The sequence below is a fragment of the Arvicanthis niloticus genome (assembly GCF_011762505.2).
Source record: "Arvicanthis niloticus isolate mArvNil1 chromosome Y unlocalized genomic scaffold, mArvNil1.pat.X SUPER_Y_unloc_2, whole genome shotgun sequence".
Taxonomy (NCBI): Eukaryota; Metazoa; Chordata; class Mammalia; order Rodentia; family Muridae; genus Arvicanthis; species Arvicanthis niloticus.
The window spans coordinates 4,072,511-4,216,689 of NW_023044979.1; the positions used below are offsets into that span (position 1 = coordinate 4,072,511).

General features: G+C 39.8%; 1 protein-coding gene, 2 non-coding genes and 3 pseudogenes across 3 annotated transcripts; 1 reads left to right on the forward strand and 5 right to left on the reverse strand.

The window, feature by feature from the left end:
- Positions 1–4,369: 4,369 nt before the first annotated feature.
- LOC117695992 (vomeronasal type-1 receptor 4-like) lies at positions 4,370–6,694 on the forward strand (annotated as a pseudogene).
- Positions 6,695–7,515: 821 nt separating this feature from the next.
- On the reverse strand, positions 7,516–81,061 carry LOC143441082 (uncharacterized; annotated as a pseudogene).
- On the reverse strand, positions 80,830–81,042 carry LOC117696027 (small nucleolar RNA U3). The gene has a single exon (XR_004604774.1). It is a non-coding gene; the product is annotated as a small nucleolar RNA U3 (small nucleolar RNA).
- An 11,455-nt stretch (positions 81,062–92,516) lies between the features above and the next one.
- On the reverse strand, positions 92,517–92,683 carry LOC117696021 (U1 spliceosomal RNA). Its single transcript, XR_004604771.1, has one exon. It is a non-coding gene; the product is annotated as a U1 spliceosomal RNA (small nuclear RNA).
- An 11,262-nt stretch (positions 92,684–103,945) lies between these two features.
- LOC143433970 (uncharacterized) lies at positions 103,946–106,676 on the reverse strand. The gene is made up of 3 exons (XM_076928154.1): positions 106,628–106,676; positions 106,369–106,429; positions 103,946–105,229 (listed from the first exon to the last, which is right to left on the reverse strand). The coding sequence occupies exons 1-3, from the start codon at positions 106,659–106,661 to the stop codon at positions 103,999–104,001; spliced, it is 1,326 nt and encodes a 441-aa protein (XP_076784269.1). The 5' UTR covers positions 106,662–106,676; the 3' UTR covers positions 103,946–103,998.
- Positions 106,677–140,518: 33,842 nt separating this feature from the next.
- The window catches only part of LOC143433959 (uncharacterized), a 4,793-nt pseudogene continuing 1,132 nt past the window's right edge, over positions 140,519–144,179 (reverse strand).

Genomic DNA, 144,179 nt, shown 5'->3' on the forward strand with positions numbered 1-144,179 from the left:
TGTAATCACTATTAATGGAAAAAAAATCAGATAATCCATGCTAAAGTCAAATTTAAACAATATCTATCTACACATACAAACTTACACAAAGTTATATACAAAGAATCCAACCCAAGGAAGTTAACAATACACATGAAAACACAGGTAGTAAATAACCTTGTATTATCTTCAAAAGAAAGGAAAGCACACAAATACCCCAACACCAGCACCACCAGCAGCAGCAGCAGCAACAACAACAAAATACAAGGAGTTAACAATCACTGTTCATTGACTCAGTATCAATGACCACAGTTCACCAAAAAAAGACAAAGGCTAACCAAATAGATGCTAATAAAAATTGATAGATCAATTGCACACAAGAAATATAGCTCAACATCGAGAATAAGCATTAACTCAAGGTAAAGGAATGTAAAAAGATATTCCAAGCAAATGGACCAAAGGAGCAAGCTGGTGTAGTCATCTTAAAATGTAGCAAAATAGATATTAAACAATTAATCAAAAGAATCAGATAAAGACACTACAAATTCCTTAAAGAAAAAAATAATCACCAAAGATGACATTTCAAGTTTTAACATCTATGCCATAAACACATGGTCACCAACCTTCATAAAAAAGTGTTTTAAACCTAAAATCACATAACATTCATTCACTTATATTCCAAGATTTCAACACCACATTCTTACCAGTGGACAAATTCCTCAGACCCACCCTTCAAAAAAGAGAAATATCCCAGCTAACTGACAACTTGAACATGAGTCCAGCTGATACTTAGAGAACATTCTACTGAAATATAGGAGAATATGCCTTCTGCTCAGCACCTCATGAAACTTACTTGTAAACTGAACAAATATTCAGACACACTGCCAACCTCAATACATACAAGAAAATTGAAATAACACCATGAATCCTATCAGACCAACATGGATTACAGCTGGATATCAACAAAACCAGAAAGGACACAAAGCTTACAAACTCATGGAAGCTGAACACCTCACTATGAATGATAAATAGCCTAAGACAAACATTAGAGACTTTCTAGAATTCAGTACAAATGAATATGAAACATGCACAATTTTACAGAATACAAAAAAAAAAAAAAAACCATGAAACTGGTTCTAAAATGAAGGTTCATAGCACAAAATCCCTACATGAAAAATCTGGAGAGCTCTCATACTGGCAATTCAACAGCACGCTTTAAATTCTAGAAGAGAAACAAGTGATCAATGAAAAAAAAGGGATTAGACATCAGTAAATTATCAAGTTGGGGGCTGAAATCAACAAAATAGAAAGAGAAGAATGCAAAAAATTAATGAAACATGGAATTGGTCCTTTGAGCTTTTTATTAGATAAAAGATAAGATAGTCAAACCCTTATTTTTTGGTTGTTCTAGACAGGGTTTCTCTGTGTAGTCCTGGCTGTCCTGGAACTCACTCTGTAGACCAGGCTGGCCTCGAACTCAGAAGTCGGCCTGCCTCTGCCTCCCAAGTGCTGGAATTAAAGGCGTGTGCTACCACTGCCCGGCTGATTGATTTCTTATACCCATTTTCACCCTTGGGTTCCTGATGTGATTTATTAAGAGATTTGTATTCTGAGGATTTAAGATAGATATGACTGATTTCTAGATAAAAGTTTAAATTTATGAATCCTTTAATATTCTTATAAGATTTCTCTTTAAAGATAAATAATAAAATAATTACTTTTTTGTAACCACAAATTGCTGCTGCCAGTAAGAGAAATGGGCTGAGAAAACCATTTTGCTTGCTCACACTTTGTTAATCTATAACAAGTTGCTTAGCTACATGTGCACATGGGTTTAGGGGAATAATTCATTATTTCTTGTAAATGTATTGGGTAACACACTGTTTTATCATGATTACTTACTAGAAGAAGATTAAAACAATATCACATTGTTAGTTTACACTGCTTGAAGAGTTTTGCTGGGATATATAAGCTATGGAAAAAAAATAAAGTGTAGAGGATTGGAACATTGCTCCTTTCATCAATCAGCTGTGTGTGTGTGTGTGTGTATGTGTGTGTGTGTGTGTGTGTGTGTGTGTGTATGCATAAGGTTTGTGTGAATGGGCATTGGGATAGTGTTCCTTCCACCCATCACCTATGGGTATGCGTGTATACCCGTAACGCTTATCTCCCTGTGTGTTGGAGCTTGCTCCATCATCCAATAGTGTTTATGTATGTGTGTGTGTGTGTGAAATCATCGGAGCCTGCTTTCTGGAGCTATGCTCTAACTATTCAATATGTGAGTGTGTATATATCTATCTATAAGTCTGGATGCATGTATGTATGTATGCATGCATATATTTGTGTGTATGAAGTTTTTGCACTCTGCCTTATGTTTCATCCTCTCTGCTGTCTCTCTCTCCTTTCTCTCCTCTCTCTCTCTCTCTCTCTCTCTCTCTCTCTCTCTCTCTCTCTCTCTCCCTCTCTCCCTCTCTCTCTGTGTGTGTGTGTGCATTTTCTCTCTTTCTCCCTTTTCACTGGCCCCAAGAAATTTAAAGAGTTCATAGTTTTTCTGCTGCCACAGAGAGTGCCAGACTCATCAATTAAACTTTGTTCCCACAGAGAAAGGTCTGCTGACACTGGCAGAAGCCCCATAGGTATCATGATCTGTCCCTGTCAGCAGCTGGAAACACTGACTTCAATGACTGCCTGCCTCAGTTTACCCACCACATGGATGCCAAAGCTGGTAACTGGCAGTCAACTTTAGTGAACAAACTGACAGAAACCTTATTTTTACCCTGACATGTCAGAGGCATGGGACACCACATGGAGGGAACCATCTGAGCGGTAAATGAAACATCTTCACTGGCTCATTCCTATTGAGAAGCTGCATGCTTCTTCATGTGCAGATGAGACACTGAGGCTGAATGAAGCCCTGCTTGTCTCTGTGGAGGAAGCTACACAGTTCAGTAAGACTTGTGTAATTCCTCAGGTGATGGTAGTCTGTGGATGATTGACAGAAACTCCTATAGCACTGGGAGCAAGTTTGATCTTCTCTCCTGTGTAAATCCTTTCATAAGCCTGCAGGTTGGTCTTGCCATTCTTGATAAGAAGAGGGATTATAATTTAATTTATAAATTATAAATTATAATTTATACCTGAGTTCTTGGCCAGCCAGGGATACACTGTGAAACCATACATCAAATGGGAAAACAAAACAAAAAAAACCAAAAAACAAGAACCCACAAACAAACAAACAAACAAACTGAAATCAAAGTTAAAATATATAAAATAGGAAGAACTGATTTGTATAACATTATGTCTTTCAAGGTTCAAAAATTTGCACTGAAGCACTAATATTTATCAAGGCATTTCTTATGAGAGTGTCACTGTTGCATATGCATGTGAGGGCCACATTTCAACACCAGAAACCTTACTTTATCATTGTATAACCTAAGTTTTTTGACCTGCATTAACCAATTTGAAAAGCCAGATAGTCACTTCAATCTCCATATTCTGCAGGTGTCCTTATGGAGGTACAGCCAGTGTTTCTCTCCCTGATGGAGCAGGCTGGAGACACTGGGGACACTGGAGATGGCCACAACACTAATGACATAAGTGGTGGCATTACTAGTCTCATAAATAACGGAGATTCCATTTTCATTATCCGGAGAGAGCATTGTTCTGACCCTGATGTGGATGGTGTTTTCTATGCAGTGCCTCTGGATTAAAGAATAGCAATGTGTGGTACCTACAGGTCCCCGGAAGAGTCCCTGTGGGCAGCTTCTTCTCAAGTTGTTCTTATGGAGGCACCAGGCTTCCTGTCCAGGCCAGAGCAGCCTACCCCTAAGCCTGCCCCTCTTTTCCAGCATCATGAGGCAAATTCAACCTTTGAGGGTTACCAAGAGAGACTCCAGAGAGACCACAAACTATACAAATGTGAGGAATGTCCCAGAACCTTCAGATATCCCTGCCACCTCTCCATCCATCAGAAAACACACAGGAAGGAGCCATTTTCCTGTAAGGAGTGCCAGATAGGCTTTTACCGTGAATCAGAACTTCGAGTCCATGAGGTCATACACCAGGCCGAGAAGCCTTTCACATGCCGGACATATGGAAGGGTTTTCGGATACAAGACCAACCTGCAGGCTCATGAGAGAATTCACACAGTAGAGAGACCTTACTCCTGCTGTCTGTGTAATCGTACCTTCTGCCAGTCATCCACATACCGCCATCATCTGAGGAAGTTCCACAGATCAGAATGAGCCGTGGCCCTTCCTCACCAGAGACCAGCAGGGTTTCAGTCCCAGTGTCTCATGTGCACGTGAAGAAGCATGTAGCTTTTCAGTAGGAGTTAGCCAGTGAAGTGGTTTCATTTAACACTCAGATTGCTTCTTCCATGTGTTGTCCCATGCCATTGGCATGTGAAGGTAAAATGAGGTTTCTGTCAGTTTGTTCACAAAAGTTTCTCAAGTGCCTAAATACTGGCTGTGATCTGATTCCCCAGTAGTGAATAAATGTTGATGGTTATGTTTCTCCTGTGTGTTTTGTTTCTTGTGTGCTTGTGTTTCTGGATGTTAGTGTGTGGGGCTATTGTGCCTTACCTTCCACCTTATTTTAGACAGATCCTTTCTTGTTTAACAATTTGTGCTCCAGGCAAGGTGACCCTGAAGAGCACACAAATCCTTTTGTCTTCATTCTTCACAGTTCTTAGGAAGCTGAGATCTGACAAATGTCTCTGCCTCTGAATCTGCCTTTCAAAAATTTTTATTTTATATGTGTGTGCTTGAGTATATATATTTGCACTTCATGTTTGAAGGAGCCCGTATGTGTCTGTGGGTCCATCAGATCTCCTGCTTTCATTTATGTTAAATTGTTTTGATTAGTACCAGATCTACACAGATTGTGATCTCACCTTGCCAGTTTGACTTGTATCCCTCACTGGGTTTCCTTAATTTTGGAGGATATGTTTCATTTTGCATAAAGTTTGGACATTTCTGAGTTGTTAATAGAAAATTTATCCAAGTGTGAATTCATTCTTTATTTGTTTTGTATTTTAGGGTTTTTTTTTCAAATTTAGTTTTAAATATTTTCTATATTATACAGATGTGTCAGAAGATAAGAGTTTTTAGGTTTTTTTTCAAATTTAGTTTTAAATATTCTTTTATGGTAGAGTCATGTCAGCAGATAAGAGTACATACTGCTCTTATGTGGGATCTCAGTTTAATACCCAGCTCCTGCCAGTGGCTCACACATGTCTATAATTCAGCTGTAAGAGATCTCACACCTATGGCCTCTGCTGTTCCTCATAGTTACATGGAACTTCCTCCGGCAAACATGATTAAAACCCAAATAAGTCTTAGATGCAATTAATCTTTATAAAACCAGAATGTTTAAGCTGCTCATTGTAAATATGATTGTCAAATTTTTTTGTTGTTTCTTTTGGTGGATTTTAAGTTTTGGTTATGTTAATTTATGAAATAATGGCATGTTTTAAAAAGTCTCTCTTTGAAAAAATGATTATTATTTAGTCAAAACTAATGAAAACAATATTTTTTCCATTTATTTATTTATTTATTTATTTATTTATTTATTTATTTTAGATAGGGTTTCTCTGCATGTAGCCTGGCTTTTCTATAAGTGACTTGGTAGTCCAGGTTAGCCTCAAATTCATTGGTTTGCCTCTGTTTCTTGGGTGCTAGCATTAAGGCTTATGACAATGCATCTAGTGAAAATACTAATCTTTTGGAAACATATCTGTTACTTCTCATTTAAATAACAGAGAACATCGACTTTTATAAAGAACAAACTTTTAGACATTTCTTCACTGAGAGAGCTACATAAATACAATGAAATAATGACTTTTATTTAAACTAACTTCATTTAATAATGCACACTCAATGCATTTCTATGGTCTTATGACCCTATTAATTTAACTTTTTAATAGGAATAGAAATGGCTACTACAAACTTGGCAATGGGAATTTTCCACTCCCCTCAGATTTCAATGGGAGTGCTTAGCAATTCCTCAATACTATTGTGTACCTTTTTCATATTTACTGGGAAGCACTTAATGCCCAAAGACCTGATTATAAAACAAATGACTTTTGCCAACCGCTTGTCTATCATCTCAAGAGGCATTCCACCGACAAGGTTAGATTTTGGATTTAGGAATTTCCTGGACTGTATTGGATACAAATTGATGCTGAATAACCAGGGTGATGTCTGTGTATGCCATGTGTATACTGACTAGCTTCACAGCAATTACAGTCAGCCCCAGCAACTGTGAATGAAGCTGAAGCACAGAGCCACCAAATCCATTGGCGCCTCTTAGTCACAGAGGTAGCTTGTGCACTCGCTTCTAAACATCTTGACTCTAGCAAGAGTGTCAGGCCCCAGGTACAACAAAATATGACTTAACAGGTGGAGTTACTGGTACTGTTCATTGCTTGTTTCTGGCAATGTAGCAACTGCAGCCAATATGTTGTGCCTTTCTTATGGACTGTGTCTGGGACTCATGTCCTGCTCAAGTGACTTCATGGTGTGTATCCTCTACAGATGCAAGAGACAAGTAAAGTATATCTACTGTACTCAGAATTTTCTGAAAGTTTCCTCTGAGAGCCACTCAGATTATCCTCACCCTGCTGTGCTTATATGTCATCTCTTATTCATTCTCTTTTATTGTGATCATCTTTATAACCTACACCAAATATCCAGTGCTAAGGAGAGTTAAGTAGACTTATATTTCTAGCATTATGTTTTTCCACCTTTTGTCCCTTTGGTGTCATTAGCAATAGGAAGTTGAGTTCCAGCCTGTTTTACCCTGCTGTGGTAAAAGATAGCTATCTTCAAGTGTAGCATAAACCCTGGTTGTCCCTTTTACTTCTAAATATGCATTATCTTTTTATCTGTTGTAGGATGCTAAGGCAATAGTATGGAAACACTAAGCATCCAGTAACTGACTTTTTCAGTGTGGAGTACTCACTAGCCATTTGATCATAGCATTATCCTTACAGACTTTGCTATCCAATAATGTGTAATTTTTCAACTAAATTTATATAAAATATATAGGTTTATCACATACAAAATTTTAACATGAAATTAAGCAACATGTAAATGAAGATGATAAATTATAAGGAGGAGGGAACACATGTGATGGCTCAGGAAAGTTTTGCTTGTGTGTGTGTGTGTGTGTGTGTGTGTGTGTGTGTGTGCCTTCATTTTTATTTTACATGTATGGGTATTTTTTCCTGCATGTATGTCTTAAAACATGGATAGAATACCTTAAAAGGGCATTGGACCCCTTAGGAGTGAAGTTACTCATAATTCTAAGAAACTATTTAACGGGGAAAATCAACCCTGGATCTCCTAGATGGTCACTACATGCTTTTAACCTCTGAGCAGCATTCCAGCTCCAAGCTGCTGTTCTCATACGTAGACACTACAGTCCTCCAAATGTCACCAATGGTCTGAAAATGTTCTAATAATTATGGAAATGGAGGTCCCCTTAAGAAAATTAGTCTCAGACAGGCAAGTGGTACTTTTTCTATTATGTGATTCAAAGTAAAATATGAATTTCTGAGATGAGGAAAAGATCCACAGTGCAGGAAATGGGAACATGGATGAGATACTGAAGGGAAGAACATGACACAGGCACATAACACACATGTATGAAAATACCACATTTGTATTGGTATGTACAATTAATACACTCTGTATATTAAAAAGTAATTAAAACTTGTCACTATATCTCTGTGGCCCACTAGGTTCATTTTACTTCTACATCAATCGTCCTGAGTCTAGTATGTTCTGACACACAGAGTGCATGTTTAGCACTCAGGAGTTGAGTGCAGAGTCATAGGGAGGCAAGCTTAAGACTGAGAAGGCATGTCACAGGTGCCATACTTAAGACTCAGGGGGGCATGTCCTGAGACACAGGGAGCATGTTTAGGACTCTGGGGGCGTGTCCTGAGTCACAGGGAATGTGCTTAGACTCTAGCATGTATTCTTTCCTGATAATGAAGACTAGAGAATTGTGCAAAGGCTTGACCATATTAAATACACTCACAGGGTTTCTGTCTTCATGTTTCTATTACTATAAAGAGAAATCATGAACAAGGCAACTCCTATAAAAGCAACAGTTTAATTGGGACTGGCTTACAGTTTCAGATATTTAGTTCTTTTTCTTCATAGCAGGAAGCAAGGCAGGCATGAAAGAAAACATGATGCTGGCGAAGAAGCTGACAGTTTTGCATCTTGATCCAAAAGCAGCCAGGAAGAGACTGTCTGCCAGGTAGCTAGTAGGGAGCCCATTCTGCACTGGGTAGATCTTCAAAGCCTTCAGTGATGCACTTCCTCCAACAAGGCCACATCTCATAATAACTTCCTCCCACTCCCTGAGCCAAGCATATTTATACTACCACATTCCACTGCCTGGCCCGCACATGGAGACCATATTTAAAAATAGCATAATACAAAATATGTGAGGTTCAAATTAAAAAATCCCATCATCTATAGAAGTCTCATAAATGTTAAAAGTCTAAAGGTAAAAGTCTTTTCTGAGATCATTCCAATCATGTAACGCTAATCCCCTATACTTTCAAAAAATACCACATAATATCCATTCAAATTGACAGGATATACATCACCATTTCTAATCACCATTGTGAGAAAATACTGGGCCAAAAGAAGACCAAAAGCCAGCAAGGCAATCTCCAAACTCTGCATCTCCATGTCTGATGCCAAAGAATTCTTCAGATCTCCAACTTTTTCCTGACCTGCTCACTGCAGCACAATTCTTCCTCTTGTGCTGATTTTCTTTCCTGAAAGTAGTTTTCCTGAGAAGGTATCTTATAACTCCAGAATCTAAAACTCTTGGGGTCTGCAAAGTAACTTCAAAATTACAGCTTCTTGTTCCAGTATCTGGGATCCACAGATGATCTTCTGTGCTCCTCAAAAGAAGCTGGGTCTCTCTCCAGCTCTTCCTTCTGTAGTACACTAGGTTCTGCTTGACTCCACTGAACTTCTGCTGCTGTTCTTTCTGCTCATCCCATAAGACTGACATCTTCAATGTATTGGGTTTTTCTGTTACAAAGAGTCTTGACTGCATTCCTCTTATATGCTCCCTTCATGGTGCCAAGCCTCAGCTGCACTGCATGAAACATTCATGCCTTAAAACCAGTGCCACCTCAGTGAGTCTTACCCAGGACTGAGTCAAAGTGCACCACAAGGGACAAACTTGGTTCCCTCTGGAATATGACTTATTTCTCCTCTCAGAAGACAATTACCAGAAGATGTCACCTCAATGGTGCTGGTTTCTTCTTCATCCCCACTAATTCTCTAACTACAGCCAACCACCATCAGTTGTCTCAGTCATCCCTTCTGTTCTTTCCCCTAAAAGCAGAGCCACATGGACAAAGCTCCTGAGTTCCTCTGCTGGCTGGGGCTGGAATATTGCCCCTTCTATTACATCATCACCAGCTTTCTATTTTTCAACAACTTCACTGTCTAAGCTCAGCTGTCTTTGAACTTGCTCTGTAGATGAACCTTGAACTCAGAGATCTTCATGGCTCTGTCTTCTGAATGCTGGGTAATACGTGTGTAACACTTTGCCCATACCTAAACTTTTCCTTACTTAAAATGTGTTCTGTACCAGGAAGACTTGAATCAGAGATCTGCTTGATGTTTATCTGGAATTTAAGGAATATACCTCCATGCCTGTACTTAAGTATTTTATTTCAGATCTTAAAATGATAACCCAGAATAGTAACCACAATCCATCAATTGTCAACTTCACACATACTGGTAACTCTTGTGTCCACATGAAAACAACAACTAGGTAATAATAATGTCTAACACTGTACAGTTCTCCATTGTCCAACTTCACATCCATGAGTTTAGGTGGATGGAATCTTGCCCTAATGTCACCATTCCTTTAATTCCATTTAATATCATTGATCACAGAATTTAGCTTCATTCAACTTCCTGGTTAGATTTTCTCTTTTGACCTAACATTTTATATTTTTTCTCTGTAAGATTACTATGCTTGCTCAAATCATCATGAGACCAAACATAGGTCAAAGGCTTTGCTGGCTTCACTGAGACTTCCTTTGTCAATGCAATGAACACCGACCTCTTTACCTTATCTTCAAGGACACTCTACAGACAAGGGCAAAAGGCAGAAACATTTTTCTGCAAAATATCATAAAAACTATATACAAAGTTCAAATCACCCTCAGTACATATGTGTTCCATATTCATACTAGGACGGCCCAGTAAGTTCGACTTAATGCATATACAGATCCAAAGTCTAAAAATCCACATTGCTCCATAAAACAAAACAAAAAACCACAGTCAGGCCTATCATAGCAATACATAAGTCTGGGGTACCAATTTCTGTCTTAGATAGAATTTCCATTGCTAAGAAGAGACATTGTAACCAAGGCAACTGTGTTAAAGGCAAATACTTAATTGGGCCTGGCTTGCACTTTCAAATGTTTAGTCTATTGCCATCATAGCAGGAATGTCAGCATGCCGGCAGCCGTGAGCTGGAGAAGGAGCTGAGAGTTCTGCATCTTCATGAGAAGGCATCCAGGAAGAGATTGTCTTCCAGCCAAGTGGTAGGAGGGTCTGTTTTGTACTGGCCTGAGCTCCAAAGACCACCACCATAGTAATTCAATTCCTTCAAAAAGGTAACATCTCCCACAAGGGACATCTCTTAATATTCCCACTTCTTAGGGTCAAACAAATTTAGATCACCACAGTTTATTTCTACTATAAATTCTTTCATGCTTTTAAAAATGATTAGGACATGCAGAGGTTTGACATGTTGATTACTTTCAGATTGTTTCTCTCTCATATGTGTTCATTTCTGTATTCAGAAACCACAGTGGCACATAAACCATTTCCCAACTTTAGAACAATCAAAAGGTTTTTGCTCAGTTTGTGTTCTTTTATGTCTTTGGAGATGAAAGGGATATGCACAACCTTATCACATTCATTACATCTGTAATGTTTCTCTGAAGTGTATGTGCCTTCAAGTCTTTGGAGAGTTCAGTGACATGCAAAGGCTTTATCATATTGACTACATTCATAAGGTTTCACTCTGCACATTTTCTTTTGTGTATTCAGAGATGACTGTGTCCTGGAAAGGCTTTGCCTCATTCATGAAATTCAGTTTCTCTCCAGTATGTGTTCTATTATGATATTGGAGACCACTCTGACATGAAAAGGCTTTACCACATTGATTACATTCATAAAGTTTCTCTCCAGTATGTGTTTTTTAATGATATTGGAGACCACTGTGATATGAAAAGTTTTTACCACATTGATTACATTCATAAGGTTTCTCTCCAGTATGTGTTCTATTATGATATTGGAGACCACTTTGACATGAAAAGGTTTTACCACATTGATTACACTCATAAGTTCTCTCTCCAGTATGTGTTCTTTTATGTCTTTGGAGATGACTGTGACATGAAAAGGCTTTACCACATTGATTACATTCATAAGGTTTCTCTCTGGTATGTGTTCTTTTATGTCTTTGGAGATGACTGTGATTTGAAAAGGCTTTACCACATTGATTACATTCATGAGGTTTCTCTCCAGTATATGTTCTCTTATGGATTTGGAGAGTACTGTTTCGTGAAAAGGCTTTACCACATTGATTACATTCATGTGGTTTCTCTCCAGTATGGGTTCTTTTATGATATTGGAGACCACTGTGTTATGAAAAAGTTTTACCACATTGATTACATTCATAAGGTTTCTCTCCAGTATGGGTTATTTTATGATATTGGAGACCACTGTGATATGAAAAGGTTTTACCACATTGATAACATTCCTAAGGTTTCTCTCCAGTATGTGTTCTTTCATGCCTGCAACAATAATGGACACATGTGAAAGCTTTACCACATTCATTACCTGATCAATTATTTTACCAATATGAATAAATTTTACAGTTGGTCTAATAATAAAGAACTCTCATATCTTATGGTTTTATCAGTTTGATGTTCATGGTTGTACTTGCTCACTGTGGGTTGCTTTACCTCTTTGAAAATACCTGTGATGGTAAGAGCACTTATTACATGGCTCACATTTATAGCCTCATTTTTCTATATGAGATTTCTATATGATGTATTTCACATGTTTGAAGATATCAGGGCATTAAAACACTGATTGCTTTCTTAGTTTTCCTGCATTGTGAAAAACACCACAGGATCACTGTGAGCCAGGACAAACAGAAGAATTTCCAAAATTCTGGTACCCATAGAGATTTCTGCAGTGCGACTTGGGCTTCCCCCTCACCCCCCGTAATGTGAGAATACCAATTAATTGCAAATGTCTATCATATTCAGAAAGTCTACCAAAAGCAGAATACTACATATCTTCTCATTTTTCTGGAGTAGAAAGAGGTATGCTGCTTCTTTCAACATCCCTATGCTCACAAGGTTTTATCCATTCTGATAATTGGTATACCCATTAAAAGTAGAACTTGTGAAAGGTTTCAAAATTGAATTCACACCATTTGACATTTTGTTCTTTGTAGACATGTGGTATATAGATTAAGGTTTCTCCACAACTTTTTTTTAATCTCACTGACTGACCACTCAATAAGCCTAGAAATGTTACTACAAGAATATGAGTATCACCAAATTTACTATGGACTATTTGCTTATTGGATGGCTTTGGATATATACTTATCAGTACTCAATGTGCAACATCTAAATATCATGAGAGTATTCAAATAGGTAGTTCCACAGCAAAGCTCTAATGGAGCTACAAATCAATTAAAGGTATCTCTTAAGGCATTGTTTCCATGTCTTCTTCCTTAGAGGAATGCCTTAAAAACACAAATCAGATAACTGACATTGAGGCACATGGATTTGTGAGAATATTATAATTATAGCTATACTTAAAGGACTGATTTATTTACACACTTGCTTTTCTTTAGAGCTTCCAGAACATTCCCTCACTGGCATATTTTTATCAGCTTACATATGAAAACTACCTTTCACATCTTCTAGAACTTTGATGTTGTTCTTCAATATGATGATCTTCCCAACTGTAACCTAAACACAGTACCAGAAAATGAATGATATAGTATTAGAAATTAGGTAAAATTCAGGTTACTGTGAATTTTGACAGCACTGAACCTGATTTATTCAGCTCAATCTTCCTTGTTCTCAATTGAAATAACAGAGGATCATCAATAACCAAGAATCACTTGTTCCATTATTTTGAAAAGCAAAACAAAATTTACAGTGTTACCTATAGCAGTGAGGTTTTGGTAGGTCTCCAGCATCACATCTTTGTAGAGATTCTTCTGGGAAGGATCCAGCAAATTCCACTCTTCTGCAGTGAAGTTCACATTCACATCATCATAAGTCACTGCATCCTAAAATATCACACATATGTGTACAACATTAAGCATGATAGTGACATCACTGTAAATAAATGGATACTTTCTAGGCAATGTATTAATGTAATTCTTGTGCTTCCTTTACTTATTTTCTGAAACAGAAGTTATAATCTAATCATTCTGTAATTTTAGAAGGAAAATGAATTATAAGTTTCACCTGTGTTGCTTCTGATCCCTTTGAATAGGATGTAGCCTTGCAACACAAATGGCAACTGAGAGGGACATGCAGGGAGAAACAGATCAACTGTACTGAGCAAACATCTGAAAAGCTGTATGAACAATTACTAACTACAAGAAAGATGGGCAAGCTGTGTGTATTTCTCATGTCTTTAATCACAGATATAGGCAGGTGTATATCATTGAGCTGGATGCTGGTGTGGTCTATGTGATGTGTTTCAGGACAGCAAAAGTTACATATTAAGACCCTCACTCCCCTGTAAAAATCAACCAAGGAAGCATAAATGATAGAGAGAACTCACAGTTCTTTACTGAATTTCCTACAAGGAATTATATGTTTACTGCAGTTCTGTATTCATCTTGCAAAAACATGAAGTGAACCAGTTTAAACAGCAACATTAATACATTTAGCTAGAAGGGAATACATGTTTAAATAGTTAAAAATGGACAGATGAAAGTATTAGTAATGTATATGCTGATCAGAAATAAGGAACATAGAGCAGGAAAGATAGCTCAGGAGTGGAAATCTCCTGCTGGTCTTCTGCATAATGGTGGTCAATTTCTAGTATTTAGATGGGGATCAACAACTACCCATTTCTTCAAGATCAAGAGTACTGAGGCCATTTTCTGACAACAGTAAAGATGAGGCACACATGATATTCATGCACCCAACCATAATACACTTTTTTATTCAAAAAATTCAGAACAAACACAACAGTAATGCAGAATGACATACACCTGGAATCCAATGAGTCTGAAGCCTCATGCAGTATTGATATCATAAACATATGCCATCCGGAGAAATATAATATAATATATATATCTTGCTGAATTTTAAAAATTGAAGATGTGGATGAAGAGGTGCACAAAATCATGTGCATATTTTACAATAAAAGAGGTCAGGTGGCTTCTGTGGTTTCTATATCTAGTATCAGCACAGGAAAGGCTTCACAGAGAAATTTAGTCTTGAAAATAATAAACAAAAGATATAAAGTTAAAAATATAAAACCACCAAGCTTGCAAAATAGCTTAGCATTTAATAGCAAATGTTTATACTGTATCTTATGTGAGTTAGAAACTGAGAACAAATGGGGACTGTATGAGAATGTGAGAAGAAAGCTGACAAATCCGTTTCAACCACAACACAGTAGACACAGATGCAGAGAACCACAGTCAAACATTGAATGGTTTTTGGAGACTGTTATGGAAGGGTTGGGGGAAGGATTGATGGCCCTGAAGAGGATAGGAACTCCTCCACAGGAAGACCAACAGTCTCAACTAACTTGGATCCTTGGGGACACTAACAGACTGATCCACAAACCAATAGCACACACAGGCTAGACTAAGGCCCCTGGAATATATGTAGCAGATTTGCAGCTCAGTCTTCATGAGGGTTCTCCAACAACTATAGCAGAGGCTGTCCCTAAAGCTACTGCCTATTTTTGGAATCTGTTTCCTTAACTGAGCTGCCATGTCTGGCCTCAGTGAGAGAGGATGCACTTAACCCAGAAGAGACTTGATGCACCATGATGTGCACCAGGGGCCCACAACTTCTCAAAGGATAAACAGAAAATATTGCAGGGAGGGACTCTGTGTGGGCAGGGGAACTAGAGTAGGGACTTCACACAGTTCATAGCCATCTTATTTATAACAGCTTGAAACTGGAAGAACTCAGATGTCCCTCAACCAAAATATGAATATAGAAAATGTGGTTCATTTTTTAAAATGAAATATTATTTACCTACTAAATACAAGGACATCATGAATTTGGCAGGCAAATGGATACAACTAGAAACTATCATCCCAAGTGAGAGAACACAGACCTCAAAGCATATGCATGTATGTACTCACTTACATGTGAATAATAATTATAAAATACAGAAAACCTACACTACACTCCATAGACCCAAAGAAAATAAACAAGAAGGAAGGTTCAAATGGACATGGTAGACTCTCACACGGTAGGGGGAATGAAACAGTCATAGAAGGCAGACGGAAGTGACAGAACTCCATGGGAGAGCAGATAAGAAAGGGAAAGGAAGGTCAGGAACAGGTTTGATGAGAGACAAAAGAGGGCCAGAGGGACAGAATATTGAATTGAAATCTGCAGTTGGCAGGGGTGAAACGGTGGAGGCATCTAAGATGTGCCAGAGACCACAAATTGGAGGGCACTAAGGAGTCTATGGGGTGATTTTAACTGAGATGCACTGCAGTGAGATATGAACCCCAAAGAGGCCACATCCTGCAGACAGGCAGGACCCCCAGTGGAGAGTTAAGTACACCAACAAACCAAAAACCATTCCACCCAAAATTGGTCTTGTCTACAAGAAATGCAGGCACAAAGATGGATTAGAGACTGAGGGAATGACCAAAATATACTCTGTCCAACCTGAGACCCATCCCAAAGGCAAGCACTACACCCTGACATTAGTGAAGATACTTTGTTATACTTGCAGAGAGTAGTTTCTCTGTGTAGTCCTGGCTGCCCTGGAACTCACTCTGCATACCAAGCTGGATTCAAACTCAGAAATCCACCTGCCTTTGTCTCCCAAGTGGTAGGATTAAAGGCATGCACCACCACTGCCCAGCTATACCTGTCTTCTTAATGTATACTATAAAAGACAAAATGATTTGGACACATGTGCTGCAGAGTCAGAAAAACCACCCGTGTTTCTACAGGAAAGCAACTGGTCCAAATGTTTTGTGCAGATTCAGAATCAGCCATGACAGTGACTTTACTCAGAGGTCACCTCCTTATCTAACACATAAGGAGCATCACCAGGGACCTCACAGGTGGTCACATCTGGCTGATGCTTCCCATGGAGCCCCAGAGAGGACCCAGCACCCCAGCTCCCACTGCTCAGCCACCTGCCCCTACCCATTGTGGGCAGTGACCCTGTGCTCACCATGACTCGATTTCAGAGCTTCCCTAAGGTCTCCACACAGCAAACACAGCAGAGCTCAGAGCAGGGCACATATGACCATTCAAGCCTGCACAGCCACTGCAAACTTGCAGAATGGCATCCGTAAGAACCTGCCTCTTTGTCTGATTGGCAGGTCAGCCTGGGAGCCTTGATTGGCCTGTGAACCTTACCACTCCTCAAGGTTAAAGTGTGCTTCCAGACCAGGGTCAGACCTTTTCCAGAGCTCAGGAGGGGTTTTCACTCCATTAGCATTTGTTTCTGTCTTCAAAGAGGAATCTCACCCCACCCAGCTCTGGGCAAGAACCCAGCATTCCAGCTCTGGTTGTTTAGCTGCCTGCTCCTCCCCTCTGAGAGCAATGATCCTACACCTACCAGGACCTGACTCCAGACCTTCCCTGAGCTTTCCTCACAGCACTTGCCTTCTTCTTCCTGTAATCAAGGTGAACAGCTTCCATAGCCCAGTACTCAAGGTGCAGTGGAGGAATCAATCTGACCCACAAGTGGAAGGATGTCCTGGCTATTTCTTAACATTCTGTCTAAACTCCACCCAAGTTACCTGGCAACAGCCAGGTATGCTCCTCTCCATGGTTACCTGGCAACACCAGGGTATGCCTGACCCCCTGAAAAGGTGGCTGCTTGTCCGTTCCTCTCTTTTGATCTCTTAATCTTTTGCTCTCTCTTTCTCTTGCCCTCTTAGGTTCTTCCCTTCCCCCCTCTTTCTCCACATGCTCATGCCTGGCCTCTACTTCTCTACTCTCTGCCTCTCTCTGCTTTGCTCTGCCTCTACTACCCTATTAACTCCCCTCTCCATGTCCTGAATAAGCTATATTCTATACTATACTGTCTTGTGGTGGGTTCCTCATGTGGGGAAGAGCTATCTCAGCATGAGGCATGGTCCCTCCTGGGAAGAAATATCTCAGCGGGTGGCATGAGCCTGCTGAGACATCCCCTTCTCCCACACCTCCCTTCACACCAATAGAACTTATTCCATTTGTTTTTAAAGAGAGGCAACTGTGGGGAGGAACATACTTGGCTGTCACCAGGTAACTGTGAGGTAGAGTTTTAGACAGAATGCTAACACCATTAACACTAAAGAAGGCTTTTAGAAAACAAGCTTCAGCCGGGCGGTGGTGGCGCACGCCTTTAATCCTAGCACTTCGGAGGTAGAGGCAGGCGGATTTCTGAGTTCGTGGCCAGCCTGGTCTACAGAGTGAGTTATCAGGACAGCCAGGACTACACAGAGAAACCCTGTCTCGAAAAACCAAAAAAAAAAAAAAAAAAAAAAAAAAAAAAAAAAAAAAAAAAAAAAAAAACAAAGAAAACAAGCTTCATACTGGCCTCAGAGAAACTGTGGCTCCCTTTCACCAGATGACAGGTATCAATCAACCCTGGAGAAAACCCAGAAACATTAGGGAAACACAGTTGAGCACTGTTGGTAGCCAGCACATCTTCATTAGTGGAAAAGTGGAGAAAAACAACAATTAGATAGATAGATAGATAGATAGATAGATAGATAGATAGATAGATATAGATATAGATATAGATATAGATATAGATATAGATATAGATATAGATATAGATATAGATATAGATATAGATAGATAGATATAAATTATATAGATATATAAAAAACAATTATATTAGTACAGATTCTGTAGATAAACATATCTCAAATCATAGAGAGAATGGATCTTTGCATATAGAAAGGGGATTTAATAAAATGTCCCAATAAAGTCTGTTGGACAAGGTAAATTATAAAATCAAGGACTGGTAGATTTCATGCTGCAGGATATTACAGCTGGTCTTCATTGAATACCAGAATTCTAAAGAATTAAGTAATTACTAATACCAGTTTTAAAAAGAAAATAAACAAACAAATCATCTTTGTTTTGTAAAAAAGTAGGGCAAATACAAAAACCAAACCACCACCCTGTCCAATGACCTTTATATATGTAGGTTGCCAAAAGAATCTATAGCCTAGATTAAAGGTGGATCTGAACATCTCAAAAGAACAAGAATAATAAATGGTTTCTCACTTCGAAAGTTGTAATTAAGAAATATGCCCCACAGCAAGCAGGATGTCAGTTAGGGTTAGGGGATTAGACAGTCATGGTTAGGATTAGGATAAGGGTTTTTAGAATTAGGTTTAGGAGAGTAGGAAATTAAGAGGTGGGGGTTAGGATAGGGCTAGGCTCAGGGTTAAGGTTAAGGTGGCCACCATTATTGTTGATGGTCCCACTGAATCAATATTATCCCTATTACACAAAGAAGAAATATCAGGCCTACAAGGTATTCATTTTATATCTTAATGGTTTGTTTTATTCTTATTCTGATAGCTTCTCTCTTAGAGAAAGGCTTCTCAAAAGAACCTAAAAGTTTTTCTAGCCATTTACCTCCAAAACTAGTATACTAACAAAGGAAGAAAAAGACTTTGGTATTCACAGAACCCCACAGAAAACCAAAGATTAAGTGGCTGAGCCACAGAGCTTGCTGCCAGTAAAGAACATTTATGTTACCCTATCCTGTGTTTCACCGTCAGCTATTTTTGCAGTTAATTTTCTTCTGAGATAAAATGCCCTTCAGTACTCTTCTGCATTAGACTTATCTGGTTTACTTTCTGCCCAACCTAAAAATGGGCTTCCTAAAGATTTCAATGTCAAGTTTTCACTTGACAATGAAAATTCTTAAACAGGTATCCCAGACAAGCAATAGACACAAAGTCATGGCTTATAAATTTTGACTTTTTATTAATTATATGTAGAATATACACCTGAGACATGGTTTGCTATTCACATGATGTACTTAATAGTAAATGAATTACAAGTAAATTAAACTTGTTAACTTAATCCTAGTTCATTTTGTTCCTAATGAAAATAAACTTAAAAATTGATATGGAAGGACAAAAATATATTTAATTCTTATATCTATACAGGTACAATAAATATAAACTGATAATATGGGTCTGAATCTTTCCTTGGAATAGGTAACTTGTATTAAAGAGTTTACTACTCCAAGACCAGAAGATGTTATTAATACTGGACATTCTCCTCACTCAAACAAGACTAACACATCTATGTTTTTTTAACTATGATATATACATATTTTACATTTTATACAGGCATAAACATGGTAATAATTTAAAAGATATTTACATCCAGTAAAACCTCTTTAAAACAGATAAATATACAAAGATAGGCAGATCAAGCACAGGGCTTATCTTCGAAATTAAACCACAGCCATTTTCATACCTTCAGCTTTGTTGAATTAAAATAATCACAGCAGGGCTTTTTAAATGTCACTGAACCTCTATCAAAAAAAAATAATGACCTGGCTGGCCAGAATTTGTAGAACTCAGAAGGGGAATAACTGTTTAGGTAATGTAAATTTGTCTCCAGATATATTGAGTAAAGTATTTTTAATGTGACTGTTTGAAGGATGTCTACAGTATCATAAGAAACACTTTGTCAATTTTCTGTATGTAAAACCAATTATTTCACCATTATCCTATGGTGAACTATAATAATTTTGAAATGCAGTGCCACTGAGAACTTAGAAAGAGGGGATATAAATTGCTTATTTCCCATCCCTGAATAAATATTCTCACAATAGATTGTGAATTTTTTTGTTAAGCTTATTGTATCCTATGGTATTAACATTTATAAAATGTTAGAGTGATCTAAAGATGTAAATGGTTTCAATAAAGAAGGAGTTATGTATAGATTATGATGGAAATTTTCTAAATGAGAAGAAAAAGCATACAAAGCCATTGGAAGTTCTGAAAGAATAAATAAAGTATTTAAGGCACTTAGATCATAAAAAGTTTTGGGAAATACCTATGGGTTTAAAGTATCTGTCTTCAGATCAACATTTATGGCAAACTGGCTGTGATCTAAGTTTTATCCTATCATGTGTCCAGTGTGCATTGAGGAGAGTCAAAATACAGAGATGAATCCCTCAGAGCTTCCATGGGAAGTCACACTCAGCCCAAGCAAGAATATCGAGTAATGTTCACTAAGAGGGAAAATAGTACAAAGAAAAGCTTGAAGATAAAGAGATTCTTCAGAAGATCAAGGGACAACCTAGACATGAAATTTTGATAGACCTCAACAGAAGGTCAACAGAAGTTGATTTTGCTAATTATGTAATCTTAAGAAGGCATATGTAAAGTATGATCACTTTCAAAATGCAATGTGTCTCTTTAGTAATTCAAGGGACAAAAGTCCTCAAAAATTATGTTTGATCTTGTAAAATGTTATTTAGAAAATAAATTCTCACTCTTGATTCTCTTAGTCATATATAGATACATCTCAATATCCCAGATGAAAGAAAAGTCCATGGAATACTTTAGCATGCCAGGGTCTATATACAGCTGAGAAAAACTGAACAACCTTATTAAATACTGAGGTAAAATCTAAAACCTATATTTACCAAATATAGAACACCATCTCATTAGCAAAGAGAACTTCTCAATAATAGATTGTGTTCTTTCTTACACTAACCATGTATGCTCCCTGATTTAAATGTGTTGCAGGAGCTTCTGTCATCAAATGCACAGATTTATAGGATTATTCAGGTATCCTATCTCACACTCTTGAACTTCATCTGTCTTTTCTTATAATGCAGCAGATACATGTGCTTCATGTGAACAGAGAACCCAGGATTCGACTTGTGTGCTGAGTTTAAGCAGCTCTGCCGAAGGACATTCATTAGATAAGGACAGCCACCTGTGTTCAGGGACATTATCCAGAAAAGTCAGGCAGAGAAATGGAAGCCCTGCTGATAAAGGGAGCCCTGCATTTTGATCTGAGTTCCACTGAGACTTGTGGCCTGTGACCTTCACACAGGTTTTCCAAAACATTGATTCCTGAAACCATGGATCTTGGCTGTGAGAGAAACTGTATCAAATACTAAAATCTGATTCAAAATACATACAGCCTAGGACCTTGCCCAGCTCTCCAGGTGGCTGTCCCATAATTGGCTGTGTAAAAGTGTCTTCTAAAGGTCATTGTATTTTACTATCAGTTCAGCACCTTCAGGATAACAAAGACTATGGTATTAGTGGTAATTAATACCATTAGAATCCATGATCGTTGTCTCACTGTCTCACTACTCTGCTGTGAAATGAGTTCCTTGGTCAGAAGCAATACTGTGTGTAATGCGATTGTGGTGAATGAGGCACTCAGTATGTCCATGGATCATGGATTTGGCAGAAGCAATATGTGCATGAAAGTCAAAATCATAAGCAGAATATGTATCTATTTCAGGAAGTAGAAAGCTTTGTTCTTTGCCCAAGAGCAATGATCCGAATTAGTCAACCTGCCACCAAGTCACTGTCTGGTCAACCCAGGATATAGTTCCATATCTAGGGCTCAGTGTTGGTCTCTACTGCTGGTAGATCTGGAACTCACCAGCAGGTGTGGCCATGTCAGGCTTGGTGAGAGGACACTACTGTTATATCCATGAGTAAACCCCACTGCATCAACCATGTCTACTATGTTCATGGGCCCATTGGAAAATGACAGATATGACTGGGAACACGGCTGACTTCTCACAGAATAGATCACCCTAACTACTTGGTTACTGAATGTTTGCTCAGCTGAACTTACCTTTTGATCAGTATTTACATGGGACATAAGTGTCTTTACATCCTTTGACCATTGTGAGAGATCTATTCACATACTTCTTAGTTTTATGTCTCTCTCAACAATATTCTAATTGTTCTGTCTCCAAGTCTCTGACAGTTAAGCCATCCTATGGTTTATATCTGATGATTCAGTGAATAATTATACATTTCCAAATGAATGCATGAGCATGACTACTGCATGAAGCTCTGAACTGTGGTGATTTCCCTTTACTGGTGTCTTTCTGGATTGTCCAAGAAACATGTTTTCATGCTGCAGTTGTTCACATTTGGATGAAATCTCTATAACAGGTGGAACCCTTAATAAACCAGGACCTAGTTATTTCTTCCTCAGTCACTTGATGATAGGGCCTGTAGCAGGAAGTCCTAGGTGCATGCACAATACTAGGGGCATTGTACAGTTATAGAAACTAGGCTTCTAGGCAAGTCAGGTACCTATCATTATTTTTCAAGTTGCCCCCTTTCCAGCAAAACCCAAGCTTAGCTTTACTCTCTAGGCTAATCCCAAACAAGATTAGAGTTTCCAAGTTACACTCTCATTAATACCAGGGTCTCCAGGTTTTTCCCCCAACAATCCTGCACCTCAGGTTACAAGACCTTGCCTAACAACCAATAATTCAGAGGGGAGGTCAAGTTAAGTTTATGACGTGACTCCCAGCACCAGACAATTATGTTAAAGGCCACAGCAGCTTTCCAATTAGATGCTTGCACACATCCTCCCCACTTGCTGCTTACAATAAAGCCTTTCCCCAAAGACATTTGGGGCTCCACCATGACCAAAACAGTCTTGGCTGATGCTGGTGCATTGTGGATGGGGGCAAGCTAGGTCAAATAGAATAAAGACCCTGCTGTGAGTTGCATCAGATTGGCTCCTTTGTGTGTCATTTTGGGGGTCAGTAACACTTCCCTGGCATGACATGTTCAGTTTCTACAAAGATAAAATAGCAGGCCAAGATAATTATTTCAAGAGAAGATAGATAGATAGGGTTGATGGTAGAGCCTTGCTCTAATATTCAAAATCTATGATTCACAATAAACACTTGCCAAAGTCTCCAAACAACATTCTTTGCAGCACTGAGCAGCAGAGAAAGGATTGGGTGCTCAATGCAATTTTCAATTACATACAGAAGCAAGCCTCAGCTACAGGCAACATTCCTATGAATGTTTAAAAAACATTCATAGGAATAAGTGTAGGAGTTTTAAAAAGTGGAAAATTCTTTTTTAAAAAAAGATATATTTATTTTATGTATATGAGCACACTGTTGCTGTCTTCAGACACACCAGAAGAGGGCATTGGATAACATTACAGATGGTTGTGAGCCACCCTAAGGTTGCTGGGAATTGAACTCAGGACCTCTGGAAGAGCAGTCAATGATGTCACACTGCACTGGACTGTCTGCGTGAGTGCAGTGGACACATTTTGTGGGTCAGGTCTGTTCACTGGGTTTATGAGGTCACACTGTGTGAGGTCACACTGTGTGGTGTGTGGCCCTACTGTGCGTGCTGAAGTCACACTGTGTGCCTGCTCAAGCTCAGTGGGCTTGAGGGTCAGGTGTGAGAGCAGCGGACACACTGAGTCCAGCTCTTCTGGTGGACCCTGGGGTCACAGGGGACTCTTGGCCGGAACTGGTTTCATCCGGATCACCACTGTATTTCCTGCCCTTTGTGCTGGTCTACTCTGTGCCCTGCCCTCATCCACCTTTCTACCCTGCGGCAAGGAGGAAGGTGAAGGGCGGGAGGGGGTGGGGGGGTGAGGACCCCATGCAGTGAGGAGTGGTCTGGGACACAAGAACCTACTGTGTTTACCCTTTCTTTATTTTCCAGAGAGAGAGAGAGAGAGAGAGAGAGAGAGAGAGAGAGAGAGAGAGAATGAATTTACTTCCTCCCTGGTTATTTGCTTTCTAAAGCAATACATGGAAAAATAAAACTCAGTCAGTCAGTCAGTCAGTCAGTCAGGACACCATACACCCACTCTTCCTTGTCAAGCACTACACCTTGCCTCCAAGGGCACTTCACAGCCATTAGTCTAGAGACCCACTTTAAAACAAAAACAAATAAACACCTCATCCTCAATTTCTTTTGTTTTTCTTTTTTTTCTGAGACAGGATTTCTCTGTGTAGCCCTGGCTGTCCAGGAACTCACTCTGTAGACCAGGCTGGCCTTGAACTCAGAAATCTGCCTGCCTCTGCCTACCAAGTGCTGGAATTAAAGGTGTGTGCCACCACTGCCCGGCCTCAATTTAGTTTTTATTGAAAATAAAAGCTAATTTTATTAGAAAAGCTAGTTCCATTTTAAACATAATAAGTGAAATATCCTAAACTTTCAGAAATGAAATCATGTAACTTCCCTAGGAATTTCTTCATGGTACCGACTGATAAATAACCTGTTAACACAATGTTAATTGGGTAATTCTGAAGAGGGAAGTACATCTACTTTTCTATAATGAGAGATCTTTGCACTTTTGGATAATTGATTTTTATGTGGTTACTATTTTACTGCTTTCTTCTTGATTTTGTGTTGTCATGCTTTTCTATCAGCAAAATTACACTTTGTTCTTAAACAACACTACCACTTTTCCCCTGTATTTCTTTCTTTAGAAAATAAAGTTCTATGTGTATCGGCATTTTGCTTTTTTAATTTCTTTTGTATTTCATTTTGTATTTTTTGTAAAATTTATATGTCTGTGCATCACATGTACACCTAGTGCCTATGGAAGCAGAAGAGGGTGTCAGATCCTAAAACTGGAGTTACAGATGGTTGTGAGTTGTTATGTGGGTGCTGGGAACCAAATCTTGGTTCTTTGCAAAAACAAAAAGCACTCCTGACTGCTGAGCCATCTCTCCAGCTCTGCCACTGAGTTTTTATTTCAGTATTAGCCACTCAGCATTTCTGGTGTGAAGTATCATAGCTAAACAATAAACCAGCCACTTGTTTGTCACAGAATGTCATGCCATGTTTTGTTGCTATTACCATTTTCTTCACCTTTCTATGGACTTATACCTCTAAAGAATTATTTTATCTTTTTTGTTTTTTATCTATTTTTGAGACAATGTCTCTCTATGTAGTCTTGCCTGGCTTGTTACACAATGTTCAGACCAGGCTGGACTTGAACCTGCCTTTGCCATCACTCTCCTTTACCACTGCTTCAGGAAGAGATAAAAGCAAATCTGTGTCAATTCATCAGTCTACATTCATGTTTCTATGAAGTACTCTATAGGGCTAAATGTGTGTTAACTTCAAATGAATAAAAAGACTTTCAATGAGTCCTTTCTTATAAAAGCATATTCTAGAACATCTGGCCTATTAAGATTTATTCACACAAAGGAAGTTTTTTTCTATGTCTCTACTAGTAGGTCATCAGTATGAGAAAAATATTCAGCTGCATTTTTTTCTGGTTATGAGTTTTAAAGTTATATATAAGAAAACTGATGAGGCTGAAGATGTTCCTAGTACTACAAAGAGAAGAAAAATTCAGGCTACCCTAAATAAAAACAGAAATAATTGCTGGGGGGGGTGGCACACACCTTTAATCCCAGCACTTTATAGGCAGAGGCAGTTGGATTTCTGAGTTTGAGGCCTGCCTGGTCTACAGCGTGAGTTCCAGGACAGCCAGGACTACACAGAGAAAGCCTGTCTCAAAAAACCAAAAAAAAAAAAAATAATAATAATAATAATTTCCAAGACCAAATGTATTCCGGATAGAAAAAGGAAACAGTTCAACTTCTTGGATATCCACTCGGGAAATCCCTGCAATCAATGTTCCCAGGCTATTAGGTGCTAAATAATCTCTCATCATCAGCTGAGCTACACAGGCAGACGTGTAGTACTAGAAGGTTTCACTTTTAAGTTTCTGGACTTTACAGTTTAGATACTGACACACTTTTACCTTGATGGTATTCTGCAGATGATGAGTAGACCAAGATTGTAGGGCAGGTTAATTGAATACGGAAATCACAGAGATACTTTTAAGTCAATGACAAAAAAGTAGCAGTTATCCCCCCAAATGGTTTTCATCAAGGTTTACATAGAGAGAAAATCAGCACAGAGATAATCAGTTAAACAGAAGCAACTCACCCCTGCTGTAAGCATTCATTTTGACGGAGCTTAAACTGCAAGAGCAAGCCAACATTGTACTAGCCAGGCTAAGAATACCAGGAAGACTGTAGGTACCCATACTGAACCCCCATGGCAGTCTGCAGCCAAGTGAGATGTCAGGTATGAGGTATTGGTCTGCCAGCTGGGCTGGATTGCCCACTCTCCTCTGCACTCTGATGATGTAGTCTGCTTAGGCATTAGGAAGCATGACAGCAAGATATGGAAGGAAAGGTAAAGCAACAGAAAGCAACAACAAAATCCAGTACATTAGTGTTCCTGCAGGGTTTCTGTATGGAAGTTGACATTAACAACTGCTGCAAAGCACTGAAAAATACTACTGTGATGGCATTCATTTCCACTAATGAACCAACACATCAGTTGAAAGAAAACCTGTACTGACCAAGAGTAGAGAGGGAGCCAACCAAAAGCTGGGAGTCACCTTTTAGCTCCCACATTAATGTGATTTCAGCAGCCACCAAGCAGGTCAAATTCCAAAAGTTAAAAGATATTGAGCAAACAGTCATAATTTCATTGATTAAATAACTAAGCCGATAAAAGTCTTCCTATGAGGAAACCAAGACAGTGTCACTTCCTTAAATACGTGGGTAGCTTACTACTCTCGAGTTTAATGTCCATGAGATGTGCTTTTTCTTCTTCCGCCATCCCTACTCCTCCTTCATTTTTTGAGACCAGGGTCTGTCTTAGTCTGGTAACCCTGACTGGTATGAAATTAATAACAGTTCTTCAAGTGTTGAGATTTCAGTCATGAAACACCATAACTAACTAACAAGAGATTTACTAAGATGAACAGCGGCTGGAATATGCTTTCATATCTAAATGAAGGGGCAAAATAGTTTTAATTTTAAAAAAATTTTTACTGATTAAAAATGTTTGTAGATTTGTTTTATATGTATGAGTGCTTTGCCTACATGTATGTATGTGTACCATGTGCCTATGAAGATCAGAAGAAGGTGTTAGATATGCTGGAACTGGAGTTACAAATGGTTGTGAGTCACTATGTGGATCCTGAAAACTGAATCTAGGTCTTTTGGAAGAGCAGCCAGTGATGTTCACCACTGAAGCCCCCTCTCTAGTCCCAAAAATATGTTTTTAAAGGAGACTCACATGCTAAGAACAAGTAAGGTCACAAAGACAAACATAAAGCTTCTGATTCCTTGAGCCAATAGTATTTAATTTGGAATTGGAAACAATTCACTAATTGACTTCTGTTTTAGAAAGCAAAAGGCAGATATTTATTCAACAAAAATAGGATCTCAAAAAAGTTAAAACTCTTCATACTGTTTATATTTTTGCTGCCACTCAGGCTGTCCTCATGTCTTCTTTATCTGTTTGCTCTTTAAGATCTCATACTAGTCTGCCCTGACTTATGTGTGACTTTTTGTTCTGTAGTCTGTATTAGGTACCTTCTTCCCTGAGCCAGATGGCTGAGGAGGTACTACCATCAGGTCTTGCAGCTGGACAACAGTCCTAAAGCTTTAAAAGATGAAAAATGAGCAGCTTGAGAGGAAGTAATGAGGGATTAGTAATCAAAGTTTTGATTGCTGCTAATATCAGTACCAGCAGGGGTTGGGATGGAGTATTGCTCCTCTACATGGACACTAGGTAAGGAACTTATCTCAGAAATGCTGGTGACTATAAATGTGTATTCTACAGCTTAAGGCTCCATACTGACTATTTCCCTCTAAGGATTTCATTGATAAGAACTGTTTAAAGTTCATTAGTAAGTGACCTAACAGATATTCCCTATAAAGCTACAATTTACTTGTCATTATTAACAGACTGTGAGGTCACATAGATAATGGCAGTACTGTAAAAGATTCTTGTCAGATTTGCTGTTATTTCCTTTGGGGGATGAGGAGACTCAATAAGGAGGTAGCTGTAGTAACTTGCTTGCTATGTAATTTCTACAAGTGGGGTTGGGTTTCATGCTAACAGCACAACAAGAGAGTTGAAACTATGATAAATATTCATTTCCTGTGGGGTTTTGTGAAGTTTCTTAGGTTGAACTTGAATTGGCATACCATTATCCCACTAGTGACCTGTGTGGCTGGGATTAGAGGATATACTACTTTGATGTTTCCCTTCCAATGATTTCTGTTGATAGATATTCATATGTTAAGTTTTCCAAAAGAAGACTGTGGTAAATAAGAAAATTATACCATGTTATAAACCCAGTGACGTTATCAGAGGCCTTGACAATTGAATCAATGCTTTTCTTTTTTTTACTTTTTTTAAATTTATTTATTTTTATTTCTTTAAAATACATTTCAGATTTTATCCCCTCACCCCATTCCCCCCACCACCCAGGAACCCCCGTATCCCATCCCCCCTCCTGCCTCCACAAGGGTGTGCCACCCCCTACCCAACACTTCCCCCTCCCCACCCTCAAATTTTTCCCCGATCGGTGTTCAGCCTTCATGGGACCAGGGATCTCCTCTCCCACTCATGCCTGACAAGGCCATCCTCTCCTGAGTATATAGCTGAAGTCATGGGTGCTCCAAGGCTGGTGAGCTCTGGTTGGCTGGCACTGTTGCTCTCCTCTTGGGGGCACCAACCCTTTCAGCTTCTTCAGTCCTCTAACTTCTCTATTGGAACCCTTGATCAGATCAATGTGTAGCTGTGAGCATCTGCCTCTGGATATGTCAGACTCCAGCAGACCTTCCAGGAGACAGCTGCATCAGGCTCCTGTCAGCATGCACTTCCTGACATCCATATCGGCGTCTATCTTTGGTGACTGCACTTGGGACAGATATCAAGGTAGAGTGGTCTCCCAATGGCACCTCCTTGACTTTCCCACACTTTGTCACCTTATTTGCTCTCTTGAGCATTCTGTCACTCCTTCCAAGAAGGACCCAGGCATCCACACTTTGTCGTCCTTCTTCATGAGCTTCATGTGGTCAGTTAGTTGAATCTTGGCTATTTCAAGCTTTTGGGCTAACATCCACTTATCAGTGAGTAAATACCATGTCAATGTTTTTCTAACATTAGAAGATATACAACTAATTTAGTAAAGTTTAAATAGAGTGTTCAACTTCTTACACTATTATGTAGAATTAGGGCTCATTATATAACTCCAGGTTGGTCTCAAACTCATGATGCCCCTGTTTCAGGTGTGTGCTACAACAGTGTTCAGATTCCCAAGATTTAAATATTTAAAATATCTGAAGGGGATTCGAGAGATGGCTCAGCAGTTAGAGCACTTGCAGAGGCACTGAGATCAGCTCAAACACCCACATGGTAGCTGACAATTGTCTGTAACCCCAGTGCCAGAGAATCTAATGCCCTCTTTTGACCTCTGTCAGCACCAGGCACATGCAAAGCACAAAAACAAACATGCTGGGGGAAAAAGCAAGAGGAGGAGGAGCTCACAATGACCTGCCCCTATTTGAGGATGTATAGGCAGTTGCTAGTGCTGGGAGAGAAAAGCTTTTTTTCAGCCCTATAGTCATTGGTAAATTGCCCATTCCTCAGTAAGCAACCCCAAAGACACAAGAAGATAAGGCAGTTGGAGAGATGGCTCAGCGGTTAGAGCACTTGCTGCTCCTCCAGAGGTCCCAAGGTTTCAGCCCTCACATTGGACAGCTCACAATTGCCTGTCACTCCAATTCAAGGGGAACTAATGCTCTTGTCTCCTTCATCTGCACATACATGATGTGTGTGTATTGTATATCTGTGTGCATATACATATTTTGTATATTATCCCAGCTCACACACGCATATGTACATACATGCATACAGATAAGTTAAGTAAATCTTTGAAAGAGCAGTAGAATAGATACTAGTTGAGAAGAGGAAAGGGTCAGTGGGAGAGGGGAGGGTGAGGGTGATGAATGACAAATATGAACAAGACACATTATATTAACACGTAAAAAGTCACAATGAAACCAATCATCATGAATAACTAATGCATGCCAATAAAACATTTAAAAAGTCCATTTACTGGCCAGTTAGCATTCTTTAGGGTTTTATGATACATACACAAAACATTACTTCTCCCATAAATGCTGGTTTTGTTCTGCTTGTTTTGTTTAGGTGTGTGCACGTGTAAACATTTATGTACACATATACATGTGTCCAGAGGTCAACCTTGGTGTTGTTCCCAGCTTTTCTGTTTTGTTTTGTTTTGTTTTAAGAAACCCGACTTTGGTCCTCTGTAAGTGCAGCAAGTACTCCTAATTACAGGGTCATCTCTCCTCATTACCAGTCTTCTGCCTTTTCCCACATAGGCACTGTATGATCTTCACATGTGTCCTGGGGATACTACTCAGGTCCTCGTACTTGCAGGGCAAACACTTTACCAACTGAGCTATCACTCCTCTCCATAAAAGTTGTTTTTGCATTTGTTTTAAATTACATAAAAAATGAAAAGGGAAAAAACAGGGCTTGCACTAACAATGTAGCTCACTAGTAGCAAACTTGTCTAAGGTCCTCAGGTTGATCTCTAGAACAAAGAGTAAATAAAAAATAATTTAAAACAGAAGAGAAAGTGAAGGGTGGAAATGGACATTTATTTATACTCACATGTATGTGGATGATTGAACAAAAGATTGTGTATGGCCTCAAAAAGTGCTATCTATCTATCTATCTATCTATCTATCTATCTATCTATCTACCTATCTATCAGTTTCTAAGACAGGGTCTCACTATGTAGCTTTGGCTGTCCTGGGGCTCAGTATGTCGGCTAGACTGACTTTGCCTCCTGAGTGCTGGAATTGAAGGTGTGTGCCACTATGTCTGGCTCATTTTATTATTTAAAAATTGGTTTATTTACTTTTTTATGTGTGTGGGTGTTTTGCCTGAACATACATCTATCTGTGCAGCATGTATAAGAAGTGCCCCAGAGGTCAGAAAAGGGCATTGAGTGGATCTTTTGAAACTGGAGGTACAGATGATTATCTGCCATGTGGGTGTTGGGAACTGAACCTTGGTCTATGGCAGGAGTGACAAGTACATTTAAGGGTTGAGTCAAGACTTTATTACTTTTAGTTTATGAGAGTATTTTCTTAAATGCATATCTGTACCATGTGTGTGCTTTGTGCTCATGGAGACTAGAAGAGGATATAATATTCCAGGAAATGGAGCTACAGAGTGTTGTGAGCACATCTTATGGAATAAAAAGAAAATGAAACTGTGTCTAAGATGAAGGTTCATAGCACAAAATCCCTACATGACAACACTGGCAATTTAACACCTTGCTTTATAGTCTAGAACAGAAAGAAGGGAGTGAGCAATGGAGAACAGAAGTAGACATCAAGGTATCGTCAAATCGGGAGCATAAATCCATACAATAGAAAGAGAAGAATACAAAGAATTAATTAAACATGGAGTTGTTCCTTTGAGTCTTTTATTAGACAAAATAGAAACACTTATTAAAAATAGAGAATATCCAAATTAATGAAATCTAAAATGATAATGGTGACAAAATAACAGACAATGAAGAAAGCCAAAGAATGGTAAAGACATAGTTTTAAAATGCCTGTACAACACCAAATTAGAAATTCTAAAAGAAAAGTCTAATCTCCTCAATAGGTTCCACTTACCAAAGTTAAATCAAACTAAGGTAAATAACTTAAACAGATATAAACACCTAGAAAAAGAGAAGTCATTACAAGTCTGCCAACAAATAGAGGCCAGGGTCATGAATTTTAGGGTAGAATCCTACCAGACTTCCAAAGAGGAGTTCATGAAAATACTCCTCAAAGTATCAAACAATATAGAAGAAGAAACCTTAGCTGATTTTATTTTGTGAGCCCATGGTTACTCAAATATCCAATCAATATAAAGACACAGCTACAAAAAAGAATTGCAGACCATTTTCCCTTAAAACCACAGGTGCAAAAATATTTAATAAAATACATTAAATAAAATAGAAAACACTTCAAAAGATCATCCTCCATGATCAATGAGCTAGGCTTCATTAAAGAGATCCAGGAATGGTTTAATATAATGTGCTTAATGTGTAAGAAAGTAAAACAAGTTGTCATCTCATTAGATGATGAATAATTCTCTGACAACATTTAATCCCACTTTATGATAAAGTCTTTGGAGTGATTAAGGATACAAGGGACATACCTAAACATAATAATGTCACTTTACTGCAAACCTGTAACCAATATTAAATTAAATGGAGAAACATTCATATTAATTCCACTATTTAAAAACAAGAGTAGCTGATCCATTCTCTCCATATCTATTAGAAGTACTACGTAAAAGTTTAGCAAGAACAATAAAATTGAAGAAGATAAAGGTGATATGGATTAGAAAGGAGGAAGTAAAATTATTTCTTTTTAGGTTTTTCGAGACAGGGTTTCTCTGTGTAGGCCTGGCTATCCTGAAACTCACTTTGTAGACCAGGCTGTCCTCGATCTCAGAAATCCACCTGCCTCTGCCTCCCAAGTTCTGGGATTAAAGGCTTGTCACACCACTGCCTGTCCAAAATTGTCTTTATTTGCCGATGATACAAGGGGACCAAAACTTCCCAAATGTAATTCCTAGACTTGATAAGCACTTTCAGCAACATTGTTGGATACATGATCAACTAAAAAATACAAAGAAAATGCAGTGGCATTACAAATGAGTTTGTAAGTGCAAACAAAATAGACAGACACCATAAAGTTTGAATTGATTGTTGATGCTTGTCACATTTTTTCATCATAATAAATAACCTTGAGTAACTCAGTGTGTTGGGTAAGATCTGACTAAATTCTTTGTAGTGACAGAGTACTTTTGGTATTCTTGAGAGTCCTCAAGGATGACTGATACACAAAGGGTTTAATAGATTGATTTCATGCTGAAGAGTTTACTCTTATATAAAGATACCAGAAAGTACACAACTTTAATGCATTTACTAGGTTCATGGGGTTTCTCTGCATTATGACTTTATCTCATGGTTTCTAGGATGACTGCCACAATGTGGCTTTACCACATTGCTTATTCATAGTGTTTCTCTCCAGGATGTGTTCTTTTATGTTCATAGATGAGTGTGTTGTGAAATGCTTTTATCTCATTGATAAAGTTTTTAAGATATGTCTTCAATATGTGTTCTATGTATTCAAATATGTCTATAATATGCAAATGTTGGGAAGAAGCAAAAGAAACTTGCCCTAAGGACTGCCTTTTGGTTACCAACCTCCATTTAATTATAAATTCAAACTAAGTTTTAGGTCATAGGGGACCTGTGTAGTTAACAATATTTGGCAAGCTTTTATTATTCATGTTTTGTTCCCTAAAACATAGCAACTGTCCCTAACTGTAATTCCTGTTATTCATGTTTTATTTCTCAAAATATAATGCATGTTTCTAATCACAAAAGAACAAATGGCTGTGATTGTGTAGACCATACAACCTACATTCTGTATCATTTGACATAGAGTAAAACAGAAAAAAATATGATTGGGAGAAAACTGTAACTGTAACTTGGCACAGGACTTTGTGGTTTTGATTTTGGAAGCTATATAACTTTCTGGTTCAGGCTGGGCATGAGGCTGGGTTATTGCAACTGAGCTTCTGAGTAAAATTTTGTGGCCCTGATTTATCAGCAGTGACTTGATTACAATGAATTCTTACTATTTGCCTTGTCCTGTGTTTGAGTTGTGTCGGATCTCAGTGGACCCCATACTATAAAGGCTTTAGCACAGTATGTAACCACTGTCCAGTATGAATAGTTTCATAATGATAAAGACTAGAGGTGTGCAAATTCTTCATTATACTAAACATGTCCATTAGGACTCTGTGGGTGTGTTCTGAGTCACAGGGTGGTGTACTTAAGACTAAGGGAGTCTGTCCTGAGTCACAGGGGCAAGCTTAAGAGTCACAAGGCGTGTCCAGAGTCATATAGGGCATGTTTAAGACTCAGGGGATGTGTCTGGAGTCACAGGGGGTGTGCATAAGACTCAGGGGGGGCGTGTTCTGTGATACAGGGAGCATGTTTAGAACTCTGTCCAGAGTCCCAGTAGGAGAGTTTAAGACACAGGGGGTGTGTCCTGAGTCAGGAGTGTGTGATTAAACTCTAGCACATAGTCTTTCATGATAATGAAGACTAGAGAATTGTGCAAAGGCTTGACTGTATTAAATACACTCACAGGGCTTCTGTTTTTGTATTTTTATTGTTATGAATAAAAACCATGTCCAAGGAAACTTGTAAAAAAGCAACAGTTTTATTGGGACTGGCTTACAGTTTCAGAGATTTAAACCTTTTTTGTCATAGCAGGAAGCATGGCAGGCATGCAAGAAAACATGATGCTGGTGAAGAAGCTGAGAGTTCTGCATCTTGATCCAAAGGCAGCCAGGAAGAGACTGTCTGCCAGGGAGCTAATAGGAGGGTCCACTCTGCACTGGGTGGAACTTCAAAGCCTTCAGTGATGCACTTCCTCCAAGGACACATCTCATAATAACTTCTTTCCATGCTCTGAGCCAAGCATATTTATACTACCACATTCCACTGCCTGGCCCGCATATGATTGTGCAAACACATGATTGTACAAAGACCACATTTAAAAATAGCATAATACAAAATATGTGAGGTTCAAATTAAAAAGTCCTCATCATCTATAGAAGTCTCATAAATGCTAAAAGTCCAAAATTCAAAGTCTCTTCTGAGATTTATCCAATCATGTAACTGTAATTCCCTATACTTTCAAAAACATAGCACATATATCCATCCAAATTCACAGGATATACCTCACCATTCCAAAATGCCATTGTGAGGAAATACTGGGCCAAAAGAAGACCAAAAGCCAACAAGGAAATCTGCAAACTCTGCATCTCCATGTCTGATGTCAAAGTGTTCTTCAGATCTCCAACTCATTCATGCTTTGCTCACTGCAGCACAATTCTTTATCTTTGGCTGATTTTATTTCCTGAAAGTAGTTTTCCTAAGAAGGTATCTCATAGCTCAGGAATCTAAAACTCTTGGGGTTTCCAAAGTAACTTCAAAATTACACCTTCTTGTTCCAGTATCTGGGATCCACAGATGATCTTCTGTGCTCCTCAAAAGAAGCCGGGTCTCATCTCCAGCTCTTCCCTCTATAGTACACTAGGCTCTGCTTGACTCCACTCAACTGCTGCTGCTGTTCTCTTTGCTCATCCCATGTGACTGACATCTTCAACATGAAAACTCATTCAATTGGAGACATACATGGACAAGCTCCAATCCATGACATTATTAAGAATACTCTTTGATGCTCCCACACAAGAGCATTGCATAATTGTCTATTGAGAGGCTCCACCCAGCAGCTGACTGAAGCAGTATTGGATCCACAGTCAAACATTGCATAGACCTTGGTAACTCTAATGGAATGGTTGGGGAAAATATTTAGGGCCCTGAAGAGGATAGGAACTCCACAGGAAAACCAGCAGACTCAACTAACTTTGACCCTTGGGGACATTCAGACACTGAGCCACAAATAATAACACACACAGGCTGGACAAAGAACCCTGGCCCTTAAGTAGCAGATTGCAGGTCAGTCTTCATGATGGTCCTACAACTACTGTAGCAGGAGCTGTCCCAAAGCTGCTGTCTATCATTGTAATTTGTTCCTTTAACTGGGCTGACACTTCTGGCCTTAGTAGCGAGGATGCACATAACCCAATACAGACTTGATACACCATCATGGGTACCCAGGGGCCCACATCCTCTCAAAGGACAAACAGAAGATACAGTAGAGAGTCTGTGAAGGCAGGCGACTTAGAGTAGGGACTCTACCAAGTTCATAGCCATTTTAATTATAAAAACTTAAAACTGGAAAGAATCCAGATGTCCTTCAACCAAAATGTGGATATGGAAAATTTGGTTCATTTACAAAATGAAACATTATTCAGCTATTAAATACAATGACATCATGAATTTTGCAGGCAAATGGATACAGCTAAATACTATCATCTCTGTGAGGTAACCTAGATTTAAAAGCACGTGCATGTATGTACTCACAAGTGAATAATAATTATAAAATACAGGAAACCCACACTATACTCCATAGATACAAAGAAACTAAACAAGAAGGAAGGCCCAAATGAGAATGATTGAATTATTCCCACTCAGAAGGGAGAATAAGCAATCATAGGAGGTAGATGGAAGAGAGAGAACTGGATGGGAGAGCAGATAAGAAAGAGGAATCAGGTAGAAGCAGCAACAGGTGTGGCGAGAGACAAGAGAGGGCCAGAGGGGGAAAATGAATCAAAATCTGCAGCTGCCTGGGGAATGGAGGGGGTACATTTAGGATGTGCCAGAGAGCATAAATTGGAGGGTGACAAGGAGACTATGGAGTTGATCTTAGCTGAGATGTATAGCAGTGAAAAATGGATGGTGAAGAGGCCACATCTGCAGTCAGGCAGGACCCCCCAGTGGAGAGTTAAAGACACCAACCAATACAAAAACCTTTCTACCCAAAATTTGTTCTTATCCACAAGAATGCAATCTACAACATAGATTCTGTACAGCAGCAAAATAACCCTTTGATACCATGTTGTTGTTCTAACTTGCTTCTCTGCTGCTGTGATTGAATCCTCTAAGCAAAAGCCTCTCAGATAATAAATGGTTGTTCTGCATGGTTCGGTCAGATCAGTCCATTATTTTGGGAGCTAGGTTAGAAAATGAAGGCAGAAAGCATAGAAAAACACTGTCTCCTGGCTTGCTCTCTTGTTTGACCACTGTCTCATGCTTAGCCTGCTCTCTCATCCAGCCCAGGACCACTTGCTTAAGGATATTGCCAGCCTCAGTGGAAGAGCCTTCCTAATCAATCATCAACACTATCTCTCACAGACATAGCAACCAGCCATTTTGATGAAGACACACCCTCGATTGAGGCTCCTTCAGATGACTGTAGTTCTGAAATGCTGAGAATTTAAGACAACTATGACACAGACACAATAATATATAAGAAAGTTCTAACATCCCAAAACCAATGGGCTAACCATATCAATACAAGAGGCCATGCTACCCCATGAAAAAGTTGGAGTTGTGGCTGAGCAAGGACAAAATAGTGATGTCACCTGGCTCAGAGCAGGGAAGGATACACTGGAATGGCGACCTCAGAGACTGTGGTGCTCTGGGGTGAGGTGTCTTTAACACTGGGTTCCCAGGCCAGTGCTACCAAAGATGTGGATAAAGCAGCTGGAAGGTGGACAGAAAAGCAGATTGTCCAACACAACTCAAATGACCACAAACAAAGGTCAGGATCTCTGGTCCAAGAAAGATATGCTAAATTTGTTAGAATTGATGAAGAATGACTTTCCATCTTATGACAGCTCCAAGTTCAAAACTACAGAGTCACATATGGACTGGGCAGAGGGTAGTTCATGAGGTGGGAAATGAGATCTTTCTCTTTCCACGCTATAAAACAAGGTAGGCAGAGCCTGACTTTGCCTAGGATGCTGTCTGGAAGAGCTCTCTGTCATGGACTAGTCAATGGGTCTAGGTCCTGTTGTTAAGAAGGATTTAACCCAAGGTGTGGGGCGTGTAACTAAATCGACTAGGGTGGAGTCTGTCTTATTTCATCAGTGAGAGAATAACAAAGTGTTACACACAAAATAAACAGCCACAAGGGGACAGTAAAGGCTACCCAGCCGATTCTACCACTTGGACAGTGGAGAAAATGAAGACAGGCAGGTAGCTGTGAGCACTGTAGCAGGGTTCCAAGTCTTCTCTACCCTTACCAGAAATTAAGACCAGAGAAACACTGTCCACTATACCAGGCTCTAAAACACCTTTGAAGCCCTTTGGGGCTGCGACTGTTCAGCATATCCAGTATAGCAGGGTTCGAGGTTCAATTTAGTCATCTCCCTCCACATATACTCAAGAAAAACCTGAAAACCAAGGCATACACAAAAATCTGGCAGAGAAGTCACTGACACAGGCAGAACAATGGTTCATCTTAACAACCGGCCTTTCAATCCTTTAGTTGGGAGTCCTGAGTATCTTGGGTCAATGCACTAAGATGTTATGTCCAAGCCACAGAGAGCACAATGACCAACAAGGAGCCTATTGCAATGCAAACACATGGAGGTCTTTATTATGAGCTCTGTAATAAGGATTTTCACCAGTCAGCCTCACGTGAGATCTAAACTGAGAGACCAAGTCTAGAAGTGCTGGGTATTTATAGTAGTTACAGTGAGATGGGGACATTAACACACAGGTCAGCAACTTAAAATTTTAAACACTACATGTCTGGCGTAATCTGTAGGAACCAATCAAAAGGGCAAAAAATCATCTGACAATCATGATGGGTAGACTAACTTTTTCTCTGTAAGGTGTATTAGTTATCAATATGTAGCTTAACCCTGCAGTTGTACCTTGACTGGCTGTGGACAAGGTGGGCTTGTTATAGGATGTTTGCTCAAGTGGACATTGTGTACTCTCAGAAACACAATTAATTGGGATTTACAAACTCATCTTTGTGCCTGAGGCCCTTATTATTGAAAGATGCTCCTGTTCAACCACAAGCTATGTATTTCAGTAGAAAAGGTACTTTGTCCAAAGACCTACTTCACTATCTGTTACTGCAGATCCTAATATCAGTTGCACTTACTCTGAGACAGAATACAAGTAGAAGTTGCCTGTCTCCCTGTGCATCATCTTATAGATAAGATAGACAATGCCCACCTGCCCTTCCTTTCCTGACTCATCCCTGTGTCTCAGCCCCACTTGGGCAGAGTCCCTGTTCAACCACATGCTTTACCTGCCAGGAAACAGGTAAGCTTTCTATAGATCTATCACACTGTCTGTTATCCCAGATGCAATGATCACAATTTCCCCTAGCACTGTACTAAACACCAGAGGCAGCTTTACCTCTGTCCTGACTCTATCTCCTTGTGGATTGCTAAGATCATCTCTTCCTGCCCACTGCTTCTCCCTGGTCCCAACATTTGCAAGCATTCCCTCTTGAGGATACCCACTAAACATGTCAGTAAAAGAGGCTACATCAGGCAACTTTCTCTGTAAATCCAGACATCAAATAGCAACCCAGGAGCAAAACTCCCACCCAAGCAAGACAAATCCAGAAATCAGTACCGAGATAATAATCACTTCAATCCCAGAGGCCTAGACACCAGCATAGGAATATAATAAATAACAGCCTGAAAAATAAGTCACCAAAATTCCCAAGCTATCCTATCACAGCAGGTCCTGAGGAATTAAAACATGCAACATATATGGTGCAAAAGAGGTTGTTTGGGGGCAGGGAGATGAGTGAGAACCTGAGGAAGAGATAGAGGCACAGAAGAGGATCTGCAGACAGACAGAAAAACAGGGAGCAGAGAGAGAGAGAGTGCTGTGAGTAAACAAAGAGAATAGAGGGAAGGCATGAACTGAGACACGGAACAGAGAGAGTTATGTAGCTGGTGGTTCATGTATATAAAGCACACCTGACAACAGCAGCAGGTGATGGAGTCAGGGAATGACTTAAGCAGTTGCTAAGTCCCTGAGAGCAGAACATTGAAATTGCCTGTGCACTGACAACTACAGAGACAAGGTTCACTCAGGGAACAGGAAAGAAAGACAGAGACTCAGACATTAAAGATGACTATGACAAAATGGATACATTATCAAAAAATGTGGATTCGAAAAGTTTTCTGGCCCTAAACAACCAGAAATTCTGAAACATATGAGAAGGGGAAACTACAGATGATTGGAATAGAGAAAGGTGACTATCAGCACAAAGGGCTTATAAAAAATATTTTCAACGAAATCATACAGGAAACTTTTCCTAAACCAAAGAAGATGACTGTAAATGTACAAGTAACATCCAAAACACTTAACATATTGGAGAAAAACAAAAGTCCCTTTACCACATAATAATCAAACACTAAACGTAAAAAATAAAACAACATAAAAAACTGTTCCAGAAAAAAATTAACAAAAACTAAACAAAACAAAAACAAGTAATGTATGAAAGCAGATCTGTTAGATTTATGCCTGTCTTCTTAATGTATACTATAAAAGACAGCAGGGTTTGGACACATGTGCTGCAGTGTCAGAGAAACCACCCATGTTTCTACAAGAAAGCAACTGGTCCAAATGTCTTGGGCAGATTCAGAATCAGCCATGACAGTGAAGTTACTCAGAGGTCACCTCCTGACCTAACATGTGAGGAGCATCACCAGGGACCTCACAGGTGGTCACATCTGGCGAATGCTTCCCATGCAGCCCCAGAGAGCACCCAGCACCCCAGCTCCCACCGCTCAGCCACCTGCTCCTACCCATTGTGGGCAGTGATCCTGTGCTCACCATGACTGGATTTCAGAGCTTCCCTGAGGTCTCCACACAGCACCCACAGCAGAGCTCAGAGCAGGACACAGATGACCATACAAGCCTGCACAGGCACAGCGAACTTGCAGATTGGCACCCGGAAGAACCCGCCTCCTTGTCTGATTGGCAGGTCTGCCTGGAAGCCTTGATTGGCCAGTGAGTCTTACCACTCCTCAAAGTTAAAGTGAGCTTCCGGTCCAGGGTCAGACTTTTTCCAGATCTCAGGAGGGGTTTTCACCCCATTAGCATTTGTTTCTGTCTTCAAAGAGGAATCTCACCCCACCGAGCCCTCGGGGAGAACCCAGCTTTCCAGCTCTGGCTGTTCAGCTGCCTGCTCCTCCCCTCTGAGAGGAATGATTCTGCAGTTACCAGGACCTGACTCCAGACTTTACCTGAGTTTTCCTCACAGCACTTGCCTTCTTCTTCCTGTAATCAGGGTGAATAGCTCCCATAGCCCAGTATTCAGTGTGCAGTGGAGGCATCAATCTGACCCATAAGAGGAAGGATCCTCCAGCTATTTCTTAGCATTCTGTCTAAAGTCCACCCCAGTTACCTGGCAACAGCTAGGTATGCTCCTCCCCATGGTTACCTGGCATCTACAGGGTAGGACTGACAACCTGTAAATGTGGCTACTTGCCCCCTCATCTCATTTGATCTCTTTATCTATTGTTATCTTTTTCTCTTGCTCTCTTGGGCTCTTCCCTTCCCCCCTCTCTCTCCACATGCTCATGCCTGGCCTCTACTTATCTACTCTGCCTTTCTCTGCTTTTCTCTGCCTCTACTACCCTCTTAACTCCCCTCCCCATGTCCTGAATAAACTATATTCTATACTGTACTGTCTTGTGGTGGGTTGCTTCTGGGGAAGAGCTGTCTCAGCATGAGGCATTGTCCCTCCAGGGGAAGAAATATCTCAGCAGGAGGCATGAGCCTGCTGAGACATCCCCTTCCCCCACACCTCCCCTCACACCAAAAGAACATATTCCATCTGTCTTTAAAGAGAGGTAACTATGGGGAGGAGGATACCTGGCTGTCACCAGGTAACTGTGAGGTAGAGTTTTAAACAGAATGATAACACCATTAACACTAAAGAGGGATTTTAGAAAACAAGAGACTTATTTTGTGGCTTCATGCTGGGCTCAGGGAAACTGCAGTTTCCTTTTACCAGATGATAGGTATCAATCAACCCTGGGAAAAAAAACAGGATCATAAATGAAACACAGTTGAGCACTACTGTTAGCCAGTATATCACTGGCAAAGTGCAGAGAAACCAGAGTTGTATTAGTATAGGTTCTCTTGATAAACATATCTCAAATCTTAGAGAGAATGAATCTTTCTGTGTATGTAAAAAGGGGATTTAATAGAATCTCCCAATAAAGGCTGTTAGACAAGGTAAATTAGAAAAACAAGGACTGATTATTTTCATGATGCAGGATATTACAGCTGATAGTCAGTGTATATGGGATTCTGAAGAGAGAAGTACTTTGTAATGCCAGCCTTAAGACACAAACAAATCACCTTTGTTTTGTAAAAATGTAGGGCAAGGACAAAAAACAAAAACACTGCCCTGTCCAATGTCCTTTATATATGTAGGTTGTCAAAAGAATCTGTAGCCCAGATTAAAGGTGGATCTGAACATCTCAAAAGAGCAAGATTAATACAGAATTTCTCACTTCAAAATTAAATTAAACTTGTGAAGTTGACCCTAGTTCCTTTTTGTTCCTAATGAATATAAACTTAAAAATTGATATGAAAGGACAAAAATATATTTAATCAACATATCCACACAGGAACAATAAATATAAAATGATAATATGGGTCTGAATCTTTCCTTGGAATAGGTAACATGTTTTAAAGAGTTTACTACTCCTAGACCAGAAGATGTTATTAATATTAGACATTCTCCTCACTCATACAAGACTAACACATCTATGACTTTATTATGATATATACATATTTTAAATTTTATGCAGGCATAAACATTTAATAAATTAAAACATATTTATATCTAGTAAAACCTCTTTAAAAATAGATAAATATACAAAGATAGGCAGATCCAGCACAGGGCTTATCTTATCTTCTAAATTAAACCACAACCATTTTCATACCTTCAGCTTTGTTGAATTAAAATAATCACAGCAGGGCTTTTTAACTGTTACTAAACCTCGATCAAAAAACAAAACAAAAAACCATGACATGCCTGTCCAGTATTTGTACAACTTGGAAGGGGAATAACTATTAAGGTAATGTAAATTTGTCTCCAGATGTACTGAGTAAAGTATTTTTAATGTGACTGATTGCAGGATGTCTACAGTCTCATAAGAAACACTTTGTCAATTTTCTGTATTTAAAACCAATTAGTTCACCATTATCCTAGGGTGAATTATGATAATTTTGAAATGTGGTGCCACTGAGAACTTAGAGAGAGAGAATAATTTGCTTCTTTCCCACCCCTGAATAAATATTTTCACAATAGATTGTAAATTTTTTTGTTAACCCTATTGTATGCTATGGTATTAACATTTATAAAATGTTAGAATGATCTAAAGATGTAAATGATTTCAATAAAGAAAAAGAAAGCATACAAAAGCCTTTGGAAAAGAAAGCATATAAAGCCTTTGGAAGTTCTGAAGAAATAAATGAGTTATTTAAGGCACTTAGATCATAAAAGTTTTGGGAAATACCTATGGGATTAAAGTATCTGTCTTCAGATCAACATTTATGACAAACTGGCTGTCATCTAAGTTCAATCATATCCTGTATCCAGTCTACATTGAGGAGAGTCAAAACACAGGATTATTCCATTAGAAGTCATACTCAAGGGAAGTCATACTCAGCCCAAGCAAGGATATCGAGTAATGTTCACTAAGAGGTAAAATAGTACAAAGAAAAGCTTGAAGATACAGAGATTCTTCAGAAGATCAAGGGATAACCTAGACATGAAATTTCAACAGACCTTAACAGAAGTTGATTTTGCTAAATGTGTAATCTTAAGCCTAAGAAGGCATGTGTAAAGGATGATCACTTTCAAACTGCAGTGAGTCTCTTTAGTAATTCAAGGGACAAAAGTCCTCAAACTTATGTTTGATCTTGTGAAATGTTATGTAGAAAATAAATTCTCACTCTTGATTCTCTTTGTCATATATAGACGTATCTCAATATCCCAGATGAAAGAAAAGCCCTTTGCTTACTTCAGCATGCCAGGGTCTACATACAGCTGAGGAAAACTGAACAGCCTTTTTAAATACTGAGGCCAAGTCTAAATCAATGATAATCAATAATCAACACCAATCAATAATCAATAATTGATGCTGATCAATAATCAATGTTAATAAGTAATCAATAGCCATCAACAATCAATACCAATCAATAATCAATAATTGATGCTGATCATAGTCAATGCTAATCAATAATCGATAGTAATCAATAATCAACAGCAATGAATATTTATCAAATATAGAACACCATCTCTCTATCAAAGAGTACTTCTCACTAATAGACTGTGTCCTTCACTACACTAACCATGCCTGCTCCCTGATTTAAATGTGATGTAGGAGCAGCAGGTACAGGCTCTTCATGCAAGTTCTGATGAAGCGAACAGCTGGCTCAAGTTATATCCTTTTGTGATGGGCTATGGAATATTGTCCAACTCATAATAGGTGCACATTTCACCTGATAAAACATAACCCATGTTAAAAATGATGCTAGGAGTATTTCCTCAAAATTTAATTCTTCATATATCACACAAGATTGTAATAGAAGAGAATCAGTGGTTGAATCTAACCTTATAAGGGGTTGTCCAAAATTTCTCAATTTTTTTCACCAAAGTACTGGCCTTACAAAAATGTCAAAAATGTCAGTCTTCTAACACCCAATACAAAGCATGACATTGGTTTTTAGGTGGGACACTTGCCTATTTTCTTCCTATAAGAAGCATAATATTGCCCTAATTTGTGGGGCACTGAGCTATGAGAGACAGCTGGGTGCCTGGTTGAATAAGCTTTGAACCCCAGAGAACCCCCTGGGACTGAAGGCAGTCAGCTTTCCACCTGTGCTCCTGGCTCTCTCAGCTTCAGCCCTCCACAGCCCCTCCCACAGAGAGAGGTCTATGGCCATCGGTCACATAAGGAATAATGCCTCAGGCTCTCCCCACATGCAGATGAGGCATCCCCAAGTTCTCAGACCAAGCCAGTAGGGGTTACCTGCTGCCAAAACCTTAACCCACCCCAAACAGTATATATTGAGCCTCATTCAGAAGTAAAGTGAGTGAAAGAATCATCCCATTGTCTGAGAGCTTCTGTCACGGATCCTCCACTCTTCACAGTGGTGTCTCACAGGGCACCTCACTGGCTCAGTGAGAGCTGTTAACACTGTGCTAGATATCTGTTCTTTTCCCCACAACCTGGCTGGCACCTCCTGACTTAGCAAAGAGCTGTGACAATTCAGAAGATGCCAGCTCTCCCAAACCGCCTTCAGGATTCTCCCCTCTCCATTGCAGAGACTTGCTGGGAGGCTGTGACAGAGGCAGCAGTAGACCTTCCCTGCTGGCACTCCACCCTGTACCCCCTGCAGGCAGAGGCATCTACAGAGACCTGTCCTCATCCAAGCTGGAGATTCTGGTGGAGCCGCTCCCCACACTAATTATATTCTTAAGTCCTGAATAGAAATTATAATGATCCTAACAGTCTGGCTTTTGTGTATTGTGGATGTTACCTGCCTCACATAACAGAATCCTTCCATGTGTGCTGCCTTCCATGACTGTCTTATTTGAAGAATCTTTGTCATCTCTTTTGTTTTATTTTGTCCCCGTAGAAGGACTCATCTCTGAGGCACCATAACTGCTGCTCTTTCTATATCACCCCTTTGGTCAGTTTAACAATGTAGAAGGATCCATTGTACAAACACCAAAAAGGACAGATATCCTCTCAAAGGTGACTGCAGTGCCAGCCCACTCATATTCATCTTGTCACAGCATGACCAGTGATGGATTCATGGAATAACAGGAGAATTTGTGAGAAACCTGAAGAATGGGAAAGGCTAAACACAGGAATGTAAAACACACTGACATTTTTCCTACTGGGCCACTAAGGGTGGTAGCTTTGGTGTGGGTCTTCTTTATTCTTGGGTGGTTGTTAGCCACCAACCAGTGAGGACAAAGGGAACAGCCATGGCAATCTGGCTTGAGATGGCTGTATGATAAAATTAACTCCAGAGACTAGCACAGTGAGTCAATTCTACTTTATTGATCCAGAAATAAGGTATATGAGGGCTTTTATGGGTACAGGTAGAAAGGATTAATTGGTCATAATAGTATATCTAAGTATCATGTGGGCAGGGAAGCCAGAATGGGACTTGTGTGCTGAGTTTAAGTAGCTCACACAGGGACAATCTTTTGATAAGTACATCCATCCGTGTTCAGGGACAATGTCTAGATACATTGAGGCAGAGAAATGGAAGCCCTAAAAATTAAATAAATAAATAAATAAATAAATAAAAGAAATGGAAACCCTAATAAAAATAAATACATAAATAAATAATAAAAGAAAGGAATGGAAGCCCTAAAAATAAATAAATAAATAAATAAATAAATAAAAGAAAGAAATGGAATCCGTAAAAAATAAATATATAAATATATAAATAAATAAGTAATAGAAAGAAATGGAAGCCCTATAAAAATAAATAAATAAATAAATAAATAAATAATAAACAAAAGAAAGAAATTGAAGCCCTTCTGATAAAAGGAGTACTCCATTTTGACCTGAGTTTCACTCAGATTTGGGGGACTGTGACCTTTACACAGGTTTCCAACAGCCTTGATTCCTGAAACCATGGATCTTGGCTGTGAGAGGAACTGTACCAAATATTGGAAGCTGATTCAAAATACATACAGCCTAGGACCCTGCCCAGCTCTCCAGGTGGATGTCCCATAATTGGCTGTGTAAAAGTGTCTTCTAAAGGTCATTCTATTTTACTATCAGTTCAGCACCTTCAGGGTAACAAGGACTATGGTATTAATGGTAATTAATACCATTAGAATCCATGATCATTGGCCCACTGTCTCACTTCTTTGCTGTGAAATGAGTTCCTTGGTCAGAAGCAATTGTCAGAATCCAGGACCCTTGCCACTTACCCTCACCCCCTACTTCTCCCCACGTGCACAATGTCTCCTGCAGCTTCATCTCCCTAGCAACACAAGGTTCTGCTTGATAGTTACAAATAGATTTTTAGATGTAAAGCAGTGTACCATATATTTTGAAGTAAGCAGTTAGACCGCCATTGTTTCAGGGCACAGGCCAAGAAGATTCTGTACTTTCCCATCACCTGGATCTCTCTTACCCCTCCCTTTGAAAAACGTATTATAAATAAAATAAGCACTTTGTGCCCAAATATATGACCCTTGACAAGCATTTGCTTACTTGAGTCCATTCTCTCTCGCGGGCCCGTTCTTCCAGGTTGCAATCCTCCTCGTCCCTCACGAATAACCTAGGGCCCACAGGTCGGGTTAGGTGGCGCCCAAACGTTGGGGATCAAGGCACGGATTCCTCCTGATGGAGCTTTGGCAGAAGGCGTGCGCACGTTATATTGAGTGAGACAGGATCATCGCCCGTGACCTGTTGTCCTCGGGGTAAGTTTCATTCCGTCCCATAAAGAATGGGCCATTCATTGTCGAAGGAGGCATCCTTTATAAAGGACCTCAAACAAAGTCTCAGAGAGAGAGGAATTAGGGTTAAGAAAAAAGATCTTATTAATTTCTTTGTGTTTATTGATGAACAGTGTCCTTGGTTTATGCTTGACAGTCCTATCATACACCCTAAGAAGTGGCAAAAAGTGGGTCGTGAACTAAATGAAAAAATTAAATGTGAAGGTGATGGTGCAGTTAATCCAACAATTTTCTCATTCTGGGGTATTATTAGGGACATTACTGAGGATGCAGACAAAGATTCGGGTAAGCGCCAGCTCTTGTAAGTTGCAGAATACTGCTTATCACAATCGTGCCCTGGCTCCGCTGGTTCATCTCACCCGCCATCTCAGGCCTCTGTTCCTTTTACACTTATTGATATGCCTCATGAGTCTCAGCTTCCCTCCTCGTCCGATTCTCCTCATATTTATCCTGATTTGTCAGCTTTGGATTCTTCTCCCCTGGCCTCACCTGTGCGCCCTTGTTATAGTTCTGTGCCCACGGCTCCTTTGCCCCCACAATATGTGCCTTTAGCGACTGGCGATCCTTACATCCCTCACTCTCAAACTTCCTACTGTAATCCTGTTCTTTGGAAGCCCCCGCCTCTGTGTTCGCCTTCCCCAGCTTCTTGGAGTTCCCCGTAACCCCCGCCTCCATCTCCTGCCGCTGTTACCATTGCTGCACGGCATTTGCCCTCTCCCCGCCTGACTTGCTTTGTCTCGGCCCTCACCCCTTCAGCCACAACTTCAGCGTGCCCTGCCCCTGCCACTCCAGCCGCAACCACTGCTTCTGATTCATAGCCTTTGAATCCTGCCACTACTGCCGTTCCCACACTAACGCCAGTTCCCTCAGTCTCCACATCGCTCCCTACTTCTGCGGTTTTGCCTTTCCCTGCTACCCTACCTGTTTCTCTCTCTGACATGAAAAATTGCCTTTCTTCCCAGGTTCATGACTCTCTGTCCTTTCCCCATTGACTAAGATCATTCAGGGCAATAGGGAAGAATTTCCAGAATTTATTGCCCACCTCCTGGAGGCAGCTGAGAGGTCCTTGGGGCCTGGCCAGGGAGACAATAAACTTCTTCAGCAGCTTGCTTATGAAAATGCTAATTCTGCCTGTAGGGCTGCCCTTCGAGGGAAATATAAAAATAAGGATTTGGATGAGATGATTCATATTTGCAAGGATGTAAATCCCTTTGCCCAGAGGGTCTCACAAGCCATCAATCTGGCTGTGGGAGAAGCCACTTCAGCCACTAATAGTGGGGCAAATGTATCCACCTGTTTTAGATGTGGTCAACTGGGTCATTTTGCTAAACAGTGCCCTCAGGGTAAACCCATGGCTCATCCCCCACCTCAATGGAGGGGGGAGCGTTCACTTCCAACGACCCTTTGCCCTCGCTGCAGGCGAGGCAAACATTGGGCTACTGCCTGTCGTTCCAAAACTGATATTTTGGGCAATCCCCTCCCTCCCCTTCAGGGAAACGGGATGCGGGGGCCAGCCCCGGGCCCCTCAGCCAGCTTCCTCCCTGCCGGCCTTGGGGAACAGCCAGGCAGGGCCACATCAAACCTTCCATCAACAGCTCCCAAACCAGCCTCAGCCCTTTGTAGGGCTACCCCAGGGAGTGCAGGATTGGACCTCTGTGTCTCCTCCAATACAATATTAGAAGCTGGAGAAGGAGTTCAGATAATCTCTACTGGTGTCTTTGGACCTCCCCCACCCCAGACTTATTATCTTATTCTGGACAGAGCTTCTGCCACACTCCAAGGCATTACCATCTTTCCTTCAATTGTTGATAATGATTACTCTGGAGAAATTAAAGTATTGGCCACTAGCTCCAGAGGGCCCCTTCACATTCACCAGGGGCAGCGACTTGCACAGGCCCTTCCCCTTCCATTAGACACCTCCACACCCTCCTTGGGCCTGTCCCGGGGTGCTTCCACCCCGGGGTCCTCTGATGTCTATTGGGTCCAAAAACTTTCACAAGAGCGCCCACAATTAAAACTTAAACTTAATGGCAAAAACTTTGAGGGCATTCTTGACTCAGGAGCAGACTCCACAGTTATTTCACAGGCCTTTTGGCCCTCCTCTTGGCCCTGTCAGCCTTCTTTAACTCACCTTCAGGGCATTGGCCAGTCCAACAACACCCTTCAAAGCTCCCAATTGCTCACTTGGGAGGATCCTGAGGGTAATACTGGACATGTTAGACCATTCATTGTACCTGGCCTCCCTATAAACTTATGGGATTGAGATATATTGAGTCAAATGGGAGTTCTTATATTTAGCCCCTCTGCAATTGTTACCCACCAGATGCTGGACCAGGGGTTCATCCCTGGACAAGGCTTGGGCAGACACAACCAAGGGATTCCCCACCCCAATTGTAATTACACCAAAGACCTCATGCTCAGGACTAGGTTATGATTCAAATTTTTCCTAAGGACCATTGCTCCTCCTGCACGCCAGGCAGATAAGATCACCTGGAAGTCAGATTCCCCTGTCTGGGTCGACCAATGGTCCCTCCCTCAACACAAACTTTCCGCGGCCATGCAGTTGGTGCAGGAACAATTAGATGCTGGCCACATTGTACCCTCCACTTCCCCTTGGAATACACCCATTTTTGTTGTACAAAAGAAAGGGGGCAGATGGAGACTGCTCCAGGACCTCAGAGAAATTAATAAGACTATGGTTCCAATGGGAGCCCTCCAGCCTGGCCTCCCCTCCCCCGTGGCAATACCTAAGGGTTACAATAAAATGGTTATTGATTTGAAAGATTGCTTTTTCTGCATCCCCTTACATCCAGAGGATTGTAAACGTTTTGCCTTTAGCCTTCCCATTGTTAATTGCATTGGGCCATCTCCACGATTTCAGTGGAGAGTCCTACCTCAAGGCATGGCCAATAGTCCCACCCTTTGCCAAAAGTTCATGGCTCAGGCCATCTATCCTTTTTGCATTAAATACCCTGAGTTATATATTGTCCATTATATGGATGACATTCTTCTGGCTAGCCCTGATGAGACCTCCTTGCTGAGGATGGGCCAGGAGTTGGTAACTGCCCTCCAAGACCTCGGGCTGCAGATTGCCCCTGAGAAGGTCCAGCTACAGCCCCCACATTTATTCTTGGGTTTTGAGCTTCATCCCTCTAAGGTTCTCTCTCAAAAAATTGAACTTAGAAAAGATTCCTTACAAACAATGACTTTCAACGCCTCTTGGGAGACATAAATTGGCTGTGCCCTTATTTAAAATTAACAACTTGAGAACTTAAGCCTCTATTTGATATTCTTCAAGGAGATTCTGACCCCTCCTCCCCTCGAGCCTTAACCCCTGAGGCCACCTCTGCCCTTAAGCTTGTAGAGAAAGCCATTCAACACCAAACAGTTACCTATTATTCTCCAACCTCCCCCTTGTTGCTATTGGTTCTTCCCACCGTGTTTACCCCCATGGGATTATTGTGGCAGACTAAACCTTTATATTGGCTTCATTTGCCTGCCACCCCTCCTAAAGTGCTACCTGTTTATCCCTCCTTGGTGGCACAGATCATAAGGATGGGAAGAGAGACCTCCCTGAAGCTTTTTGGTAGAGATCCTGACCTTGTCAGCATTCCCTATGATGCCGGTCAAGTTCGGTGGCTACTTCAGACCTCAGATGATTGGGCTATTAACTGTATTTCATTTCAGGGAAAGATAGATAACCACTATCCCTCTGACAATCTTGTACAGTTCCTTGACCACCAAGCGGTGATTTTCCCTAAAGTGACTAAGAACATTCCCATTCCTCAAGCACCACTGATTTTTACAGATGGATCCTCCTCTGGGGTTGCAGCCTTTAATATAGGTGGACAGGTCTCTAAGTTTCAGACCAAATTCTCCTCAGCACAGTTGGTAGAATTGGTTGCTGTTATTCAAGTCTTTAAGACCTTCCCAGATTGTGCCTTTAATCTTTTTACTGACAGTGCATATGTAGCTCAATCAGTGCCTTTGTTAGAGACCGTTCCCTTTATAAGGCCGTCTACCCACGCTTCCCCCTCTTTTCTGAGCTTCAAGAAATAATTTTGGCTAGGTCCCATCCATTCTTTGTAGGTCACATACGTGCCCACTCTGGTCTTCCTGGACCCTTAAGTGAGGGAAATGACCTCGTTGATAGGGCCACCCGAGGGTCTCCACTTACCTTGGCGACCTTGGCCTTGCCTTCTGATCCTGTACAACAGGCACAAAAAGCCCACCAATTGCATCATCTAAATGCCCAGACCCTCCGACAGATGTTCTCTATTACCAGAGAACAGGCACGCCAGATAGTGTGTCAGTGCCAGGGATGTCTCACCCTCCTACCTGAGTTACATTTGGGGGTGAACCCTCATGGCCTCACCCCAGGAGAGATATGGCAAATGGATGTTACTCATTTTGCCCCTTTTGTTAAGCTTAAATATATACATGATTCTATTGATACCTTTAGTGGTTTTCTTTGTGCCTCACTACAATCTGGTGAGGCTACCAAAAATGTTATTAGTCATATGATTTCTTGCCTTGCCTTTATGCCCATACCTAAGATACTTAAGACTGATAATGGCCCTGGATATACCAGCGTCTCCTTTAAACAGTTCTGTGCCCAGCTTAATATTAAACATGTCACTGGTATTCCATATAACCCCCAAGGACAGGGCATTGTAGAAAGGGCACATCAGACCTTAAAGAACATGCTCTTAAAATTACAACATTCAGGGGGCATTTTATACCCACAAAGGGGAATCATAAAATTTTGTTAAATCATGCACTATTTGTTCTCAATTTTTTGACCCTTGATGAAAAAGGAAAGTCTGTAGCAGATAGGTTCTGGCATCCTACTACAGCAGACTCCTATGCCAAAGTCATGTGGAAAGATCTGTTGACATAAAGTGGAATGGTCCTGACCCAGTCCTTATCTGGGGGAAGGGACACGTGTGCATATATGATTCAAAGAACAAGACGCCAGATGGCTACCAGAAAGACTGGTAAAGTTGCCTAACTCTACCCCAGGGATACCCCCTGAGAATGGTTCTTAACTGTGCTTCCTTTCAGAAAGATGCATCCAGTTGCCTTATTTCTCCTACTCCTCCTGCTCATACTTCAGATTTATCCAACTGTGAGTATTAAATCCCAACACTCCCCATATCAGATTTATAACTTTACTTGGGTCATAATAAATCAAGCGGGAGACATTATTAATTCCAGCTCTTCACTTGGAACCCAGCCTTCATGGCCCTCTTTAGAGGTGGATCTTTGTGCTCTTGCCCTGGGAGCCAGTGCAGATTGGGGGACCCCCTCTCATTATTGGCCCCAACATCAGCCTGTTGATGCACCTAACCCCAATTATGATGGCCACCTTATAGGATGTAATTCCTTTGATAGGAGAATCTCCTTGGCCAATGATTCATCTGGCCTTTATGTATGCCCTGGGCCTACTCACCGTGGTCACTCTCAAAATTATAAATGTGGCTATAGCTCTGATTATTATTGTGCATCTTGGGGCTGTGAAACCACAGGAGATGCATATTGGAGACCCCATTCTTCCTGGGATTATATCACTTTAAGGAGAAAGTTTCTACATACATATTTACAGGATAAACTAGGAATTAAGACCGCCCAACCATTTAGATCCTGGTGTGCATTCAAATGGTGTGTCCCTCTTCTTATATCCTTTATGGATGTAGGAAAGAGTAAAGACTGGACAGGCCAAGGGTATGAATGAGTCTGCGTCTAAGAGAATGCTCGACCTTTTCACTCACCTGCTCAGACCCGGGACTCATTTTTAGAATTAAGCTCCTTAAGAGTATCCCTAATAAAAATGTTGCTGCTGTGGGCCCTAATCCTGCTCTACAGCACCCTCAGCCACCAGCCAAGCCCGTCACCAGGCCTGGAACTATTGCTCCAGCCATTTTATCTCTCCCCACCTCCCTCCAGGTTGCCTTATTCCAACCCACTATATCTGTGGGTCCTCCCAATTCTGCTGACCTTATTATTTCTTTGGCAAATGTCTCCCTTGAAGCTATTCATAATACCAGTGAATATCAATATCGAGAATGTTGGATTTGTTTTTCACCTACTCCCCCTTTTTATGAGGGAATAGCTATTTTTACCCCTCCCTTTTTTTCTGATAATAGCAATTTATTATTATGGGCCACTTCACCTCAGGGAGGTCTCACTCTTGGTTGCATTTCAGGCATGGGCCTTTGCCTTTTGGGGCCCTCTATGCTTCCCCCCCAAGATTTGGTCCCTATTTGCAATCAGATATTGATTTTAAATAATACATTTTTATATACCCTGACATCCAATGATATATATTTTGCCTGTGCTTTTGGTTTGATTCCTTATATATATAATTCAATTCCAGTTTTTTTATATTTTAGAGATTGTGTAGTTGTTATTATTTTCCCATATTTCTTTATATATAATCCAGAGTTCTTCCTTAACATCATAGATTGAAGAGCTTCTCTGAGAACCAGGAGAGAACCTCTGACTGCCCTCACCTTGTCTGTCATACTAGGAATTATTGCCATTGGTGCAGACACGGATATAGCTTCCTTGGTGACTTTTAATAATCACTATACTTATCTCCAATCCCTCATTGATAAAGATTTAAATAATTTGAGCGAAGGGATACAAGACCTTAAGGACTCTGTGGCTTCTCTTTCTGAGGTAGTGTTACAGAACAAGAGAGGACTTGACCTTGTCTTCCTTGAGGAAGGGGGTCTCTGCGTGGCCTTCAAACAAGAATGTTGCTTTTACTCTGATAAGACAGGCCTTGTCCAAAATAGCCTGGACAAAGTCAAAAAGAATTTAGAGGAAGAAAAAGAGACAGAGAACAACAAGAATCATGGTATCAAAATTGGTTCTCTACTTCACCTTGGCTTACTACTCTATTGCCTAGTTTATTAGGACCTTTTGTTGGTATTTTATTGCTTTTGTCTTTTGGCCCTTGGGCCTTTAACCATCTCACAAGTTTTGTTAAGAACCAGATTGATGCTGCCATTAAGAAGCCGGTTGAAGTTCATTACCATCAACTGAAGACTGAGGAAGATCCAGAAGTGAGTCTGCTGGAGACAGGCGCAGCTGCCAGCCCCCCTGCCTCCCCCTATGGCTGACCCCTAGATTTCCACACCCTCAAGAAAAGTTCCTGGCATGCCTGGCTCTGCCCTCGTTTCTCTCGCTAGGGTGCCTGGCCTCTTGATCATCCTGACAAAAATTGGCTTTTTTCTAAACTAAGGCCTGCCTTTGATGGGGTCCTCTAATATCGGGGAGTCTTCCATTATGACAATATTACATCCCAAATGACAAATGGCTGATAACCTAGACATTCACACAGGGATTAGGATGGCTGTGAGTTAGCCCAATGACGGGATTATTGTAGGTCCACTTCCCAGGGGCCCACCCAATGCAGCCAGAAAGGAGTGCGTGGTGCTGGGAGTGGGTGCAGCCTACATAGCCTAAGACAGGGTCCTCACCCTCCTTTCACCCACCTCGAGGTCCCTTGATGTTGCCCATTGTCGATAGCCTAAAGCCTTCGACCATCAACGTGACTCGTCTCACATTAATATCTTGGGGTTATGAAGTCGTCTAAGACCCCCCCACAATTTGACCTCCAAATTCTAAACTCATGTAGTTGGGATTGATCACAGGATGCCTTCTCCATCTAAACAGAGAAGGGGGAGATGTCAGAAGCCAGGACCCTTGCCTCTTACCCTCACCCCCTACTTCTCCCAACCTGCACAATGTCTCCTGCAGCTTCATCTCCCTAGCAACCACAAGGTTCTGCTTGATAGTTACAAATAGATTTTTAGATGTAAAGCAGTGTACCGTATCTTTTGAAGTAGGCAGTTGGACCGCCATTGTTTCAGGGCACAGACCAAGAAGACTCTGTACTGTCAAATCACCTGGACCGCTATTGTTTCAGGGCACAGGCCAAGAAGATTCTGTACTTTCCCATCACCTGGATCCCTCTTACCCCTCCCTTTGAAAAATGTATTATAAATAAGCACTTGGTGCCCAAATATATGACTCTTGACAAGGATCTGCTACCTTGAGTCCATTCTCTCTCTCACCCGTTCTTCCAGGTTGCAATCCTCCTCGTCCCTCATGAATAACCTAGGGCCCGCAGGTCGGGTCAAAGGAATATACTCCATGCCTATACTTAAGTATTTTATTTTAGATCTTAAAATGATAACCCAGAATAGTAATCACAATCCATCAATTGTCAACTTCACACATACTGGTAACTCTTGTGTCCACATGAAAACAACAACTAGGTAATAATAATGCCTAACACGATACAGTTCTCCTTCATACAACTTCACATCCATAAGGTTAGGTGGATGGAATCTTGCACTAATGTCATCATTCCTTTAATTCCATTTAGTATCACTGATCACAGAATTTAGCTTCATTCAATTTCCTGGTTAGATTTTCTTTTTTGACCTAACATTTTATACTTTTTCTTTCTAAGATTACTATGCTTACTCAAATCATGATGAGACTAAACATAGGCCAAAGGCTTTGCTGGCTTCACTGTGACTTCCTTTGTCAATGCAATGAACATCATCCTCTTTACCTTATCTTCAAGGACACTACAGAAAAAGGGCAAAAGGCAGCAACATTCTTCTGCAAAACATCATAAAAACTATACACAAAGTTCAAGTCACCCTCAGTACATATGTGTTCTACTAGCATGGCCCAGTAAGTTCCAATTAATGCATATGAAATCCAAAGTCTAAAAATTCACATTGCTCCATAAAACAAAACAAAATACCAGGTCAGGCCTATCATAGCAATGCTTAAGTCTGGGGAACCAACTTCTGTCTTAGATAGAATTTCTATTGCTAAGAAGAGACATTATAACCAAGGCAACTGTGTTAAAGGCTGTGTTAATATTTAATTGGACCTGGCTTGCACTTTCAAATGTTTAGTCCATGGCCATCATAGCAGGAATGTCAGCATGCAGGCAGCCATGATGCTGGAAAAGGAGCTGAGAGATCTGCATCCTCATGAGAAGGCATCCAGGAAGAGACTGTCCTCCAGACAAGTGGTAGGAGGGTCTGTTTTGTACTGGCCTGAGCTCCAAAGACCACCAACATAGTAATTCAATTCCTTCAAAAAGGTAACATCTACTCCAACAAGGCACATCTCTTAATATTGCCATTACTTAGAGTCAAACAAATTAAGATCACCACAATTTATTTCTACTATAAATTCTTTCATGCTTTTAAAAATGATTAGGACATGCAGAGTCTTTAACATGTTGATTACTTTCAGAAGGTTTCTCTCTCATATGTGTTCATTTCTGTATTCAGAAACCACTGTGGCACATAAACCATTTCTCAACTTTAGTACAATCAAAAGGTTTCTGCTCAGTTTGTGTTCTTTTATGTCTTTGGAGACTACAGAGATATGCACAGGCTTTACCACATTCACTCTATTCATAAGGTTTCTCTAAAGCATATGTTTTTAAGTGTTTGGATAGTACAGTGACATGCAAAGGCTTTATCACATTGACTACATTTATAAGGTATCACTCTGCACATTTTCTTTTGTGTATTTCGAGATTATTGTGTTATGGAAAGGCTTTACCTCATTCATGACATTCAGTTTCTCTTCAGTATGTGTTCTTTTATGATAACGGAGACCACTGTGCCATGAAAAAGCTTTACCACATTGATTACATTGATAAGGTTTCTCTCCAGTATGTGTTCTTTTATGATATTGGAGAGCACTGAGCCATGAAAAGGCTTTACCACATTGATTACATTGATAAGGTTTCTCTCCAGTGTGTGTTCTTTTATGTCTTTGGAGAGAACTGTGACATGAAAAGGCTTTACCACATTGATTACATTCATGAGGTTTCTCTCCAGTATGTGTTCTTCTATGGTTTTGGAGATTACTATGATGTGAAAAGGCTTTACCACATTGATTACATTGATAAGGTTTCTCTCCAGTATGTGTTCTATTATGACATTGGAGACTATGGTGACATGAAAAGGCTTTACCACATTGATTACATTGATAATGTTTCTCTCCAGTATGTGTTCTTTTATGAATTTGGAGATGACTGTGACGTGAAAAGGCTTTACCACATTGATTACATTCATAAGGCTTCTCTCCAGTACGTGTCCTTTTATGTCTTTGGAGATTACTGTGCCATGAAAAGGCTTTTCCACATTGATTACATTCATATGGTTTCTCTCCAGTATGACTTCTTTCATGTCTGCAACAATAATGGGCACATGTGAAAGCTTTACCACATTCATTAGCCTGATCAATCATTTTAGTAATATGAATAAATTTTACAGTTGGTCTAATAATAAAGAACACTCAGATCTTAAGGTTTTATCACTTTGATGTTCACGGTTGTACTTGCTCACTGTGGGTTGCTTTACCTCTTTGAAAATACCTGTGATCGTAAGAATATTTACTACATAGCTCTTATTTATAGCCTCATTTTTCTATATGAGATTCCTATATGTTGTTTTTAACATGTCAAAAGAAATATGGGATAACTCAGAGCATTAAAACACTGATTGCATTCTTAGATTTTTCTGTAGTGTGCATCACACAACAGCAGCACTGTGAACCAGGATGAACAGAGGCATTTCCAAACTTCTAGTACCTATAGAGATTTTCTGCAATGTGACTTTGGGGATGTTCCCAGTAAAGTCAGAAAATCAATTAACTGCAAACAGCTATCATATTCAGCAAGTTTACCAAAGGCAGAATACTACATATCTTCTCTTTGTTCTGAAATAGATAGAGGTACATTGTTCCTTTTAATATCCCTAGGCTCACATGGTTTCATCCATTCTGACACTTGATATACCCATTAAAAAAAGAAGAATAACTGAAAGCTTTTCACATTGAATGCACACACATTGACTTTTTGTTCATTGTAGATATGATTAATGTTTCTCCAGGACAAAATTCTTGATTTTCATAAACCTACCACACTATAAACTGAATAATTTCACTACAATAATGAGTATGTCCAATTTTATCATGGAGTATTTGCTTATTAGAAGGTTATGGATACATGTTTCTTACTATTCAATGTGCAAAATCTAAATATTATGAGACTATACAAATTGGTAGTTCCACAACATAGTTCTAATGTAGATACAAATCAAATAAAGGAATCTCTTAAGACATTGTTTCCTTCTCTTCTTTCTTACAGAAATGCCTTGCAATCACCAGTCAGATAACATTGAGGTACATAGTTGTGGGAGAAAATTATAATCATAGCTACAATAAAATGACTGATATTTTACACACTTGCTTTCTTTTATAGCTTCCAGATCATATTAAAATTTTCTCACAGGCATATTTGTATCAGCTGAGACATTAAAATTACCTTTCATGACTTCTAGAAGCATAGCATTGAACAGGAAATGTGTGCACAGTATCTTATGTGATTGAGGGACAGAGTCCAAATGGGGATTGGATGGGAACATGAGAAGAAAGCTGAAGGATCAGATTCAACCAGAGCACTGGAGACACCCAGAACAAAATTTATCCTGTCTAAAAGAAATGCAGAGGTAAAGTTGGAGCAGAGACTGAAGGAATGGCCAATAAAAACTCATTCAATTGGAGACACACAAGGACAAGCTCGAATCCATGAGATTATTAAGGATACTCTATGATGCTCCCACATAGGAGCCTTGCATAATTGTCCATCGAGAGGCTCCACCCAGCAGCTGACTGAAGCAGAAATGGAGATCCACAGTCAAACATTGCATGAACCTTGGTAACTCTGATGGAAGAGTTGGGGAAAGGATTGAAGGCCTGAAGAGGACAGGAACTCCACAGGAAGAGCAACAGACTCAACTAACCTTGATCCTTGGGGACATTCAGAGACTGAGCCACAAACAATAACACACACAGGCTGGACAAAGGACCCTGGCCCATATGTAGCAGATGTGCAGCTCAGTCTTCATGATGGTCCTCCAACATTTGTACCAGGAGCTGTCCCTAAAGCTGCTGTCTATCTTTGGAATCTGTTCCCTTAACTGGGCTGCCATGTCTGGCCTCAGTGGAGAGGATGCACCTAACCCAATAGAGACTTGATACACCACCATGGATACCCAGGGGCCACACCCTCTCAAAAGACAAACAGGAGGTACAGGAGGAACTCTCTGAAGGCAGGTGACATAGAGTAGGGTCATCACTAAGTTCATAGTCATTTGATTTATAACAGCTTGAAACTGGAAAGAATCCAGATGTCCCTCAACCAAAATATGAATATAGAAAATATGATTCATTTACAAAACGAAACATTATTTAGTTATCAAATACAAGAATATCATGAATTTTGCAGGCAAATGGATACAACTAGAAATTATTATCTCAGTGAAGTAACCAAGATCTAAAAGCACATGCATGTATGTACTCACTTACAAGTGAATAATCATAAAATACAGGAAACCCACACTACACTCCATAGACCCAAAGAAACTAAAGAAGAAGGAAGTCTGAAATGAACACAGCTAAATCTCACCCAGAAGGGGGAGTAAAACAATCATAGGAAGCAAATGGAAGAGAGATGGATGAGAGAGCAGACAAAAAATGGGAATTGAGGAGAACCAGGAAAGGTGTGGTGAGAGACAACAGAGGGCCAGAAAGAGAAAATGAATCAAAATCTGCAGCTGGGTGTTGGGGACGGGGTACATTTAGGATGTGCCAGAGACCATAAAAAGGTACCAAGGAGTCTAAGGTTGATCTTAGCTGAGATGCATAGCAGTTAGATATGGACACTGAAGAGGCCAGCTCTTGCAGTCAGGCAGGACACACAATGGAGAGTTAAAGACACCAACCAATCCTATTGTCTTTCTACCCAAAATTTGTCCTGTCCACAAGAATACAATCTACAACATAGATTCTGTAAAGCAGCAATATTAGGCTGTTGTTGTAGTTCTAACTTGCTACTTTGCTGCTGTGATTGAATCCTCTAAGCAAAAGCATCTCAGGTAATAAGCGGTTGTTGTATATGGTTCAGTCAGATCACAGTCCATCATTTTGGGAGCTTAGATTAGAAACTGAAGGCAAAAAGCATGGACACACACTATCTCCTGGATTGCTCTTTTGCTTGGTCACTGTCTCATGCTCAGCCTGCTCTCTCATCCAGCCCAGGACCACTTGCTTAGGGATATTGCTACCCTCAGACAAAGAGTCTTCCTAATCAATCATCAACACTATCTCTCACAGACATAGCAATCAGCCATTCTGATGAGGACACACCCTCTAGAGAGGTTCCTTCAGATGACTGTAGCTCTGAAATGCTGAGAACTGAAAACAACTATGACAGACACAATAATAAATGAGGAAGTTGTTACAACATAAAACCAATGATTTAACCATATCAATTACAGGAGCCCAGCCACCACAAGAGGGAGTTGGAGTTGTGGCTGAGCAAAGACAAAATAGGGAGCTCACCTGGCTCACAGCAGGGAACTATTCACTGGAGTGGGGAGCTCAGAGGCTGTGCTGACCTGGGGTGAGGTGTCTTTAACCCTGGGTTCCCAGGCCAGTTCTACCAAAGAGGAGGCTAAAACAGCTGGAAGATGGACAGAAAAGCAGATTGTCCCACACAACTCAAATGACCACCAACAAAGGACAGGATCTCTGGAAAATATGCTAAATTTGTGAGAATCGATGAAGAACAACCTTCAATCTTATGACAGCTCCAAGTTCAAAACTACAGAGTCACATATGAACTGGGCAGAGGGTAGTTCAGGAGGTGGGAAATGAGGTCTTTGTCTTTCTACCCTGTAAAACAGGGTACGCAGAACCTGATTTTGCCCTGAATGCTGTATCGAAGAGCTCTCTGTCATGGACTAGTCAATGGGTCTAGAAGGATTTAACCCAAGCTATGGGGCTAGTAACTAAATTCATTGGGGTAGTGTCTGTCTCATTTCCTAAGTCAGAAAATAACAAAATGCCACACACAAAATAGATAGCCACAAGGGGGCCATAAAGGCTAGTCAGTAGATTGCTCCACTTAGAGGAGAAAATGACGATAGGAAGGTAGCTGTCAGCCCTGTAGCAGGGTTCTAAGTCTGTTCTAACCTCCCCAGAAATTAAGATCATGGACACACCACCCCCTACACCAGGCTCTGAAACTTTTTCCAAGCCCTTTGTGGCTTCAACTCTCCAAGGCATCCACTATACTTTGCTTCCACAGTTACTTTAGTCATCTCCCTCTGCAAATAATCAACAAAAAATCCAAAAACCAAGGCACACAGACACAAATCTGACAGATAAGACACTGACACAAAGAACAACAATGACACTTCAGCCTTCAGTTAGGATTCCTTAAGGTTTCAGGGTTCCAGTCCATGCACCAAGATGTTGTGCCCAAGTCACTGGGACCCCAGAGACCACCAAGAACCTATTGCAATGCAAATACACAAAGGTCTGTACTTTGAGCTCAGTAACAAGGATTCTCCACAATCAATCTCATATCAGGTCCAAACTGAGAGACCAAGTCTAGGGGTGCTGAGTATTTATTGTAGTTACAGCAAGATTGGGCTTTAACATACAGGTCACCAACTTAATTTTTTAGAAATGGCATGTCTGGCATAATTTTCAAGAACCAAACAGGGAGACAAAACCATCTGACAACTATGATGGGTAGGATAACTTTTTTTTTCTCTTTAAGGTTTACTAGTTATCTATATGTAGCTAAACCCTGCTGTTGTACCTTGACTGGCTGTTGATAAGAGGGTTTTGTCATAGGATATCTGCTCAAGTGGACTTTGTGCAATCTCAAAAACAGAGTTGGTTGGACTTCACAAACTCATCTTTTTGACTAAGACCCTTATTATCAAAAGATGCTACTGTTTACCTGCAAGCCACACCTGACAGTAGAACAGGTACTTTATCCAAACAACTACCTCACTGTCTGTTACTGCAAACCTTAATATCAGTTTCCCTGACAACTGGCACAGAATACCAGTGGCCTCACCTTTGGAAAAGAATATTAGTGGAAATTACCTCTCCCCTTGTGCATGCCTCCTAAAGATACTGCAGACAATCCCCACTTGCCCTTCCTTTCCTGCCTCATCCCTGTATCATAGCACCCTCTTGGGCAGATACTTCCTGTTCACCCATATGCCATGCCTGAAAGGACACAAGGTAAACTTTATTTAGATCTACCACACTATTTGTTATCTCAAATGCAATTTTCACAATTTTCCTGTACTAACCAACAGAAGCAGCTTAACATCGCTAATGACAAAGTCTCCTTGTAGATTACTAAGATCATCTCTTCCTGCTCACCTCTTCTCCCAGCTTTCAACATTAGCAAGCATTCCCTCTTGAACATAACAAACAAACATGTCAATAAAAAAGGCACCATTCAGCCAAAGCTCTTTTCAAATCCATACATAAAACAGTAACCCAGGAACAAAACTCCCACCCAAACAAGACAAATCCAAAATCATTATCCAAATCAATAATCACTTCAAACCCAGAGGACTAGACACCACCATTGGAATATAATAAATAACAACCAGGAAAATATGTCAGCAAGAAATCCAAGCTAACCTATCACAGCAGGGCCTGAGAAATTAAAAAGCAGATATGGTACAAAAGAGGTTGTTTGGGGACAGGAAGATGAGTGAGAATCTGGGGGAGGGATAGTGGCACAGAAGTGGACCTGCAGACAGGCAGACCAACAGGGAGCAGAGAGACCTGAGAGTACAGAAAGAGAATAGAGAGAGGCATGTGCAGAGAACAGAGACAGGGAACAAACAGAGAGAGTTGTGTAGCTGGTGGTCCATGTATATAAAGCACACCTGACAACAGCAGCAGGTGATGGAGGCAGGAAAAGACTTAAGCAGTTGCTAAGTCCCTGAGAGCAGAGCATTGAAATTACCTGTGCACTGACAACTGCAGAAGCAAGGTTCACCCAGGGAACAGGAAAGGAAGAGAGGGTCTCAGACATTAAAGATGAATAAAACAAAATGGATACATCAGTCAATAATAAAAAAAGGTTGAGTCTAAAAGTTTCCTGGCACTAAACAACTAGGACAACTAGGAATTCCAAATGTTTTGGGCAGATTCAGAATCAGCCAAGATAGTGAAGTTACCCAGAGGTCACCTCCTGATCTAACAAGTGAGGAGCATCACCAGGGACCTCACAGGTGGTCACATCAGGCTGATGCTTCTCATGCAGCCCTAGAGAGGATCCAGCACCCCAGCTCCCACTGCTCAGCCGCCTGCTCCCGCCAATTGTGGGCCGTGATTCTGTGCTCACCATGACTCAATTTCAGAGCTTCCCTGAGGTCTCCACACAGCACCCACAGCAGAGCTCAGAGCAGGGCACAGATGACCATTCAAGTCTGCACAGGAACAGGAAACTTGCAGAGTGGCACCCAGAGGAATCGGCCTCCTTGTCTGATTGGCAGGTCTGCCAGGGAGCCTTGATTGGCCAGTGAGCCTTACCACTCCTCAAAGTTAAAGTGTGCTTCTGGGCCATGGTCAGATGTTTTCTAGAGCTCAGGAGGGGTTTGCACTCCATTAGCTTTGGTTTCTGTCTTCAAAGAGGAATCTCACCCCACCCAGCCCTGGGAGAGAACCCAGCATTGCAGCTCTGGCTGTTCAGCTGCCTGCTTCTCCCCTCTGAGAGCAATGATCCTGCACCTACCAGGACTTGACTCCAGACCTTACCTGAGCTTTCCTCACAGTACTTGCCTTCTTCTTCCTGTCATCAAGGTGAACAGCTTCCATAGCTCAGTACTCAGTGTGCAGTGCAGGTATCAATCTGACCCACAAGTCAAAGGATGCACTGGTTATTTCTTTAGAATTCTGTCTAAACTCCACCCCAGTTACCTGGCAACAGCCAGGTATGCTCCTCCTCATGGTTACCTGGCAAAAGCCAGGTAGGACTGACCCCCTGTAAAGGTGGCTGCTTACCCCTTCCTCTCCCTTTTGATCTCTTGCTCTCTCTTTATCTTACCATCTTAGGTTCATCAATTGCCCACTCTCTCCCATTCCCTTCTCCGCTCTTTCTCCACATGCTCAAGCCAGGACTCTACTTTTCTACGTTCTGCCTCTCTCTGTCTTTCCTTGCCTCTACTACCCTCTTAACTCCCCTCCCCATGTATATATATATATATATATATATATATATATATATATATATATATATATATATCAGCATGAGTCAAGATTCTGCAGAGACATCTCTTTACCCACACCTCCCCCACATACATAGAACACATTTAGTCTCTCTTTAAAGAAGTAACTGTGGGGAGCAGCATACCTGGTTGTCACCAAGTAACTGTGAGGTAGAGTTTTAGACAGAATGCTAACACTAAAGAGGGATTTTAGGAAACAAGAGTCTAGTTTTTTTTCTTCATGCTGGTCTCAGGGAAACTGCAGCTTCCTTTCACCAGATGACAGGTATCAATCAACCCTGAAGAAAAGCCAGAATCAAAAGGGAAACACAGGTGAGCACTATTGTTAGCCAGCACATCTTCATTAGTCTAAAAGTGGAGAAAAGCAACAGTTGTTTTAGTACAGGTTCTGTAGATAAACATAGCTCAAATCATAGAATAAATCTTTGTATACAGAAAGGCTATTTAATAGAATGTCCCAATAAACGCTGTTGGACAAGGGAAATTAGAAAATCAAGGAATGGTTGATTTCATGCTGCAAGATATTACAGCTGATATTCAGTGTATGCCAGAATTCTGAAGAAATAAGTACTTACTAATCCCAGTTTTAAAATGCAAATAAACAAACAAATCATCTTTGTTTTGTACAAAAAGTAGGGCCAATAAAAAAAAACAAAAAAACACTGCCCTGTTCAATGTCCTTTATATACGTAGGTTGTCAAAAGAATCTATAACCCAGATTAAAGGTGGATCTGAACATCTCAAAACATCAAGATTAATAAAGGGTTCCTCACTTCAAAAGTTGTAATAAAAATATGCCCCACAACAAGCAGGATTTGAGTTAGGGTTAGGGGATTAGACAATCATGGGTAGGATTAGAATAAGGGTTTGTAGAATTGGATTTAGGAGGTTAGGAAATTAAGAGGTGAGGGTTAGGATGGGTTTGGGCTCAGGGTTAAGGTTAAGGTGGCCATCATTATTCTTGATGGTCCCACTGAGTCAATATTATCCCTATTACACAAAGAAGAAATATTGTTGGGTGCCGACTTTTAGCAGAAAGTGGCTAGATCAACTTTGCAGCCATCTGGAACCATGTACCCTGATGAAAGACTTGGTTTTCAAAAGCATATAACAGCTGAAGCACACTCTGATAAGAATATTGTTTATCCCACATAGCTTGTTTTGCTGTTTAGTGACCCCAGCTGCATGGTGCACATGGTAAAGTGTTTTCACCTGTGTTCTCCTGCTTGTATTTATAAATACTCCAGATTTCCTTTCAATAAATGAAACAGGATGAGAGAGAGGGGACGAGACTTAAGACCTCACCACACATGCTGTCTTGTCTCCAGTATTTGTGCCTCCTGCCCCTCTGACCCACTCTCTCTCTTGACCAGAGCACTTAGCTCCCAAAGTGTTGAGGCAGAGTGCAGCCCTCAACAAAATATCAGGCCTAAAAGGTATTCATTTTATATCTTAATGGTTTGTTTTATTCTTATTCTAATAGCTTCTTTCTTACTTATAGAAAGGCTTCTCAAAAGATTCTAAAAGTTTTCCCAGCCATTTGCCTCCAAAACTAGCATACTAACAAAGGAAGCAAAGACTTTGATATTCACAGAACCCCACAGATAATGAAAGGATAAGTTGCCAAGAGCCAGACAGCCTGCTGCCAGCAAAGAACATTTATGCTACCCTATGCTGGGTCTCACTGTCAGCTATTGCTGCAGTTAAATTTCCTGTGAGATAAAATGTGCTTCAGTACTCTTCTGCTCTGCACATGTCTGGTTTACTTTATTCCCAACCTAAAAATATACTTACTAAAGATTTCTCTGTGAAGTTTTCACTTGACAATGGGAATTTTGAAACAGGAATCCCAGACAAGCAATAGACACAAATTCATGGCTTATAAAATTTGACTTTTTATTAATTACATGTAGAATATACACATGAGACATGATTTGTTATTCACATGATGTACTTAATAGCAAATGAATTACAAGTAAATTAAACTTGTTAACTCGAGTGTAGTTCAGTTTGTTCCTAATGAAAATAAACCTAAAATTGATTTGAAGAGACAAAAATATATTTAATCAATATATCCACACAGGTACAATAAATATAAAATGATAATATGGTTCTGAATCTTTCCTTGGAATAGGTAACATGTTTTAAAGAGTTTACTACTCCTAGACCAGAAGATGTTATTAATACTGGACATTGTCCTCACTAATACTAGAATAACGTATCTATGTTTTTAATTATGATACATACATAATTTAAATTTTATGCAGGCATAAACAAGTTAATAATTTAAAAGATATTTATATCTAGTGAAACCTCTTCAAAATCAGATAAATATACAAAGATAGGAAGATCCAGCACAGGGCTTGTCTTCTAAATTAAACCACAGCCATTTTCATACCATCAGCTTTGTTGAATTAAAATAATCACACCAGGGCTTTTTAAAGGTTATTAAACCTCTATCAAAAAAATCCCATGACATGGCTGGCCAGTATTTGTACAACTTGGAAGGGTAATAACTATTTAGGTAATGTAAATTTGTCTCCAGAACTACTGAGTATAGTATTTTTAATGTGACTGATTGCAGGATGTCTACATTCTCAGAAGAAACACTTTGTCAATTTTTCTATATGTAAAACCAATTATTTCACTGTTATCCTATGGTGAACTATGACAATTTTGAAATGCATTGCCAGTGAGAACTTAGAAAGAGGGGATATAAACTGCTTATTTCCCACCCCTTGATAAATATTCTCACAATAGATTGTGAATTTTCTGTTAAGCCTATTGTATGTTTTATAAACATTTATATAATGTTAGAATGACCCAAAGATGTAAATGGTTTCAATAAAGAAGAAGTTATGTATAGATTACGATGAAACTTTCCTAAATGAGAAGAAAAGAAAACATACAAAGCCGTTGGAAGTTCTGAAAGAATAAATGAAGTATTTAAGGCACTTAAATCATAAAGGTTTTGGGAAATACCTATGGGATTAAAGTATCTGTCTTCAAATCAACATTTATGACAAACTGGCTGTAATCTAAGTTTTATCCTATCCTGTGTCCACTCTACATTGAGGAGAGTCAGAATACAGGGATGATTCCCTCAGAACTTCCAAGGGAAATCACGCTCAGCCCAAGCAAGGATATCGAGTAATGTTCACTAAGGTCAAGTGATAACCTAGACAAGAAATTTTGATGGAACTTAACAGCAAGTCAACAGAAGTTGATTTTGCTAAACATGTAATCTTAAGCAGGCATATCTAAAATATGATCACTTTCAAAATGCAGTGTGTCTCTTTAGCAAGTGAAGGGACAAGAGTCCTCAAAAATTATGTTTAATCTTGTGAAATGTTATTTAGAAAATAAATTCTCACTCCTGATTCTCTTTGTCATATATAGAAGTATCTCAATATCCCAAATGAAAGAAAAGTCCATGGGATACTTCAGCATGGCAGGGTCTATATACAGCTGAGGAAAACTGAACAACCTTATTAAATACTGAGGTAAAATCTAAAACCTATATTTACCAAATATAGAACACCATCTCATTATCAAAGAGAACTTCTCAATAACAGAGTGTGTCCTTCATTACCCTAGTCATGCATGCTCCCTGATTTAAATGTGATGTACATGCTTCTGCCATCAAATGCACAGATTTTTAGAATTATTCTGGTCTCCTATGTCACGCCCTTGAACTTCAACTGTGTTTTCTTATAATGCAGCAGATACATGTGCTTCATGTGCATAGGGAATCCAGGATGTGACTTGTGTGCTGAGTTTAAGCAGCTCTGCAGAAGGACATTCATTAGATAAGGACAGCCACCTGTGTTCAGTGACATTCTCCAGACAAAGTCAGGCAGAGAAATGGAAGCCCTGCTGATAAAGGGAGCCCTGCATTTTGAGCTGAGTTCCACTGAGACTTGTGGCCTGCGACCTTCACACAGGTTTTCCAAAACCTTGATTCCTGAAATCATGGATCTTGTCTGTGAGAGAAACTGTATCAAATACTGAAATCTGCTTCAAAATGTATACAGGCGAGGACCCTGCCCAGGTCTCCAGGTGACTGTCCCATAACTGGCTGTATAAAAGTGTCTTCTAAAGGTCATTGTATTTTACTATCAGTTCAACACCTTCAGGGTAACAAGGACTATAGTATTAATGGTAATTAATACCATTAGAATCCATGATCATTGTTCCACTGTCTCACTTCTCTGCTGTGAAATGAGTTCCTTGGTCAGAAGCAATACTGTGTGGGATGCCATTGTGGTGAATGAGACACTCAGTATGTCCATGGATCGTGGATTTGACAGAAGCAATGTGTGCATGAAAGTCAAAATCATAAGCAGAATATGTATCTATTCCAGGAAGAAGAAAGCTTTGTCCTTTGCCCAATAGCAATGATCCGATGTGGTCAACCTGACACCAAGTCACTGGCTGGTCAACCCAGGATATAGTTCCATATCTAGGGCTCAGTGTTGTTCTCTGCTGGTGGTAGATCTGAAAGTCACCAGCAGACGTGGCCACGTCAGGCTTGGTGAGAGGACGACTCTACTGTTGTATCCAAGCATAAACTCCACTGCGTCCACCATGGCTACTATGTTCATGGTCCCATTGGAGAATGACAGATATAGCTGAGGGCACAGCTGACTTCCCACAGAATAGATCACCCTAACTACTTGGTTACTGAGTGTATACTCAGCTGAACTTACCTTTTGATCAGCATTTACATGGAACATAAGTATCTTTACATCCTTTGACCATTGTAAGAGATCTATCCACATACTTCTTCCTTTTATGTCTTTCTCAACAATATTCTAATCGTTCTGTCTCCAAGTCTCTGACAGTTAAGCCATCCCACTGTTTATAGCTGATGATTCAATGAATAATCACACATTTCCAAACAAATTCATGAGCATGACTACTGTATGAAGCTCTGAACTGTGGTGATTTCCCTTTACTCGTGTCTTTCAGGATTGTCCCAGAAACATGTTTTCATGCTGCAGTTGTTCACTTCTGGATGGGGCCTGCATAACAGGCAGAACCTTTAGTAAAGTAGGAACTAGTTATTTCTTTCTCAGTCACTTGATGATAGGGCCTATACCAAGAAGTCCTAGGTGCATGTATAATACCAGGGGCATTGTACAGGAATAGAAACTAGGTTTCTAGGGAAGTCAGGTACCTAGCATTAGTTTACAAGATGCCCCCCAACAAAACCCAAGCCCATCTACACTCTCTAGGCTAATCCCAAACAAGACTAGAGTTTCCACGTTACACCCTCAACAATATGAGGGTCTCAAGGTTACTCCCCCAACAAACCTGCACCTCAGGTTACAAGACCGTGCCTAACAACCACTAATGCAGAGGTGACATTAAGTTTATGATATGACTCCCAGCACCAGCCAATTATGTTAAAGGTCACAGCAGCTTTCTAATTAGATGCTTGCACAATCCTCCCTATTGCAAGCGACATTTAAAATGGCAGCATTCAATCTTGCTTTTCTTAATCAGCCACCATGTTCTTGACTAGCCTAGGCCAGTTGCCAGGAATGGCTGTGGCTGTACCCCCCACTGCTCAGCTGGAGCAGTCTGCTAAGGCGGTCAGAAACACCAACCCTGCCACTCAAGAGATGCCACCATGGGCGATGCCTCTGTCAATCTCCAATGCTATCTTCACAATACTTGGCTGAACCCAGACCATCCTGCCATCCACGTGGGCTCAGTCAAATGAGACTCCAATGCTTAGGTTATCCAAAGGCTCTCTATGTTTGGTAATGATCAATAAGAAGATGCCTATACAATCAGAGGGGTAACCCAATACCCAATCTAGATATATCAACTACCTTTGGCTGCTAGAGACACACACACTTCTGCTTCTACGTTTCCCCTCTCTTGTGTCCCCCTCCCCTAGCTCCTCTTCTTCCTCTCCTTACTCCTCCTACCTTAGCTCCTCCTACAATTCCCCCACTTGGTGCTTACAATAAATCCTTTCCCCATAGACATATGGGGTTCCACCATCACCAAAACAGTCTTGGCTGATGCTGGTGCATTGGGGATGGGGCCAAGCTAGCTCAAATAGAATAAAGACCCTGCTGGGAGTTGCATCAGATCAGATCCTCTGTGTTTCTTTTTGGGGATCACTAACATTTTCCTGGCACAACACATTCAATTTCTACAAAGATAAAATAGCAGGCCAAGATAATTCTTTCAAGAGAAGATAGATGGATAGAGTTGATGGTAGAGCCTTGCTCTAATATTCAAAATCTATGATTCATAATAAACACCCGCCAAAGGCTCCAAACAACATTCTTTGCAGCACTGAGCAGCAGAGAAAGGATTGGGTGCTCAATGCAATTTTCAATTACATACAGAAGCAAGCCTCAGCTACACACAACATTCCTATGAACAGAAATAAATAATAAGTAGGAGTTTAAAAAGGTGGAAAAATTCTTTTTTAAAAAAAGATATATTTATTTTATGTATATGAGTACACTGTTGCTGTCTTCTGACACACCAGAAGAGGGCATTGGATCGCATTACAGATGGTTGTGAGCCACCCTGTGGTTGCTGGGAATTTAACTCAGGACCTCTGGAAGAGCAGTCAGTGATGTCACACTGCACTGGAAAGTCTGTGTGAGTGCAGTGGACACACTTTGTGAGTCAGGTCTGTTCACTGGGTTTATGAGGTCACACTGTGTGAGGTCACACTGTGTGGTGTGTGGCCCTACTGTGCATGCTGAAGTCACACCGTGTGCCTGCCCACGCTCAGTGGGCTTGAGGGTCAGGTGTGAGAGCAGCAGACACACTGAGTCCAGCTCTTCGGGTGGACCCTGGGGTCACAGGGGACTCTTGGCAGGAATTGGTTTCATCTGGATCACCACTGTACTCCCTGCCCTTTGTGCTGCTCTATTGTGTGCCCTGCCCTCATCCACCTTTCTACCCTGGGGAAGGGAGGATGGTGAAGTGCAGGAGGGGGGTGGGGCGGTGGGGACCGCATGCAGTGCCGAGTGGTCTGAGGCACAGGAAACTACTGTGTGCACCCTTTCTGTATTTTCCAGAGAGAGAGAGAGAGAGAGAGAGAGAGAGAGAGAGAGAGAGAGAGAGAGAGAATTTACTTCTTCCCTGGCTATTTGCTTTCTAAAACAATACATGGGAAAATAAAATTCAGTCAGTCAATCAGGACACCATACACCCACTCTTCCTTGTCAAGCACTACACCTTGCCTTCAAGGGCACTTCACAGCCATTAGTCTAGAGACGCACTTTAAAACAAAAACAAATAAACACCTCATCCTCAATTTCTTTTGTTTTTAGTTTGTTTGTTTGTTTTTTTTTTTTTTTTTTCTCGAGACAGGGTTTCACTGTGTAGCCCTGGCTGTCCTGGAATTCACTCTGTAGAGCAGGCTGGCCTCGAACTCAGAAATCTGCCTGCCTCTGCCTCCTGAGTGCTGGAATTAAAGGTGTGTGCCACCACTGCCCAGCCTCAATTTATTTTTATAGCAGAAAAGCTAGTTTCATTTTAAACATAATAAGTAAAATATCCTAAACTTTCAGAAATGAAATCATGTAACTTCCCTAGGAATTTCTTCATGGTACTGACTGATACATAACCTGTTAACACAATGTTCATTGGGTAACTCTGAAGAGGGAAGTACATCTACTTTTCTATAATGAGAGATCTTTGCACTTTTGGATAATTGATTTTTATGTTGTTACTATTTTACTGCTTTCTCCTTGATTTGGTGTTATTTGTCATGCTTTTCTATCAGCAAAATTACACTTTGTTCTTAAACAACACTACCACTTTCCCCCTGTATTTCTTTCTTTAAAAAATAAAGTCCTATGTTTATCGGCATTGTGATTTTTTAATTTCTTTTGTATTTCGTTTTGTATTTTTTGCAATATTTATATGTCTGTGCATCAGGTGTACAACTAGTGCTTATGGAAGCAGAAGAGGGTGTCAGATCCTAAAACTGGAGTTTACAGATGGTTGTGAGTTGTTATGTGGGTGCTGGGAACCGAATCTTGGTTCTTTGCAAAAGCAACAAGCACTCCTGACTGCTGAGCCATCTCTCCAGCTCTGCCACTGAGATTTTTATTTCAGTATTAGCCACTCAGCATTTCTGGTGTGAAGTATCATAGCTAAACAATAAACCAGCCACCTGTTTGTCACAGAATGTCATGTCATGTTTTGTTGCTATTACAATTTTCTTCACCTTTCTATGGACTTATACTTCTAAACAATTATTTTATCCTTTTTGTTTTTTATCTATTTTTTGAGACAATGTCTCTCTATGTAGTCTTGCCTGGCTTGTTACACAATGTTCAGACCAGGCTGGACTTGAACCTGCCTGTGCCATCACTCTCCTTTACCACTGCTTCAGGAAGAGATAAAAGCAAATCTGTGTCTATTCATCATTCTACCTTCATGTTTCTATGAAGTACTCTATAGGACTAAATGTGTGTTAACTTCAAATGAATAAAAGACTTTCAGTGAGTCCTTTCTTATAAAAACATATTCTGGAAGATCAGGCCTATTAAGATTTATTTACATGAAGGAAGTTCATTTCTATGGCTCTACCAGTAGGCCATCGGTATGAGAAAAATATTCAGCTGCACTTTTTCTGGTTATGACTTTAAAAGTTATATATAAGAAAACTGAAGAGACTGAAGATGTTCCTGGTACTACAAAGAGAAGAAAAAATTAGGCTAGCCTAAATAAAAACAGAAATAATTTCCAAGACCAAATTTATTCCAGAAAGAATAAAACAAAACAGTTCAACTTCTTGGGTATCCACTCGCGAAATCCCTGCAATCAATGTTCCCAAGCTATTAGGTGCTACATAATGTATCATCATCAGCTGTGCTACACACACAGACCTCTAGTACTAGAAGGCCCCACTTTTAAGTTTCTGGAATTTACAGTTTAGATACTGACACACTTTTACCTTGATGGTATTCTGCAGATCATGAGCAGACCAAGATTGTAGGGCAGGTTAATTCAATGCAGAAATCACATAGATGCTTTTAACTCAATGACAAAAAATTAGCAGTTATCCCCCAAAATGGTTTTATCAATGTCTACATAGAGAGAAAAACAGAACGGAGATAATCAGTTAAACAGAAGCAACTCACCCCTGCTGTAAGCATTCATTTGAAAGGATCCCAAACTGCAAGAGCAAGCCAACATTATACTAGCCGGGCTAAGAAGACAAGGAAGACAGTAGGTACCTGTACTGAACCCCCATGTTGGTCTGTGGCCAATTGAGACATCAGGTATGAGGTATTGGTCTGCTGCCTGGGCTGGATTTCCCACTCTCCTCTGCGTTCTGATGATGCAGTCTGCTTAGGCATTAGGAAGCATCACAGCAAGATATGGAAGGAAAGGTAAAATAACAGAAAGCAACAACAAAATCCAGTACATTAGTGTTCCTGCAGGGTTTCTGTATGGAAGTTGTCATTAACAACTGCTGCAGAGTACTGAGAAACAGTACTGTGACGGCATTCATTTCCACTAATGAACCAACACATCAGTTGAAAGAAAACCTGTACTGACCAAGAGTAGAGAGGGAGCCAACCAAAAGCTGGGAGTCACCTTTCAGCTTCCACATTAACGTGATTTCAGCAGCCACTAAGCAGGTCAAATTCTGAATGTTAAAATATATTGAGCAAACAGTCATAATTTCATCGATTAAATAACTAAGCAGATAAAAGTCTTCCCATGAGGAACCAAGACAGTGTCACTTCCTTAAATAGGTGGGTAGCTTACTACTCTCGAGTTTAATGTCCATGAGACTTGCTTTTTCTTCTTCTGCCATCCCTCCTCCTCCTCCAGGTTTTGAGACCAGGGTCTGTCTTATTCTGGTAACCCCGATTGGTATGTAATTCATAACAATTCTTCAAGTGTTGAGATTATAGGCATGAAACACCATATCTGACTAACAAGAGATTTACTAAGATGAACAGTGGCTGGAGTATGCTTTCATATCTAAATGAATGGGCAAAAGTAGTTTTAATTTTAAAAAACATTTTACTTATTAAAATTGTTTGTAGATTTGTTTTATATGTATGAGTGCTTTGCCTACATGTATGTATGTGTATCATGTGCCTATGAAGATCAGAAGAAGGTGTTAGATATGCTGGAACTGGAGTTACAAATGGTTGTGAGTCACTATGTGGATCCTGAAAACTGAATCTAGGTCTTTTGGAAGAGCAGCCAGTGATGTTCACCACTGAAGCCCCCTCTCTAGCCCCCAAAATATGTTTTTAAAGGAGACTCACATGCTAAGAACAAGTAAGGTCACAAAGACAAACATAAAGCTTCTGATTCCTTGAGCCAATAGTATTTAATTTGGAATTGGAAACAATTCACTAATTGACTTCTGTTTTAGAAAGCAAAAGGCAGATATTTATTCAGCAAAAATAGGATCTCAAAAAAGTTAAAACTCTTCATACTGTTTATATTTTTGCTGCCACTCAGGCTGTCCTCATGTCTTCTTTACCTGTTTGCTCTTTAAGATCTCATACTAGTCTGCCCTGACTTATGTGTGACTTTTTGTTCTGTAGTCTGTATTAGGTACCTTCTGCCCTGAGCCAGATGGCTGAGGAGGTACTACCATCAGGTCTTGCAGCTGGACAACAGTCCTAAAGCTTTAAAAGATGAAAACTGAGCAGCTTGAGAGGAAGTAATGAGGGATTAGTAATCAAAGTTTTGATTGCTGCTAATATCAGTAACAGCAGGGGTTGGGATGGAGTATTGCTCCTCTCCATGGACACTAGGTAAGGAACTTATCTCAGAAATGCTGGTGACTATAAATGTGTATTCTACAGCTTAAGGCTCCATACTGACTATTTCCCTCTAAGGATTTCATTGATAAGAACTGTTTAAAGTTCATTAGTAAGTGACCTAACAGATATTCCCTATAAAGCTACAATTTACTTGTCATTATTAACAGACTGTGAGTTCACATAGATAATGGCAGTACTGTAAAAGATTCTTGTCAGATTTGCTGTTATTTCCTTTGGGGGATGAGGAGACTCAATAAGGAGGTAGCTGTAGTAACTTGCTTGCTATGTAATTTCTACAAGTGGGGTTGGGTTTCATGCTAACAGCACAACAAGAGAGTTGAAATATGATAAATATTCATTTCCTGTGGGGTTTTGTTAAGTTGCTTAGGTTGATCTTGAACTGGCATACCATCATCCCACTAGTGACCTGTGTGGCTGGGATTAGAGGATATACTACTTTGATGTTTCACTTCCAATGATTTCTGTTGATAGATATTCATATGTTAAGTTTTCCAAAAGAAGACTGTGGTAAATAACAAAATTATACCATGTTATAAACCCAGTGACATTATCAGATGCCTTGACAATTGAATCAATGCTTTTCTTTTTTTAATTTTTTAAAATTTATTTATTTTTATTTCTTTAAAATACATTTCAGATTTTATCCCCTCACCCCATTCCCCCCACCACCCAGGAACCCCCCTATCCTATCCCCCCTCCTGCCTCCACAAGGGTGTGCCACCCCCTACCCAACACTTCCCCCTCCCCACCCTCAAACTTTTCCCCGATCAGTGTTCAGCCTTCATGGGACCAGGGATCTCATCTCCCACCCATGCCTGACAAGGCCATCCTCTCCTGAGTATATAGCTGAAGTCATGGGTGCTCCCAGGCTGGTGAGCTCTGGTTGTCTGGCACTGTTGCTCTCCTCTTGGGGCCACCAACCCTTTCAGCTTCTTCAGTCCTCTAACTTCTCTATTGGAACCCTTGATCAGATCAATGGGTAGCTGTGAGCATCTGCCTCTGGATATGTCAGACTCCAGCAGACCTTCCAGGAGACAGCTGCATCAGGCTCCTGTCAGCATGCACTTCCTGACATCCATATCGGCATCTATCTTTGGTGACTGCACTTGGGACAGTTATCAAGGTAGACTGGTCTCCCAATGGCACCTCCTTGACTTTCCCACACTTTGTCACCTTATTTGCTCTCTTGAGCATTCTGTCACTCCTTCCAAGAAGGACCGAGGCATCCACACTTTGTCATCCTTCTTCATGAGCTTCATGTGGTCAGTTAGTTGAATCTTGGCTAGTTCAAGCTATTGGGCTAACATCCACTTATCAGTGAGTAAATACCATGTCAATGTTTTTATTTTTTTTCTTTTGTTTTTTTTAATATTTTTTTATTAGATCTTTCATTTACACTTCAGATGCCATCCCCTTTCCCCATTCCCCCCCTTAGAAAACCCCTATCCCATGCCCCTTTTTCCTTTTTGCATTTATACATTTTTTAAAAAAATGTTAATCATAGGCTTTATAAGTTTGGTATTGTTCAATCAGAGGTGTAACCCACTACCCAACCTAGATATATCTACTATCTTTGACTGGTGGAGATTCATGAACATCTGCTTCCCTGTCTCCCCCCTCTATCTCTCTTTCATCACCTAGCTTCTCCTCTCCTTCTTCTTCTCCTCTTCTTACTCCTTTTCTTCCTCTCAGTACTCCTCCCACCTTAGCTCCTCCTACACATCTCCCTTCCTGTTAAAAGGAAACTTTTCTCTCAAAATACAATTAGAGCATAATTATGCCAATTTGTACCAGTGAGGTACAAGATAGTCCTAATACCCAGTCCATCCTTTTGTTGACCTACCAGCACCTCTGTCATCTCTTCTAACTAAAACATTTAGTTCTGAACCTGGCTTTAGGATGAATGTCAGCTGACGACCATACACTCAGATCTTTTCTCTCAAGGTAAATAGCTATAAGTTTTCAACTTCGTCAGAAATCCAGAATGACTGAGTTGACTATAATTGTGGGAAGCACAAAGCATAGCTTCTAAAACTTAGCCAATTTATAGAGACCTCTGAACACCTGGACACTCGCTCTACTTCAAAACGTTGGAGCATCTGTTCTTCTGCCTTCTGGCCCAGGATCATCTGACAGACCTTAGTGCTGCAGAATTATTAAGGGCTGATTACTCTGTCTAGGCAGATATAATCAGTCGACTATTCTGCAAGTGTGTCCTTTTCTGGACAGTAATTTGTCTGTAGAAGGAAAGTGGCAATTCTTGCCTAGTGGCTGTCTCATCACAACTGGAGTAACTCCAAGGATGCTCAGTTTCTTCTTAGAATTTAACATAGGAAGCTGTCCGGAGCAGACAGGTCTCTAATGAAAATGAACATTAATACTGAAATGTTTGTCATGTCAATTCTAAGGATTTCTGATGTTTTGAAAACCAGCTATCCATGTAAGGTAATCTGGACTGTTGCCTGTTAATTCCACTCAGCTATTTCTAAATAAAACATAGAGAACACCCTTATAATAAACTCCACGTCATGAATTTGCTATAGTCCCTTAACTCACAGGCTGACCATCTCAAATCAGTTAAAAAAGTTGAAGAAGGGCTGGGTCTAAGCTTTGTATTCCTAAGTGTGTTATACTGGTACAATGCCTATGAGAGTAACAATATTCATCTCACTCTTATATCACTAAGAAGCTCATGCCAATGAAAACCTTAAAATTTGTAAACAAAGTAAATTGGTGCCATTTAAGAATTTATATCTTCATCTTGATAATAATTATACAGATTTCCACTAATAGGTTATGGCTATGCAATAAACCCTAGCTAATCCTCTCTATTCTGACAAAACCACTACTTTTCCCTAGAGAGACAGCCCAACATTTACCACCTTGGTCCCCATGCCCAGGGAATAGGGGCGCTGACTCATCATTAGCTTCTTCAAGCTGATTATGGGCGTTGAGATATTAGAAGAGGAGTGGGGGGGGAGAGCAAGTTGACAATCCTCTGATGCTGTGTCTTCGCTGCCTCCAGATGGAATTCACGGACCTCAGAGGTTTGAGCAGGTCTGCCCAGCTTGCTTGTTGAGTAGATACACCAAGGCTGATCATTCTGCAATATACAATTCTCAAAACAAATTTTAGTATCAAGATAGTTTTTTTTTTAAAGAGGGCTGACATTTTATTAAGAATGTTGGTTCTAACTGCTTTTCTATTTTTCCCCTCTTTTATTGGATATAATATTTACATTTCAAATTTTATCGCCTTACCATATTTCCCCCACCACCCAGGAACACCTTATCCCATCCCCCCTCCTTCTGCCTCTATGAAGGTGTTTACCCACCTACCCCCAGCCTCCCTCCCCACCCTCAGATTCCCCCCCTCAGTGCTCAGCCTTCAGGGTACCAATGATCTTGTCTCCCACCTATGCCCAACAGGGCCATCCTCCCCTACATATACAGCTGGAGTCATGTGTCTCTCCCTATGTGCTCCTAGGCTGGTGGTTTAGACCCTGGGGAGCTCTGGCTGGTTGGTATTCTTGCTCTCCTCACAGGGCCACCAGCCCTTATGGTTCACGGTTCCTTCAATTTACTCTCTAACTCCTCCATTGGGAACTTTGATCAGATTAATGGATAGCTGTGGGTATCTGTCTCTGGGTATGTCCGACTCTGAGAGACCTCTAAGGAGACAGCCTCATCAAATTGCAAAGCTTCTGTAAGGCAAAGGACACTGTCAACAAGACAAAATGGCAACCAACAGATTGGGAAAAGATCATTACCAATCCTACATCTGATAGGGGGCTAATATCTAATATTTACAAAGAACTCAAGAAATTAGACGCCAAACAACAAAATAACCCCATTAAAAATGGGGTACAGAGCTAAACAAAGAATTCTCAACTGAGGAAACTCGAATGGCCGAGAAGCACCTTAAGAAATGCTCAACATCCTTAGTCATCAGGGAAATGCAAATCAAAACAACACTGAGATACCACCTCACACCAGTCAGAATGGCTAAGATCAAAAACTCAGGTGATAGTAGATGCTGGTGAGGATGTGAAGAAAGAGGAACACTCCTGCATTGTTGGTGGGGTTGCAAGCTGGTACAACCACTTTGGAAGTCAGTCTGGCGGTTCCTCAGAAAATTGGACATAGCACTACCTGAGGACCCAGCTATACCACTTCTGGGTATATACCCAGAAAATGCCTCAACAAATAACAAAGACATATGCTCCACTATGTTCATAGCAGCTATTTATAATAGCTAGAAGCTGGAAAGAACCCAGATGCCCTTCAACAGAGGAATGGATACAAAAAATGTGGTACATTTACACAATGGAATATTACTCAGCTATTAAAAATAATGAATTCGAGAAATTCTTAGGTAAATGGATGGATCTAGAAAATATCATCCTGAGTGAGGTAACCCAATCACAAAAGAACACACATGGAATTTACTCACTGATAAGCAGAGATTAGCCCAAAAGTTTGAAACAACAAAGTTTCAACTACCAGATGACACGAAGCTCATGAAGAAGAAAGAACAAGTGAGGATGCCTAGGTCTTTCTTAGAAGGAGTAACTAAATAACCAAGGGAGCAAATATGGAGACAAAGTGTGGGTCAGAATCTGAAGGGGGGGTTGTAGGGAGACCATTGTGTCTGGGTATTCATTCCATAGGCAGTCACCAAAAATAGACGCTGATAGGGATGTCAGGATGGGAAAGCTGACAGCAGCCTGATAAGAAAGAACAAACTTATCTCCACAAATAACACATAGTTGTCAAAGTGATATAGTATAAAAAAATTATTTCTGTGAAAATACATTTCTCTGCATTTCCTGGCTAGCTCCAAACTGTGCTGACCTTGAGCATCAGCGTTTACTTTGTGTTTTAGATTTAGACTTTGTAAAGAATGTGCTGTGTGTACATCTTTGTTACTGCTGTCGGGATGTCCAGCATCAGCACTGGGATGAAGCTGCTCCTGTTAGGCATTTATCCCTACTTCCCTGGCATGGCCACCATCGTTTGTCTTCTCAGCTTTATGTTATAGGAGAGCCCGGTGCAGATGTCACAGGTGCTATTTAACAGCTACCACAATATAATCATTATGCTAAAAATTGAAGTTATACATGGAAGAAGCTCAGACACTTCCATAATCAGTTTTGTCTCCTACATGTGAACACACTCAAACCCAGAAGGGCACACTGGTCTGATCTGTATCAATAGATCTGTCCCATCTATTGATCTCTAATTCACCAGTGGCACAAAAACACCTCTTTCAAACTAAACAAATGTTTTGGGTTGTTTGCTTGTTTTGGTAGCTAAATGCAACATCACTCCTCATGCCTTCCCTCCTTCCACACTACAAGGAAAGCTCACAGATTTCCTCTACCAACCTCTGCCCAGTGAAGAATTCAGAGAAAACAACTGGGCTGTACTGTAGTTTTGTGGGCAAGACGCCTTGACTGACTCACCGAAGCAGCAATGATTAACTTCACTTATAGTTGATAAACTATGCAATAATGGATACGCTAAGGTCAGTTTACAAGGCCTACAGCAGCACTTCACTTTGGTACAGCCAGTTTGGATGTGTCCAAATTTACAAGAAAAGAACTGCCCATTTGACAAGTCACAATCACAGACAGATGGTCAGCCTTTACCAATTAGAGACACCTTTCCAAAAAAGACTAAAGGACATACACCATCTATCTTTTTCACCATTAAAATTAAACCAAGATCCACTCAGACTGCATTCCCTCCCTCTTACCCTCCAAAGGAGAGAAGAACGATCATCAATGGCTGGAGGCTGCTGCACTGAAGCAGCACTAGAGCCGGCTTCACTCTCAGGAGGGCATGCTATGTCTCGTCCTCGTGGTTTCGGGTGCTCTACACAGTCAGAGAAACTTCTCTAGTAGCAAACTATAGAAATGATCCCTGAAAGTATAGTCTTACCTGCAGACGCTCTCCATCGTCCGACTGTACCAAGTGCCCTCACATCTTACACATGGCGACCTCCGCCAAGACGCCCCACGATATCCCTGTCGGGGCCCCCATCGCACAACACGTCTGCCCACGCGGGGACACGCTCTCTGGCCTCTCCATACCCAGTCTACTGGGCATTTGGAGTCGATACAGTTTCCCTGCACTGCCACCACGATTAGCATACAGTCGCCAAGCAGCCAATCGGCTCACAGTTCACTTCTGCCTCGTCCCACCTCCGCCTGTGATGGGTCACGAGTTGTCACTGACGGCCACATGCTGCCCGCGCCCCACCCCCAACCGCGCTTCCTCCCTGCAGCAGCGCCCGCCTTCAGCCCCTACGCTGTGGGAAGAGCCGCACGCAGGCGCTTGCCGGTTTGGATCTGGATCAAGCCCGAGGCCTTGCATGAGAAACAAAATGAAAAACAACGTTGGGAAAAATGGCAATTCAAGGACTTCGTGCAATATTTAATAAATTCTGTGGGTAAAGGGCATGGTGGTTCACTGCTGTAATCCTAGCACTTGGGAGATGAAGGCAAGGGGTCAGGAATTTGAAGCCTGTTTTAAGATTTTGAAGCCAGCCACACCTACATGAAAACTAGTCTAAAATGATCAAAAAACAAAGCTGTGTTTAGAGAAAAGTGAAAATAGACAAAGCGAACTGGCCACATTGTTAATTACTGACTCAATTACTGGATATGTACTTGATGATCACTATTTTAATCTCTCATCCTATTTTAGCATTTTACCAGTAGGAGAAGCATTATTTCCTTTTCTTATAGATGTTTCATTGCCTGACATCTGTTTAACAAGAGATGGAAAAAAAACTTGGGTCTCTTTTCTCTCTGGTACAAAGATCAGTGTCTGACTTATTGGGAGTGAGGAAAGCTCTGAGTGAAATTAGTCCTGAATGAATGTGTGTTATTAACATGAGCACATCCATATCAAGACCCACTCAAACTCCTATGAAAAGAGATGGCAATACCTTCCTCTGGTTTGTGTGCACGTGTTGATAGTGTGTGGAGAAAATATCCACCATACCTTTGCTTCTTCCCATATATTTTACACCTGAAGATGGCTCCCCTACAAACTCTGGTATCTCTGGTCATGTCCCTTCAATATTTAAGACTTCTCCATTCTTCATTCTCCCTTCTGTTTTCTTTGCTTTTGGGATAGGGTCTCACTCTGGCAGGACTAAACCTCTCTTTGTAGAGCAGGCTGGCCTTGAACTCACAGAGATCCCTCTACCTCTGGCTCCCAACTGTTGGATTAAAGGCTGTACCATCATACCCCACTTACTTTCCACCTTCTGAGACATCTCTGCTCCTTCACTATGCATGCTATACCTTGGTCTTTGAGTAGATGCTCCAACAGCACACGAGTCTGAACATTTCTCTAACATATTCTAAGATTTAACTTGCTAGACATGTTGGGTCATGCTATAATCCTGACACTAAGGAGGCTGAAAACAGGGGTTAACCACAAGTATGAGGCCAGACTAGGCTACATGCTAAGTTCCGTATCAACTGGGTAAAAAGAGAACCATCCCCCAAAATAAAGATCAGAAGAGCTGGTTCAGCAAGTAGAGTATTTGCTTTCTATCAGAGGGCTGGATCCTAGCACCTAGAACAGGCAGGTCACAAATGCCTTTTCCTAAACTATAAAGGACCCGATATCCCTTTCTGACTTCCATGAATACTTACACACATACATGTGCATACATATACACACATAGATCCTCTTAAGAGATAATTAAAGGGCTGCATTCCTCCCTTGGAACCCTTCTCACTCTTGGGAATGTTTCTCCCTTTTCCTTAATAAATCGGGGCCTATGGGTGGCACTTTCTACCAATACTGAAAACCTGAGTTTGATTCCCAGAAAACACTTTGCTAGCATTTCTTCTAGGCTCCACCCCAGTTACCTGGCAACAGCCAGGAATGCCAGACTTGCTATAAAAGGGGTTGCTTGCCCCTCCTCTCTCTCTCTCTTACTCTCTTACCCTCTTCCCTCTGTCCCTTCTCTCATTTTCTCTCTCTCTCTCTCTCTCTCTCTCTCTCTCGCTCTCTCGCTCTCTCTCTCTGTCTCTCTCTCTCTCTCCCTTTCTACCTCTCTCCTCTCTCCTCTCTCCTCTCTCCTCTCTCCTTTCTCCCCCCCCAACTTCCCCTCCCAATGCCCTAATAATAAACTCTATTCCATACTATATCCATTGTGTGGCTGGTATCTCAGAGGGAAGGGATGCCTCAGCAACACACTGCACCTCCACCAACCATATGCCTGGCTTCTCTTTCTTTTTTTATAAAACACAACACACATGGTGGAAGGTAAGAACCAATTCCCACAAGTTGCCCTCTGTGTAAAAACATACACACACAATAAATAAATGTAAAAAAATTTAAAAAATAAATGTACATTCATTCTGCAATGATAATTAAGCAAGTCAATAAAACAATACTATTTAAGATGCTACTTCTCTGTAAGCCTTCCTTGACCTCTTCAGATAATAATGACCACATTGTATTTTTTTTGTTTGTTTTTCAGACAGGTCTCAATAAGGAGCCATGACTGTCTTGGAACTTACTATGTAGACCAAGTTGATCTTGAACTCACAGAAATCTACATGCCTCTGCCTCTGAGTACTGCAATTAAAGTCATGCACCACTCTGGCAAACCACCACGTATTTTGAGACCCCAATTATCTTTCTATGTGCATGTGCACAGATCAATTAATTGCAAATATATTTATTTACTTTACTAAAGTGGGTGTATTTAAATTTTGGTTTTGTCTTTTTGTGTGTGGTAGTTTGAATCAGAATGGCCCCCATAGGCTCACGTTTCAATTCTTTTTTTTTTAAAGATTTATTTATTTTATGTATGAGTACACTGTTGCTGTCTTCTGACACACCAGAAGAGGGCATTGGATCCCATTACAGATGGTTGTGAGCCACCATGTGGTTGCTGGGAATTGAACTCAGGACCTCTGGAAGAGCAGTCAATGCTCTTAACCACTGAGCCATCTCTCCAGCCCTCACGTTTCAATTCTTGGTTCCTAGTGAGTAGAACTGTGTGGGAAAGATTAAGAAGTGTGGCCTTGTCGGAGATACTGTGTCACTTGTGGTGGGTAGCCATTCCCAGTAAGCTCTCTCTTTGTAAATGTAAACTCCCAGCTACTGTCCCCATGGTCATGCATGCCTGGCATCCTACTCCCCTCCATGATGGTCATGACTCTGAAACTGCATGCTCTAATTGGACTTTTTTTTATAAATTGCTTTGGGCCTGACATCTCTTCCAAACAGAAAGTAAGAGTGTACAAGCACATGTCCCACTTGGTTGTAGCCCTCCCTCACAATCTACCTTGTTTGAAACTGGTTCTTTTCTTGCTACTGACCGCAGTCAGCTAACCAGTGTAAATTTATCAGTCTTGAGCAGGCCAAGCAGACCTTGAACATTTGTCAAGACAGGTCTTAATAACCTGGACAGAGACATCTGCCTTGCCTGTAGTTACAGGTTTCCATAGAGACTTAGCTGTTTTGGCTGCCATGCTGACCTTGCTCTACAACATACTCAAGCTGAATCAGAGGATGGATGTTGCAGTTTTTCCCTTTATAAACACAGTGCTTATTATTAACTTTGAGCCTTTATCAGAACCTTCTTGTCTTGGCTTCATTCTTCTCTCGCCCCCTGCCCTTTTCATTTCCATCCCTCCATTCAGGTGCACCCTATTTGTCCTTTAGCCACCGGATGGCTACAAGCCAGTCTGCAGGCCTCCAGGGATTCTTTTCTCCCTAGTACACCACTCATGGTAGGAGCACTGACAGTACCTATTCCTGATACTGGAAGCAAACTGGGTTCTAAGGATTCCAACTTCAATCCTCACATAGTCAGGCTGAATGAGCTACCCACTGACCTACCCTCACTGCCCACTGTAGAGGTCCTGTTCTTCATGTGTGAAGAGAATGAGCTGTGCAGCTTGTCTCCTCACAGGCTCAAGTGATTATCTCAGTTCAGTTCCTACATAGCTGCTAGGACAGGAATGTGACAGTGAGTATGTTTTTCAAGACAGGGTTTCTCCGCAGGGCGCTAGTGGCTCACGCCTTTAATCCCAGCACTTGGGAGGCAGAGGCAGGAAGATTTCTGAGTTCAAGGCCAACCTGGTCTACAGAGTGAGTGCCAGGACAGCCAGGGCTACACAGAGAAACCCTGTCATGAAAAACCAAAAAAAAAAAAAAGACAGGGTTTCTCTATGTAGCCCTGGAAATCCTTCTCTAGACCAGGCAGAGATACACCTGCCTCTGCCTCTCCAGTGCTGGGATTAAAGGAGTGTGGCACCACGGTCTGACTATGACACTGTATTTGGTTTTGGGCATTAGGGTGTAGCTGAGGCTGGGTCTCACTCTTTACCTAGACAGTCCTTGAATTTATGGTCATCTATCTGCCTAACCCTCCCACATGCTGGGGTTACAGACATGAGGCATCACACTAGGTTTAGGTCTTTCTGTTTTCCTTTTTACTTTGTCTGGACACAGGCATGTTTTATGTAGCCCAGGGTGATCTACAACTTAAGGCCCTCATCCTCTAATACCCTAGTGCTGTGATTGGAGACATGCAATATTTCAAAAACCAGAGGCAGAATAAACATAAAGAGAACTATCAAGAAACACAACTCAGGATTGTCATGCTCAACAGGAGAGCTCTGTATGGACCCATAAATACTCATATGTGTGTATCTTTGTCATAATGTGAATATTGCTACTGTATTGTGCTTTAATCTCATAAATATGAATGTTGTAACTATATTGTGTTTTAATTGTTAATTGATTTGTGTGTCACTCCAGTAAATACTTGATGGTTTAAAAAAAAGAAAAAGATATAGGGGTCGGGGAGGGAGTCAGTCAGTCAGTCACTGCATGTGATGTAGGCCAGGTACTGGGTACTCAGGAGGAAAAAATAAAGAAAAACCCAAAGTTCAAGAGCAAGAGAGCTGGATGGAACATGTCCACAATCCTAGTGCTCAGGACGTTATAGCCAGAGGAATACACTAAGTTTGAGGTCAACCTGGACTAAAAGTAAGAACAGACCACCCTGGGCTGCACAATGAAATACTCTCAAGAGGGAAAATACAGATAGTGACATACCTGACCAATTAAGAGCACTGGCTGCTCTTCCAGAGGACCTAGGTTTGATTCCCAGCACCCACATAACAGCCACAACCATCAGTAATTCCACTTACAGGGTATCTTCTATTTCCTCTAGCATCAGGCATACAGACAAACACCCATATACTATGAAGCACAGCTTAGAAGAAACATTGGAGAAACCAGAATTGTCAATTACGCATGCCTATTTTCTTCAAAGCAAGGGAATGAATGGTGACTCATCACCTGGAGCGCTGAAGTGACCAACAACCTTATGACCCTCTGCTTGTCAGTTAGGAGGCAGCCTCCACCTGACTCCCCAATGTCCTGAGCTCTGCCTCTCAGCGAATAAAATACACCCCTATGAAAAAGGCCCCATGTACTGTGCATTCTCCACCAACAGAATCTATCCTTATGCTTCCCACAGACCCTTCCTCATAGCCATCAGTTCTCAAACTGTAGATCATATAATCAGATATCCTTCCTATCAGATATTTACATTTCAATTCATAACAGTAGCAGAAATACAGTTATGAAGTAGCAACAAAATTTCTTGCCAGAGTTACCACATGAAAAACTGTAGTTAAAGGGTTGCACCATCTGGAAGGTTGAGGACACTGGAGTAGCCCTAGTCTTGAGCACTGTTATCAGCCAAAAGAATCTCTCTTATTGTACAAGGTCACAGGTGCTTGGATACTTTGCAAAGAAATTTCAGTGTAGCCATCCCTGAAGCTTTGTTATAAGAACTGTCACATGGAGACTTTTCCCTCAAAGCTTTACTATGTTTAAATGTGTAAGGAAAGCAAATCAGTCCCTGAAGGGTATAATCCAGTCCTGCAAAGATGGTACTGTCTCCAGTCTCATTCTTCACCAATTGAGGACTGTGTTAACACCTCCCAGGAGGCTTGTAAGAAGGATATTCCTGACATTAAAATATGTATCTTTGAAAGAGGGATGTCTGGCCTGTTATTGGTGGTGCACACCTTTAATCCCAGCACTTGGGAGGCAGAGGCAGGTGGATTTCTGAGTTCTGAGTTCTAACGAGTGAGTTCCAGGACTGCCAGGGCTACACAGAGAAACACTATCTCGAAAAACCAAAAAAGAAAGAAAGAAAGAAAGAAAGAAAGAAAGAAAGAAAGAAAGAAAGAGGGATGTCTATATTGATGGTTCAGCATTTAAAAGAGCTTGCTGTAAAACAAGAGGACCAAATGTAGCAGAATTTTAGCAGAGCATAAATGAATTATGCCATGATAGCACCCAGGCTTTGAAGTAGTCAGTGATTGTTATCTGAGGTTTTATGGATTGTTCCTAAGGAGTCTCAGAGCCTTTGCCTAGTTGAGTCCAGAGACATACCAGGCAAACTAGGAAGTCTCATCAGGCCGAGAACTCCTTAGATAATGATTCCTTAGATAAGAGGTTTTAGTATTTAGACCGACTTGCTAAAGCTCCTTTTGTGAAACAATAAAAAGGCATCTGCTAAGCTGCCAGTGTTCAGGTGTCAGAGCTGCCCCCTGCTGCCAGCAAGACCCTAATGCACCCTGCAGTATCCCTCTTTCCCAGAACACTGACAGCAAGAGGGTTTTGGTTTCTTTTTCTGCCACTGTTGTTCCTCAATCCTTCTGAAACCAATGACCTCTTTTTTTGTATTATTGTTGCAAAGATCAGAGACTGCAGCACTCAGCACAAGGCAGGCACTATCCCACAAACACCTGTGACCCCTGCAGGAGTGCTGGCATCCTGCCTAGACAAAAGCAAGGCATACTCCAAGTTCAGGGAGAGAGCCTGTCTCAAAGGAGGAAAACAGATAGAGAACACCTGCTGCCCCTGCCAGTGCCTGTGCACCCTCACACACTACACACAAATATACCTCCTCATACATTTGAAAAAGAAAACTGAAGGACTTGAATGTTGGTACAGAGGCTTGGGTCGGTACAGAGAAGAAGACATGGGAAAGAAGAAGGGGAAAATTAGGAAAACCACTAGGGGTGGGGGGGGGGACTCTGAAGAAATCTAAAGAAAAGCAAAATATTAGAGGTTGGAGAGATGATTTTCTGAAAGACCAGAATTTGTTACCCAGCACCCACATCAGGAGGCTCAAATCCACTTGTAATTCCAACTCCAGAGGGTCTGTCACCTCTGGCGTCTGATTTGCATGTATAATTTAAAATACAGGTACAAAATGAAAAACTTAGTATTACATGGAGGGGAACACTGATTCAACTGTTGGGAACTACAGATGCCAACAGTCAGGCATAGTGGCACACACAGCACCCAGTTTTGTTTTTTATTTTCTTTTTGGCTTGGTTTGGCTCTGGTTTTATTTTTATTACTTTGTTTTGTTTTGTTTCAAGACAGAATTTCTCTGCATGGCCCTGGCTGTCCTCAACATTTGACATGTAGATCAGGTTGGCTTCAAACCTACAGAGATCTCCCTACCTGTGCTTCCCAAGTGCTGGAATTAACGGTGTGAGCCAAGGAGCCCAGATACCCATGTCAGAGTCCCAGGAGTTACAATGAACTTACAATGCTGCTTGGATTACTTGCAATACTGAGGATGAGTCCTAGACAAACAGTTGCTAGGCTGCACTGTTTACAGAATAAGGCCTAGAAAAAAAAAGCTTGTCCATTTTTACTACAGGTGAAGCAGTGTGATCAATAGTATAACTATATTAACTGTTGACCTGACAGAAACTAGAATGACCTCAGAGATGCACACCTGTGGCAGATCATTTTGATTAGGTTAATTGAGATTGGAAGACCCACCCATGGCAGAGAGTGCTGTTTCCCTGGAATGAGATGCTGGGCTGAATACAAAGGAGAAAGTGAGGCAAGCACAGGCATTTGCTGCTCTGTTTATTGACTGTAGCATCAAGAAATCCTCCTCCTCAAGCACCTCCCAGGGATTTCTCTGCACTGACAGGTTAGACCCCAGACTAGCAGCCACAGTAAACCCTCGCTCTTTAAGTTACTTTTGACAAGGTATTTTAATCATAGCAACAGAAAAAACAAAACTAAAAAACCAAGACAGGTAAGTTGAGCCAGGATCCCACTCTATAACTCAGGGTAGCCTAAAAGATGCTAGGCAACTCAGATATGGCTTCAAACTTTGATCCTTCTGCCTCAGCCCTTTAAGTGCTTGGATAACAGGTGTGACTTACTTACATAGGTAATTTTCTTTGTTGCTGTTGTTTTGAGGGTTTTATTTAGAAAAGGTTCAGTGTAGCTCAAGTTGGCCTACAACTCACTATGAAGCCACAGATACTCTGAACTCCAGATCATCTTGCTTTTACCTCCCAAAATCTGGGATTACAAGGCAAGCACAACCATGCCAGGCTTATAGTTTACTTGACAAGGCAGGGAGGGGAATCTCACACTGTAGCCCAGGCTGGCCACAAACACAAAGCAATCTGTCTGCTTTAGCCTCTTAATCCTGGGATTTTGGGCATAAGCCTTGTAGGAAATCAGATGCAATTAAAAACCATTTTTCCAGTTCTAGCAATTAAGAACATTTACTATTCTCACAGAGGACCCACATGGTAACGCCCAAACCAGTCACAATTCCAGTTCCAGGAGGTTCACTGCCTCTATCTGACCTCCTATGACAATAAACACACACACTGCACAGACACATATGCAAGCAAAACAGCCATATACATAAAATAACAGTATTTTTAAAGACTCAGAAAATTTTAAAGTAAGTCTCCTGAGACTCAGAAAGTAAACAACTCAAAAATCTCAGGAAACTTGCCAGATGCATAAAGCCCCTCCTTCCTCAAGGTTATGTAAGCAGCAAGGCCTGCTAATACAGAGAAGACTCTCACAACTGTCCAACTGCATTTAAGGTATATAGAGAACTCCAGGGTTCCAGCTTTTGGGAGGATCACATACAATGGGGTAGACTTTTGGTGATGAAGCCAGCTTTGAGTCTTCTATGCTCCTGTACATAACCCCTCACCCATAGTTCTATAAGTAACCCAATAAACTCATTGGTTCACCAAGTTAAACTTCGGTGATATTATTATTTTAGTGTTTCATCAGTTCTCTAGATAGTGTGAGTAGACATTTTCTCATGTCTCCCAGAAACATTATCACACTACAGATGGAAATAGTGGTATGTGCCTATAATCCCAGCATTTGGGAAATGGAGGCAGAAGAATCAGAAATTCAGCAAATTTGAGGCCAATCTGGGCTACAATGAGATTCTCTCTCTCTCTCTCTCTCTCTCTCTCTCTCTCTCTCCATCTATTTATCTATCTATAATGAGAGAAAATAATTAGAAGAATATAAGCTCAGACACATTAAGATACAAAAGGAACCATTCCATTGCTGGGTAAATAAAATGACAGACTATGTTTCCAGTTTATTCTAAGATCTTGGCCTAACTTTGTTACCTTCCCATGGAACTGGTAAGAACAGGATAGGAAGCAGCCAGGTGGTTTTAGAGCAGAGGGCTACTAAAGTTTCCCTTGACTAAATGCACTGGCCTTGTGAGCAATTTTGTCCTTGCCTAATTCTAGAAATATTTAAGCCAAGATGTCTTTGGTTCTGCTCTGGCCAGAAGTAAAGATACCACAAGGGAAGTCTGTTCTCTGTTCATCTCTCTCCTTCACATGAGCACCTTTCTTAGAACTGTATATGAAGACATGACAAAAACTGTGAGTGACACCTGGACATTTCATGGTTGAGCCATCTCCCTTCCCATTCCTCACTGCAGTTTCTGTTCTGGAGAAAACCGCTCTATTGGAAGGTCAGTGGTATTCCACTTCTGAGATCCATTCTGCTCCACAGCAGCTCTGCCCACTTCCTCTCAAGCTCCCACCTATCAGTCTATACCAAAACATTTTTTTCTAAATCCATTCTTCTATTATCCATGAACTTCAACATAAGAGTCTTGGGGCTGTTGAGAGCTGACTCCTAGCAGAAAGCAGCTACTACCTTTGCAGCCATCTCAGGCCATATATTTGCAGGTTGATACTTTCTCCCCCTGATAAGAGACTTGTTTTTTCTAGCATGGTATTTCTACAAACAGCCCACAACAGCTGAGCACACTCTGATAAACATCTTGTTTTTCTCAGACATACCTGGGACTTGTTGTTTAGTGTCCCCAGCTGCACTCCCCTGCTTGTGCTTATATATCCATAATTGCCTTTCAATAAACAAGACTTGATCAGACAGCCTGTCTTGTCTCCATTCTTCGAATCTCTTGTCCCTCCATCCCCACTCTCCTTGCAGACCCTGTTGACTGAACTGCGGGCTAGGTCAGGGGCCCACTGACTATGTTTTATGTGACTAGGAGCTTCTGGAACCCTAACTCCCCACCTGGGGAAGAGAAAAAGTCTCTTTCAAACTAAAAGACAACCCACTTTCTCCATGTTACAACCTGAGAGCAATGATTCAGCACAGATGAAAATGCTCAACTTCTCCATCCACTAAGGATGATAACAATAACCAGAGAGTTGTTGAGAGGTTTAAATGAGCTAATAGATGCTAAATACCTAGAACTGTCCCTGGTACCCAGTAAGTTCCCTATAGCTGTTAATGTGCCTGAAAGCATGAGGTGGTTTGAATACGAATGTCCCTGTAAGGATCACTCATGTTTGCATGCACAGTCCCCAGTAGATAAAATGAAATCTGTTTTTGGAAACTAGATCTCCAATGTAGAGGTGTTGAGAGATAACTTTTAGAGGTGTTTGGGTCAAGGGGCACCACACCTATGAATAAATTAAGGCCTTTTTTCCACAAAGAGGTTTTTTAGCAAGGGAGTGGGATGTACAGTTATAAACAATAGCACCCAATTTCTCTCTTTCTCCCTTTCTCCTCTTTTCTGTCTGCCTTCTTTCATGGAATAAGGCAAGAAAACCCTCAAGTAGATGCAAGTGCTCTAGACTTTTAACTTTCTTACCTGTGAGAAATAAATCTCCTCTGGGTATGTTGATTCACACCTGTAATAACTCCAGCACTTGGGAGGCAGAAGTATAAAGAGCACTGTGAATGTTGATGCCAGCCTGGGATACATACACAGTTCCAGACCAATCTGGGTTATATGAGAGCTTGTGCCAAAAACAAATGGTGGGGCATGGTGTTGCACTAATGCATTTCATCACTGGGAAAGTAGAGGCAGGATCAGGAGCTCAAGGTCACAAGCATGGTGGCAGGAGACTCATCTGCTACACATGTCCAAGACCAGCCTAGGCTGTAAGAAACTCTACCCTCCTCTGACCCCCAAATAGCAGATTGTTGCTGTTTATGCTGTAATTATAATACTACACCGAACGGCACACAAACACTAATTCTTTTATTTAACCACAAGATCAGGGGAGAGCAGTCCCCCACTACCACAAATTATGCAGTTGAGTTTCCCCGAATTTGGGGAAATCACAGGGGTCAGCACATTCGGAGTGCAATGGATAAGCCTCGCCCAGTCTCGCCCTGGGCAAACCACCTTCACAATCATGGTATCTCCCCTGCAAGGTAAGTATGGGTTGGTCAGGCCACAGTATTACCTCACCCTGATCATCGACACACTGTCAGTTACAGTCAATTATACTACACATTCTTTTGGCCTTGTTTTCGAGACTACACAGTTTTTATCTTACACAGATTAGAGTACAAACTTCTAAATACTTGATGAAAATACTCCGTCCAAAAATCGCCCCCCCAAAATTAAAAAGAAAAAAAAAACCAGGGACCTGATTTTTGTCTAATTGGATATCCCCGCCCCTTTTAGTGACGTCTCATCCTTTCTCTTCCGGATGTATTAATTCTTAAACCACTCCTTGCTGCTATCACAATGCTAAGGCGATTTTACGTTTTTCCTTGAATCTTTTTCTATTAACAGAACTTTTAGCTTGGATCTGTCATGAGCCGTCCGGGGACTACTCTGAATAAGTCAGCACAATAGGCTGTTTCAAGGCAATTGCTACTGCATTTAAGAGAATTGATTAAATTCCTCCCTTCTACTTCTCAAAATTGCAAAGAGAATTTAGTCAACAAGATTCTGGGAGGACTATGTATTTATTTGTAAAACGCTGTCTGGGTTTAAGTTGGCAGTCAGTGCTCTTAACCACTGAGCCATCTCTCCAGCCCAGAAAGAACTTCTTAATGACTTGGGATTGAAGGGGAATGAGAACCGACAAGCGAGTATAGCAGTGTTGCATTTGAAATCAATAATTGACTTTTAAAACAAATATATGTAGAATGAATTAGGTAGCATTCCCTCTCTTTCTATTTTGTGGAATAGTTCAAGGTGTATTGTTCTTAGCTCTTCTTTGAAGGTCTGGTAGAATTCTGCACTAATACTACCTAGTCCTTTCCTTCTCTTAGACAGGAGGTTTATAATGCCTGCTTTGATTTCCTAATGGGTTATACTACAGTTTAGATAATCTACCTGATATTGATTTAATTTGAGTTTATGGTATCTATCTAGATCATTATCCTTTTCTCTGGCTAAACATTTCATCTAGATTTTCCAGTTTATAGAAAGAACTGATGATTTTTTAAAAAAAAATTTCCTCAGTTTCTCTTGTTGTGTCTCCCTTTTCACTTCTGATTTTGGTAATTTGGATACTGTGTCTGTGCCCTCTGGTTAGTCTGGCTAAGGGCTATTCTATCTTGTTGATTTTTATCAAATAACCAACTCTTGATTTTTTTGAGTCTGGGCACTGTCCTCTTTGTTTCTAATTGGTTCATTTCTGCCCTGAATTTGATTATTTCCTACTGTTTATGTCTCTTGGGTGTGTTTGTTTCTTTTTATTCTAAAGCTTTCTGGTGTGCTGTTAACTTGCTTGTGTAGGATCTCTCTGGTATGTTTATGAGGGCACTTAGTGCTATGAATTTTTGTCTTACCACTGCTTTTACTGTGTCCCATAAGTTTGGGTATGCTGTGTCTTCATTCTCATTGAATTCTAGAGTATAGTTTTTTGTTTCTTTATTTCTTCCCTGAGCAAGTTATCATTGTGTAGAAAGTTGTTTAGTATGTGGCTTTCTGGTGTTTTTGTTATTACTGAAGTCTAGATTAGTCTGCAGTGATTTGATAGGGTGCATGAGAAAAATTTTGGTCTTCTTGTATCTGTTGAGACTTGATTTTTGACAGATTATATAGTCAATTTTGGAGAAGATACCATGAGGTGGTGAGGAGAATATGTATATACATACACATATATGTATAATTGTATGTCTCCCTTTTCATTTCTGACTTTGGTAATTAGGATATTGTCTCTGTTCTTTCATTAGTTTGGTTAAAAGTTTATGTATCTTGTGGATTTTGTCTCTCCCTCTCTATCGATCTATCCATCTATCAATCTATCTATCTATATTTATATCTATATCTATATCTATATCTATATCTATATCTATCTATCTATATCTATCTATCTATATGTATTATTGTAGGGTAAAAAGTTCATATATATATATATATATATATATATATATATATATATATATATTAGGGTAAAGAGTTCCATTTTGAAGAATCAGAATAAGGACTTAAAGAGGTGAAGAGGAGGGCAACACCATAGGAAGAACAACAGTGTCAACTAACATGGACAGTTCAGGCCTTCCAGAGTCTAAGCCAAAAACCAAGGAGCAGACAGGGGATGATTCATGGCCCCAGGCATGTGTGCAGCAGAGAACTGCCCTGTCTGGCCACGATGGGAAAGGATGCACTTAACCCTATAGAAACTTGATGCCACAGGTAAAAAGGAAGCTGGTGGAGGTGAGGTCCCAGTGGGTGGGCTGGTGGAAGAGAAACTTCTCATGGGCTGCATGAAGGAAGATGAGGAGAAGACCTCAGGGAAGAGGGACCAGGAAAGGAAGGCAACTTTGGAATGTAAATAATTTTTTTAATTTAATTAAAAATGAGAAAAAGAGAAATATAATTGAAAAGAAATATACCTACATTGACTTTGAATAAGTATAGGCAGTTTCCTAGCAAAGAAAATGGCATTAATACAGCATTCTTTGACCTGGCTACTATGTGCAATGTTAGCTTCTGTGATCTGTAACATGACACACACAATTACAGCCAATGGCCTGTGTCTCAATCATCTGACCTTACTTAAAACAGAAAGTACATTGGCCATATCTCCACAGTTGGAAATTTAATATTTTTTGGATTATGCTAAAGTTACTAAATTATATACCTATCAATCTAGTTTTCTTCATTCACCTGACATGAATAAATACAAGATGGCAAATTAGAAAATTTTTTTTTTTTAATGGTGACTCCATGGTTAGTGATTGGAAGCAATGTTATTAAAACCATCATCTCAACAAAGTAACTTATTTAAAAAGTGCTTCATTTGCCTCCCTGTCCAAATTAAGGTGAAAAAAACAACAATGGAGTTAATAAAACATTGGGTCAAATGTAAGCTTAATATGTCACAGAATCTATCATGGAGCCTATGGTGGGTCCCACCATAAATTTTATTGTGTGGACACAAACTATTTTATTTCATGTACATTGACCTAAAATAGACCTTTTCACTTCCAGAAATTATAGCCACATTCCATTCAATGATGTTGGTACTTGATTATGTAATAAAGAGTAACATTTACCACCCTCTGGTTAATGAGTATGAGCCCATTTCCATTGCCAAAGAAGATCTTGAATATTCCAACATAGCTGAAGTACAAGAAAAAGGCTTTGAAGCCAACTGTGTGAAGATAATAGAGGTCCTTGAAGTGGAAATGATGAAATCACTTACAGAAATTGAGGAAAGCACAAACAATTGGAGGAAATCAATAAATACCTCAAACACAGCCAGGAAAACACAAATAAAAAGTGGAGGAAACCAACAAATCTTATAAATAAAGCCAAGAAAAACAAAGCAAGAATAGAAGGAAACAAAACTGTTGATACCTAAAAGTGTAAATAGAAACAATAAAAAAGTACAAACTGAGGGAATGATGGAAACAAAACTTTAGTACTGCAAAAAGTAATTATGGAGGCAAAATTCACAAACAGAATACAGAGATGGAAGACAAATCTCAAGCATTGAAGATACAATAGAAGGGATGAAAATATCACACAAAGTAAATATTAAATCTAAACCTTCCTGACATAAAATATCTAGAAAATCTCAACATTATGAAAGGATAAAACATAAGGATACTAAAACTAGAGGAAGAATATTAGATCAAATTCTCAGAAAATATTGATGACAAAAATCTTAGAAGAAAAATTTCCTAACATAGGGAGGGAGGTACCTATCAAAGTAAAAGAATCATCAAAACACCAAACAGAATGAATGCTAAAATGAAGTGTCCTATATAATAATCAGAACATCCAGTACAGAGAAAGAATACTAAAACTTGCAAAGATCAAAAGGCAAGAACCATATCAATGAGGATCTATTAAAACTGCAGATGTCCTCTCACTGGGTCTGTAAACATAAGAAGGTCTTGGACATATATGCTGCAGAAACTACAGATGCCCAGATTATTATATGTAGAAAAAAGCTGGCCAGGCAGTGGTGGTGCACACCTTTAATCCTAGCACTTGGCAGGGAGATTTCTGAGTTTGAGGCCAGCCTGGTCTACAGAGTGAGTTCCAGGACAGCCAGGGCTACACAGAGAAACCCTGTCTTGAAAAATGGAAAAAAAAAAAACAAAAACAGCTTAATTGCTATTAATGGAAAAAATCAGATAGACTATGCTAAAGTCAAATTTACATACTATCTTTCTACACATACAAACTTACACAAAATTATATACAAAGAATCCAACAAACGAAGTTAACAATACACATGAAAACACAGGTAGTAAATAATCTTTTATTATCTGCAAAAGAAAGGAAAGCACACAGATACCCCAACACCAGCACAAGCAGCAGCAGCAGCAACAACAACAAAATACAAGGAGTTAACAATCACTGTTCATTGACTCTCTCAGTATCAAAGACCACAGTTTACCAATAAAAAGACAAGACTAACAGAATAGATGCTAATAAATATCTAACTTCAATTGCATAGAAGAAATACAGCTCAATATCAAGAAAAAGCATTAATTCAAGTTAAATAGGTGTAAAAAGACACTCCAAACGGATGGACCAAAGGAGCAAGCTGGTGAAGTCATTTTAAAATATAACAAAATAAATTTTAAACAAAATTAATCAAAAGAATTGGAGAGCCAGGCGGTGGTGGTGCACACCTTTAATCCCAGCACTTGGGAGGCAGAGGCAGGCGGATTTCTGAGTTCGAGGCTAGCCTGGTCTACAGTTAGTTCCAGGACACAGGACAGCCGGGGCTACACAGAGAAACCCTGTCTAAAAAAAAAAAAAAAAAAAAAAAAAAAAGAATTGGAGAAAAACACTACAAATTTCTTAAAGGAAAAAATCACCGAAAATGTTTCAAGTTTCAACATCTATGCCTTAAACACGTGTTCACCAACCTTCATAAAAGATAGTGTTTTAAACCTAAAATCACATAACACTCATACACTTATATTCCAAGATTTCAATACTCCATTCTCACCAGTGGACAAATTTTCCATACCAATAAAAAAACTGACAAATATTTCAGCTACCTGACAACATGAACATAAGTCCAGCTGATACTTAGAAAACATTCTACTGAAATATAGGAGAATATACCTTCTGCTCAGCACCTCATGAAACTTACTTGTAAACTGAACACATATTCAGACACACTGCTAACCTCAATACATACAAGAAAATTGAAATAACACCATGAGTCCTATCAAACCACCATGGATTACAGCTGGACATCAACAAAACCAGAAAGAACACAAAGCTTAAAAACTCATGGAAGCTGAACACCTCACTATGAATGAAAAATAGCTTAAGACAAACCTAGAGGAAGACATTAGAGACTTTCTAGAATTCAACAAATGAATATGAAACATGAACAATTTTACAGAATACAAAAAAACATGAAACTGGTTCTAAGATGAAGGTTCATAGCACAAAATGTCTACATGAAAAATTTGGAGAGCTCTCATACTGGCAATTCAACAGCAGGCTTTAAGTTCTAGTACAGAAACAAGTGAGCAATGAAAAAAAGGATTAGACATCAGTAAATTATCAAGTTGAGGGCTGAAATCAAAAAATAGAAAGAGAAATATGCAAAGAATTAATGAAACATGGAGTTGCTCCTTTGAGCCTTTTATTAGATAAGATAGTCAAACCTTTATTAAATGATGGAGAATATCCAAATTAATGAAATCAAAAATGAAAATGGGGACAAAATAACAGACAATGAAGAAATCTAAAGACTGGTAATGACATAGTTTTAAAAAGCCTCAACTCCATTGAACTGGAGTTACTAAAATTAATGGAAATTTTGCTCAATAGGTTCCTCTTACCAAAGTTAAATCAAACTAAGATAAACAACTCAAACTGCCTAAACATCTAGAAAAAAGAAGTCATTACCAAAAGGAGCCCAGGGCCATGAGTTTTAGGGTAGAATCCTACCAGACTTTCAAATAGGAGTTCATGAGAATACTCCTCAAAGTATTAAACAATATAGAAAAAGAAAAAACTTTAGCCAATTTGTTTCATGAACCCATGGTTACTCAAATATCCAGTCAATATAAAGACTCAGTAACAAACGAGAATTATAGACCAATTTTTCCTTAAAACCAAATATGTAAATATATTTAATAAAACAAAAAATACAATAAAATAGAAACCACCTCAAAAGACCATTCAACATAATCAATGAGGTAGGCTTCGTTCAAGAGATGCAGGGATGGTTCTACATAATGTGATTAAAGTGTATGAAGAAAAGTTACAATCTCTTAGATGATGAAAAATTATCTGACAATATTTAACCCCACTGTATGATACAGTTCTTGGAGTGATTAAAGATACAAGGAACATACCTAAACATAATAATGTCACTTTACTGCAAACTTATAGCCGATGTTAAATTATGGAGATAAATTCTAATTAATTCCACTAATTCACAAAGAAGAGAAGGTGATCCATTTTCTCCATATCTATTCAAAATACTACCTAAAATTTTAATGTTAACTAGTCCTACATTGAAATTACAATTTATTGTTAACTAGACATTTACTGCAATTTACAATTTAATGTTAACTAGTCCTATATTGCAATTTACAATTTAATACTAAGTAGCCCTGTATGGTAATTTACAGTTTAATGTTAACTAGTCCTATATTCCAAGTCCTATAGTGCAATTTACAATTTAATGTTAACTTATTTAACATTAAATTATAAATTTAAGGGGGAAGTAAAATTATCATTATCTGCAGATGATATGATAGTAACTACAAGTGAACTAAAACTTTCCAAAGGCAATTCCCAGAGCTGGTAAACACTTTCAGCAAAGTTGTTGGATACCCGAATAACTAAAAAAGAAAAAGAAAAACCAGTGGCCTTTGTATGTACAAATGAGTTTGCAAGTGTAAACAAAATAGAGAGACATCTTAAAGTTTGAAGTGATGTTTGACACTTGTTAAATTTTTATTCTACATAATGGATAACCTTTAGTAACTCAATGTGTGTTGGGTAAGATCATACAAATTATTTGTAGTCACAGATTACTTTTGATATTATTGAAGGTGCTCAAAGAGTACTGCAATATACAAAGACTTTAATGGATTCATGATTTACTAAAGAGTTTAGACTTCTATAAAGATATCAGAAAGAACAAGACTTTAACACATTGACCATGTTTATGGGGTTTCTCGCATTATGACTTTTTCTCATGGTTTCTAGGACGACTGCCACATGCAAAGGCTTTACCACATTGCTTATTCATAACGTTTCTCTCCAGGATGTGTCCTTCTATGTTCATAGATGACTGTGTTGTGAAAAGATTTTATCTCATTGATAAAATTTGTAAGATATGTAATCAATATGTGCTGTTATATATTCTAATATGTTTATAGTATACAAATGTTGGGAAGAAGCAAAAGAAACTTGCCCTAAGGACTGCCTTTTGTTATCACTCTTCATTTAATCATAAACTGAAACTAAGTTTAAGTTCCAAGTCATAGGGGACCTGTGTACTTAATAATATCTGACCAGCTTTTATTATTCATGGTCTGTTCCCTAAAACATAACAACTGTTCCTAACCATAATTTCTGTTATTCATGTTTTATTTCTTAAAATATAATGCATGTTCCTAACCACAAAATAACAAATGGCTGATAGTGTAGACCAATCTGTATCTTTTGACATAAAGTAACAACAGAAAAAAAAACATGATTTGAAGAAAAATGTAGCTGTAACTTGGCACAGGACTTTGTGTTTTTGACGTTTGGAAGTTATATAACTTTCTGGTTCAGGGTGGGGCTGAGGCTGGGGTATTGCAGCTGAGATTCTGAGTGTAATTTTCTGGCCCTGACTTATCAGTACTGACTTGATTACAATAAATTCTTATCATTTGCCTTGTCCTGTGTTTGAGTTGTGTTGGATTTCAGTGGACCTCATGATGTAATGGCTTTAGCACAGTATGTAAGCACTGTCCAGTATGAATAGTTTCATAATGATGAAGACTACAGAGGTGTGCAAAGGCTTCATTATACCAAACATATTCATAAGGTTTTTCGCTAGCACACATTCTTTCATGATAATGAAGACTAGAGAATTGTGCAAAGGCTTGACTGTATTAAATACACTCACAGGGCTTCTGTCCTTGTATTTTCATTGTTATGAAGAAAAACCATGTCCAAGGCAACTTGTAAAAAAGCAACAGTTTTATTGGGACTGGCTTACAGTTTCAGAGATTTAGTCCTTTTTTGTCATAGCAGGAAGCATGGCAGGCATGAAAGAAAACATGATGCTGGAGAAGAAGCTGAGAGTTCTGATTCTTGATCCAAAGGCAGCCAGGAAGAGACTGTTTGCCAGGGAGTTAATAGGAGGGTCCATTCTGCAGTGGGTAGAACTTCAAAGCCCACTCCCACAGTGATGCACTTCCTCCAACAAGGCCACATCTTATAATAACTTCCTCCCACTCCCTGAGCCAAGCAAATTTATACTACCACATTCCACTTCCTGGCCCCCATATGATTGTGCAAACACATGATTGTTTGGAGACCATATTTAAAAATAGCATAATACAAAATATGTGAGGTTCAAATTAAAAAGTCCTCATCTATAGAAGTCTCATAAATGTTAAAAGTCCAAAGTTCAAAGTCTCTTCTTAGATCATTCTAATCATGTAACTATAATCCCCTATACTGTCAAAAAACCACATAATATTCATCCAAATTCAGAGGACATACTTCACCATACCTAATCACCATTGTGAACAAATACTGGGCACAAAAGAACACCAAAACCCAGTAAGGCAATCTCTAATGTCTGATGTCAAAGTGTTCTTCAGATCTCCAACTTCGTCTTCCGTGATCACTGCAGCACAATTCTTTCTCTTTGGCTGATTATATTTCCTGAAAGTAGTTTTCCTGAGAAGGTATCCCATAGCTTGGGAATCTAAAACACTTGGGGTCTCCAAAGTAACTTCAAAATTACAGCTTCTTGTTCCAGTATCTGGGATCCACAGATGATCTTCTGCCCTCCTCAAAAGAAGCTGGGTCTCTCTCCAGCTCTTCTCTCTATAGTACACTAGGTTCTGCTTGACTCCACTCAACTGCTGCTGCTGTTCTTTCTGCTCATCCCATGGGACTGACAACTTCAATATGCTGGGTTCTTCTGTGACAAACATTCTTGGCTGCACTCCCCTCACGCTCCCTTCATGGTGCCAAGCCTCTGCTGCACTGCATGAAATATTTATGCCTTAAAGCCAGTGCCACCTGGGTGAGTCTTACACAGGACTGAGTCAAGCTGCACCACAAGGGACAACCTTGGCTACCTCTGGAATACAACTTTTTTCTCCTCTCAGAAAACACTTACCAGAAGATTTCACCTCAGTGGTGCTGGTTTCTTAGTTCATCCCCACTAATTTTTTGACTATGGCTAACTAGCATCAATTGTCTCAGTCGTCCCTTCTATTATTGCCTTTAAAGCCCGATCCACATGTACAAGGTTCCTGAGTTCCTATACTTGCTGTGGCTGGAACACTGCCCCTTCTATTACTTCATCACCAGCTTTCCATTTTTCAACAACTTCATTACTTAAGCTCAGCTGTCCTTGAACTTGCTCTGTAGATTAACCTGAACTCAGATCTGCCTGGCTGTGTCTTCTGAATGCTGGGTAATACATGTGTAACACTTTGCCCATACCTAAACTTTTCCTTAGTTACAAAGTGTTCTGTACCAGGAAGACTTGAATCAGAGATCTGCTTGATGTTTATCTGGAATTTAAAGAATATACCTCCATGCCTGTATGTAAGTATTTTATTTTAGATCTTAAAATGATAACCTAGAATACTAATCAAAATCCAGCAATTGTAAATTACACACATACTGGTAACTCTTATGTCCACATGAAAATAATAACTAGGTAATAAGAATGTCTAACACAATACAGTTCTCTTCCATACAACTTCACATCCATAAGTTTAGGTGGATGGAATCTTGCCCTAATATCACTGTTCCTTTAATTCCATTTAATATCATTGATCACAGAATTCAGCTTCATTCAACTTCCTGGTTAGGTTTTATCTTTTGAGCTAACATTTTATATTTTTTTTCTTTCTAAGATTACTATACTTGCTCAAATCGTCATGAGACAAACATAGCTCAAAGGCTTTGCTGGCTTCACTGAGACTTCCTTTGTCAATGCAACGAACATCAACCTCTTTACCTTATCTTCAAGGACACTCTACTGACAAGGGCAAAAGGCAGCAACATTCTTCCGTAAAACATCATAAAAAGTATATACAAAATTCAAATCACCCTCAGTACATATGTGTTTCATATTCTTACTAGGACAGCCCATTACGTTCCACTTAATGCATATACAGATCCAAAGTCTAAAAATCCACATTGCTCCATAAAAAAAAAAAAAAACACAGTCAGGCCTATCATAGCAATGCTTAAGTCTGGGGTACCAACTTCTGCCTTAGATAGAATTTCCATTGCTAAGAAGAGACACTGTAGCCAGGGCAACTGTGTTAAAGGCAAATACTTAATTGGGCCTGGCTTACAGTTTCAAATGTTTAGTCCATTGCCATCATACCAGGAATGTCAGCATGCAGTCAGCCATGATGCTGGAGAAGGAGCTGAGAGTTCTGCATCCTCATGTGAAGGTATCCAGGAAGAGACTGTCTTCCAGCCTAGTGGTAGGAGGGTCTGTTTTGTACTGGCTTGAGCTCCAAAGATCAGCGCCGTACTAGTTCAATTCCTTCAAAAAGGTAACATCTGCCACAAGGCACATCTCTTAATATTGCCACTTCTTAGGGTCAAACAAACTTAAGTCCCCACAGTTTATTTCTACTATAAATCCTTTCATGCTTTTAAAAATGGTTAGGATATGCAGAGGCTTTCACCTGTTGATTACTTTCAGATGCTTTCTCTCTCAAATGTGTTCATTTCTGTATTCAGAAACCACTGTGGCATGTACACAATTTCCCAACTTTAGAAAAATCAAAAGGTTTCTGCTCAGTTTGTGTTCTTTTATGTCTTTGGAGACTACAGAGATAGGCACAGGTTTTACCACATTCATTACATCTGTAAGGTTTCTCTAAAGCCAGTGTTCCTTTAAGTGTTTGGAGACTACAGTGACATACAAAGGCTTTATCACATTGACTACATTCATAAGGTTTCTCTCCTGCATGTTTTCTTTTGTGTATTCAGAGATGACTGTGTCCAGGAAAGGCTTTACCTCATTCATGACATTCAGTTTCTCTCCAGTATGTTTTTGGAGATGACTGTGACATGAAAAGGCTTTAAGACATTGATTTATTCATAAGGTTTCTCTCCAGTATGTGTTGTTTTATGATATTGGAGACCACTGTAATATGAAAAGGTTTTACCACATTGATTACATTCATAAGGTTTCTCTCCAGTATGTGTCCTTTTATGACATTGGAGACTACTGTGATATGAAAATGCTTTACCACATTGATCACATTCATAAGGTTTCTCTCCAGTATGTGTTCTTTTATGTCTTTGGAGATGACTGTGACATGAAAAGGCTTTACCACAGTGATTACATTGATAAGGTTTCTCTCCAGTATGTGTTCTTTTATGTCTTTGGAGATGACTGTGACATGAAAAGGCTTTACCACATTGATTACATTCATAAGGTTTCTCTGCATTATGTGTTCTTTTATGTTTTTGGAGATGACTGTGACATGAAAAGGCTTTACCACATTGATTACATTCATAAGGTTTCTCTCCAGTATGTGTTCTTTTATGAGATTGTAGACCACTGTGATATGAAAAGGTTTTACCACATTGATTACATTCATAAGGTTTCTCTCCAGCATGATTTCTTTTATGACATTGGAGATTACGGTTACATGAAAAAGCTTTACCACATTGATTACATACATAAGGTTTCTCTCCTGTATGTATTCTTTTATGAGATTGGAGATGACTGCGACATGAAAAGGCTTTACCACATTGATTACATTCATAAGGTCTCTCTCCAGTATGTGTTCTTTTATGATATTGGAGACCACTGTGACATGAAAAGGTTTTACCACATTGATTACATTGATAATGATTACATTCATAAGCTTTCTCTCCAGTATGTGTTCTTTTATGAGATCGGAGATGACTGCGACATGAAAAGGCTTTACCACATTGATTACATTCATAGGGCTTTTCTCCAGTATGTGTTCTTTTATGTCTTTGGAGATGACTGTGATATAAAAAGCCTTTACCACATTGAGTACATTCATATGGTTTCTCTCCAGTATGTGTTCTTTTATGTTTTTGGAGACTACTGTGACATGAAAAGGCTTTACCACATTGAAGACATTCATAAGGTTTCTCTCCAGTATGTATTCTTTTATGAGATTGGAGAAGACTGGGCCTTGCAAATGCTTTACTACATTGATTACATACATAAGGTTTCTCTCCAGTATGTGTTCTTTTATGATATTGGAGACCACTGTGACGTGAAAAGGCTTTACCACATTGATTACATTCATAAGGTTTCTCTCCAGTATGACTTCTTTCATGCCTGCAACAGTAATGGGCACATGTGAAAGCTTTACCACATTCATAGACTGATCAATCATTTTACAAATATGTATAAATTTTACAATTGGTCTAATAATAAAGAACACTCAGATCTTAAGGTTTTATCACTTTGATGTTCATGGTTGTACTTGCTCACTGTGGGTTGCTTTACCTCTCTGAAAATACCTGTGATGGTAAGAGCATTTATTACATGGCTCATATTTACAGAATCCTTTTTCTATATGAGATTTCTATATGATGTTTTTAACATGTCTTAAGAAATATGGGATAACTCAGGGCACTAAAACACTGATTGCATTCTTAGTTTTTCCTGTAGTGTGCATCACACAACAGCAGCACTGTGAATCAGGATGACAAAAGAATTTACAAACTTCTAGTACCCATAGAGATTTTCTGCAGTGTGACTTTGGGGATCTTCCCAGTAAAGTCAGGAAACCAATTAATTGCAAATGGCTATCATATTCAGAAAGTCTACCAAAGGCAGAATACTACATGTCTTCTCATTGTTCTGAAGTAGATAGATTTACATTGTTCCTTTTAGTATCTCTATGCTCACATGGTTTCATCCATTCTGACAGTTGATACAGCCATTAAAAAAGAAGAACAAATGAAAGGTTTCCACATTGAGTTCACATGCATTGGCTTTTTGTTCATTGTAGACATGATTAATGTTTCTCCAGGACGTCATTCTTGACTCTCAAAAACTGACAAATCACTAAACTTAAAATTTTCACTACAAGTATATGAGTATCACCAACTTTATCATGAACTATTTGCTTATTAGAAGGTTATGGATACATGTTTATCACTATTCAATGTGCAACATCTAAATATTATGAGACTATACAAATTGGTAGTTCCACAACATAGCTCTAATGGAGATACAAATCAAATAAACTGATCGCTTAAGGCATTGTTTCCTTCTCTTCTTTCTTACAGAATTGCCTTGCAAACACCAATCACATAACTGACATTGAGGTACATAATTTTGGGTGAATTTATAATTACAGCTACAATAAAAGGACTGATATTTTACACACTTGCTTTCCGTTAGAGCTTCCAGATCATAGTAAAATTTTCTCACAGGCATATTTGTATCAGTTTAGACATTAAAATTACCTTTCATGACTTCTAGAAGTTTGACATTGTTCTTCAATATGATGGTCTTCCAAATTATAGTCTAAAACATGGTACCAGAAAATAAATGATATGGTATTAGAATTAGGCAAAATTCAAGTTACTCTGAATTTTCACAGCAATGAACCTGATTTATTCAACTCAATATTACTTGTTCTCTATTGAAATAAGATATGATCATCAGTAACCCAGAAACATTTTCCCCTTATATTGAGAAGCAAAAATAAATTCACAGTCTTACCTATAGCAGTGAGGTTCCAGTAGGTTTCAAGCATCACATCTTTGTAGAGATTCTTCTGGGAAAGATCCAGCAAATTCCACTCTTCTGCAGTGAAGTTCACATGCACATCGTCAAAACTCACTGCTTCCTAAAATATCACATACATGTATACAACACAAAGCCTGATACTGACCTCACTACAAAGTAAATTATGCTTCCTAGACAATATAATCATATAATTCAGGTGATTCCTCCACTTATTTTCTAACACACAAATTATAATATAATCACCATGTCAGTTTAGAAAAAACATGAAATATAAGGTTCACCTGTGTCACTTCTGAACCCTTTGAATAGGATATAGCCTTGCAACACAAATGGCAACTGAGAGGGATATGCAGGGGGAAACAGATCAACTGTACTGAGCACACATCTGAAAAGATGTATGAACAATTACTAACTACAAATGTGATGGGCAAGCTGTGTGTATTTGCTCATGTCTTTAATCATAAAGGTACAGGTATGTCATTGAGCTGGATGCCAGCAAGGGCCATGCAATGAGTTTCAGGACAGCAAAAGTTAAATGTTAGGAACCTCACTCTGCTACAAAAATAAACCAGGGAAAAATGATAGAATGAACTCACAGTTTTTTACTGAAGTTTCTGCAAAGAATTATAAATTCACTGCAGTTCTGTATTTATCTTACATAAACATAAAGTGAACCAGTTCAAACAGCAACATTAATTAAATTATACTAGAAGGGAATGCATGTTTAAACAGTTAAAAATAGATCGATGAAAATATTGGTAATATATATGTTGATCAGAAATAAAGAACTTAGTTCAAGAGATATATTGATATGTCTTGATAGTCTTCCACATAATGGTGGTCAATTTCAAGCATACACATGTGGACCAACACCTGTCCATTTCTTCAGCATCAGGAGTTCTGAGGCCATCTTCTGACAACAGTAAAGATAAGACACACATGATATTCATATTCATGTACTCAGCCATAATACACTTATTTATTCAAAAATTTCACAACAAACATAAGGGTTAGTCAGAACATCATACACCTGCAATTCAATGAATCTGAAGCATCAGATAATATTGATGACATGAGCAGAAGCCATCCGGAGAAATAGAATATAATCTATATATTAGGCTAAATTTCAAAATTAAATATGTGGATGAAGACCAGCACAAAATCATGTGCTTATTGAACAAAAACATGTCAGGGAGCTTATGTGGTTTCTATATCTACAATCAAGACAGAAAGGGCTACATTGAAAAATTTGGTCTAGAAAAACAAATCAGAATGAATTAAGTTAAAAATATAAAACCACCAGGTTTGCAAAATAGCATAGCATTGAATAGCAAATGTGTCCACGGTATCTTATGTGATTGAGGGACAGAGTCCAAATGGGGAATGTATGGGAACATGAGAAGAAAGCTGAAGGATCAGATTCAGCCACAACACTGGAGACACCCAGAACAAAAATTTATCCTGTCTAAAAAAAATGCAGAAGTAAAGCTGGAACAGAGACTGAAGGAGCGGACAATGGAAACTCACTCAATTGGAGACAAACATGGACAAGCTTGAAATTATGACATTATTAAGGATAATCTGTGATGCTCCCACACAGGATTCTTGCATAATTGTCCATTGAGAGGCTCCACCCAGAAACTGACTGAAGTAGAAACAGATATCCACAATCAAACATTGCATGCACCTTGGTAACTCTGATGGAAAAGTTGGGGAAAGGATTGAAGGCCCTCAAGAGGACAGGAACTCCATAGGAAGACCAGCAGACTCAACTAACCTTGACCCTTGGGGACATTAAGAAACTGAGACAAAAATAATAACACTCACAGGTGGACAAAGGACCGGTGGGCTGTAAGTAGCAAATGTGCAGCTCAGTCTTCATGATGGTCCTCCAAAACCTGTAGCAGGAGCTGTCCCTAAAGCTGCTGTCTATCATTGGAATCTGTTCCCATAACTGGGCTGCCACATCTGGCCTCAGTGGAGAGGATGCATCTCACCCAATAGAGACTTGATACACCATCATGGATACCCACGGTCTCACACCCTCTCAAAGGACAAACAGAAGATACAGGAGGAACTCTGTGAAGGCAGGTGACCTAGAGTAGGAACTCCACTAAGTTCAGAGCCATTTTACTTATAACAATTTGAAACTGGAAATAATACAGATGCTGCTCAACCAAAATGTGAAAACCATAGAAAATGTGGCTCATTTACAAAATAAAACATTATTTAGTTATCAAATACAATGACATCATGAATTTTGTGGGCAAATACAACTAGATATTATTATCTCAGTGAGGTAACCCAGATCTAAAAGCACATGCATGTGTGTACTCAATTACAAGTTAATAATAATCATAAAATACAGGAAACCCACACTACATTTCGTAGACACAAAAAACTAAACAACAAGGAAGGCTGAAATGAGCACAGTTTACTCTCACTCAGAAGGGGTAGTAAAGCTATCGTAAGAGGCAGATGGAAGAAAGCGAACTGCATGGGAGAACAGATGAGAAAGGGGAATCGGGGAGAACCAGCAACAGGTGTGGCGAGAAACAAGAGAAGGCCAGAGGGGAAAATGAATCAAAATCTGCAGCTGGCTGGGGGTGAGGAGGTACATTTAAAATGTGCCAGAGATGAAAAATAGGTACCAAGGATTCTAAGGTTGATCTTAGCTGAGATGCATACCAGTGAGATATGGATGCTGAAGAGGCCACATCCAGCAGTCAGGCAGGACCCTTAATGGAGAGTTAAAGACACCAACCCATCCAAAAATCTTTCTACCCAAAATTTGTCCTGTCCACAAGAATACAATCTACAACATAGATTCTGTACAGCAGCCAAATAACCCTTTGATACCATTTGGTTGTTGTTCTAACTTGCTACTCTGCTGCTGTGATTGAATCCTCTAAGCAAAAGCATCTCAGGTAATAAATGGTTATTGTACATGGTTCTGTCAGATCACAGTCCATCATTTTGGAAGCTTAGATTAGAAACTGAAAGCAAAAAGCATGGACAATTAACTCAGCTATTCTGGATTTCTGACAGGGTTGTATGATATATGGTCTCATAGCCAATCCTGGCTATTTACCTTGAGAGAAAATTTTTGAGTGGATGGTTTTCAGCTGACACTCATTCTAAAGCCAAGGAAACATCCAGCTTCAGAATTAAGAGTTTTAGTTAGGATAGATGACAGAGGTTCTGGTTAGTCAACAAAATAATGGACTGGGTATTAGGACTATCTTGTACCTCACTTGTACAAATTGGCATAATTATGCTCTAATTGTATTTTGAGGGAAAAGTTTTATTTTAACAGGAAGGGTGACATGTAAGAAGAACTAAGGTCAGAAGGTGTACCAAGAGGAAGAGAAGGAGTAAGGAGAGGAGGAGAAAAAGGAAAGGAGAAGCTAGGTGATGAGAGAAAGAGAGAGAAAAGGGGGGGACATGGAGGCAAATGTTCACATGTCTCCACCAGTCAAAGATAGTTTATATATCTAGGTTGGGTATTGGGTTACACTTCTGATTCAGCATTAACAAAATTATAATGCCTTTAGTTAATATTTTTAAAAAGAGTATAAAGGAAAAAGGGGCATGGGATAGGGGTTTTCATGGGGGTGGGGGGTGGGGAAAAGGGATGGCATCTGAAATGTAAATAAAATATACCATAAAAAATCATGGACAAACACTGTCTCCTGTCTTGCTCTCTTGCTTGGTCACTGTCTCATGCTCAGCCTGCTCTCTCATCCAGCCCAGGACCACTCACTTGCTTAGGGATATTGCAATACTCAGTGGAAGAGCCTTCCTAATCAATCATCAACACTATCTCTCACAGACATAGCACCCAGTCCTTCTGATGAGGGCAGGCCCTCAACTGTGGCTCCTTCAGATGACTGTAGCTCTGAAATACTGAGAACTGAAAACAACAATAACACAGACACAATAATAAATGAGGAAGTTGTTACCACAAAAACCCAAAAATTTAACCATATCAATTACAGGATCCCCTGCCACCACAAGAGGGAGTTGGAGCTGTGGCTGAGCCAGGACAAAATAGGGAGGGCACCTGGCTCAGAGCAGGGAAGAATACACTGGAATGGGGAGCTCAGAGCCTGTGCTAACCTGGGGTGAGCATCTTTAACCCTGGGTTCTCAGGCCATTGCTACAGAAGAGGAGGCTAAAACAGCTGGAAGGTGGACAGAAAAGCAGAGTGTCTCACACAACACAAATGACTACCACAAAGGACAGGATCTCTGGTCCAAGGAAGATATGCTAAATTTGTGAGAATCAATGAAGAACAACCTCCCATCTTATGACAGCTCCAAGTTCAAAACTACAGAGTCACAGATGAACTGGGCAGAGGGTAGTTCAGGAGGTGGGAAATGAGGTCTTTGTCTTTCTACCCTGTAAAACAAGGTAGGCAGACCCTGATTTTGCCCTGGATGCTGTCTTTAAGAGCTCTCTGTCATGGACTAGTCAATGGGTCTAGGTCCTGTTGTTAAGAAGGATTTAACCCAAGGTGTGGGGCTGGTAACTAAATCAATTAGGGTGGAGTCTGTCTCATTTCCTCAGTGAGAGAATGACAAAGTGCCACACACAATACAGCCAGCCACAAGGGGGCAGTAAAAGCTACCCAGAAGATTCCTCCTCTTGGACAAAGGAGAAAATGAAGACAGGATGGCAACTGTGAGCCCTGTAGCAGGGCTCCAAGTCTGCTCTAACCTTCCCAGAGATTAAGACCAGAGAAACACTGTCTACTATACCAGGCTCTGGAACATCTTTGAAGCACTTTGGGGCTCAGACTTTCTAGTGTATCCACTGTAGCAGGGTTCCACGTTGAATTTATTCATCTCCCTACACAGATACTCAAGAAAAATCTGAAAACCAAGGCACACATACACAATTCTGGAAGACAAGCTACTGACACAGAAACAATAGTAGATATTAAAAGTTGGCCTTTCAATCCTTAACTTGGGAGTCCTGAGGGTCTTGTGATTCCACTAAGATGTTATGTCCAAGTTAGAGAGACCCCAATGACCAACAAGGAGCCTATTGTAATGCAAACACATGGAGGTCTTTATTATGAGCTCTGTAATAAGGATTCTCACCAGTCAGCCTCACATGAGCTCGAATCTGAGAGACCAAGTCTAGGGGTGCTGGGTATTTATTGCAGTTACAGAAAGATTGGGACATTAACATACAGGTCAGCAGCTTAATATTTTAAAAACTACATGACTGGCATAATCTGCAGGAACCAATCAAGGGGGCAAAATCAACTGTCAACCATGATGGGTAGGCTAACTTTTTCTCTGTAAGGTGTATTAGTTATCGATATGTAGCTTAACCCTGCAGTTGTACCTTGACTGGCTGTTGACAAGAGGGGCTTGTCATAGGATGTTTGCTCAAGTGGACTTTGTGCACTCTCAGAAACAGAATTGATTGGGCATTACAAACTCATCTTTGTGCCTGAGGTCCTGATTATTGAAAGATGCTCCTGTTCAACCACAAGCCATGCATTTCAGTAGAAAAGGTAGTTTGTCCAAAGACCTACCTCACTATCTGTTACTGCACTGTCTGAAACAGTTTTCCTGAGCAGGTACCCCACAGCTCTGGAATTTCAAAATATTAGGGTTTCAAAGGTAACTTTAGTATTACAGCTTCTTGTTCCAGTATCTGGGATCCACACATGATCATCTGTGCTCCACAAAACAGATTGGGTCACTTCTCCAGCTCTTCCATCTATAGCACTCTAGGTTCTGCTTGACTCCACTTTACTGCTGCTGCTGTTCTTTCTGCTCATCCCATCGGACTGATATCTTCAATATGTTGGGTTCTTCTCCTGCAACTAGGATTCACTGTTTTCCTCTCCTGCACTCCCTTTACTGGGCCAAGCCTTAGCTGCTCTGCATGAGATTCATTTATGCCTAAAAACCAATACCACCTGGATGATTCTCACACATGATCAAATCCAGGTGCACAACAAAGGACAACCTTGGCTGTCTCTGGAACACAGCTTCTTTGTCCTCTCAGAAAAAACCCACCACAAGATTTCACCTCAGTGATGCTGGTTTCTTCTTCATCCCCACTAATTTTTTAACTACAGCCAACCATTATCAATTGTCTCAGTTGTCTCTTCTATTCTTTCCTCCTAGAGCCACAAGGACAAACTGCTGAGTTCCTCTGCTTGCTGGGGCTGGAACATGGCTCCTTCTATTACACCATCACCAGCTTTCTATTTATCAACAACTTCCCTGCCTAAGCTCGGCTGTCCTGGATCTTACCCAGTTGATGAACCTTGAACTCAGAGGTCTGCATGGCTCTGTCTCCTGAATGCTGGGTAATACATGTGTAACACTTTTTGTGTATCTAAGCTTTTCATTACCTAAAACTTGTTCTGTACCAGGAAGACTTGAATCAGAGAACTGCTTGTCGCTTTTCTTCTGGGATTTAAGGCTTGTACCTCCATGCTTGTACTTAAGTACTTTATTTTAGATCTTAAAATGAAAGCCCAGAATAGTAATCACAGTAGATCGATGGTCAGTTTCACACATACTGGTGACCTTGTGTCCTCATGAAAACGATGACCAGGTGACAATTGAAAGATATAAAAATTTATAAAGGTTATGGGAAGTTTTTATGACCCCCTAGAGCTGAGCCAAGAATGTAGGCCAACTGGTTCACTAGCTCCAGGTTCCAGGAACTGGCTGACCACAAAGAATGTAGAACTAAAAATACAGGTCAGCTGGGTCGTTCCGAGAACTGGCTGACCACAAAGTAGATGGTTGAGGAAGATTCAATTCCTGAGAAAAACATGTACAAGATGTTTCCCACATGACCGACTGAATAATGGGCTGGAACTTTCCACTATTTTTATGATACCCTTCCTTGGTTTTCCCCTCACTCCCCTGGTTTGTGTTTTTTTTTTTCCTTTAAATACCTTTCTCCCCCTGACCTCCTAGTAGACACTCCTCATTATGAGTCTCGACCTCAGCCCGGCTGATTCCTGAATAAACCCTCTTGTGTCTTGAGAGTTACTGAGTGATTGCGATATCTCGAGACTAGAGTGAGGGTCTCCCCTCCTGGGGGTCTTTCAATAATAACGCCCAACACAATACAGTTCTCCTTTGTACAAGTCTGGGGGTGTGTCCATAGGTCCGCCTGCCAGTACCTGTAAGCAACTCCAGTCATGCCCCTGCCTCAGATTCATGGGCAACCTGGGGCCTCCGCTTCCACCCGCCTGTCACGGTACCTGGAGGCTCCAGTCAACTCCCCATCTGCAGCAGCCCTGCAGCGGGTGATCAGATTGCATCGCTTGGTCTGTGACGTCAGAAGGAGGCCACGGATACCACCGGAACAGAGGTGCTTTTCCCAGACTGTGATGGTGGCAATGGTTGTCTCCTGGTGCAGTCACTGGGCTCTGGTCGGGATTTCCATACATCATGCCTGTGCGAAGGTCCAGCGCCTTCATGGGAAATGTAGTCTCCCACTGGCTGCCATCTTTCTTTTTCCTCGTGGCCTCATGGGATATGTAGTTTGAAGGCCGGCTGCCATATTGGAATGAGGTTGATGCGCGTGCGCATTTAGTTCTTTGACCACCATTTTGGCAGGAGTCCTTATGGGAAATGTAGTCTCCAGCTGCTATCTCTGAGTAGCCCTGGCAATCACTGAACTCACTCGGTTGCCCAGGCTGGCCTTAAACTCAGAAATCTGCGTGCCTCTACCTCCCAAGTGCTGGGATTAAAGGTATGCGCCATCAATTATTCATCATTATTGGCTATTGATTAATATTGATTATTGATTAGCACTGTCTGCTGATTATCAATTATTGATTATCAAGATTATTGATCACTTTTGGTTATTGACTAGTATTGAATATTGGCAATTAATTAGTATTGATTATTGATTAACATGATTATTGATCATTATTCCATCACCATCATCCCCCTGCCTCTGCCTCTCGAGTGCTTGGATTAAAAGCCACCACTGCCCAGCTACACCTGTTTTCTTTGTTTGGTTTTTTGTTTGTTTGTTTGTTTTGAGATAGGGTTTCTCTGTGTAGCCCTGGCAGACAAGCCACTGACACAAAAACAATGGTGGATCTTAACAACTGGCCTTTCAATCCTTTAGTTGGGAATCCTGAGGGTCTTGCGTCAATGCACCAAGATGTTATGTCCAAGCCACAGAGACCACAATGACCAATAAGGAGCCTATTGCAATGCAATCACATGGAGGTCTTTATTATGAGCTCTGTAATAAGGATTTTCACCAGTCAGCCTCACATGAGATCAAAACTGAGAGTCTAGAGGTGCTGGGTATTTATTGTAGTTACAGCAAGATTAAGACATTAATACAAGGTCAGCAACTTAATATTTTAAAAACTACATGTCCGGCATAATCTGCAGGAACCAATCAAGGGGGTGAAACCATCTGACAACCATGATGTGTAGACTAACTTTGTCTCTGTAAGGTGTGTTAGTTATCTATATGTAGCTAAACCCTGCAGTTGTACCTTGACTGTCTGTGGACAAGGTGGGCTTGTCATAGGATGTTTGTTCAAGTAGACTTTGTGCACTCTCAGAAACAGAATTGATTGTGCTTTACAAACTCACCTTTGTGCCTGAGGTCCTGATTATTGAAAGATGCCCCTGTTCAACCACAAGCCATGCATGACAGTAGAAAAGGTACTTTGTCCAAAGACCTGCCTCACTATCTGTTACTGCAAATCCTAATGTCAGTTGCACTTACTCTGAGACAGAATACCAGTGGAAGTTGCCTCTCCCCCTGTGCATGCCTCTTATAGGTAAGATAGACAATCCCCACCTGCCCTTCCTTTCCTGCCTCATCCCTGTGTCTCAGCCTCACTTGTGCAGACAGTTCCCGTTCAACCACATGCTTTACTTGCCAGAACACAGGTAAGCTTTCTATAGATCTACCACACTGTCTGTTATCCCAGATGCAATGATCACAGTTTCCCCTAGCACTGTACTAAACACCAGAGGCAGCTTTACATCTGTCCTGACTATGTCTGCCTGTGGATGCTAAGATCATCTCTTCCTGCCCAACTCTTCTCCCTGCTCCCAACATTTGCAAGCATTCCCTCTTGAGCATACCCTCCCAAACAAGACAAATCCAGAAATCAGTACTGAGATAATAATCACTTCAAACTCAGAGGCCTAGACACCAGCATAGGAATATAATAAATAACAGCCAGAAAAAAATAGGTCATCAAAAGCGCCAACCTATCCTAACACAGCAGGTCCTGAGAAATTAAAACATGCAACAGATATGGTAAAAAAGAGGCTGTTTGGGAGCAGGGATATGAGTGAGAATCTGGGGAAGGCAATGAGGCACAAAAGAGGATGTGCAGAGAGACAGCAGACAGACAGACAGGGAGCAGAGAGAGAGAACCCTGAAAGTAAACAAAGAGAATAGAGAGAAGACATGAACTGAGACAGGGAACAAACAGAGAGAGCTGTGTAGCTGGTGGTTCGTGTATATAAAGCACACCTGACAACAGCAGCAGGTGATGGAGGCAGGGAATGACTTAAGCAGTTGCTAAGTCCCTGAGAGAAGAGCATTGAAATTGCCTGTGCACTGACAACTACAGAGGCAAGGTTCACCCACAAAACAGGAAAGGAAGAGAGAGTCTCAGATATTAAGGATGAATAAAACAAAATGAATACATTGGGTAAAAATACGTGGATTCTAAAAGTTTCCTAACCCTAAACAACTAGGAATTTTTCAACATATGTGAAGGGAAAACTAGCCGGGCAGTGGTAGTGCACGCCTTTAATCCCAGCACTTGGGAGGCAGAGGCAGGCGGATTTCTGAGTTCAAGGCCAGCCTGGTCTACAGAGTGTGTTCCAGGGCAGCCAAGGCTACACAGAGAAACCCTGACTCAAAAAACCAAAAAAAAAAAAAAAAAAAAGTGAGAGAGTGAAGGGAAAACTACAGATGATTGAAATAGAGGAAAAAGAATATCAGCCCAAAGATCTAGAAAATATCATCAATGAGATAATAATGCAAATTTTCCTAAACCAAAGAACATGCATGTTAATGTACAAGAGGCATCCAAAACACCTAAGAGATTGGAGGGGAAAAAGTCCTTTTACCTCATAATAATCAAATACTAAACATAAAAAATAAAGCAACATAAAGAACTGCAACGGAAAAAAATTAACAAAAAATAAACGAAAGAAAAACAAGTAATGTATGAAAGTAGATCTCTTAGATGTATGCCTGTCTTCTTAAAAACAGGTTTTGTTTGTTTGTCTGTTTGTTTGTTTTTGAGACAGGGTTTCTCTGTGTAGCCCTGGCTGTCCTGGAACTCACTCTGTAGACCAGGCTGGCCTCGAACCCAGAAATCTGCCTGCCTGTGCCTCCACAATGCTGGGATTAAAGGCATGTTTCATCACTGCCCAGCTATACCTGTCTTCTTAATGTATTCTATAAAAGACAAAAGGATTTGGACAAATGTACTGCAGAGTCAGAGAAACCACCCGTGTTTCTACAGGAAAGCAACTGGTCCAAATGTTTTGGGCAGATTCAGAATCATCCATGATAGTGACATTACTCAGAGTTCACCTCCTGATTTAACACGTGATGGGCATCACCAGGGACCTCACAGGTGGTCATACCTGGCTGATGCTTCCCATGTAGCCCCAGAGAGGACCCAGCACCCCAGCTCCCACTGCTCAGCTACCTTCCCGTACCCATTGTGGGCAGTGACCCTGTGCTCACCATGACTCGATTTCAGAGCTTCCTGAGGTCTCCACACAGCATCCACAGCAGAGCTCAGAGCAGGACACAGATGACCATTCAAGCCTGCACAGGCACAGCGAACTTGCAAAATGGCACCCGGAAGAACCTGCCTCCTTGTCTGATTGGCAGGTCTGCCTGGAAGCCTCAATTGGCCAGTCTTACCACTCCTCAAGGTTAAAGTGTGCTTCCAGACCAGGGTCAGACCTTTTCCAGAGCTCAGGAGAGGTTTGCACTCCATTAGCATTTGTTTCTGTCTTCAAAGAGGAATCTCACCCCACCCAGCCCTGGGGGAGAACCCAGCATTGCAGCTCTGGCTGTTCAGCCTCCTGCTCCTCCCCTCTGAGAGCAATGATCCTGCACCTACCAGGACCTGACACCAGACCTTACCTAAGCTTCCCTCACAGCATTTGCCTTCTTCTTCCTGTAATCAAGATGAACAGCTTCCATAGCCCAGTACTCAAGGTGCAGTAGAGGTATCATTCTGACCCACAAGTGGAAGGATACCCTGGTTCTTTCTTTCTTTCTTTTTTTTTGAGACAGGGTTTCTCTGTGTAGCACTATCAGTCCTGGAACTCACTCTGTAGACCAGGCTCACTCTGTAGACTCAGAAATCCGCCTGCCTCTGCCTCCCATGTGCTGGGTTTAAAGGTGTATGCCATCACTGCCCAGCCGCCCTAGTTATTTCTTAGCATTGTCTAAACTCCACCCAAGTTACTTGGCAACAGAAAGGTATCCTTCTCCCCATGGTTACCTAGCAACAGCCTGGTAGGCCTGACCCACTATAAAAGTGGCTGCTTTCTCTTCCTCTCTCTTTTGATATCTTGCCCATTTGGTCTCTCTTTCTCTTGCCCACTTGAGCTCTTTCCTTCCCCCCTCTCTCTCCACAGGCTCATGCCCGGCCTCTACTTCACTACTCTCTGCCTCTCCCTGCCTTTCTCTGCCTCTACTACCCTCTTAACTCTCCTCCCCATGCCATGAATAAAGTATATTCTATACTATACTGTCTTCTGATGGGTTGCTCCTGGGGAAGAGCTGTCTCTGCATGAGGCATGGTCCCTTGGGGTGGGGGAGAGAAATATCTCAACAGGAGGCACGAGCCTGCTGAGACATCCCCTTCCTCCACACTTCCCCACACACTCATAGATCATATTCCATCTCTCTTTAGAGAGAGGTAACTATGGGGAGGAGCATACCTGGCTGTCACCAGGTAACTGAGGTAGAGTTTTAGACAGAATGCTAACACCATTAATATTAAAGTGGGGTTTTAGAAATCAAGCTTCACGCTGGGCTCAGGGAACCTATATCTCGGGTTTGCCAGATGATAGGTATCAATCAACCCTGGAGAAAATCTAGAATCATAAGGGAAACACAGTTGAGCACTACTGTCAGCCAGAACATCTTCATCTGTGGCAATGTGAAGAAAAACCAGAGTTGGATTAGTACAGGTTCTGTAGATAAACATAGCTCAAATCATAGAGATAATGAATCTTTGTATAGAGAAAGGTTATGTACTAGAATGTCCCAATAAAGGCTGTTGGACAAGGTAAATTAGAAAAATCAAGGACTGCTTGACTTCATGTTGCAGGATATTACAGCTGATATTCAGTGAATACCAGAATTTTGAAGAACTAAGTACTTACTAATACCAGTTTCAAAATGCAAATAAACTAACAAATCATCTTTGTTTTGTAAAAAGAAGTAGGGCCAATACAAAAAACAAAACAAACAAAAAAAACTGCCCTGTTCAATGTCCTTTATGTATGTAGGTTGTCAAAAGAATCTGTAGCCCAGATTAAAGGTTTATCTGAACATCTCAAAAGAGCAAGATTAATAAAGGATTTCTCACTTCAAAAGTTGTAATTAAGAGATATGCCCCACAGCAATCAGGATTTGACTTAGGGTTAGGGGATTATACATTTATGATTAGGATTAGTATAAGTGTTTTTAGAATTCAGTTTAGGAGGTTAGGAAATTCAGAGGTGAGTGTTAGGATAGGGTTAGGCTCAGGGTTAAGGTTAAGGTGGCCATCATTATTCTTGATGGTCCTACTGAGTCAAAATTATCCCTATTACACAAAGAAGAAGTATCAGGCCTACAAGGTATTCATTTTATATCTTAATAGTTTCCTTTATTCTTATTCTGATAGCTTCTCTCTTACTTATAGAAAGCTCTCTCAAAAGAACCTAAAAGTTTTTCTAGCCATTTACCTCCCAAACTAGCATACTAACAAAGGAAGCAAAGACTTTGATAAGCACAGAACCCCACAGATAACCAAAGATTAAGATTCTGAGAGTGACAGAGCTTGCAGCCAGCAAAGAACATTTATGTTACCCTGTTTTGTGTTTCACCATCAGTTATTTCTGCAGTTAATTTTCCTCTGAGATAAAATGTGCTTCAGTACTCTTCTGCTCTAGACATGTCTGGTTTAATTTCTCACCAACTTAAAAATATACTTACTAAAGATTTCTCAGTGAAGTTTTCACTTTAAAATGAAAATTCTGAAACAGAAATCCCAGACAAGCAATAGACACAAAGTCATGGCTTATAAATTTTGACTTTTTATTAATTACATGTAGAATATACACATGAGACTTGGTTTGTTATTCACATTATGTACTTAATAGCAAATGAATCACAAGTAAATTAAACTTGTTTACTTGATCCTAGATCATTTTGTTCCTAATGAAAATAAACTTAAAAATTGATTTGAAAGGACAAAAATATATTTAATTCTTATATCTACACAGGTAGAATAAATATAAACTGATAATATGGGTCTGAATCTTTCCTTGGAAGAGGTAACATGTTTTAAAGATTTTACTACTCCTAGACCACAAGATGTTATTAATATTAGATATTCTCCTCACTCAAATAAGGCTAACACATCTATGTTTTAACTATGATATATACATATTTTAAATTGTATGCAGCCATAAACATGTTAATAATTTAAAAGACATTTATATCTAGTAAAACCTCTTTAAATCAGATAAATATACAAAGATAGACAGATCCAGCACAGGGCTTATCTTATGTTCTAAATTAAACCACAGCCATTTTCATACCTTTAGCTTTGTTGAATTAAAATAATCACAGCAGGTCTTTTTAAATGTTACTGAACCTCTATCAAAAAAATGACCTGGCTGGCCAGAATTTGTACAACTTGGAAAAGTAATAACTATTTAGGTAATATAAAGTTGTCTCCAGGTGTACTGAGTAAAGTATTTTTAATATGACTGATTGCAGGATGTCTACAGTCTCAGAAGAAACACTTTGTCAATTTTTTGTATGTAAAACCAATTATTTCACCATAATCCTAGGGTGAACTATGATAATTTTGAAATGAGGTGCCACTGAGAACTTAGAAAGAGGGGATATAAATTGCTTATTCCCCACCCCTGAATAAATATTCTCACAATAGATTGTGAATTTTTTTTGTTAACCCTATTGTATGTTATGGTATTAATATTTATAAAGTATTAGAATGATCTAAAGATGCAAATGGTTTCAATTAAAAAGTTATGTATAGAATACGATGGAAATTACCCAAATGAGAAGAAAAGAAAGCATACACAGCCGTTGGAAGTTCTGAAGGAATAAATGAGGTATTTAAGGCACTTAGATCATAAAAAATTGGGGAAATACATATGGGATAAAGTATCTGTCTTCAGATCAACAATTATGACAAACTGGCTGTAATATAAGTTTTATCCTATCCTGTGTCCAGTCTACATTGAGGAGAGTCAGAATACAGGGATGATTCCCTCAGAGCTTCTATGGGAAGTCAGACTCAGCCCATGCAAGGATATCGAGTAATGTTCACTAAGAGAAAAATAGTACAAAGAAAAGCTTGAAGGTACAGAGATTCTTCAGAAGATCAAGTGATAACCGAGACATGAAATTTCAACAGACCTTAACAGGTCAACAGAAGTTGATTTTGCTAAACAAACGTGAAATCTTAAGCAGGCATATGTAAAGTATGATCACTTTCAAAATGCAGTGTTTCCCTTTAGCAAGTGATGGGACAAGAGTCCTCAAAAATTATGTTTGATTTTGTGAAATGTGATTTAGAAAATAAATTATCACTCTTGATTCTCTTTGTCATATATAAATGATTCTCAATATTCCAGATGAAAGAAAAGCCCTTTGCTTACTTCAGCATGCCAGGGTCTGCATACAGCTGAGGAAAACTGAACAACCTTATTAAATACTGAGGCCAAGTCTAAAAGCTATATTTACCAAATATAGAACAACATCTCACTATCAAAGAGAACTTCTCACTAATAGACTGTGTCCTTCACTACAGTAACCATGCCTGCTCCCTGATTTAAATGTGATGTAGGAGCAGCATGTACCTGCTCTTCATGCAGTGTTCTGATGAAGAAAACAGCTGGCTCAAGTTATATCCTTTTGTGGAGGGTTATGGAATATTGTCCAACTCATAATAGATGCACATTTCTCCTTATAAAACATAGCCCATATTAATAATGATGCTAGGAGTATTTCCTCAAAATTTAATTCTTCATATATTACACTAGATTGTAATAGAAGAGAATCAGTGGTTGAATATAAACTTGTAATGGGTTGTCCAAAATTCCTCAATATTTTTTCACCAAACTGCTGGCCTTATGTAGCTGCCTGCGGCCACGAATCAACTAAGTTCACCTGAAAGGGGGCTGGAAATGAAAAGGGAAGGAGGGTCAGAAGTGATGAAGCCAAGACAAAGTTCTGTGATCAAGGGTCTAAGCTTTAATGTTCAGCTCTCAATTTAAATGGGGGAGGCCCAACCTAAAACCCCTCCTTGTTTCAGCTGAAGATGGGTGGGATAATCTATAATCCATTCCTGGTCATGGCCAGAGATATCTCAAGGCAAGTCCAGGGGCAGTTCTGCTTCTATGTTCTGTGAAGCTAAGGTGGGTAACTCCACCTAGATCCTATCACTTGGTCTGTTGTGGTAAACAAGGTCTCTCAGGCCTGCTCAAGGCTGGGGGAAGGGCACAGCCTTTCAAGAAGGCCAAAAATATCAGTCTTCTAACACCCAATACAAAGCATGACATTGGTTTTTAGGTGGTACTCTTGCCTATTTTCTTCCTATAATAAGCATAATGCTGCCCTAATTATGTTCTCAACTATATCCTAAATAGAAATTATGATGGTTCTAACAGTCTGGCTTTTGTGTATTGTGGATGTCACCCGACTCATATAAGAGAATCCTTCCATGTGTGCTGCCTTCCATGACTGTCTTATTTGGAGAATCTTTGTCATCTATTTTGTTTTACTTTGTCCCCTTAGAAGGATTCTTCTCTGAGGCACCATAACTGCTGCTCTTTCTATATCACCCCTTCGGTCAGTTTAACAATCTAGAAGGATCCATTGTACAAACACCAAAAAGTACAGCTATCCTCTCAAAGGTGACTGCAGTGCCAGCCCACTCATATTCATCTTGTCCAGCATCACTAGTGATGGATTCATGGAAAGCCAGGAGAATTTTTGAGAAAACTGATGAATGGGAAAGGCTAAACACAGGAATGTAAAACACATTGACATTTTTCCTACTGGGCCACTAAGGGTGGTAGCTTTGGTGTGGGTCTTCTTTATTCTTGGGTGGTTGTTAGCCACCAAACAGTGAGGAAAAGGGAGCAGCCACAGCAATCTGGCTTGAGATGGCTGTGAGTATTATAAAATTAACTCCGGAGACCAGCACAGTGAGTCAGTTCTACTTTATTTTTCCAGAAATAAGATGTATGAGGGCTTTTAAGGATACAGGTGGAAAGGATTTATTGGTCATAATAGTATACATACTTATCATATGGGCAGGAAAGCCAGAATGGAACTTGTATGCTTGAGTTTAAGTAGCTCCACACAGGGACATTCTTTTGATAAGGGCAGCCACCTGTGTTCAGGGATATTGTCTAGAAAATTTGAGACAGAGAAATGGAATCCCTAAAAGAAAGAAAGAAAGAAAGAAAGAAAGAAAGAAAGAAAGAAAGAGATAAATGATAAATAAAAGAAAGAAATGGAAGACCTTCTGATAAAGGGAGCCCTGCATTTTGAGCTGAGTTCCACGGAGACTTGTGGCATGCGACCTTCACACAGATTTCCAAAACCTTGATTCCTGAAACTGTGGATCTTGGCTGTGAGAGAAACTGTACCAAATACTGGAAGCTGATTCAAAATACATACAGCCTAGGACCCTGTCCAGCTCTCCAGGTGGCTGTCCCATAATTGGCTGTGTAAAAGTGTCTTCTAAAGGTCATTCTATTTTGCTATCAGTTCAGCACCTTCAGGGTAACAAGGAATATGGTATTAATACTAATTAATACCATTAGAATCCATGACATTTGGCCCACTGTCTCACTTCTCTGCTGTGAAATGAGTTCCTTGGTCAGAAGCAATACTGTGTGGAGTGTGATTGTGGTGAATGAGGCACTCAGTATGCCCATGGATCGTGGATTTGGGAGAAGCAATGTGTGCATGAAAGTCAAAATCATAAGCAGAATAGGTATCTATTCCAGGAAGAAGAAAGCTTTGTTCTTTGCCCAAGAGAAATGATCCAATGTGAGAGGACGACTCTACTGTTGTAGTGGTTCTATATATCTAGTCCTATATTGAAATTTACAACTTAATGTTAATGAGTCCTAGATTACAATTTCCCATTCCAAGTTAAATATTCCTATATTGAAATTTACAATTTCCTGTTAACTAGTCCTATATTGAAATTTACAATTCCATGTTAACTAATTTTAGAATGCAATTTTCAATTTAATGTTAACTAATCCTATAATGTTAACTAGTCCTAGATTGAAATTTCCAATTCCAAGTTGACTAACCCTATGTTGAAATTTACAATTCTTTGTTAACTAGTCTATATTGAAATTTACAATTTCATGTTAACTAGTACTACATTGCACTTTACAATTTAATGTTAACTAATCATATATTTAAATTTACAATTTAATGTTAACTAGTCCTAGATTGCAATTTCCAATTCCATGATAATTATTCCTAGAGTGCCATTTTCAATTCTATGTTAACTAGTCCTGTATTGAAATTTACAATTCCATGTTAACTAGTCCTAGATTGCAATTTTCAATTTTATTTTAACTAGTTCTATATTGAAAATTCCATTTATTATTAAGTAGTCCTATATTGAAATCTGCATTTTAACATTAACTACTCCTGTATTGAAATTTTCAATTTAATGTTAACTAGTCTTCTATTAAATTTTTCAATTTAAAATTAAGTAGTTCTATATATAATTTCCAATTATTTTTAACAAGTCCTATATTGAAATTAACAATTTTATGTTAACTAATACTGTATCGAAATTTCTAATTGAATGTTAATTAGTCCAACATTGAAAATTCCAATTTAATATTAACTAGGCCTATAATAAAATTTACAATGTAATCTTAACTAGTCCTATATTGAAATATACAATTTAATCTTATCTAGTCCTATATTGAAATATCCAATTTAGTGTTAACTAGTACTATATTGAAATATAATATTCTTTAATATTTCCAATTTAATATTAACTAATCCTATATTGAAATTTACAATTTAATAATATGCAAGGCTATATTTAAATTTACAATTTAATATTAACTAGTTCTATGTTGAAATTTACATGTTAATGTTAACTAGTCCTACACTAAAATTTCCAATTATTTTTTAACTCATCCTATGTTTAAATTTCTAATTATTTTTGTCTAGTCCTTTATTGAAATTTACAATTTAATATTAACTAGTCCTATATTGAAATTTCCTATCCAATATTAACTAGTCCTTTATTGAAATTTGCATTTTAGGAGGCTGGAGAGGTGACTCAGTGGTTAAGAGCACTGACTGCTCTTCCAAAGGTCCTGAGTTCAATTCCCAGCAACCACATTGTGGCTCACTTTTTAATGTTGACTAGTCCTATATTGGAATTTCCAATTTAATATGAACTAGTCCTACATTGAAATTTACAACTTAATATTAACTAGTCCTATACTGAAATTTCCAATAATTTTAACTAGTCCTTTATTGAAATTTAAAGTTAATATTAACTAGTCATATGTTGAGATTTACAATACACTTGATCATGTAGAGACTTGATGCCCCAGAGAGGTGAGGTGGTGGTGGGTGGATGAGAGGAGTGTAAGTGGGGGTGATGGAGCACACTCTCAAAAGCAAAGGGGAGGGGGGATAACGTAAAGAACTCTGGGAGGGGGAACAGAGAGTTGGACAATATTTGGGTGGCAAATAAATCAACTAAAAAGGAGAGAGAGAGTGAGGGGAGAGACAGAGAGAGACAGAAAAATAGAGAGAGAGAAAGAGAGGGAAAGAGAGAGATAGAGAGAAAGAGAGAGACAGAGAAAGAAATAGACGAAGAAAAAGAGAGACAGAGAGAGAAAAAGAGAGAAAGAGAAAGAGAGAGAAAGAGAAAGAGAGAAAAAGAAAGAACAAGAGAAAAAAAGAAAAAAGAGAAAGAGAGAAAAAAGAGAGAGACAGAGAAAGAGAGAAATAGATAGAAAAAGAAAAAGAGAGAGACAGAGAGAAAGAAAGAAAGAGAAAGAGAAAAAAGAGAGAGACAGAGAGAGAGAAAGAAAGAAAGAGAAAGAGAAAAAAGAGAGAGAGAAAGAGAGAGACAGAGAGAGAGAAAGAGAGAGACAGACAGAGAGAGAGAGAGAGAGAGAGAGAGAGAGAGAGAGAGAGAGAGAGAGAGAGAGAGAAACGCTGATGTACGGGGGGCTAACCTTATCAAGCAAGGCTTTCCATGAGGTCCTCATGTACAGAGTCCTTCTCAAACCCAGGAACACACTTGGCAGAGCCAATAACAGTCTGGAGCCTGGGCCTGAGGAGCTCATCCTGAGGCCCCAATGGATTGAGGATAAAATAGAGTCCTTTTGTAAAGCCAGGAATATCCTTGGGAGAGCTGGTGATGGTCTGGGGCAGGGCCTTCATGACATGTTATGTCCCCAGAACCCAACTCTTTCTACCATATGGGGCTGTGGTTATCAGTCTTAAGGCCACCATAGGCTTGGTCAGGAATGTTCTTGAGATGAGGTACATTCTCCTTCCACAGCATTGTTTGTGTGACTCCTCCCAAGTTTGTCATGTCATGTGATGGTTTCTGCCAGATTCTTAGAGGTCTACCATTTCTTCTGTAAGTAGTATACAAGATGCTGTTCTTTTTCTTCGTTTTTTAAGGACAGGGTTTCTCTGTGTAGGCTTGGCTGTCCTGGAATATATGTCCTGTCCATACCGGGCTGGCCTCGAACTCAGAAATCTGCCTTCCTCTACCTCCCAAGGGCTGGGATTAACAAGATGCTATTCTTAAAAGCTTTACTTAGCATAAAACTTGGTTTCTGCCAGACCTCCCCACTACAACTTTTACACATTCTACCTACTGCTTTTTCTCTTTTTCATCCTCTGGGGCCTTTAACTCAGGACCCTGTGACTGAAGAATGACCCTTTGTATTACGGCACTGGTGTACTTAAGAAGTAATTTTAGGTAGCTAGGCAGTGGTGGCACACACCTTTAATCCCAGCACCTGGGAGGCAAAGGCAGGGGGATGATCTTGATGGAATAACGATCAATAATCAATGCCGATCAATAATCAGTACCAATCAATGACCAATAATCAATAAATGATAATCAATAATCATCAATACTAATTCATAACCAATGAAAATCAATGATTGATGGTGCATGCCTTTAATCCCAGCACTCGGGATGAAGTTCAAAACAATTTCAACAGTCTTCTGTGCATGTCTCAGTAGTCTGTGTAGTAGACTGTGGAAAGATTGGAGAAAACTACAGCAGTGGATCCTACAGAAACAAGAAGAGTCAGGGACCAGAATTGTTAATTACATTGTTTGTATTTTACTGAAGATATAAATGCAGATACTAGGGAGTCTGAAATGTCCTTGCTTGCTAAATGTAATGACAGTGGACATGGATCAAGAACACAAGAGATTCACAATTCTAATCCATACCAAATCAATTTCCTTTAACGAGAATAACCAAAACAGAAACAAAAACAAAACTCTAGAACTTGGTAATCAGAGAAAATCTCTTAGTTTTAGTTCAACAAGCAGCTGAATACCATCTATAGCTCTAAATTTTGCAGATATGTTGCCTTTCTCTGATTTCTGAATGTATCATTCACAGGCAGGGTTTGATATAGGTAGATATGCCAACAACAACAACAATCCCCCCAAAAACCTGTCTTACCTTATAGGTTGTCTGGGAACATATCTTTGGTGAAAGTATTCCATGGCCACTATTTGCTCCCTGCCTTGCATAGGCACAGATAGAACCAGATGCTGTATGACATGCACATGGCAGGTGCATAAAAGGATGGCCATTAAGGGGCTGGAGGAGAGGGGCTTCCAGAGTGAGAGGATGTGAGGGATCCTGAATAAACTGCATTGAGAAAACTCCGAGTTTGCATTGTTCCTGTCTGCTGGTCAGATAGAGAAGTGACACGTTTTTTAGAGACTTATTTTTTTCACTTATATGAGGATGCTATAACTGTCTACTTACACACCAGGAGAGGGTATTAGATGCCATTACAGATGGTGATGAGCCACCATAATGTTGCTGGAAATCAAACTCAGTACCTCTGAACAAGGAGTCAGTCAGTATTCTCAACTGCTGATTCATCTCTGCAACACACAAGACATCCTATCTTTAAAAAAAATGCAAAGTAGGAAGAGAAATAGCACTTCTTGCTGAAAGCTACATACTGACAAAAAATCTCTATGAAGTCCTTAAACATGTTACTCATTCTAGGCTTAAATGACAATGTTACATATATAACTTACTTGAAGTTATTTTATAGGTGAGACTGATTTCAGCTATTGAAGAGGTAGACTATCAGAAACAGAAGGACACTGTAGGACCCACCCTGGATATCTATGTAGGATAGCAGTAGTTGTACTTTCTAAGTTAGATACACATAGCTTTCCAAATCTATTTTTACTTTAGTTATTCTTCCATTCTTTACATATTTTATGTAAGTGAGTACACGGTAGCTTTCTCAGACACACCAGAAGAGGGCATCAGATCTCATTACAAATGGTTGTGAGCCACCACGTGACTGCTGGGACTCAGGACCTCTGCAAGAGCAGTCACCAAGCCATCTCTTTATCCCTACTTTATTTAGGATTTATTACATATACTTCATTCTGTCTGCATGCATGCATGCAAGCCAGAAGAGGGCGCCAGGTCTCACTGTAGATGGTTGTGAACTGCCATGTGGTTCCTGGGAATTGAACTCAGGACCTCTGGTACAGCTGCCAGTACTCTTAACTGCTGAGCTATCTCTCCAGCACCATTACTGCTGTTCTAGTCCGCCTGGTGTCTCCACTTTATTTTTTCATAAATGTTGGCATGATAAAGTTTGATCTTACGTTTTTGCACTCAGAATGGACACACATCCGCAATGACACGGTCATTTTGGTGTCAATTACTGAAAATTGCATTTGGTAATGGAAGGTTTGTTTCTGTTTGTATTTAGCCTGGAACTCTGTATGTAAACTAGGATGTTCTACTCCCTGACATTTACCTGCTTCTGCCCTCCTGATTGGGCTCTTGAACTAACAGCGGGCCACCAACATGACAGGCACTTTCTTCTTCGTGTCCTACAACCACAAACAATTAAGTGCCTACTATGGCATTTTATAAAACATGCTATTAGCTTAGATGATTCACGACATCTGACATGACTGATAGGTTAAGAATTTTTACCTTGGTATTTCGAGGCTTTCTTCCATTGGACTAGACAGAAGACACTGACCTGAATTGTTTAATGGTGTTCAGTGCCTTCAGCATTTTTATGAGTCTGAAAGTCCTTTGAACTTTTGCCAGATTGAGGTTTGCACACAATTCTCACTAGAAATCAAGTGTCCATTTCCTTAAAACCAAGGCTGGGTTTCTTTTGAGAGAGGAGTGCCTGTGGTAAGGGTGATTCAGGTCTCCTCCAACTCTTGGACTTGATGGCAACTGTGGAAGAGACACAGGTCAGGTGCACTAAATTCTTACTTCCACAAGGTGGCACCCCATACTTGATATCCATATGCTCATTTCTTAAGGACAAGTAAACTATCTTTGGCCAGCACGGTTCGCAACAACACCACTCTTCTGTTTCTCTATTCAGTGGTCACACTGAACCTCCTATGTGGAGCTCACCCTTATAGACAGCATACTGCTGTTGTCAGAATGGAGAAATGTGATATTTTAAGACCTGTCACTAGTAGGAATTAAAAGTTGACATTGGGCCATAGTCTATCGTACAATACTCTATTGAAGGATTTTGTTGATACTTATAAAGTTATAAGAATAAAAAAGGCACAGTAACCCCTTTTTATCTGCAGAGAGCATAATAAGATTTAAGAAAACCCCAAGGATATCATCAAGAAAGCTATTATCAGCATTATGGAAAATTTTCAAGGTGATTGCCCATTAATTTTATATATAAATTGTATAAAAAATTAAAGAAAAGCATATGCTAATGAATACTGATTACTGAACAAAAAGACTGCATGCTTTTATTTTTTAATTTTAAGTTTGTTTCACTCAGTGTGTGTGTGTGTGTATTCCTCCATTTTATACAGATGTATAAAAATATGAATGTCTCTATGACATGAACAAAGTAAAACTGTCCTGAGAGATAAAAGAAATGATAAGAAGAGGTGAGAAAAGGATGGATAATGCTATTGAGAGGCAGAAATAGGCCTGATATACAGTAAATACATATATGAAAATTACACATGTGCGTGCATGCTCTCTCTCTGTCTCTCTGTCTCTGTCTCTCTCTCTCTCTCTCTCTCTCTCTCTCTCTCTCTCTCTCTCTCACACACACACACACACACAGACACACACACACACACACTTGTGCAATAGCAGCGAGGTACTCAGCAGGTAAAAGTACTTGCTGGACTAGTATGATTACCTGAGTTCAACCCCTGGAACCCATGGTAGAAACTAAGAACTGAAAATTGTGGCACATATTGCACAGACACATGCACATACACTGACAAAACTTTGGAAATTAATAAGCGTTTGAAGTTTGAAGCACAAGATTCAGGAGTTGGAGGTGAGCCCCTTTCCCTCGCCCAACATTACCCTGCCTTGAAAAACCCCAGATCACAGATTGAGCTAAACTAATGTATCTTATTAAAGTGTGACACATTTAAGAAAAAAAATTAATGTGCAAGTATGCATGACACAAGCCACAACAAATATTAGGTTAAAAATATCAAATTGCTGGTTCTTTAGCTTAGTTGAAAGAAAGAAAAAAAGAAAGAAAGAAAGAAAGAAAGAAAGAAAGAAAGAAAGAAAGAAAGAAAGAAAACAGAGAGAAAAAAACTAAAAAAAAATATGAAGGGAAATACAAGCCATTTAAATTAAGTCACAGAATGAAAGCAAATGGGCTCGGGGTGCCATACTTGCAGGAAGAAAACACATTGGACCCTTTGCTCTAATGAGGTTGACTGAGTTTGTCCCTGCAGGTCCTCCACAGGCAGTTTTCCCCTGCTGGCTCAGCTTGGGCATAGTTGTCCCTCCTCTTGTCACCAGGCAAGGCAGGCAGTGGGAGAGCCAGGTCTCCAGCCATCAGGATAAGCTGCTGTGCATCAGAGCCAGGGAGCATTGTTGCAGCCTGAGCAGGAGTTCCTGAGTCCGCACAGCCACCGCCACAAGGTTTCCACTATGCTCCTCCTTTTCTCACCTGTGAAGCCCCTGCTGCACAGTGTTTGCTGTTTGCTACTGTACTGAACTGCTGCCAAAAAATCAAGATCACTCCCTGAACAGGTCCTCTTTCCCTATGTCCTAGTGAATTTTGACTTCCACTACCTCTGCTGGGTGGTGGGCTGGAGGAGAGGTTGAATGCTTATTAAAAGTAGGTTGCAAAAAAATTGCACACACACTGCTGTTGTGGAAATAAGGAAAAAGCAGGCAGGCTCTTTTGTACAAAGTATTTTATCAGAGGTCTTGGGCTCCTCAGGCTTCCTCAAAAAAGCTCTGAAGTCAATTTTAAGGAGGATCTAATAATCCTGTGTGTGGTAAAGGAAGCCAGGCACTTGGCTCAACTAAAAGCCATTATATGTGGTTTTAAATATGTTTCCTCAAGAAAGAGAAACTTTCTCTTTGAACTCTGGAGCATCCTGAACTAAAAATAACAAATGAAGCTTAAAAATAGTGTGCTTTCACATCTTCTGAGCCTTCTGTCTCCATTATTTTTAGTTTTTATTTTTTTTGTTTTCCTGTATGTTTTTGGGTAGACTGACTGGTTTTATGGGGGAGTTTTGTTCTTTGAGAAAAATCAGTAAGACTAAGAAATCCTCTTTGTTTCTTTGATTATTTTTATTGTATTGTTTGTATTTTATTTATTTCAACCCTCAATTTGAATATTTCTTGTTATATATTCTGCCTGTGTGTGATTTCTTCTTTTGGTTTAAGCTTTCAGGTGTGCTGTTAAGTTATTAGTATAAATTTGGCTCTTGGAACAGTTTTCATTGTGTCCCCATAAGCTTGCACATATTGTATATTCATTTTCATTGGATCCTAGAAAGTCATTGATTTCTCTCTTGACCGATTTTTTTTTTAATTAATAGAAACTTGTTCAATTTCAATGAATTTGTATGTTTTGTTGGTATCTAGCTTTAATCTATAGTGGTCTGATTAGATTCAGGGAATTGTTTCAACTAACTTGTATCTGTTAAGATTTACTTTGTTTCCAAATATGTGATCAATTTTAGACAAAGTTTCATGATGTGTAGAGAAGGAGGCATATTCTTTTGTGGTTGGGTAAAATGTTCTGTAAATATTTGTTACGTGTACATTTGGTTTATAACTTCAGTTAACTACAGCATTTCTCTGTAGGAAGAATTTTGGGATTTGGATGTCTTTTTTGTTTTTTGTTAGGGTTTGTTTTTTTTTTTTTTTTTTTTTTTTTTTTTTTTTTTTTTTTTTTTTTTTTTTTTTTTTTTTTTTTTTGGTTTTTCGAGACAGGGTTTCTCTGTGTAACCCTGGCTGTCCTGGAACTCACTCTGTAGACCAGGCTGGCATGGAACTCAGAAATCAGCCTGCCTCTGCCTCCCAAGTGCTGGGATTAAAGGCGTGTGACACCACTGCCTGGCTGAATTTCTTTAAAAAACACAGAAATATTATAAGAATGTGCTTTCACTTTAATCCCAGGTATCCAGGGATATGGAGCTTCCTCAGATTGTCCACAGCAGCTGACTGTGATTTGACTCTTACTATAGCAGGGTCATGATTTTGCAAACTGCAGGTAACTTCTTCAGTTGTATGATGTTTGGGAAACTGGGAACTTTTCTGAGGGTATAGAAATGCCAAGGCCTGAGAGGCAGGGGAAGGATTGGTTTGTTGTTGGTAGTTGTTTTCTCACATGGGTTGGTTGTGTTTATGGGTTTGTAGATTTGTTTTATATGTATGAGTGCTTTTCCTACATGTATGTATGTGTACCATGTGCCTATGAAGATCAGAAGAAGGTGTTAGATATGCTGGAACTGGAGTTACAAATGGTTTTGAGTCATCATGTGGGTCCTAAAAACTGAATCCAGGTCTTTTGGAAGAGCAGCCAGTTCTGTTCACCACTGAAGCCACTTCTCTAGCCCCCAAAATATGTTTTTAAAGGAGACTCACATGCTAGGAACAAGTAAGGTCACAAAGACAAACATATAGCTTCTGATTCCTTGAGCCAATAGTATTTAATTTGGAATTAGAAACAATTTACTAATTTACTTTCTGTTTTAGAAAGCAAAAGGCAGATATTTATTCAGCAAAAATAGGATCTCAAAAAAGTTAAAACTCTTCATACTGTTTATATTTTTGCTGCCATTCAGGCTGTCCTCATGTCTTCTTTACCTGTTTGTTGTTTAAGGTCTCATACTAGTCTGCCCTGACTTATGTGTGACTTCTTGTTCTGTAGTCTGTATTAGGTAACTTCTACCCTGAGCCAGATGACTGAGGAGGTACTGCCATGAGGTCTCACAGCTGGACAACAGTCCTAAAGCTTTAAAAGATGAAAACTGAGCAGTTTGAGAGGAAGTAATGAGGGATTAGTAATCAAAGTTTTGATTGCTGCTAATATCAGTAACAGCAGGGGTTGGAATAGAGTATTGCTCCTCTCCATGGATACTAGGTAAGGAACTTTTCTCAGAAATGCTGGTGACTATAAATGTGCATTCTACTGCTTAAGGCTCCATACTGATTATTTCCCTCTAAGGATTTCATTGATAAGAACTGTTTAAAGTTCATTAGTAAGTGACTTAACAGACATTTCCTATAAATCTACAATTTACTTGTCATTATTAACAGACTGTGAGGTCACATAGATAATGGCAGTACTGTAAAAGATTCTTGTCAGATTTGCTGTTATTTCCTTTGGGGATGAAGAGGCTCAATAAGGAGGTACCTGTAGTAACTTGCTTGCTATGTAATTTCTACAAGTGAGGCTGGGTTTCATGCTAACAGCACCACAAGAGAGTTGAAACAATGATAAATATTCCTTCCCTGTGAGGTTTTGTAAGCTGCTTAGGTTGATCTTGAATTGGCATACCATCACCCCACCTGTGTGGTTGGGATTAGAGGATACACTACTTTGATCTTTCCCTTCCAATGATTTCTGTTGATAGATATTCACATGGTAAGTTTTCCAAAATAAGACTGTGGTTAATAACAAAATTATACCATGTTATAAACCCAGTGACATTATCAGATGCCTAGACAATTGAATCAATGTTTTTCTTTTATTTATTTATTTATTTATTTATTTTTATTTCTTTAAAATACATTTCAGATTTTATCCCCTCACCTTATTCCCCCCACTACCGAGGAACCCCCTATCATATCTCCCCTCCTGCCTCCACAAGGGTGTGCCCCCACCTACCTTCAACTTCCCTCTCCCCACCCTCGAATTCCTCACCGATCAGTGTTCAGCCTTCATGGAACCAGGGATCTCCTCTCCCACCTATGCCTGACAAGGCCATCCTCCCCTAGGTATTCAGCTAAAGTGATGGGTGCCTCCCTTTGTGCTCCCAGGCTGGTGGTTTAGACCCTGGGGAGCTCTGGTTGGCTGGCACTGTTGCTCTCCTCATGGGGCCACAAACACTTTTAGCTCCTTCAGTCCTGTAACTTCTTCAATGGGAACCCATGATCAGATCAATGGGTAGCTGTGAGCATCCGCCTCTGGATATGTCAGACTCTGGCAGACCTTCCAGGAGACAGCTGCATCAGGCTCCTGTCAGAATGCACTTCCTAACATCCATATTGGTGTCTATCTTTGGTGACTGCACATGGGATGGATATCAAGCTAGAGTGGTCTCCCAATGGCCCCACCTTGACTTTCCCACACTTTGTCACCTTATTTGCTCTCTTGAGCATTCTGTCACTCCTTCCAAGAAGGACCGAGGCATCCACACTTGGTCTTCCTTCTTCATGAGCTTTATGTGGTCAGTTAGTTGAATCTTGGCTATTTCAAGCTTTTGGGCTAACACTGCTTATCAGTGAGTAAATACCATGTCAATGTTTTTCTAACATTAGAAGATATACAACTAATTTAGTAAAGTTTAAATAGAGTGTTCAACTTCTTACACTATTATGTAGAATTAGGGCTCATTATGTAACTCCAGGTTGGTCTCAAATTCATGATGCCCCTGCTTCAGGTGTGTGCTACAACAGTGTTCAGATTCCCAAGATTTAAATACTTAAAATATCTGAAGGGGATTGGAGAGATGGCTCAGCAGTTAGAGCACTTGCAGAGGCACTGAGATCAGCTCAAACACCCACATGGTAGCTGACAATTGTCTGTAACTCCAGTGCCAGGGAATCTAATGCCATCTTTTGACCTCTGTCAGTACCACGCACATGCAAAGCACAAAACAAACATGCTAGGGGGAAAAAGCAATAGGAGGAGCTCACAACGACCTGCCCCTATTTGAGGTTCTATAGGCAGTTGCTAGTTGCTGAGAGAGGAACGCTTTTTTTTTTTTAGCCCTATAGTCATTGGTAAATTGCCCATTCCTCAGTAATCAGCCCCAAAGGCACAAGAAGATAAGGCAGTTGGGGAGATGGCTCAGCAGTTAGAGCACTTGCTGCTCCTCCAGAAGTCCCAAGGGTTCAGCACTCACATTGGACAGCTCACAATTGCCTGTCACTCCAATTCAAGGGAACTAATGCTCTTGTCTCCTGCATCTGCACATACATCATGTGTTTGTATTGTATATGTGTGTGTGCATATACATATTTTATATATTATCTAAGCTCACGTGCCCATACATACATACATACAGATAAAGTAAGTAAATCTTTGAAAGAGCAGTATGAAAGTAGAAGAGACACTAGTTGAGAAGAGGAAAGTGTCAGCGGGAGAAGGGAGAGAGAGTGTGATGAATGACAAATATGAACAAAACACATATTAAAACATAAAAAAGTCACAATGAAACCAATCATCACGCATAACTAATACATGCCAATGAAACATTTAAAAAGTCCATTTACTGGCCAGTTAGCATTCTTTAGGGTTTTATGATACACACACAAAACATTACTTCTCCCATAAATGCTGGTTTTGTTTACGTGTGTGCATGTGTAAACATTTATGTACACATATATGTGTGGCCAGAGGTCAACCTTGGTGTTGTTCCCCAGTGGCCACCATCCACTCTATCTATCTATCTATCTATCTATCTATCTATCTATCTATCTATTTGAGAGGGTCTCTCAGTGGCCTCCCTCCCCACTTTCTTTCTTCTCTTTTCTTTCTCTCTCTCTCTCTCTCTCTCTCTCTCTCTCTCTCTCTCTTTCTTTCTTTCTATTCTGTATTTATTAATGGGAGAAGTTCTCTCAGTGGCTTGGAACTCATCATGTAGGACAGGCTGGCTGCTTAGTGAGTACCAGGGAACTGCTTTTCTTAGTCTTCATACTTCTGGGATTACAGGTGTGTGCCTGCTACCATGTCCAGGTTTTCTGTTTTGTTTTGTTTTGTTTTGTTTTGTTTTGTTTTAAGAAACCCAACTTTGGTCCTCTGGAAGTGCAGCAAGTACTCCTAATTACAGGGTCATCTCTCCTCATTACCAGTCTTCTGCTTTTTCCCACATAGGCACTGTATGCTCTTCACATGTGTCCTCCAGATACTACTCAGGTCCTTGTACTTGCAGGGCAAACACTTTACCAACTGAGCTATCACTCCTCTCCATAAAAGTTATTTTTGCATTTGTTTTAAATCACATAAAAATGAAAAGGGAAAAACCAGGGCTTGCACTAAGAATGTAGCTCACTAGTAGCAAACTTGTCTAAGGTCCTCAGGTTGGTCTTTAGAACAAAGAGTAAATAAAAATAATTTAAAACAGAAGAGAAAGTAAAGGGTAGAAATGGACATTTATTTATACTCACATGTATGTGGATGATTGAACACAAGATTGTGTATGGCCTGAACAAGTGCTATCTGTCTATCTATCTATCTATCTATCTATCTATCTATCTATCTATCTATCAGTTTCTAAGACAGGGTCTCACTATGTAGCTTTGGCTGTCCTGGGGCTCAGTATGTTGGCTAGACTGACTTTGCCTCCTGAGTGCTGGAATTGAAGGTATGTGCCACTATGTCTGGCTCATTTTATAATTTAAAAATTGGTTTATTTACTTTTTTATGTGGGTGGGTTTTTTGACTGCACATATATATATCTGTGCAGCATGTGTACGAATTGCCTTGGAGGTCCGAAAAAGGCATTGATTGGATTCTTTAAAACTGGAGGTACAGGTGATTATTATCTGCCATGTGGGTGTTGGGAACTGAACCTGGGTCTATGGCAGGAGTGACAATACTTTTAAGGGTTGAGTCAAGACTTTATTACTTTTAGATTATGAGAGTATATTCTTAAATGCATATCTGTACCATGTGTGTGCTTTGTGCTCATGGAGACTAGAAGAGGATATAAGATTCCAGGAAATGGAGCTACAGAGTGTTGTGAGCACATCTTATGGAATAAAAGGAAAATGAAACTGTCTCTAAGATGAAGGTTCATAGCACAAAATCCCTACATGACAACACTGGCATTTTAACACCTTGCTTTATAGTCTAGAACAGAAAGAAGGGAGTAGGCAATGGAGAACAGAAGTAGACATCAAGGTATCGTCAAATCGGGAGCAGAAATCCATACAATAGAAAGAGAAGAATACAAAGAATTAATTAAACATGGAGTTGGTCCTTTGAGTCTTTTATTAGACAAAATAGAAACACTTGTTAAAAATAGAGAATATCCAAATTAATGAAATCTAAAATGTTAATGGTGACAAAATAACAGACAATGAAGAAAGCCAGAGAATGGCAAAGACATAGTTTTAAAATGCCTGTACAACACCAAATTAGAAATTCTAACAGAAAAGGCTAATCTCCTCAATAGGTTCCACTTACCAAAGTTAAATCAAACTAAGGTAAATAACTTAAACAGATATAAACACCTAGAAAAAGAGAAGTCATTACAAGTCTGCCAACAAATAGAGGCCAGGGTCATGAATTTTAGGGTAGAATCCTACCAGACTTTCAAAGAGTTCATGAAAATACTACTCAAAGTATTCAACAATATAGAAGAAGAAGAAACCTTAGCTGATTTTATCTTGTGATCCCACGGTTACTCAAATATCCAATCAATATAAAAACTCAGCTACAAAAAAGAATTACAGACCATTTTCCTTAAAACCACAGATGCAAAAATATTTAATAAAATGCATTAAATAAAATAGAAAACACTTCAAAAGATCATCCTCCATGATCAATGAGGCAAGGTTCATTAAAGAAATCCAGGAATGGTTTAATATAATGTGCTTAATGTGTAAGAAAGTAAAACAAGTGGTCATCTCATTAGATGATGAATAATTCTTTGACAATATTTAATCCCACTTTATGATAAAGTCTTTGGAGTGATTAAGGATACAAGGGACATACCTAAACATAATAATGTCACTTTACTGCAAAACTGTAACCAACATTAAATTAAATGGAGAAACATTTATATTAATTCCACTAATTCACAAACCAGAGTAGGTGATCCATTCTCTCCATATCTATTAGAAATACTATCTAAAAGTTTAGCAAAAGCAATAAAACTGATGAAGATAAAGGTGATATAGATTAGAAAGTAGGAAGTAAAATTATTTCTTTTTAGGTTTTTCAAGACAGGGTTTCTCTGTGTAGGCCTGGCTGTCTTGAAACTCACTTTGTAGACCAGGCTGTCCTCGATCTCAGAAATCCACCTGCCTCTGCCTCCCAAGTGCTGGGATAAAAGGCTTGTCACACCACTGCCTGTCCAAAATTGTCTTTATTTGCAGATGATACAAGGGGACCAAAACTTCCCAAATGTAATTCCTAGACTTGAAAAGCAGTTTCAGCAACATTGTTGGATACATGATCAACTAAAAATACAAAGAAAATGCAGTGAATGTCAGCATGCAGGCAGACATGAGGCTGGAGAAGGAGTTGAGAGTTCTGCATCTTCATGAGAAGGCATCCAGGAAGAGACTGTCTTCCAGCTGAGTGGTAGGAGAGTCTGTTTTTTACTGGCTGGAGCTCCAAAGACCACCACCCTAGGACTTCACTTTCATCAAAACAGTAATATCTACTCCCACAAGGCCAAACATACTAATATTGTCACTTCTTAGGGACAAGCATATTTAAATCACCACAGTATATTCCTACTATAAATTCTTTCATGCATTTAAATATGAATAGGACATGCAGATGCTTTACCACATTGATTACTTTCAGAAGGTTTCTCTCTAGTATGTGTTGACGTTTCTATTCAGAGAATACTGTGGCATGTAAAGGATTTTCCAACTTGAGTACATTCACAAGATTTCTGTCCAATTTGTGGTCTTTTATCTCTTTGGAGACTACAGTGATAGGCACAGACTTTTCCACATTTGTCACATTCATAAGGTTTCTCTGAAAAGTGTGTTACTTGAAGTATTTGGAGAGTACATTGTCATGCAAAGACTTTACCTCATTCATGACATTCATGCAGTTTCTCTACAGTATGTATTCTTTTATGTATCCAGTGATGCCTGTGACATGCAAGGGCTTAGCACCTTGATGACACTGAGTCACTCTCTTGAATGTGTTCCATTATATAGTCGCAGATAAAAGTGAATTGTCAGTTTTTCCACAGTGATTACATTAATGAGGCTTCTCTCCAGTGTGATTTCTTTGTGTGTGTGTAAAGAATTCTGACATGCAAAGGCTTTACCACATTGTATTCAAGCAGGTATTTCTCTGGTATGTGATCTCTCCAGTCACTGCAGATGACTGTGACTTGCAAATGCTTTACAACACTGATTATATTCATGAGATTTCTCTCCTGTACCTGTTGTTTTATAGTAATGGAGATGCTAAAGTTGTGAAAAGTCTTTACCACGTTGATCACATTCATGAGGTTTCTTCCAATGTGGGATCTTTTATGTTTTTGAGATTAGTGGAACATGCAAAGGCTTTAGCTCAAAGATTACATTCATAGTTCTGTCCAATACGGGTTCTTTTATGTTTTGGAAAAAATCTTTATGGAAAGACTTTTACCACTATAAAGTCCTCACAAAAGGGAGGAACTCTCCCCCCCCCGCAAGCCTCAGGAATTCATGGTTACCCAATAACTCAGAAGACACAGAAGTTGATGTAATCAGCAAGAGGTATATTTTGACCAGCATGCTGAGGTCAAGACCTGGAACCCATGCAGGGTCTGTGCGGTTTGACCCCGAGCTTTGGAGGCACAGGGAATTTAAAGGCAAAACCACAAGGAATAAACCATGATCCAGGGGTAGTAAGGGGGGTTTTTGGAAAGCACCTGTGGAAAGTCCCAGCCCATTATTCAGTTTGTGACAGGGTCTAAGTAACAGTCAGGGAGAATATTCTGTATAGACTATTCTCAACAGCCTATTCATACTCAACCATCTTGTGGTCAGCCAAATTTCTGAAACACATAGTTCACGAATGATCTGACCTGTATTCTTGGTTCTGCTCAGCATGTGAGAAATTTTTGAAAAATTTTAACACTTTCACCACAATGATTACATTCATATGTTTCTTTCCAATATGGGTTGTTTTATGGTTTTGGAGACAAAAATTTTCTGAAAAGGCTTTTACCATATTAATTACATTCACACAGTTTCTCTCCAGTATGTGAACATTTATGTCTTTGGAGAATTTTCAATTATAAATGATTTTTTCCACATTGATTACATATCTAAGAATTTTCTCTGGTATGTTTTTTTATGATATTGCAGATGACCCAGTTGTGTAAAGCCTTTACCATACTGATTACATTCATAAGGTTTCTCTCTAGTATGGGTTTTTTATTATATGGGAGATAACTGGAACTTGTAAAGTCTTTGCCACATTGATTACCTTCATAAGGTTTCTACCCAGTATGTGTTCTTTTATGACTTTGGAGATTACTGTGTTGTGAAAAGGCTTTACCACGTTGATTACATTCATAAGGTTTTTCTCTAGTATGTGTTCTTTTATGATATTGGAGACTACTGTGATGTGAAAAGGCTTTACCACATTGATTACAATCATAAGGTTTCTCTCCAGTATGTGTTCTTTTATGTCTTTGGAGATTACTGTGATCTGAAAAGGCTTTACCACATTGATTACATTCATGAGGCTTCTCTCCAAGATGTGTACTTTTATGACTTTGGAGACTACTGTGACATGAAAAGGCTTTACCACATTGATTACATTCATAAGGTTTCTCTCCAGTATGTGTTCTTTTATGATATTGGAGACTACTGTGACGTGAAAAGGCTTTACCACATTGATTACATTCATGAGGCTTCTCTCCAAGATGTGTACTTTTATGATATTGGAGACTACTGTGTTGTGAAAAGGCTTTACCACATTGATTACATTCATGAGGCTTCTCTCCAGTATGTGTTCTTTTATGACTTTGGAGATTACTGTGTTGTGAAAAGGCTTTACCACATTGATTACATTCATAAGGTTTCTCTCCAGTATGTGTTCTTTTATGATATTGGAGACTACTGTGACGTGAAAAGGCTTTACCACATTGATTACATTCATAAGGTTTCTCTCCAGTATGTGTTCTTTTATGAATTTGGAGACTACTGTGACATGAAAAGGCTTTACCACATTGATTACATTCGTGAGGCTTCTCTCCAGTATGTGTTCTTTTATGTCTTTGGAGATAACTGTGATATGAAAAGGCTTTACCACATTGGTTACATTCATAAGGTTTCTCTCCAGTATGACTTCTTTCATGCCTGCAACAGTAATGGGCACATGTGAAAGCTTTACCACATTTATTAGCCTGATCAATCATTTTATCATTATGAATCAATTTTACAGTTGGTCTCATAATAAAGAACACTCAGATTTTATGCTTTTATCACCTTGATGTTCACTGTTGTACTTGAAAATACCTGTGATAGTAAGAGTATTTACTACATGGCTCACATTTATAACATCTTTTTTCTATATGAGATTTCTACATGATGCATTCATAGGTCAGAATAAAATGGAACAACTAAGAGCATTAAAACTCTGATTGCATACTTAGTTTTTCCTGTAGTATGCATCATACAACAACAGCACTGTGAAACAGGATGAACAGAAGAACTGTAAACTTCTAGTACCCATAAAGATTTTCTGCAGTGTGAATTTGGGTAAAGTCAGAAAACCAATTAATTGTAAACACCTATCATATTCAGAAAGTCTACCAAAGGCAGAATACTACATATCTTCTCATTGTTGTGAAATAGACAGAGGTTGTTTTTTTTTAGTATCCCTATGCTCACATGGTTTCATCCATTCTGACAACTGATACCACCATTAAAAAAGCAGAACAAATAGAATGTTTCCACATTGAATTCACATGCATTGACTTTTTGTTCATTGTAGACATGATTAATGTTTCTCCAAAATAACATTCTCGATTCTCATAAACTGACAAAACAATACAATTAAAAATTTCACTATAAGAATACTAGTGTCACCAACTTTATCATGGACTATTTGATTATTAGAAGGTTATGGATATGATATATGTTTATCACTATTCAATGTGCAACATCTAAATATTATGAGACTATACAAATTGGTAGTTCCACAACATAGCTCTAATGGAGATACAAATCAATTAAAGGAATCTCTTAAGGCATTGTTTCCTTCTCTTCTTGCTTACAGAAATGCCTTGCAAACACCAATCAGATAACTGACATGGAGGTACATAGTTTTGGGAGAATATTATAATCATAGCTACAATAAAATGACTCATATTTTACAAACTTGCTGTCCTTTAGAGCATCCAGATCATATTAAAATTTCCTCACAGGCATATTTGTATTCGACTAAACATTAAAATTACCTTTCATGGCTGGGCGGTGGTGGTGCACACCTTTAATCCCAGCACTTGGGAGGCAGAGGCAGGCAGATTTCTGAGTTTGAGGCCAGCTGGTCTACAGAGTGAGTCCCAGGACAGCCAGGGCTACACAGAGAAACCCTGTCTTGAAACCCCCCCAAAAATACCTTTCATGACGTCTAGAAGTTTGATGTTGTTCTTCAGTATGATGGACTTCCAAATTATAGCCTAAAACCAAGGTACAAGAAAATCAATGATATGGTATTGGAATTAGACAAAATTCAAGTTACTCTGAATTTTCACAGCAATGAACCTGATTTATTCAACTCAATATTACTTGTTCTCTATTGAAATAAGAGATGATCATCAGTAACCCAGAAACATTTTCCCCTTATTTTGAGAACCAAAAAAAAAAAAAAAAAAAAAAAATCAGTCTTACCAATAGCAGTGAGGTTCCAGTAGGTCTCCAGCATCACATCTTTGTAGAGATTTTTCTGGGAAGGATCCAGCAAATTCCACTCTTCTGCAGTGAAGTTCACATGCACATCATCAAAACTCACTGCTTCCTAAAATATCACATACATGTGTACAACACAATGCACGATACTGACATCACTACAAAGTAATGTTATGCTTCCTAGACAATATATTCTTATAATTCACATGATTCCTTCACTTATTTGCTGACACATGATTTATAATATAATCACCATGTTAGTTTAGAAGAAACTTGAAATATTGACACTTGAACCCTTGAAACAGGGTTCACCTGTGTCACTCCTGAACCCTTAGAATAGGATATAGCCTTGCAACACAAGTGGCAATTGAAAGGGATATGCAGGGGGAAACAGATCAACTGTACTGAGCATACATCTGAAAAGCTGGATGAAAAATTACTAACTACAAAAGTGATGGGCAAGCTGTGTGTATTTGCTCATGTCTTTAATTGCAGAGGTACAGGCAGGTGGATATCATTGAGCTGGATGCCAGCACGGTCTATGCAATGAGTTTCAGGACAGCAAAAGTTACATGTTAAGAACCTAACTCTGCTACAAAAATAAAGCAGGAAACAAAAATGACAGAATGAACTCACAGTTCTTTAATGAAGTTACTGCAAAGAATTATGCATTCACTGCAGTTCTGTATCCATCTTGCAAAAACATGCAGTGAACCAGTTTAAACAGCAACATTAATTAAATTTTACTAGAAAGGAATGTATGTTTAAACAGTTAAAAATAGACAATTGAAAATATTAGTAATGTATATGTTGATCAGAAATAAAGAACGTAGTTCAGGAGATATAGCTTAGGAGTTGAAAGCTCTTGCTGGTCTTCCACATAATGGTGGTAAATTTCTGACATACACATGTGGACCAACACCTGTC

Bases quoted from the DNA above. Each gene is read 5' to 3' on its own strand.
- LOC143433970 (XM_076928154.1), bottom strand. From the start codon at position 106,661: ATGCTTGAAACCTACTGGAACCTCACTGCTATAG. The intron at 106,430-106,627 runs GTAAGACTGTGA...ACCATGTTTTAG, and splicing joins CTGGAACCTCACTGCTATAG to ACTATAATTTGGAAGACCAT. The intron at 105,230-106,368 runs GTAATTTTAATG...TTACTGTTGCAG, and splicing joins ACTTCTAGAAGTCATGAAAG to GCATGAAAGAAGTCATACTG.